Source organism: Trichomycterus rosablanca, chromosome 6 (assembly GCF_030014385.1).
Source record: "Trichomycterus rosablanca isolate fTriRos1 chromosome 6, fTriRos1.hap1, whole genome shotgun sequence".
In the NCBI taxonomy this organism is placed as follows: Eukaryota; Metazoa; Chordata; class Actinopteri; order Siluriformes; family Trichomycteridae; genus Trichomycterus; species Trichomycterus rosablanca.
The window spans coordinates 6323991-6468169 of record NC_085993.1 but is presented as its reverse complement, the minus strand read 5'-3'; the positions used below and the strand labels follow the sequence as shown (position 1 = coordinate 6468169).

General features: G+C 40.1%; 8 protein-coding genes and 1 long non-coding RNA gene across 12 annotated transcripts in view; 6 read left to right on the top strand and 3 right to left on the bottom strand.

Moving 5' to 3' along the window:
* LOC134316833 (uncharacterized) overlaps nucleotides 1-6756 on the bottom strand; it is a 6911-nt gene extending 155 nt beyond the window's left edge. Inside the window, exons 1-3 of the long non-coding RNA XR_010013128.1 lie at nucleotides 6699-6756; nucleotides 6348-6400; nucleotides 1-319 (exon numbers count right to left, since the gene is read on the bottom strand). The exon at nucleotides 1-319 is cut by the window's left edge and continues 155 nt beyond it. This is a non-coding gene — a long non-coding RNA (uncharacterized LOC134316833). The remainder of the gene's footprint in view (nucleotides 320-6347; nucleotides 6401-6698) is intronic.
* pkn2b (protein kinase N2b) overlaps nucleotides 1-47030 on the top strand; it is a 112514-nt gene extending 65484 nt beyond the window's left edge. For both annotated transcript variants that reach the window (XM_062997321.1, XM_062997322.1), the window contains exons 11-22: nucleotides 36386-36563; nucleotides 36931-37084; nucleotides 38079-38209; nucleotides 38356-38431; nucleotides 39667-39758; nucleotides 40682-40858; nucleotides 42157-42219; nucleotides 42309-42385; nucleotides 42481-42623; nucleotides 43680-43787; nucleotides 43875-43955; nucleotides 45361-47030. In XM_062997321.1, the coding sequence (XP_062853391.1) occupies nucleotides 36386-36563; nucleotides 36931-37084; nucleotides 38079-38209; nucleotides 38356-38431; nucleotides 39667-39758; nucleotides 40682-40858; nucleotides 42157-42219; nucleotides 42309-42385; nucleotides 42481-42623; nucleotides 43680-43787; nucleotides 43875-43955; nucleotides 45361-45564 (1484 nt within the window). In that variant the 3' untranslated portion in view covers nucleotides 45565-47030. The remainder of the gene's footprint in view (nucleotides 1-36385; nucleotides 36564-36930; nucleotides 37085-38078; nucleotides 38210-38355; nucleotides 38432-39666; nucleotides 39759-40681; nucleotides 40859-42156; nucleotides 42220-42308; nucleotides 42386-42480; nucleotides 42624-43679; nucleotides 43788-43874; nucleotides 43956-45360) is intronic.
* On the top strand, nucleotides 7190-24988 carry LOC134316831 (c-Myc-binding protein-like). Its single transcript, XM_062997323.1, has 5 exons — nucleotides 7190-7297; nucleotides 8050-8122; nucleotides 10732-10780; nucleotides 11875-12004; nucleotides 24768-24988. Exons 1-5 carry the CDS (start codon nucleotides 7220-7222, stop codon nucleotides 24810-24812), a joined length of 375 nt encoding a protein of 124 aa, XP_062853393.1. The 5' UTR covers nucleotides 7190-7219; the 3' UTR covers nucleotides 24813-24988.
* Nucleotides 26673-28048, bottom strand: LOC134316691 (gap junction alpha-9 protein-like). Its single transcript, XM_062997119.1, has 2 exons — nucleotides 27806-28048; nucleotides 26673-27728 (listed from the first exon to the last, which is right to left on the bottom strand). Exons 1-2 carry the CDS (start codon nucleotides 28046-28048, stop codon nucleotides 26673-26675), a joined length of 1299 nt encoding a protein of 432 aa, XP_062853189.1.
* Nucleotides 47031-51283: 4253 nt separating the features above from the next.
* On the bottom strand, nucleotides 51284-68641 carry LOC134316829 (kynurenine--oxoglutarate transaminase 3-like). The gene is made up of 15 exons (XM_062997320.1): nucleotides 68598-68641; nucleotides 66659-66799; nucleotides 64080-64168; nucleotides 63930-63994; nucleotides 63692-63836; nucleotides 60703-60852; nucleotides 60529-60615; nucleotides 60304-60429; nucleotides 57619-57739; nucleotides 57283-57359; nucleotides 55968-56061; nucleotides 54895-55077; nucleotides 54439-54512; nucleotides 54267-54353; nucleotides 51284-51429 (listed from the first exon to the last, which is right to left on the bottom strand). The coding sequence occupies exons 3-15, from the start codon at nucleotides 64164-64166 to the stop codon at nucleotides 51373-51375; spliced, it is 1353 nt and encodes a 450-aa protein (XP_062853390.1). The 5' UTR covers nucleotides 64167-64168; nucleotides 66659-66799; nucleotides 68598-68641; the 3' UTR covers nucleotides 51284-51372.
* Nucleotides 68642-72009: 3368 nt separating this feature from the next.
* LOC134316709 (volume-regulated anion channel subunit LRRC8A-like) lies at nucleotides 72010-76114 on the top strand. The gene is made up of 2 exons (XM_062997138.1): nucleotides 72010-74073; nucleotides 75487-76114. The coding sequence occupies exons 1-2, from the start codon at nucleotides 72010-72012 to the stop codon at nucleotides 75805-75807; spliced, it is 2385 nt and encodes a 794-aa protein (XP_062853208.1). The 3' UTR covers nucleotides 75808-76114.
* A 16079-nt stretch (nucleotides 76115-92193) lies between these two features.
* lrrc8c (leucine rich repeat containing 8 VRAC subunit C) lies at nucleotides 92194-101833 on the top strand. 2 transcript variants are annotated; one of them, XM_062996542.1, is made up of 3 exons: nucleotides 92194-92331; nucleotides 99416-99477; nucleotides 99517-101833. In XM_062996542.1, the coding sequence occupies exons 1-3, from the start codon at nucleotides 92194-92196 to the stop codon at nucleotides 101681-101683; spliced, it is 2367 nt and encodes a 788-aa protein (XP_062852612.1). In that variant the 3' UTR covers nucleotides 101684-101833. The 2 variants fall into 2 exon arrangements, with proteins under 2 accessions (XP_062852612.1, XP_062852611.1); XM_062996541.1 differs by having other exon boundaries at nucleotides 99416-101833.
* Nucleotides 92312-135408, top strand: lrrc8db (leucine rich repeat containing 8 VRAC subunit Db). 2 transcript variants are annotated; one of them, XM_062996540.1, is made up of 3 exons: nucleotides 92312-92331; nucleotides 110048-110143; nucleotides 132852-135408. In XM_062996540.1, exon 3 carries the CDS (start codon nucleotides 132854-132856, stop codon nucleotides 135359-135361), a length of 2508 nt encoding a protein of 835 aa, XP_062852610.1. In that variant the 5' UTR covers nucleotides 92312-92331; nucleotides 110048-110143; nucleotides 132852-132853; the 3' UTR covers nucleotides 135362-135408. The 2 variants fall into 2 exon arrangements, with proteins under 2 accessions (XP_062852610.1, XP_062852609.1); XM_062996539.1 differs by lacking the exons at nucleotides 92312-92331; nucleotides 110048-110143 and adding an exon at nucleotides 117479-117550.
* Nucleotides 135409-144020: 8612 nt separating this feature from the next.
* znf326 (zinc finger protein 326) overlaps nucleotides 144021-144179 on the top strand; it is an 8356-nt gene continuing 8197 nt past the window's right edge. The window contains exon 1 of the mRNA XM_062997137.1: nucleotides 144021-144088. Coding sequence (XP_062853207.1) covers nucleotides 144021-144088 — 68 coding nt within the window. The remainder of the gene's footprint in view (nucleotides 144089-144179) is intronic.

Sequence of the window (144179 nt, the reverse complement as noted above, 5' to 3'; positions counted from 1 at the left end):
TTGAGAGGAACCAGACTCAGCAGGGCCCATCCTTCTTGGGTGGTCTGGAGGATACTTTAAATAAATACACGATTTACACAAAGCATACAAACACAGAATTAAATGATCTAAAAGTTATAACTAGCAAAATAAAATAAATAAATAAATAATAATTATTATTATTCACTCCAGTCTGTAATAAAGTCTGTAGTGAGATCTTGACATTCTTGGTGCAAACACGGCAGGTTCCGTCACATCCGGCAGGAGCAGCGCTGTTGGCACGGCAGTCTCGACTTCATTCCTTAACCTCGGTGGGTAAACAGGTTTCCATAAGAAGGACCTCGGGGTAAAACAACAGAAACTGTAGTTAATAATGTACAATGCTAGTTGAGTAACAGTTTTACAGAGAGTTTTAGACTCCGGCAGCCCTAATTATTACAGCATAACTAAAAGGGAGAGCGAGCAGGTAACAAGGTCATGAAGGCTTTCACAGGACATCAGCGCCCACCTCCCCACCGTCATCAAACCTGAGTGATCGGACAGGAGAGGCAGAACGACAGCAACCCAACATCCCTGATCACCACAAGTTTCTATGACCAAGAACCCCCAAGCTCTGCGCCTTTGTCTATATTAATCAAAAGCCTGAGAAAATAAATATGTTTTAGTCTAGACCTAAACATTGAGACTGTGTCCGAATCCCGAACAGAGGCAGGAAGATTATTCCAAAGTTGTGGAGCTTTGTAAGAAAACGCTCTTCCACCAGCTGTGGTCTTTTTAATTTTAGGAACTATAAGTAACCCTGCATCTTGTGAACGAAGTGGACGCGCTGGGCTGTAGTGATTAATAAGTTCACTCAGATACTGTGGTACAGACCATGTAGCGCTTTATAGGTTAGTAAAAGTATTTTGTAATCAATGCAGAATTTAACTGGCAGCCAGTGTAGAGATGATAGAACAGGAGTGATATGATCAAATTTTTTAGTTCTAGTTAGCACTCGAGCTGCTGCATTTTGAACTAACTGGAGTTTGTTTAAGGATCTACCAGAGCATCCAGTTAGAAGAGCATTACAATAATCTAACCGAGAAGTTATAAACGCATGGATCAGTTTTTCGGCGTCATTAACAGATAGTATATTTCTTATTTTAGAAATGTTACGCAAATGATAGAAAGCAACTCTAGTAATATTATTAACGTGTGTATCAAAGGAAAGATCTGAATCTATTGTGACACCTAAGTTTTTTACATCTGGGCTGGGAGTAACAGAGAACGTGTTTAAGTTTAGCACCAGGTTAGACAACTTGTCTCTTGCAGCTTTAGAGCCAACAAGTAAAACCTCAGTTTTATCTGAATTAAGTTAAAAAAAATTACACGACATCCAGTTTTTTATATCGTTTACACAATCTTCTATCTTACTGATTGTGTCAGTATCATTTGGTTTGGCTGATATATACAGCTGTGTGTCATCTGCATAGCAGTGAAAGTTTATGCCATGTTTATGAATAATTTCACCTAGTGGAAGCATATAGAGTGTAAATAATAGCGGCCCCAGTACCGACCCCTGTGGAACACCACACTTTACTTTTGTAGTTTCCGAGCATTTATTATTTACATAAACAAATTGCGAGCGGTCAGTCAAATATGATTGAAACCAAGAGAGTGCGAGTCCTTTAACACCTACTGTATTTTCTAGCCTCTCCAGTAAAATGTTATGATCGACCGTATCAAACGCTGCACTAAGATCTAATAGAACAAGAAAAGAGACACATCCATTATCAGAAGACATTAACAACTCGTTAACTACTCTAATTAATGTGGTTTCGGTACTATGATTGGGTCTAAATCCTGATTGAAATTTTTCATGAATACAATTTTCATTCAAATAAGAACATAATTGTTTGGAAACGACTTTTTCTAATATCTTAGAGACAAAAGAAAGGTTTGAAATTGGCCTATAATTAGATAAAACATGTGGATCAAGATTAGGTTTTTTAATCAGGGGTTTAATAACGGCACTTTTAAACAATTTAGATACATATCCAAGGCTAAGGGATGCATTGATTAATGTAAGCAGGGGCTCTACAATAGCTGGGAGTAAATCTTTAAGTAAACGAGTTGGAACAGGATCGAGTATACACGATGATGACTTCGATGATTTAATCAACACAGTTAGTTCATTTTGGGAGATTGGATTAAAGGAATTTAGTTGGATTAACTCGTTACTATTATCACCACTGTTATCACCAATGCTGCTCGGAGTGAGTCCATACTTAACATTGGCAAGTGACACACTCTGACTCTGAAGTCGTATTTTTTCTATCTTGTCATTAAAGAATTGTAAAAACTGGCTGGTACAGTCAGGCGGTATATTAGATTCAGTTTCATTGACGTTTTTAGTTAATTTGGACACTGTCTCAAAAAGGAATCTAGGATTGTTTTTATTTTTCTCTATTAGGGATGAATAACATAAAGATTTAGCTTTTATAAGTGCATGTTTATACTCAGTTAGAGCATCTTTCCAAGCAACCTTATACACCTCCAGTGTAGTGTGACGCCACTTGCGTTCTAATTTCCGTGCTGCTTGTTTAAGTGCGCATGTGTGGTCATTGTACCAAGGAGCAAGTTTTTTCTCCCTAATCAGTTTAGTTTTGAGTGGGGCTACGTTATCTAAGGTTGCGCGCAGTACGGTCTCTAGGTGTTGAGTTGCCTGATCTAGTTCTTTAGGTTCCGATGCTGATATATTTGGTAATTCTGGTAGGCAGTTTATGAACGCTGCTGCAGTTGCAGATGTAATAGTGCGCTTACATTTTAAACGATGTGGTTGCTGTATATTATTGGACAGGGACACTTCATAAATTAGTAGGGAGTGATCAGAGATTAAGTCATTCTGTGGTACAATTTCCAGGTTGTCTATGTTTATACTTTTAATAGCCTTCTACAATGCTGGAGCTTCTTAAAACGGAAGATTTTCTTTTAAATAGAAGTGTTATTTACCTGCTATTAAATTGTTTTCCAACAAAATCCGCCCAATTTGGCGGATAATCGCCCAATCTGGCAACACTGGAATGCGCAGAGAAGCTGGCGCTTTTACTCGAAGCGCGCCACGAATACTACCCCTGGCAAAAATTATGTAATCACCACTCTTGGAAGATGTTCTTTCAATTGTTTAATTTTGTAGAAAAAAAATAAATCACAGACATGCCACAAAACTATCATTTCTCAAACTGTCAACCTTCTGGCATTAAGAAACAATAAAAAAAGAAACAAATATAATAGTTGTGGTCAGTCACAATTGCTTTTTTTTAGATCAAGTAGAGGAAGAAAATATGGAATCACTCAAATCTGAGGAAAAAATTATGGAATCACTCAAATCTGAGGAAAAAATTATGGAATCATTAGAAAACACTGCACCATTATTACTTTGTTGCACCACCTCTGGCTTTTATAATGGTTTAAACTCTCTGAGGCATGGAGTTAAGTAATGACAAACAGTATTCTTCATCAATCTGCCTTCAACTGTCTCTTGCTGTTGCCAGATCAGCTTTGCAGGTTGGAACCTTGTCATTGACCATTTTCTTCAATTTCCACCAGAGATTTTCAAATGGATTGAGATCCGGACTATTTGCAGGCCATGCCATTGACATTATATGTTTTCTTGAATGAAAGTTTTCACGTCCTTTGCCCTATGGCAAGATGCATTATCATCTTGAAAAATGAAGTCATCATCACCAAACATCCTTTCAACTGATGGAATAAGAAAAGCGTCCAAAATTTTAATGTGGACTTTGGCATTTATTGAAGACCATCTCCCCTGTGCCTTTACCCGACATGCAGGCCCATATCATCAACAACTGTGGAAATTAACATGTTTTCTTTAGGCAGTTATCTTCATAAATTTCATTGGACAGACACCAAACAAAAGTTCCAGCATCATCACCTTGCCCAATGCAGATTCACGATTCATCACTGAAGATCACTTTTATCCAGTCACCCACAGTCCACGATTGCTTTTCTTTAGCCTACTTTAACCTTGTTCTTTTCTTTTTAGGTGTTAATGGTGGCTTTTGTTTGGCTTTTCTGTATGTAAATCCCATTTCTTTTAGGTGATTTCTTACAGTTCAGTCACAGACATTGACTCCACTTTCCGGCCACTTGGTTCTCATTTGTTTTGTTGTGCATTTTCTGTTTTCAAGACATATTGCTTTAAGTTTTCTATCTTGATCCTTTGATGTCTTACTTGGTCTACCAGTATGCTTCCCTTTTACAACCTTCCCATTTTGTTTGTACTTGGTCCAGATTTTAAACACAGCTTACTGGGAACAACCAACATCTTTTGCGACATTCCACAATGATTTATCTTTTTGAAGGAGTTTTATAATCCTCTCATTTGTTTCAACTGACATATCTTGTGTTGGAACCATGATTCATGACAATCTGCTTTGTGCAACAGCTCTCCGAGGTGTAAGCACTCTTTTTAAACTGAAGAAAAATTAGCAAATCTTATCTGCTGCAGATGTTTTGTTTTTAAACTGCAAATTACAGAGTGATTCCATAATTTTTTCCTCAGATTTGAGTGATTCCATATTTTTTTCCTCTACTTGATCTAAAAAAAGCAATTGTGACTGACCACAACTATTATATTTGTTTCTTTTTTTGATTGTTTCTTAATGCCAGAAGGTTGACATTTTGAAAAATGATAGTTTTGTGGCATGTCTGTGATTTTATTTTTTTTCTACAAAATTAAACAATTGACAGAACATCTTCCAAGAGTGGTGATTCCATAATTTTTGCCAGGGGTTGTACTACTAAATAGTGCTACTGTACTTCTGTAATGGTGTTGGTGGTTGACGTTTATGTTGAGTGTATTACTGCACTGTTTTGGTGAAGAACTACTCATCTGAGGTGCGCTGCTCCTGCCTGCAGAAATGCTTCCGCAAAAACATTGCCGGCAAAGCGGTGGTGGGGGGGCCAGGGGGGTGGCCGAAGATTACTTTATGGTGGCCATGGCGACCACTGGCCACCCCCTGGCTCCGCCCATGCCAAGAAGAAAGCAAAAATATCTTTTCACTAAGGAAAATGACAAAAATAGTAACGCACGCCGCTCAGGTGGCGCAGCGGTAAAAAGAAACGCGCTGCAACCAGGGCTGGATTCTAAGAGCATGGTATCGAATCCAGCCTTGCTTTACCGGTTCGAAGCTGAGTGGCTATATGAGCAACGATTGGCCGGTTGCTCATGTGGGGGGTGGGACAAAGAACCGGATGCGGGTCTCTCTCTGTCAGGATGCGATTGCGTTCTCTGCCGGCCGATTGGAGGCGCTTACACAGAGATGGGAGAGGGTGCCCTTAGGGTGTGTCTCTCCGCATGCAACGCTAGATGGCGCCAAACTCGTCGATGTGTGGGTGGCAAAGATGCATCTGGCTGCTGCTCGTGTTTCGGAGGGGATACGGGTTAGCTTCGATCACCTCCGTCAGGGCAGGGTTTGGCATAGACAGAGAGGAAGCACGATTGGACTTGGATAAGTAACTTTAATCTGATTACTGGATTGGAAATAGTAACGCGTTAAATTACTCGTTACTGAAAAATGTGGTCAGATTAGTTACTAAGTAACGCGTTACTGACCATCAGTGGATGCAACTCAGTAAATGTCAGACAAACCCTACTAGAAGAGCTGAATGTTCTAACAAGGTTTCAGCAGATTTGTATCATTGGGCCATTGTTTACTTAAACTAGGGTAGGGAAATGTCTACTGTGGAAGATCTTCTGTAAGTCGTTCTGGATAAGAGCGTCTGCTAAATGGCAGATCTCAGTCAGATTTAATCTGACAAATGATTGTGTGTGTGTGTGTGTGTGTGTGTGTGTGTGTGCTTACCAAGTACTTTGCTTCACATCACCAGACAAGGCAGCTGTACCTCAGTGATTAGGGAATTGCACTAGGGGTCAGAAGGTTGCTGGTTCAAGTTGCCACTGTAGAGCCCCTAGCAAGGCCCCTTAGTCTTGTATTCAAGCTCAACTGTACATTGCTTCGGATACTAAATGCCATAAATATGATATAAATATAGAAGTGTGCCCTCAACCCTGTACACCACTATCAAGGATCAGTGATCTGTGAAGAACTTTGCCTAGTTTTCTTGCGAATGTTGCGTCTATTAAGCAACCTTGTAAGGAAAAAGATGCGATTGTATGATTTTATCAGAGTTTCCAAGTGTGGGGCAGCAGTTCAAATCTCTGGATCACCACTGCCCAAATCGAGTCATGGCAGTGCTACCAACCTGGCTGGGTGCTCAGCAGACATTTTTCTTCATCTCTGAGGGAATAAAGGCTGAATATGTTAGTTTTCTGATTATACAAATTACCAATGAGCTGAACTTACTGCATTTATAATGCTGAGGTGACTTGTTAAGAAGGTCTTAGTAAGATTTGAACCTAAAACAACAAATAAAAAACTACTTTAGTAGAAAATAAGTACAGTTTAAGCTTCTAGACAATAAGTAGATCCATTAAATACATCATACATTGTAAATGCATTCTGAACGGTTCATCTGTTGATCATTTTAAACAAAAATAACCTGTTTTGAGTAAAAATGTATAATAATTTCTAATTTTTAACAAATATAATCGGTTCTTTAGCACCAATATGTAATAATTCATCATTTCTGTTTAAAATTAATCAGTTGTTCTAAAGATATTAATAAATAATAACACGAACAACATTTTTCTTCACCTCAGTTTAACGGTCGTTTTCTGAGGTAAAATGAGTCCGTATCTCAAACCGCAAACTGCTGTACTACTTAGTGCGTTAGAATCAAACCTACAGCGCCCGTTGTGCCCTATATAGTGTGCACTATTTAGTAACGTAGGGTGTAATTTGAGACGCGCCCTTGAAGCGAGGGTTCACGCACCGCCTTCCCCGGTAGATGATACATCCGCCACAGGTCAATAAACTAGTCCGCAATGCTGCAGTCATTAATGAAATGTATCAGAGAAAATGTTTTACTTTTTTAAAATAAATATAAGAGTTTAAATCGAAGCGAACAATAATAATGTAAATATAAAGTCAATAATGTGACAAGGATGGATTCGACTCTTTGAGTCGACCGACTTTTTCGCCTTCTTGCACGCGGAATCGGAATCAGAATTTGAATCAGAAGAGGAATCGACTCCCTATACAATACCAGGGTTCGGACGCCTCGGTGGAGGCGTCACCATGGGTACCAGTGTTTCGTGTTTTGTGAGTCAGTGCGCATGCGTGAGTTTGGAGTTAGCCGAGAAGAGCTAATCGTAGCGATATTATTAGTTAGACGAGAAATGGCCCAATACAGAGTGAGTACCTATTACTATTATTATTATGTTATTAATATATTTCATTAATACGCTCGCGGTAGTATTAGGGTTAGGTTAAAAATGGTGTGGTTTTGTTTCGTTTAGTTCATTCATCAGCTGGAATTTGATTGGATCACAGTGTTCCGTACAGTCTAATCTTGCTATTATTATTATTATTATTGTTATTTACTTTTCTAATATGGCAGTAAAACTGCGTCCCGAAAAAAGATTGCAGTGTTATTACTTGTATTGAGTGTCATAAATAAATCGATATAAACACCGTGATAAAGTTCAGCCGTACGGAACGCTGTTAACGAACTGTGACGTCATAATTCTGGTTGAATCCAATGCAGCTGATGTAGTTTACTGCCAAAAGTATGTGAACCCCCCTCTTTTTTATAGTGGTTTTAAGGGTTTTTTAGCCACATTTCTTCAAATAACCGTGTGACAGCTTTCTATAAATGGCTGTGGGCTTTTTCTTAAAGCTTTTCATTCAGAAAGTTTACAACATGGGGCAAAATTTATAGTTTAATGTTTTATAAAACCCCTTAAAGTATCAGAAAAAACCAGCTAAAAGCCAGGGTGATATTTCACCATGCTCGAATGTGTTGGTTATGGTGGAGCTAGTAGTAACAGGACTAGTGGTGCAGTTTATATTCCACAGAATTCTGGGTTCTTCGGCGCGAACCGTGACGCTGCACTTTCATCTGGCACGCTACTATATGATTCTTTATCGTTTCCTTCCTTGGCAGGCGTCCGAGTCGAAGCGTGAGCAGTTCAGGAGATACTTGGAGAAAGCTGGAGTCCTGGACAGTCTCACTAATGGTGAATGCAGTGACGTTTCTTTCACAGACTGACCGATGATCCTTACTAGAGATGCACGAGTACCGATACCGCGCTCATGAACTCGTACTCGTACTCGCGAACGAGGCTCCGATACTGAACATCCGATACCGTGGGCCTAGTGCACGTCGCTACACGATCTTCGCCCTGATTCTCGCTCGGCGGCCGAACAGCCAATGAGAACGCAGGATACGGCGCGAGGGGAAACGCAGGAGAGGAGCGTAAACAGGCGGGACGGGGGGATGATACAGTTCATATCAGAATACATCAGCACACACACACACACACACGTTTTTATTTATTAACCTCCGACTCGCTACAGAACGATCCGGGCTGCTCGTGTTGCCAGATCCACTCAGATTCATTTATTTTTTCCTCCTCGATTCCATCACGTCAGCGCACGGACACTTCGATCGCTCGCTACTTGTTGACGTGTGTTTTTGTTTAAAAAAAAAACGGTATTCTAAATAGGTATCGGTATCGGCGAGTACAAAAATACACGTACCCGTACTCGGTTGGGTAAGAATGGTATCGATGCATCACTAGTCATTACACATGTACAAGTACGAGGCAACGAAATGCATTTTAGCATCTAACCAGAAGTGCAGGATGTACAGTATCCATGATATACATTATTTACAGCAGGGGTCACCAACACGGTGCCCACGGGCACCTGGTCGCCCGCACGTTCTAAATTAGCACCAGTGACTGTAGAGCTCCGTCTAAACATTAGATCTGTGTTGCTGCTCTTTTTGAATCCATAACACTTGCATTGATGTAGATTTAAAAAAGACAAAAGTGATTGGGAGGAATGTGGAGAGACACTTCAGTACGTGTCACTTAAACTTCCATGTACATCGTAGCTTTATAAAAAAAAAATCATATCTGATCATTTGTACAAACAAGGCGTCGAGTTCATGATTTGTTCTAAAATGTTGCAAAAAAAAAAGTGGTCAGAACAAACGGGACATGATTTTGAAGATGTGACTGTTAATGATTTCCTACAAAAATGGTACAGAAGTGTAAAAAAAAAAAAAAAAAAAACCGTCAGGAACAATATTTGCAAAAATCTCAGAGATGTGACTCTGACTTTCCAATATTGAAACATATTTACATTAATAGAGATAAATAATGTTACATGTTGAAATATATCTGTGTTTCCTACCAGGGTAAATCATTGTTAATCATTTTTCTGAGGAATCATTAACATGTGATCAGACCCCTCATATATATTTATAACAATAATAATAATATATATTAGGGATGCATCAATGCCATTTTTTCCCAACCGAGTACAAGTACGTGTATTTTTGTACTTGCCGATACCGATACCTGTTGGATCAGATATCTGACGTGCTAGAAAACTCGATCGGATGTTCAGTATCGGAGCCTCGTTTGCGAGTACGAGTACGAGTTAATGAGCGCGGTGTCGGGCCAATACCCGATACCAGTATCAGTACTCGTGCGTCTCTAGTAATAATAATATCATTGAAGGTGAATCGTGCAACCTTATGTTATTCAGGAAGTTCGTATCAAACAAGTAGCCCTTCGTATTATTCAGTACTAGGGACGTCCCGATCACGTTTTTTTGTTCCCGATCCCGATCCCGATCTTTAATTTTGATCCCGATCCGATACCGATACTCAAACCGATACTTGTGTTTTCTAGATATTGTCTAGATAAGAACTGGATAATACTGTTCACACAGTGCTCACTTCAACTACATTACAGTTATTCACATTAATCCAGTGTACATGTTTAACACCTGAATAGCTCTGCAGTGCTGAAGGGAAAACATCACCTGCATCCAACTATTGCTTAATGTTCTTTTACAAAATAAAAGTAAACAAACCTAGTGCAGCATTGTAGTAAAAATGAAGTGAGATCATTACAGTTTCACTTTGAACTTTATATTCAAAGAACATAATTCTGTTTAATGCAGTGATGCACTAAACATGAACATAAATCTCCACTCACAAGTGGTGTAGCAGCTTAACTGGAATATAAAAAACAAATAAGTTACTTAACAGCATCACAGTAAAACCTGAATACCAAAATAAAATGGAAAGTCACTCTTTTGTTATGAAGTTCTTAAAGTGCTTGTATTGTGACGATGGTTTGATGGACAGGTCTACGCAAAGTGAGTGTGTTTTGACCCTTTGGGGCTTCCATAGCGCATGCGATAGCGTGCTCGGCTCTGGCTGTCCGCTATTCAGTACAGTAACAGAAGAAGTTAATCAAGTGTTAAATGCTCCCGACGATTAGTGAATATATAGTGTATTTATTTCTTTATTAAGCGAGTGCATCACTACGACGCTGGGTTACATAACTAAGCCAATCAGAGAGCTCGATACTGAGATGTCGTTCAGTCTTGTAACACGTAAACTGGTAACAGCTTCTGTGCGATCGGATCGGGACGTCCCTATTCAGTACCCTTGAAGTAGCTCTCGGTCTTGAAAAGTTCAACAGCTCCTCCCTCCCACCTTCGTTTTGTTAGTGTTAAGGAGCAGGTTGATGTCCACGCACCATGTGGGCCAGGTGCAGCTGAACTGTACTCGATTTGATTGGTTAATTCTCCTCTCCGTTTACAGTGCTGGTGACCCTGTATGAGGAACCTGAGAAACCCAACAATGCTTTAGAGTATCCTTCATCTACATTATTCTTTATATAATATTGTTTCCTCCTAATCAGGCAGGTTGTTTCCAGTTTTAATTCCGACCCTATCTAATCAGTCACTGGCCACTTCTTTTTACCAGTAAACTGCGTTGCCCACCAGCCAGCAGAGGTCTCGTTAGTATCAGCACTGCTGAGATTTGAGCTCAACTACGAGATTATTATTATTATGAACCGGTGGCACACGAGAATGGGGGAGGACGCGGCAGGCATCCGCGATTGAGCCGTGGTCCACTAAGTGGAGGGGCACATGGCCTTATCCGTGCCTTATCCAGGGGAGGGGGGCGTGGCGGAAGCAGCGCTTGGTACACGCGACCGAGTGCTGTTCCACCAAGGGGAAGGAGGGCGCAAGTCGTGCTCAAGGGGGGCGCATGCCTAAAAAGGTTGAAAACCCCTGAGTTAGAATAAAGAAAACCTTTTTTTTTTTTTTTTTTTTTTATCCGTGGGTGGTGGAGCTGGTGCCAAAATCCGGACTGGTGTGGCACCTTCACCTTGCAGAATCACAGCTTCTTGACCAGAAAAAGTGGCCCCATAATCTTCCTGGTCTGGAACCAATGTACCTGTGATGCAAGCGGCCGATTGGCGCAATAGAGGGTCCTAGTGTCACCATAGTAATGTTGTTTACCCACCTTCCAAGTGATGGTGCATCCGCATATGTGGCACACGAGATGACTGTAGCATGGTCGTTGGAACCATGAGGTCTCTCAACACCAGGGGGGGTCGAATGTATACACACCGGGTTCTTAAGTGACCTGCATGGTACCTTCCAAACCAGAAATCGACTTGTTGAAAACTGAGCACCTATTAGCACCACTAAATAGCGTACAGATAAATTGTGTGGGTATACAACAAAGGGTCTCTTCATTCTAACGTTTGGGTATACATTTACTGACTGTAGCCTGCAGTCTGAGCGAGATGAGATGTGACCATCTGACCAACACTGAACCATGTCAAGTGCTCAGAAAGCTCCACCACCTGAAAGACATCTGATCAGTGGTTTATATTTATGAATGGAATGGGGTCACATTGAGGTTGTCGGATCTTAACCCAGGTGTTATCAGGTTTATAAAACAGCACCTGGAGATCGGGGACCCGGACTCCACCGACGTGGAGTCTCTGAGAGCGGAACTGTCCGAGCTGCAGCACAAATACGACCTGCTGCTGCTGGAGAACAAAGAACTCAAGAACCGGGTGAGATTCCACTTCTTAACCTTCTTCTTAACCTTCCCTAAACTGTTGCTGCTAAGTCAGAAGCATGTGATTCCCTTTATATGATTAATGTATTACACCTGTTAGTAATTGTTGTGGCTGAAACACATTAATTCAGTAATTAGAAGGGGCGTCCCAATACTTTTGTCCACATAGTATTCAGCCTTTGCTTTTTTATCGTGTTACTGAGCACAACAGCGTTAAAACAGACCGAATCTAATGCTGACCACTTTCTTTAGTCATAATAAAACCTCTGCGGCTGTGGCCATGACAAGCAGCTCTATAATGTAATGTAAAGTTATAGAGCTGTAATGGAGCTGCAATACTATGATGTAATAGAGATGGAAAGCAGCTCTATGTTGTAAAACAATACTGTAATAGAGCTGTAATGCTATGTTATACAGTTGGAAAGCAGCTCTGTGATGTAAGAGAGCTGTAATACTATAACGTAGTAGAGATGGGAAGCAGCTCTGTGATGTAATACAGTGATGTAACAGACCTGGGAAGCAGCTCTATGGTGTAATACAGTGATTTAATGGAGCTGTAATACTATGATGTTGTAGTGATGGGAAGCAGCTCTGTGATGTAATACAGTGATGTAACAGACCTGAGACGACAGCTCTATGGTGTAATACAGTGATTTAATGGAGCTGTAATACTATGATGTAACAGAGCTGGGACAGCAGCTCTATGATGTAATACAGTGATTTAATGGAGCTGTAATCTATGATGTAGTAGTGATGGGAAGCAGCTCTGTGATGTAATACAGTGATGTAACAGACCTGGGAAGCAGCTCTATGGTGTAATACAGTGATGTAGTAGAGCTGTAATAATATGATGTAGTAGAGATGGGAAGCAGCTCTATGGTGTAATACAGTGATGTAACAGACCTGGGACGACAGCTCTATGGTGTAATACAGTGATGTAGTAGAGCTGTAATAATATGATGTAGTAGAGATGGGAAGCAGCTCTGTGTTGTAATACAATACTGTAATAAAGCTGTAATACTATGATGTAACAGACCTGGGACGACAGCTCTATGGTGTAATATAGTGATGTAGTAGAGATGGGAAGCAGCTCTGTGTTGTAATACAATACTGTAATAGAGCTGTAATACTATGATGTAACAGACCTGGGACAACAGCTCTATGGTGTAATACAGTGATTTAATGGAGCTGTAATAATATGATGTAGTAGAGATGGGAAGCAGCTCTGTGTTGTAATACAATACTGTAATAGAGCTGTAATACTATGATGTAACAGACCTGGGACGACAGCTCTATGGTGTAATACAGTGATTTAATGGAGCTGTAATAATATGATGTAGTAGAGATGGGAAGCAGCTCTATGGTGTAATACAGTGATGTAACAGACCTGGGACGACAGCTCTATGGTGTAATATAGTGATGTAGTAGAGCTGTAATAATATGATGTAGTAGAGATGGGAAGCAGCTCTATGGTGTAATACAGTGATGTAACAGACCTGGGAAGCAGCTCTATGGTGTAATACAGTGATGTAGTAGAGCTGTAATAATATGATGTAGTAGAGATGGGAAGCAGCTCTATGGTGTAATACAGTGATGTAACAGACCTGAGACGACAGCTCTATGGTGTAATATAGTGATGTAGTAGAGCTGTGATAATATGATGTAGTAGAGATGGGAAGCAGCTCTATGGTGTAATACAGTGATGTAACAGACCTGAAACGACAGCTCTATGGTGTAATACAGTGATGTAGTAGAGCTGTAATAATATGATGTAGTAGAGATGGGAAGCAGCTCTATGGTGTAATACAGTGATGTAACAGACCTGAGACGACAGCTCTATGGTGTAATATAGTGATGTAGTAGAGCTGTAATAATATGATGTAGTAGAGATGGGAAGCAGCTCTGTGTTGTAATACAATACTGTAATAAAGCTGTAAAACTATGATGTAACAGACCTGGGACGACAGCTCTATGGTGTAATATAGTGATGTAGTAGAGATGGGAAGCAGCTCTGTGTTGTAATACAATACTGTAATAGAGCTGTAATACTATGATGTAACAGACCTGGGACGACAGCTCTATGGTGTAATACAGTGATTTAATGGAGCTGTAATAATATGATGTAGTAGAGATGGGAAGCAGCTCTGTGTTGTAATACAATACTGTAATAGAGCTGTAATACTATGATGTAACAGACCTGGGACGACAGCTCTATGGTGTAATACAGTGATTTAATGGAGCTGTAATAATATGATGTAGTAGAGATGGGACAACAGCTCTATGATGCAATACAGTGATGTAACAGACCTGGGATGACAGCTCTATGGTGTAATATAGTGATGTAGTAGAGCTGTAATAATATGATGTAGTAGAGATGGGAAGCAGCTCTATGGTGTAATACAGTGATGTAACAGACCTGGGACGACAGCTCTATGGTGTAATATAGTGATGTAGTAGAGCTGTGATAATATGATGTAGTAGAGATGGGAAGCAGCTCTATGGTGTAATACAGTGATGTAACAGACCTGGGACGACAGCTCTATGGTGTAATATAGTGATGTAGTAGAGCTGTAATAATATGATGTAGTAGAGATGGGAAGCAGCTCTATGGTGTAATACAGTGATGTAACAGACCTGGGACGACAGCTCTATGGTGTAATACAGTGATGTAGTAGAGCTGTAATAATATGATGTAACAGACCTGGGAAGCAGCTCTATGGTGTAATACAGTGATGTAGTAGAGCTGTAATAATATGATGTAGTAGAGATGGGAAGCAGCTCTATGGTGTAATACAGTGATGTAACAGACCTGGGACGACAGCTCTATGGTGTAATATAGTGATGTAGTAGAGCTGTGATAATATGATGTAGTAGAGATGGGAAGCAGCTCTGTGTTGTAATACAATACTGTAATAAAGCTGTAATACTATGATGTAACAGACCTGGGACGACAGCTCTATGGTGTAATACAGTGATGTAGTAGAGCTGTAATAATATGATGTAACAGACCTGGGAAGCAGCTCTATGGTGTAATACAGTGATGTAGTAGAGCTGTAATAATATGATGTAGTAGAGATGGGAAGCAGCTCTATGGTGTAATACAGGGATGTAACAGACCTGGGACGACAGCTCTATGGTGTAATATAGTGATGTAGTAGAGCTGTGATAATATGATGTAGTAGAGATGGGAAGCAGCTCTGTGTTGTAATACAATACTGTAATAAAGCTGTAATACTATGATGTAACAGACCTGGGACGACAGCTCTATGGTGTAATACAGTGATGTAACAGACCTGGGACGACAGCTCTATGGTGTAATACAGTGATGTAACAGACCTGGGACGACAGCTCTATGGTGTAATATAGTGATGTAGTAGAGATGGGAAGCAGCTCTGTGATGTAATACAATACTGTAATAGAGCTGTAATACTATGATGTAACAGACCTGGGACGACAGCTCTATGGTGTAATACAGTGATTTAATGGAGCTGTAATAATATGATGTAGTAGAGATGGGAAGCAGCTCTGTGTTGTAATACAGTACTGTAATAGAGCTGTAATACTATGATGTAACAGACCTGGGACGACAGCTCTATGGTGTAATACAGTGATTTAATGGAGCTGTAATAATATGATGTAGTAGAGATGGGAAGCAGCTCTATGGTGTAATACAGTGATGTAACAGACCTGAGACGACAGCTCTATGGTGTAATATAGTGATGTAGTAGAGCTGTGATAATATGATGTAGTAGAGATGGGAAGCAGCTCTATGGTGTAATACAGTGATGTAACAGACCTGAAACGACAGCTCTATGGTGTAATACAGTGATGTAGTAGAGCTGTAATAATATGATGTAGTAGAGATGGGAAGCAGCTCTATGGTGTAATACAGTGATGTAACAGACCTGAGACGACAGCTCTATGGTGTAATATAGTGATGTAGTAGAGCTGTAATAATATGATGTAGTAGAGATGGGAAGCAGCTCTGTGTTGTAATACAATACTGTAATAAAGCTGTAAAACTATGATGTAACAGACCTGGGACGACAGCTCTATGGTGTAATATAGTGATGTAGTAGAGATGGGAAGCAGCTCTGTGTTGTAATACAATACTGTAATAGAGCTGTAATACTATGATGTAACAGACCTGGGACGACAGCTCTATGGTGTAATACAGTGATTTAATGGAGCTGTAATAATATGATGTAGTAGAGATGGGAAGCAGCTCTGTGTTGTAATACAATACTGTAATAGAGCTGTAATACTATGATGTAACAGACCTGGGACGACAGCTCTATGGTGTAATACAGTGATTTAATGGAGCTGTAATAATATGATGTAGTAGAGATGGGACAACAGCTCTATGATGCAATACAGTGATGTAACAGACCTGGGATGACAGCTCTATGGTGTAATATAGTGATGTAGTAGAGCTGTAATAATATGATGTAGTAGAGATGGGAAGCAGCTCTATGGTGTAATACAGTGATGTAACAGACCTGGGACGACAGCTCTATGGTGTAATATAGTGATGTAGTAGAGCTGTGATAATATGATGTAGTAGAGATGGGAAGCAGCTCTATGGTGTAATACAGTGATGTAACAGACCTGGGACGACAGCTCTATGGTGTAATATAGTGATGTAGTAGAGCTGTAATAATATGATGTAGTAGAGATGGGAAGCAGCTCTATGGTGTAATACAGTGATGTAACAGACCTGGGACGACAGCTCTATGGTGTAATACAGTGATGTAGTAGAGCTGTAATAATATGATGTAACAGACCTGGGAAGCAGCTCTATGGTGTAATACAGTGATGTAGTAGAGCTGTAATAATATGATGTAGTAGAGATGGGAAGCAGCTCTATGGTGTAATACAGTGATGTAACAGACCTGGGACGACAGCTCTATGGTGTAATATAGTGATGTAGTAGAGCTGTGATAATATGATGTAGTAGAGATGGGAAGCAGCTCTGTGTTGTAATACAATACTGTAATAAAGCTGTAATACTATGATGTAACAGACCTGGGACGACAGCTCTATGGTGTAATACAGTGATGTAGTAGAGCTGTAATAATATGATGTAACAGACCTGGGAAGCAGCTCTATGGTGTAATACAGTGATGTAGTAGAGCTGTAATAATATGATGTAGTAGAGATGGGAAGCAGCTCTATGGTGTAATACAGGGATGTAACAGACCTGGGACGACAGCTCTATGGTGTAATATAGTGATGTAGTAGAGCTGTGATAATATGATGTAGTAGAGATGGGAAGCAGCTCTGTGTTGTAATACAATACTGTAATAAAGCTGTAATACTATGATGTAACAGACCTGGGACGACAGCTCTATGGTGTAATACAGTGATGTAACAGACCTGGGACGACAGCTCTATGGTGTAATACAGTGATGTAACAGACCTGGGACGACAGCTCTATGGTGTAATATAGTGATGTAGTAGAGATGGGAAGCAGCTCTGTGATGTAATACAATACTGTAATAGAGCTGTAATACTATGATGTAACAGACCTGGGACGACAGCTCTATGGTGTAATACAGTGATTTAATGGAGCTGTAATAATATGATGTAGTAGAGATGGGAAGCAGCTCTGTGTTGTAATACAGTACTGTAATAGAGCTGTAATACTATGATGTAACAGACCTGGGACGACAGCTCTATGGTGTAATACAGTGATTTAATGGAGCTGTAATAATATGATGTAGTAGAGATGGGAAGCAGCTCTATGGTGTAATACAGTGATGTAACAGACCTGGGACGACAGCTCTATGGTGTAATATAGTGATGTAGTAGAGCTGTAATAATATGATGTAGTAGAGATGGGAAGCAGCTCTATGGTGTAATACAGTGATGTAACAGACCTGGGACGACAGCTCTATGGTGTAATATAGTGATGTAGTAGAGCTGTAATAATATGATGTAGTAGAGATGGGAAGCAGCTCTATGGTGTAATACAGTGATGTAACAGACCTGGGACGACAGCTCTATGGTGTAATATAGTGATGTAGTAGAGCTGTAATAATATGATGTAGTAGAGATGGGAAGCAGCTCTATGGTGTAATACAGTGATGTAACAGACCTGGGACGACAGCTCTATGGTGTAATACAGTGATGTAGTAGAGCTGTAATAATATGATGTAGTAGAGATGGGAAGCAGCTCTGTGTTGTAATACAATACTGTAATAAAGCTGTAATACTATGATGTAACAGACCTGGGACGACAGCTCTATGGTGTAATATAGTGATGTAGTAGAGATGGGAAGCAGCTCTGTGTTGTAATACAATACTGTAATAGAGCTGTAATACTATGATGTAACAGACCTGGGACAACAGCTCTATGGTGTAATACAGTGATTTAATGGAGCTGTAATAATATGATGTAGTAGAGATGGGAAGCAGCTCTGTGTTGTAATACAATACTGTAATAGAGCTGTAATACTATGATGTAACAGACCTGGGACGACAGCTCTATGGTGTAATACAGTGATTTAATGGAGCTGTAATAATATGATGTAGTAGAGATGGGAAGCAGCTCTATGGTGTAATACAGTGATGTAACAGACCTGGGACGACAGCTCTATGGTGTAATATAGTGATGTAGTAGAGCTGTGATAATATGATGTAGTAGAGATGGGAAGCAGCTCTGTGTTGTAATACAATACTGTAATAAAGCTGTAATACTATGATGTAACAGACCTGGGACGACAGCTCTATGGTGTAATACAGTGATGTAGTAGAGCTGTAATAATATGATGTAACAGACCTGGGAAGCAGCTCTATGGTGTAATACAGTGATGTAGTAGAGCTGTAATAATATGATGTAGTAGAGATGGGAAGCAGCTCTATGGTGTAATACAGGGATGTAACAGACCTGGGACGACAGCTCTATGGTGTAATATAGTGATGTAGTAGAGCTGTGATAATATGATGTAGTAGAGATGGGAAGCAGCTCTGTGTTGTAATACAATACTGTAATAAAGCTGTAATACTATGATGTAACAGACCTGGGACGACAGCTCTATGGTGTAATACAGTGATGTAACAGACCTGGGACGACAGCTCTATGGTGTAATACAGTGATGTAACAGACCTGGGACGACAGCTCTATGGTGTAATATAGTGATGTAGTAGAGATGGGAAGCAGCTCTGTGATGTAATACAATACTGTAATAGAGCTGTAATACTATGATGTAACAGACCTGGGACGACAGCTCTATGGTGTAATACAGTGATTTAATGGAGCTGTAATAATATGATGTAGTAGAGATGGGAAGCAGCTCTGTGTTGTAATACAGTACTGTAATAGAGCTGTAATACTATGATGTAACAGACCTGGGACGACAGCTCTATGGTGTAATACAGTGATTTAATGGAGCTGTAATAATATGATGTAGTAGAGATGGGAAGCAGCTCTATGGTGTAATACAGTGATGTAACAGACCTGGGACGACAGCTCTATGGTGTAATATAGTGATGTAGTAGAGCTGTAATAATATGATGTAGTAGAGATGGGAAGCAGCTCTATGGTGTAATACAGTGATGTAACAGACCTGGGACGACAGCTCTATGGTGTAATATAGTGATGTAGTAGAGCTGTAATAATATGATGTAGTAGAGATGGGAAGCAGCTCTATGGTGTAATACAGTGATGTAACAGACCTGGGACGACAGCTCTATGGTGTAATATAGTGATGTAGTAGAGCTGTAATAATATGATGTAGTAGAGATGGGAAGCAGCTCTATGGTGTAATACAGTGATGTAACAGACCTGGGACGACAGCTCTATGGTGTAATACAGTGATGTAGTAGAGCTGTAATAATATGATGTAGTAGAGATGGGAAGCAGCTCTGTGTTGTAATACAATACTGTAATAAAGCTGTAATACTATGATGTAACAGACCTGGGACGACAGCTCTATGGTGTAATATAGTGATGTAGTAGAGATGGGAAGCAGCTCTGTGTTGTAATACAATACTGTAATAGAGCTGTAATACTATGATGTAACAGACCTGGGACAACAGCTCTATGGTGTAATACAGTGATTTAATGGAGCTGTAATAATATGATGTAGTAGAGATGGGAAGCAGCTCTGTGTTGTAATACAATACTGTAATAGAGCTGTAATACTATGATGTAACAGACCTGGGACGACAGCTCTATGGTGTAATACAGTGATTTAATGGAGCTGTAATAATATGATGTAGTAGAGATGGGAAGCAGCTCTATGGTGTAATACAGTGATGTAACAGACCTGGGACGACAGCTCTATGGTGTAATATAGTGATGTAGTAGAGCTGTAATAATATGATGTAGTAGAGATGGGAAGCAGCTCTATGGTGTAATACAGTGATGTAACAGACCTGGGAAGCAGCTCTATGGTGTAATACAGTGATGTAGTAGAGCTGTAATAATATGATGTAGTAGAGATGGGAAGCAGCTCTATGGTGTAATACAATACTGTAATAAAGCTGTAAAACTATGATGTAACAGACCTGGGACGACAGCTCTATGGTGTAATATAGTGATGTAGTAGAGATGGGAAGCAGCTCTGTGTTGTAATACAATACTGTAATAGAGCTGTAATACTATGATGTAACAGACCTGGGACGACAGCTCTATGGTGTAATACAGTGATTTAATGGAGCTGTAATAATATGATGTAGTAGAGATGGGAAGCAGCTCTGTGTTGTAATACAATACTGTAATAGAGCTGTAATACTATGATGTAACAGACCTGGGACGACAGCTCTATGGTGTAATACAGTGATTTAATGGAGCTGTAATAATATGATGTAGTAGAGATGGGACAACAGCTCTATGATGCAATACAGTGATGTAACAGACCTGGGATGACAGCTCTATGGTGTAATATAGTGATGTAGTAGAGCTGTAATAATATGATGTAGTAGAGATGGGAAGCAGCTCTATGGTGTAATACAGTGATGTAACAGACCTGGGACGACAGCTCTATGGTGTAATATAGTGATGTAGTAGAGCTGTGATAATATGATGTAGTAGAGATGGGAAGCAGCTCTATGGTGTAATACAGTGATGTAACAGACCTGGGACGACAGCTCTATGGTGTAATATAGTGATGTAGTAGAGCTGTAATAATATGATGTAGTAGAGATGGGAAGCAGCTCTATGGTGTAATACAGTGATGTAACAGACCTGGGACGACAGCTCTATGGTGTAATACAGTGATGTAGTAGAGCTGTAATAATATGATGTAACAGACCTGGGAAGCAGCTCTATGGTGTAATACAGTGATGTAGTAGAGCTGTAATAATATGATGTAGTAGAGATGGGAAGCAGCTCTATGGTGTAATACAGTGATGTAACAGACCTGGGACGACAGCTCTATGGTGTAATATAGTGATGTAGTAGAGCTGTGATAATATGATGTAGTAGAGATGGGAAGCAGCTCTGTGTTGTAATACAATACTGTAATAAAGCTGTAATACTATGATGTAACAGACCTGGGACGACAGCTCTATGGTGTAATACAGTGATGTAGTAGAGCTGTAATAATATGATGTAACAGACCTGGGAAGCAGCTCTATGGTGTAATACAGTGATGTAGTAGAGCTGTAATAATATGATGTAGTAGAGATGGGAAGCAGCTCTATGGTGTAATACAGGGATGTAACAGACCTGGGACGACAGCTCTATGGTGTAATATAGTGATGTAGTAGAGCTGTGATAATATGATGTAGTAGAGATGGGAAGCAGCTCTGTGTTGTAATACAATACTGTAATAAAGCTGTAATACTATGATGTAACAGACCTGGGACGACAGCTCTATGGTGTAATACAGTGATGTAACAGACCTGGGACGACAGCTCTATGGTGTAATACAGTGATGTAACAGACCTGGGACGACAGCTCTATGGTGTAATATAGTGATGTAGTAGAGATGGGAAGCAGCTCTGTGATGTAATACAATACTGTAATAGAGCTGTAATACTATGATGTAACAGACCTGGGACGACAGCTCTATGGTGTAATACAGTGATTTAATGGAGCTGTAATAATATGATGTAGTAGAGATGGGAAGCAGCTCTGTGTTGTAATACAGTACTGTAATAGAGCTGTAATACTATGATGTAACAGACCTGGGACGACAGCTCTATGGTGTAATACAGTGATTTAATGGAGCTGTAATAATATGATGTAGTAGAGATGGGAAGCAGCTCTATGGTGTAATACAGTGATGTAACAGACCTGGGACGACAGCTCTATGGTGTAATATAGTGATGTAGTAGAGCTGTAATAATATGATGTAGTAGAGATGGGAAGCAGCTCTATGGTGTAATACAGTGATGTAACAGACCTGGGACGACAGCTCTATGGTGTAATATAGTGATGTAGTAGAGCTGTAATAATATGATGTAGTAGAGATGGGAAGCAGCTCTATGGTGTAATACAGTGATGTAACAGACCTGGGACGACAGCTCTATGGTGTAATATAGTGATGTAGTAGAGCTGTAATAATATGATGTAGTAGAGATGGGAAGCAGCTCTATGGTGTAATACAGTGATGTAACAGACCTGGGACGACAGCTCTATGGTGTAATACAGTGATGTAGTAGAGCTGTAATAATATGATGTAGTAGAGATGGGAAGCAGCTCTATGGTGTAATACAGTGATGTAACAGACCTGAAACGACAGCTCTATGGTGTAATATAGTGATGTAGTAGAGCTGTAATAATATGATGTAGTAGAGATGGGAAGCAGCTCTATGGTGTAATACAGTGATGTAACAGACCTGAAACGACAGCTCTATGGTGTAATATAGTGATGTAGTAGAGCTGTAATAATATGATGTAGTAGAGATGGGAAGCAGCTCTGTGATGTAATACAATACTGTAATAGAGCTGTAATACTATGATGTAACAGACCTGGGACGACAGCTCTATGGTGTAATACAGTGATGTAGTAGAGCTGTAATACTATGATGTAACAGACCTGGGAAGCAGCTCTATGGTGTAATACAGTGATGTAGTAGAGCTGTAATACTATGATGTAACAGACCTGGGAAGCAGCTCTATGGTGTAATACAGTGATGTAGTAGAGCTGTAATACTATGATGTAGTAGAGATGGGAAGCAGCTCTGTGATGTAATACAGTGATGTAACAGACCTGGGAAGCAGCTCTATGGTGTAATACAGTGATGTAGTAGAGCTGTAATACTATGATGTAACAGAGCTGTAAATTCAGCTCTATGATGTGATACAATACTGTAATAGAGCTGTAATGCTATGCTGTAACAGAGCTGGGAGAACAGCTATGTGATGTAATACAGTGATGCAATACAGCTGTAATACTATGTTGTAATAACAGTGATGTAACAGAGCTTGGACAGCAGCTCTATGATGCAATACAGAGATGCAGTAGAGCTGTAATAATATGATGTAATACAGCGATGTAACAGCTGGGACAACAGCTCTATGATGCAATACAGTGATGTAACAGAGCTGGGACAACAGCTCTATGAAATAATACAGTGATGTAACAGAGCTGTAATACTATGATGTAACAGCTCTATGATGCAATGACAGTAATGTAATACAGCTGTAATATTACGATGTAATACTGCTGCAAAATCAGCTATGTAATGTAATACAGTGATGTAGTAGAGCTGTTATGTTATGATGTAATACAGTGATGTAGTAGAGCTGTTATATTATGATGTAATACAGTGATGTAGTAGAGCTGTTATATTATGATGTAATACAGTGATGTAGTAGAGCTGTTATATTATGATGTAATACAGTGATGCAGTAGAGCTGTTATATTATGATGTAATACAGTGATGTAGTAGAGCTGTTATATTATGATGTAATACAGTGATGTAGTAGAGCTGTTATATTATGATGTAATACAGTGATGTAGTAGAGCTGTTATATTATGATGTAATACAGTGATGTAGTAGAGCTGTTATATTATGATGTAATACAGTGATGTAGTAGAGCTGTTATATTATGATGTAATACAGTGATGTAGTAGAGCTGTTATATTATGTAATGTAATACAGTGATGTAGTAGAGCTGTTATATTATGATGTAATACAGTGATGTAGTAGAGCTGTTATATTATGTAATGTAATACAGTGATGTAGTAGAGCTGTTATATTATGATGTAATACAGTGATGTAGTAGAGCTGTTATATTATGATGTAATACAGTGATGTAGTAGAGCTGTTATATTATGATGTAATACAGTGATGTAGTAGAGCTGTTATATTATGATGTAATACAGTGATGCAGTAGAGCTGTTATATTATGATGTAATACAGTGATGTAGTAGAGCTGTTATATTATGATGTAATACAGTGATGTAGTAGAGCTGTTATATTATGATGTAATACAGTGATGTAGTAGAGCTGTTATATTATGTAATGTAATACAGTGATGTAGTAGAGCTGTTATATTATGATGTAATACAGTGATGTAGTAGAGCTGTTATATTATGATGTAATACAGTGATGTAGTAGAGCTGTTATATTATGATGTAATACAGAGATGCAGTAGAGCTGTAGTACTATGATTCAATGACAGTGATACAGCTGTAATACTATGATGTAACAGCTCTATGATGTAATGACAGTGATGTAATACAGCTAGCTGTAATACTAGTGGAGTCCACATTACAATACTATAACGTAGTAGAGATGGGAAGCAGCTCTATGATGTAATAGTGATGTAATAATAATGCTGTATTTCTATGTCTCTGTAGCTGCAGCAGTATGAAGCAGGAGCAGAAGATGGTGGAGCAGAATGATCTCTCTGTTTATTTGGTTTATTATATTTATTTTGTACACATGCACTGGTTTGGTTGATAGAATGATACTCTGTTGTGTCGATGAGAGATCGTTGTTTTGGTTGCGAGTGCTGAACAGAGTTTTGGTTTGAATGTTTTTTCTTTTTTGTGACATGAATAAACACAAATACACTCGATTCTGCAGCACCGACTGTGTGAGAGGACTTTTATTGAACCGTGCACCTAACGTCATATAAACCTTCCACACTTACTGTTCATCTATTATTGCTTTAAACGTACCTTATATTTATATCTATTTATTATTATACTTCTTTAATACATTGCTGCTGCGCTGTTGCTTATTCCAGTGCTCCCCAACCACTGGGCCGCAGACCGGTCCGTGGGTCATTTATTACCAGACCGCACAGAAAGAATAAATAATGTAGAGACACTACAAGAGCGGTTAAGTTTCCAACACACTTCAGGTGTTATTGCTTCTTATCACCACTAGGTGGGAGCAGCGTCTCGTTGCATTGTAAACGGCTCAGGTTTCGCACTGATTTCCCATTCAATTATTCTTCTATATTAAATCCTCCCGTCCCCGCCAGGCTGTGAAATTATATCTTATATGGAACCGGTCCGTGGTGCAAAAAACGTTGGGGACCGCTGCCTTATTCTAACAAAATACGTACATAGACCAGGGGGGCCTAAACATTTGCACAACTTTCAGAAACCAAACAAACAAATCTGTATAATCTGTATAAAAATACATGTCCAGCATATGTCCAAAAGTATCTGGACACCCAACCATAGGTGTTACTTTAAAGCCTATTTTTCTGAGAGTGTTTTCCACATGATTTTGGAGTGTGTTCATTGTAAAGGCCATTGTAAGGTCAGGGGTCGATGCTGGATCACGATCGATATTCCGATATTCCACCAAAGGTTTCCACAGACGTTGAGGTCAGGACTCTGTGCAGACCATCAGAGTTTATTCACACCAAGCTCTTCATACCATGTTCATGTTGAAACGAGGTACTATTACTACAAACACCTCCTTGTTTCTACACTCACTGTCCATGTTATCAGCTCCACTTACCATATAGAAGCACTTTGTAGTTCTACAATTACTGACTGTAGTCCATCTATTTCTCTACATGCTGTTCTTCAATGGTCAGGACCCCCACAGAGCAGGTATTATTTAGGTGGTGGATGATTCTCAGCACTGCAGTGACACTGACATGGTGGTGGTGTGTTAGTGTGTGTTGTGCTGGTATGAGTGGATCAGACACAGTAGTGCTGCTGGAGTTTTTAAATACCGTGTCCACTCACTGTCCACTCTATTAGACACGCCTACCTAGTCGGTCCGCCTTGTAGATGTAAAGTCAGAGACGATCGCTCATCTATTGCTGCTGTTTGAGTCGGTCATCTTCTGGACCTTCATCGGTGGTCACAGGACGCTGCCCACGGGGCGCTGTCGGCTGGATATTTTTGGTTGGTGGTCCAGCAGTGACAGTGTGATGTTTAAAAACTCCATCAACACCAGCACCATGTCAGTGTCACTGCAGTGCTGATTGATCCACCACCTGCTCTGTGGGGGTCCTCACCATTGAAGAACAGCATGAAAGGGGGTAACAAAGTATGTAGAGAATCAAATGGACTACAGTCAGTAATTGTAGAACTACAAAGTGCTTCTACTGTATATGGTAAGGGGAGCTGATAAAATGGACAGTGAGTGTAGAAACGAGGAGGTGGTTTTAATGTAGCTTGGCGGTTAAGGTAATGGACTAGTGACCAGAAGGCGACAAGGGAGAGGGGTAAAGCCCAGTTGGACACCAATAATAATAGTAATAATAATAATTTGCAGTTCTTGATTCCAACTCCTCAGATTTGAAGGTCTGTGTCCCTCCTGCTGCTAGCCATGGAGATCCGCCGCTTCGGGGAGGGGGCGGGGCTGTGGCGCGAGTCCGAGCTTCCGTTGCCGATGGAGTCTGATTTGGAGGTGGATTTGTTGCTTTTGGCTGTGAGGTCACACTGCTGCTGAGCTCCCAGGGAGCTGGTGCAGGTGTCGTTTTCAGCGTTACCTTCCATCACGGTGCTGCTGATGCGCTGCAACTTCCAGGACGCCGCGGGCGTGGGGTCCGGTTTAAGGATGTGAGGAGCACCGCTCAGGGGCTCAGCTGCGCTCGGTGCTGAGTCTTTGCCATCCTTTTGACCCTCCGAGGCCGATTTGGCGCCACTGTAGAGTAAGGTGGTGGAGGAGCTGATAAGAGGGGCGCAAGAAGGGCCGTTAGCTTGCTTCTTCTCCAGGAGAAGGGTGTATCCACCGACCGGAGCTGTGGGTATAGTGGCTTTCCGTCCTTGGGGGACACAAACCTGCTGGACCACCGAGTTCTTCTTGGATTTGCTTGCGCAGTAATCATCTAGATCGTCCTTGACGTGAGTGTAGTGCGCCAGGATTCCTCTCTTCAGCTTCTTGTACCCTAGATGTATGATCTCCATCAGGCTGAGGAGGAGCGAGACGGCCGCGATGACCTGCATGAACGCCATGAACATGCTCTTCTCTGTCGGACGGGACACGAAACAGTCCACGGAGTTGGGACACGGCTCACGTTCACATCTGTACAGCGGCTCCAGCCGGTTTCCGTACAGGACATGCTGGCCCACCATGAACCCCACCTCCAGGACAGACCTGGTCATGACGTGAGCGACGTAGGTGCGCAGCAGCGACCCCCTCAGCGGGGCTTTGTTTAGCTTCCCTTGCTCGAGTTGCCTAAGTTCCCTTTCCACTCGGCGCCGGGCCTCCGTCTGTTCCGGTTCCAGCACCTCCAGTTCGCGCCGCAGTGCCGCCCTCCTGCAGTGCCGCTGCTTCTCCAGGGCACGGAGGCGGTAGATCGCGTGGCCCATGTACGCCAGCGATGGCGACGACACAAAGATCACCTGAATAGGAACACACACCCGGGATTTAGACGTTTTAAACAGTTTGATATAATAACGATACGACGTGAAGCGCCAACCTGAAGAACCCAGTAGCGGATCAGGGAGACGGGGAAGGCGCGGTCGTAGCAGACGTTCCTGCAGCCCGGTTGCTGGGTGTTGCAGATGAAGTCGACCTGCTCGTCGTTCCACACGTCCTCGGCGGCCACGCCCAGCACCAGCATGCGAAAGATGAAGAGCACAGTCAGCCAGATCTTCCCCACCATGGTGGAGTGGATATGAACCTCCTCCAGGATCCCTCCCAGAAAATTCCAGTCCCCCATTCTCTCCTACAGAGACACGTAATGCAACCACGAATCAGAAAGGGTTGGGACAGTATGGAAAGTGCTTACATTGACTTTGACTTTTATTTGATGTCGGACAGGATGAACCTGAGATATTTCATCTTTTATCTGCTCACTGACCACAATATACGTTTCCACTGTGTGATGGTCCATCCTTGATGCCTCCAAGCCCGGAGAAGTCGATGCCGCTTCTGGACATAGTTAACATAAGGCTTCTTATTTGCACAGTAAAGTGTTAAGTATGATTAGTGCAGTAACTCTGTATTGTAGAGCTGATAAAGGTTTGATAAACTCATCCCTCACCCATGTGCTTATATCAGCTAGTGTTGAGTGGAGGTTCTTGATGCGTTCTTGGCCTTTATGCACTAAAATTCCTTGAATGGTTTAATGATATTCTGCACCGTAGAGGGAGAACATGCAAATCCCTTCCAATCTTTCTTTGAGGTTCATTGTTTTTAAACATTTCAATCATTTTCTCACACATTTGTGGACAAACTGGATCCTCTGATCATCTTTACTCATCAGAGACTCTCAGCCTTTCCTGGATGCTGCTTTTGTAGCAAACAATGATTTAGTTTCTTTACTTCATTGCTTGCCCTAAATTGCCCCCGTCCCAACCTTTTTTGGAATATGTTGCAGGTCTGAAATGCAGGAATGGATGTTTATTAATAAATGAAATGAAGTTGAGCAGATAAAAGATGGAATATCTCAGCTTCATCCTGTCTGACATCAAATAAAAGTCAATGTAATAAAATCTGTTTTATTTTATTTAGATTTTCCATACTGTCCCAACTTTTTCTGATCGGGGGTGTACATTATATGGACCACGAGTATGTGCATTTTTATTGAATCATTTCCTCTTTTCTTTGTAGCTTTAATATAATCCACTCTTCTACAAGACTTGAGTCTGTGGGAATTTGTACTAATTTCGTCAATATAGTCACCAAGGTCAGACACCCAAGGATTTGAAAAAAAAAGATGCCACCTGAACGTCACAGAACTGTACTGTACCGTACTGTACCTCCATCATCATGATATAAGAACACAGTAACTGAACATCACTCACCTGATTGGTTAAATCCACTCAATAATTAGATTCCTTCATCAGTCTGATTCTCCATCTGATCTTCATCTGATCACTGCTGCACAGAGACGGAGAGTGTAGAAGTGTAATTGTTCTAGCTATTACTGTCTCCTGTTCATCCATTTATTTCTCCTTTCCTCTCTTCAACTATGTTCATCCGTCCATCAATCCATCCATCCATCCATCTCTTCCTTTAACCAGTACACTATCAACTGTACATCTAACAATCCCTCCCTTCCTCTCTTCATCTATCCATCAATCTATCTCTGCCTTTAACCAACCAACCGTCAAGCATCCATCCATCCATCTCTTCCTTTAACCAGTACACTATCAACTGTACATCTAACAATCCCTCCCTTCCTCTCTTCATCTATCCATCAATCTGTCTCTGCCTTTAACCAACCAACCATCAAGCATCCATCCGTCCATCCTTCATTTAACCAACCAACAAACCAACCAATTATCCATTCCTTGCTTTTAACCAACCATCCATCCATACATCTATCTATTCATCCATCCCTTTCTTTAACCAATCACCTAACAAATTATCAATCTCTTCCTCCATTCACTCATCCATCCATCAATCTATCTCTACCTTTAACCAATCAACCATCCATCCATCCAACCATTAATACATCTATTCATCCAACCATCCAGCCATCCATCCATCCATCCATCCATTAATACCGTACATCTATCCATCCAACCATCCATCCATCCATCCATCCATCTATCCACCTATTCATTCATCCATCCATCCATCTATCCACCTATTCATCCATCCATCTATCCATCTATCCATCCATCCATCCATCCATCTATCCACCTATTCATTCATCCATCCATCCATCCATCTATCCACCTATTCATTTATCCATCCATCCATCTATCCACCTATTCATTTATCCATCCATCCATCCATCAATACCGTACATCTATCCATCCATCCATCCATCTATCCACCTATTCATCCATCCATCCATCTATCCACCTATTCATTCATCCATCCATCCATCCATCTATCCACCTATTCATTCATCCATCCATCCATCTATCCACCTATTCATTCATCCATCCATCCATCCATCTATCCACCTATTCATTCATCCATCCATCCATCTATCCACCTATTCATTCATCCATCCATCCATCTATCCACCTATTCATTCATCCATCCATCCATCTATCCACCTATTCATTTATCCATCCATCCATCTATCCGCCTATTCATTTATCCATCCATCCATCTATCCACCTATTCATTCATCCATCCATCCATCTATCCACCTATTCATTCATCCATCCATCCATCCATCTGTCCACCTATTCATTCATCCATCCATCTATCCACCTATTCATTCATCCATCCATCCATCTATCCACCTATTCATTCATCCATCCATCCATCTATCCACCTATTCATTCATCCATCCATCCATCTATCCACCTATTCATTCATCCATCCATCTATCCACCTATTCATTCATCCATCCATCCATCCATCTATCCACCTATTCATTCATCCATCCATCTATCCACCTATTCATTCATCCATCCATCCATCTATCCACCTATTCATTCATCCATCCATCCATCCTTCATCCATCCATTAAATTATAATTAATAAAGATCTAATATCTCACTGCACTGTTTATTAAACATCTTATCTTATTACAGAAGAGCTAGAACTAACAATAGAAGATATTTACAGATATTCAACATCACTCTGCAGAGCTGAAACGATTATAATGTAACGATAAGATCCGATCACTTACCTTCTCATAGTGAAGTGCATTAAGCAGTAAATAAAGTTCTGTAGAAATATAATAGAAATCTAACGTGCATTGTGGAATTATAATGTTAATTCATACATGAGCACAAGTTTCTACTGCTGTGGTGTTAATGTGAGAGTGAACACCAGACCTGATGAGCTTCACCTCCATCAGCCTGATCAATACACACACACACACACACACACTTTTCCAGATCCTGTAAATCTTCTGATAATATTATGCACTGTTGAGGGTAAATATCTTATAAAGGAGGATGAACTTCATGTAACTGCTCCTGGAGGAATGTTCTTAGTTCTTAATCTGTGGGATTATATCCTGATGGATCAGTAAAACTGATGGTGATCAGTGAACCTGCTGTGGACAGTCGAGTCACTTATCAATAATTCTGATCAATCGCTCCTGTCACATTTCACACATGACCTCACTTCCTCCAGATCTAATTAAAACTCTCGTCCCCACAGGGGGTGCAAAGCGCCATGTTTACATCCAATCAATCAATTCTCAACTCCATCGCGCCACTGTTTTAACAGAACACTATATAGACATCTGACCCTGAGCTTGATGGGCGTCTTCTTCCAAAACCATGGCCATTAATACTTATATATATACAGTGTATCACAAAAGTGAGTACACCCCTCACATTTCTGCAGATATTTAAGTATATCTTTTCATGGGACAACACTGACAAAATGACACTTTGACACAATGAAAAGTAGTCTGTGTGCAGCTTATATAACAGTGTAAATTTATTCTTCCCTCAAAATAACTCAATATACAGCCATTAATGTCTAAACCACCGGCAACAAAAGTGAGTACACCCCTTAGTGAAAGTTCCTGAAGTGTCAATATTTTGTGTGGCCACCATTATTTCCCAGAACTGCCTTAACTCTCCTGGGCATGGAGTTTACCAGAGCTTCACAGGTTGCCACTGGAATGCTTTTCCACTCCTCCATGACGACATCACGGAGCTGGCGGATATTCGAGACTTTGCGCTCCTCCACCTTCCGCTTGAGGATGCCCCAAAGATGTTCTATTGGGTTTAGGTCTGGAGACATGCTTGGCCAGTCCATCACCTTTACCCTCAGCCTCTTCAATAAAGCAGTGGTCGTCTTAGAGGTGTGTTTGGGGTCATTATCATGCTGGAACACTGCCCTGCGACCCAGTTTCCGGAGGGAGGGGATCATGCTCTGCTTCAGTATTTCACAGTACATATTGGAGTTCATGTGTCCCTCAATGAAATGTAACTCCCCAACACCTGCTGCACTCATGCAGCCCCAGACCATGGCATTCCCACCACCATGCTTGACTGTAGGCATGACACACTTATCTTTGTACTCCTCACCTGATTGCCGCCACACATGCTTGAGACCATCTGAACCAAACAAATTAATCTTGTTTTCATCAGACCATAGGACATGGTTCCAGTAATCCATGTCCTTTGTTGACATGTCTTCAGCAAACTGTTTGCGGGCTTTCTTGTGTAGAGACTTCAGAAGAGGCTTCCTTCTGGGGTGACAGCCATGCAGACCAATTTGATGTAGTGTGCGGCGTATGGTCTGAGCACTGACAGGCTGACCCCTTACCTTTTCAATCTCTGCAGCAATGCTGACAGCACTCCTGCGCCTATCTTTCAAAGACAGCAGTTGGATGTGACGCTGAGCACATGCACTCAGCTTCTTTGGACGACCAACGCGAGGTCTGTTCTGAGTGGACCCTGCTCTTTTAAAACGCTGGATGATCTTGGCCACTGTGCTGCAGCACAGTTTCAGGGTGTTGGCAATCTTCTTGTAGCCTTGGCCATCTTCATGTAGCGCAACAATTCGTCTTTTAAGATCCTCAGAGAGTTCTTTGCCATGTGGTGCCATGTTGGAACTTTCAGTGACCAGTATGAGAGAGTGTGAGAGCTGTACTACTAAATTGAACACACCTGCTCCCTATGCACACCTGAGACCTAGTAACACTAACAAATCACATGACATTTTAGAGGGAAAATGACAAGCAGTGCTCAATTTGGACATTTAGGGGTGTAGTCTCTTAGGGGTGTACTCACTTTTGTTGCCGGTGGTTTAGACATTAATGGCTGTATATTGAGTTATTTTGAGGGAAGAATAAATTTACACTGTTATATAAGCTGCACACAGACTACTTTTCATTGTGTCAAAGTGTCATTTTTTCAGTGTTGTCCCATGAAAAGATATACTTAAATATCTGCAGAAATGTGAGGGGTGTACTCACTTTTGTGATACACTGTATATATACAGTGTATCACAAAAGTGAGTACACCCCTCACATTTCTGCAAATATTTTATTATATCTTTTCATGGGACAACACTATAGACATGAAACTTGGATATAAGTTAGAGTAGTCAGTGTACAACTTGTATAGCAGTGTAGATTTACTGTCTTCTGAAAATAACTCAACACACAGCCATTAATGTCTAAATGGCTGGCAACATAAGTGAGTACACCCCACAGTGAACATGTCCAAATTGTGCCCAAAGTGTCAATATTTTGTGTGACCACCATTATTATCCAGCACTGCCTTAACCCTCCTGGGCATGGAATTCACCAGAGCTGCACAGGTTGCTACTGGAATCCTCTTCCACTCCTCCATGATGACATCACGGAGCTGGTGGATGTTAGACACCTTGAACTCCTCCACCTTCCACTTGAGGATGCGCCACAGGTGCTCAATTGGGTTTAGTCCATCACCTTTACCTTCAGCTTCCTCAGCAAGGCAGTTGTCATCTTGGAGGTTGTGTTTGGGGTCGTTATCCTGTTGGAAAACTGCCATGAGGCCCAGTTTTCGAAGGTAGGGGATCATGCTCTGTTTCAGAATGTCACAGTACATGTTGGAATTCATGTTTCCCTCAATGAACCGCAGCTCCCCAGTGCCAGCAACACTCATGCAGCCCAAGACCATGATGCTACCACCACCATGCTTGACTGTAGGCAAGATACAGTTGTCTTGGTACTTCTCACCAGGGCGCCGCCACACATGCTGGACACCATCTGAGCCAAACAAGTTTATCTTGGTCTCGTCAGACCACAGGGCATTCCAGTAATCCATGTTCTTGGACTGCTTGTCTTCAGCAAACTGTTTGCGGGCTTTCTTGTGCGTCAGCTTCCTTCTGGGATGACGACCATGCAGACCGAGTTGATGCAGTGTGCGGCGTATGGTCTGAGCACTGACAGGCTGACCTCCCATGTCTTCAACCTCTGCAGCAATGCTGGCAGCACTTATGTGTCTATTTTTTAAAGCCAACCTCTGGATATGACGCCGAACACGTGGACTCGACTTCTTTGGTCGACCCTGGCGAAGCCTGTTCCGAGTGGAACCTGTCCTGGAAAACCGCAGTGTGACCTTGGCCACCATGCTGTAGCTCAGTTTCAGGGTGTTAGCAATCTTCTTATAGCCCAGGCCATCTTTGTGGAGAGCAACAATTCTATTTCTCACATCCTCAGAGAGTTCTTTGCCATGAGGTGCCATGTTGAATATCCAGTGGCCAGTATGAGAGAATTGTACCCAAAACACCAAATTTAACAGCCCTGCTCCCCATTTACACCTGGGACCTTGACACACGACACCAGGGAGGGACAACGACACATTTGGGCACAATTTGGACATGTTCACTGTGGGGTGTACTCACTTATGTTGCCAGCCATTTAGACATTAATGGCTGTGTGTTGAGTTATTTTCAAAAGACAGTAAATCTACACTGCTATACAAGTTGTACACTGACTACTCTAAGTTATATCCAAGTTTCATGTCTATAGTGTTGTCCCATGAAAAGATATAATGAAATATTTGCAGAAATGTGAGGGGTGTACTCACTTTTGTGATACACTGTACATACACACACACATATATATATATATATATATATATATATATACTGTGCCATCAAAAAGTATTCACACACCCCTTCACTTTTTCCACATTTTGTTACGTTACAGACATATTTGAGTATAGTTTTCTTTTAAAAAATCTACATGAAATAGCCCATAATGACAAAGTGAAAACATGTTTTCAGATATTTTTGTAAATTTTTTACAAATGTAAACATTTAAACATAATAGGCACATAAGTATTCACACCCATGGCTTAATATTTTGCTGAAGCACCTTTGGCAGCAATCACAGCCTCAAGTCTTCTTGGGTATGTCTGTACAAGCTTGGCACACCTGTTTTTGGGCATTTTCTCCCATTCTTCTCTGCAGATCCTCTCAAGCTCAGTCAGGTTGGATGGGCAGCGTCTGTAGACAGCTATTTTAGGTCTTTCCAGATATGTTCAATTGGATTCAAGTCCGGGCTCTGGCTGGGCCACTCAAGGACATTCACAGACTGCCCCTGAAGCCACGCCTTTGTTATCTTGGCTGTGTGCTTTGGGTCATTGTCGTGTTGGAAGATGAATCGTCGCCCTAGTCTGAGTTCCAGAGCACTCTGGAGCAGGTTTTCTTGAAGAATCTCTCTATATTAGGCTGCTGTTATCTTACCCTCTATGCGGACTAGTTGCCCAGTTCCTGCCGCAGAAAAACATCCCCACAGCATGATGCTGCCACCACCATGCTTGACAGTAGGGATGGTATTAGCCAGGCGATGAACAGTGCCTGTTTTCTCCAGACATGACGCTTGTAGTTCAGGCCAAAAAGTTCTATTTTGGTTTCACCAGACCAGAGAATTTTGATTCCTCTGGTCTGAGAATCCTTAAGCGGGCTGCCATGTGCCTTTTAGTGAGGAGTGGCTTCCATCTGGCCACTCTACCATAAAGGCCTGATTGGTGGAGTGTGGTAGCAAAGGTTGACCTACTGGATCATGGTCGTATCTCCACAAGGGAACACTGGAGCTCTGCCTTAGTGTCCATTGGGTTCTTGGTCACCTCTCTGACCAAGGCCCTTTTTCCCCAATTACTCAGTTTGGTTGGGCGGCCAGATCTGGGGAAAAAGTGTGGAAAAAGTGAAGGGGTGTGAATACTTTCTGATGGCACTACATATAAATTTATATATATATATATATATATATATATATATATATATATATATATATATATATATATATATATATATATATATATATATATATATATATATATATATATATATATATATATATATATATATATATATATATATTAGCTGCATTTTCTGTAAGTAAATCAAAAACACACATGTTTTGACCCTGGTTGTGAAGGTAAATATACATTTACATCTTCGGCATTTAGCATTTATCCAAAGCGACTTACAATACAGGGACAGTATACAGTCCGAGCAATTGATGGTTAAGCGCCTTGCTCAAGGGCCCAACAGCAGCAGCAACCTGGTAGTGGGTGGGGCTTGAACCAGCGACCTTCTGATTACTAATCAAGTACCTTAACTGCTACAAGTGCCACTTCAAACGTGTTCAAAACGAAAGATTTTTGTTTGCGTGATCTGTCCACAGGGATGACGTTTTTGCGCGCCCCTCAGATGAACATCAACATTGCCACATGGGGACGTTTGATGAGAAGAGCCATCCCATCTGGCAACAACTCCTTTAGTCCCCAGGTTGCTGAGCTCGGACCAGCGCTGAGCCCTGAAACTGGTATCCTCGGCCATCCGGACTCGCCATCTATATCCAGGTACACACTGACAGTCATATCCCAGGTCTGAGGATTCAGGGGGATAATGGAGATCGGTGTGTGACTCTCTGTGCATGATACGGAACTCTATACCAAATCATGGACAAATCAAGTCATGGACTCAACATCATGTTGAGTATCAAGAGTGACTAGCCAGTCTGAGGGCTTGTAATTAGTCTGGGTGTAAATATAGAAACATTGTTTAGATGACGTGTGCTTTTATCAGTACATGAATGCTCTAGCTAGACGTCCTTCACTGAGGCGTCTGGTTTGGTGAGAATCACTCCAGGGCCCATATCTGGCCAGGGGCCAGGAAAAACAAAAATCAGTCCGTCACCAGCAGTGTTTATCTGACCTTTTCTTTCAGCGACCCGACCGTGAAAAAATTAGACTTTGACAAAGGAGCCATCCCTCCTACCAAACGCCGTCCTGTTTCTGTGGAGGTAGAGGAAGAGGAAGAGGAGGAAGACGAAGAAGGACCACCAGCGCAGGAGAAAGTCGCTGATGGAAGTGCAGTGCAGGTTAATGACATTACATTTATGCAATCTAGCACATGCTTTTATCCAAATCGATTTACAGTTGTGACTGAATACAGTGCAAGCAATTGAGGGTTGAGGGCCTTGATCAGGGGCCCAACAGTGGCAACCTTCTGATCACCAGTCCAAAACCAAAGCACTAAGCTCCCACTTGCCTGGTACTGAAATATAAAATTTAGCACCAAAGATTTTTTGGAATATTGTGGCACAGAACTTGATGTTGCAGAATATAGAAATACTAGGTACCAGATTCAAGCCTCTTGTAACTGTCTGTAAATGGTTTGGTATGTTCTCTTCATGTCAGGTTTCTATGGATACTCAGTCTCACCAAAACATGCAGACATTAAACCGACATTAAATTACCCTTAGTCATTCCGGTAGTAAGAGAGGAATGGGAGTGAGGATGTGTGTGAGGTCCTGCAGTTGGTTCACCAGTCCAGGGTGTATTTCTACCTTGTACATAGCGCTCGTGGGTCGCCTCACAGCAAGTAGGTCCTGGGTTTGATCCCCAGGTGGGGCGGTCCGGGACCTTTCTGTGTGGAGTTTGTATGTTCTCCCCGTGTCTGTGTAGGGTTTCCTCTAGTAGCTCTGGTTTCCTCCATCAGTCCAAAAACATGCACATGAGGTGAATTGGAGATACAAAATTGTCCATGACTGTATTTGACATTAAGACTTGTGAACTGATGACCCTTGTGTAAAGAGTAACTACAGTTTCTGTCATAAATGTAACCAAAAGTGTAAAACATGATGTTAAAATCCTAATAAACAAATAAATAAATAATGTACATAGCGCGCTGGGGTGGTGCAGGGCCCACCGCAAACCTGACCAGGATATACAGGTTTGTAACCCAAAGCATTAATGGCACAGTGACGTCTTTGTCAGTTCTCAGTTAACTGTTTCATCACTGATGTCGCTCGCTGGATTTGTCATGTTTTTGTTGATTAAGTGTTTACATCTGATTTACATTCTCACCCTTAGGATGCTTTAGCTACCTTTGACTTTTTAAATGACAGTCGGAACAGCACAGTGTCCAGGCCTGATTTTGACAGTCTGGTGGAGGACGAGCAGCCTGATCTGGAGCTCGCAGATCTACGCAAAGCTGAACCAGGGTACAGTCCACGTCAGCATTCATTCTGGTTATTTTTGAATTATTCCAGTAAATTGTTACATCCAGCCCCAATATGATAAGGAAAATATTAGAATATAAAGAAGGTTTGATCTGCTCAGAGTCTTATCACAACTATCCCATTTTCAGGCAGGAGCCGGACAACCAGTTCAGCCTCAAAGACTTTAACTGTGTGGCAGTACTGGGCCGTGGACACTTTGGAAAGGTAACATCTTATTCATGTTGCTTTACTGAACATATTATACACCTAATTTTACTCCCACTTTATTAGGAACACCCATATAGCTGATCTATCTGGTAATTATCCAGTCATCCAATAAGCAGAACAGTGCATAAAATCAAGCAGGCGCAAGTCCAGACCACACACAGTAGTCTACTCAAAATGGTGCAAAAAAAATATCCAGTAAGCGACAGTTCTGTGGGCAAAAAGGCATGCTTGAAATGAGAATAGCCAGACGAGGTCTATGGAAACTTAAAGAATGACCGTATACAACCGAGCTAATCAGAAAAGCATCTCAGAACACACAACACAGTAATCACTAAGGTGGCTTTCTAATGATGAGTGTTTCATCGCTTTGCTGGACGCATATTGCCGCTTGTCACTCAGTTTACTGACAGTTTACTTATTGACTGACATTATTGATGGTTTATTCGCATGCATTTTGGTATGAAATATATTGTAGTTTATACTGAAACGATGGGCAACATCATTTAGAGATGAAAAGATTAAAACCCAGTAAAAGAATAAAGTGGCTTTATGAAACTTTGTTACATTAATATAAGAGCTAAATAAATCATATTGAAGAGCCATGAAGCCATGACAAGCTTGTAAAAGCCGAGCGTGAAAGCACTAAATGTGTGTGGTGCACAATGCCCAAGCGGCATCTCCTAACTCCAGAGGAAACAACAGCACAGCCAGCACAATGCGGTTTTGCCCTGTGGTGTGTGAAAGCTGCCTAAGGTAGATGGGCTCCACCATTAGAAGACCATGTTGGGTTTCACTCCGGTCAGCCAAGCACAGGAATCTGAGACTACAGCAGAAACTAGACAAGTTATGTCATTTCAGATTGGTGCCATGAACATGGCAGTGAGTTAATTGTGTTACAGTAGTCTCCTTAGTCATCAGATCTGAATCTAGTAAAGCATCTTTGGTGGAATAAGAGATTCACAGTGTGAATGTGGAGCGAACAAGTCTGCAGCAGTTACATGACACAGTCATGGCGAGATGAGACCAAAATCTCAAGGAAATGTTTTGCCCAGTTTGTAAAATCCGTGTCTAAGCGTTGCATATACATTACATTTTACATTTTCGGCATGAGCAGACGCTTATATCCAAAGTGACTTATAGTATACATATAGGACTAATCATTCCAGCTTTGTTTGTGTTGGAGTTAATTAGTGTTTCATTGATTCATTTAAGTATTTTTAAACATTGAACAGGTCTTACTGACCGATTACAAGAGGACTGGAGAAATGTTTGCCATCAAAGCTCTGAAGAAAGGAGATATCGTCGCTCGGGATGAAGTTGACAGGTGAGCATCAGAAGATTATGGGCTGAGGTCAGGACTCTGGGGTTTCTTTAAACTGAGCTTTTCTTCATGTCTTTATAAAGCTTACTATGTGCACAGGGACACAGTCATGCTGGAACAGGAAGGGGCCTTCCCTAAACTGGTGCTGCAAAGTTGAAAGTGTAGAATTTCCTTTAAATAAATGATTTATTACACCTGTTAGCAATTGTTGTGGCTAAAACAATTTCCTATTTAATTTAATAATTAGAAGGGGCGGCACGGTGGCTCAGTTGGTAGCACTGTCACCTCACAGCAAGAAGGTCCTGGGTTCGATCCCCAGGTGGGGCGGTCCGGATCCTTTCTGTGTGGAGTTTGCATGTCCTCCCCATGTCTGCGTGGGTTTCCTCCGGGTGCTCCGGTTTCCTCCCACAGTCCAAAGACATGCAAGTGAGGTGAACTGGAGACACTAAATTATCCATGACTGTGTTCGATATAACCGTGTGAACTGATGAATCTTGTGTACGAATAACTACTGTTTGTAACCAAAGTGTAAAACATGACGTTAAAATCCTAATAAACAAACGAACAATAATTAGAAGTGTCCCAATACTTTTGTCGATTTAGTGTTTGTGTTCCTTGTGAGTGCATGTGAACTCCTGTTGTTGGCCTATAAACAATTGTTTATCAATCAGAATAATCATTCAAGTAATTATTAGTTAACAATTTAAATAATAATAATTTTTAAACAGTTGACTTTGTGTTTTGGGTATATAGAGTTTTTTTTAGAGGATTATTAGCTCAGCTACTAAGAAAAGTACCGCCTAGGGCACAAGTTCCAGCAGTCATGCTTCTCTGTAACTCAGTGTTGCTATGTAGATGGTTAATATGCTTGCGTGTGCCAGTTTTCCATGTTAACGAGACCCTGCGTTTGTTCCTCTCTAACTCAGCCTGATGTGTGAGAAGAGGATCTTTGAGACGGTGAACAGTGTTCGGCACCCGTTCCTGGTGAACCTGTTCGCCTGCTTCCAGACTAAGGAGCACGTGTGTTTTGTGATGGAGTACGCAGCCGGAGGAGACCTGATGATGCACATTCACGCAGATGTGTTTTCAGAACCACGTGCCGTGTGAGTGCCGATTATTTACTCACGCACCTCCGTCACTAGAAATCATCCACTGACCAATAACAATATGTTACTGGATGTTTATTTTTAACACAGTAGCTTATTTAGCAAACCAACAATATACTCTCGTCAGAACTTACAGTTGTAATTTGTAAGAGAAATAATAGCAACATTTTGGACTAGGTACCACCCATGATCAACCCAAAAATGTAATACATTTGTCATATATACATTTACACATGTACAGTTCAATGAAATGCTTTTTCCTGATATCAGCTTGTTTGGAAGCTGTGGTTAGAGCACAGGGCCGGTCATTGTACAGGGTAGCAGACAGCATTAGGGGCCTTGCTCAAGGGCCCAACAGTGGCTGCCTGGCAGAGATTCTAACCCTCAACCTTTCTCTTGATTGTCTGCAGCCCTAAACACTGGGCTACTTCAGCCAAAAGACACCTTACAGGACACACACACTCACACACACAGTCTACCCAGTATACACAACACGGTCAAAAGTATTTGGACACCTGACCATGAGTTTGTTGAACATCTTATTTTAAAACAAATGCTGTTAAAATAAAGTGATCTAGAACACTAGGCACTCTTCTGAGAAGGCTTCTTACTTTGAAGACTTTGAAGTATATCTGTGAGAATGTGTGCCCATTTAGTAAAAAGAGCATTTGTATGGCTGTGCACCCTGTTGGACAACATACCAGAGCTGTTTAGTGAGGCTGAGGTCAGGAGGTGCAGTAGACTAGAGACTTTTTGTTGGAGACACTGAAGACCCTGTGGGCACTGTCATGCTGGAACAGAGAAGGGACTTCCCTAAACTGTTGCTGCAAAGTTGCAAGCATAGCATTTTCTTCATATAATTGTTTATTACACCTGTTAGCAACTGTTGTGGGTGGAACACATGAATTCCAAAGTTAAAAGGGCTGTCCCAATACTTCTGTCTTTATAGTGTTCCTTAGGTCATAGTTTTACACACATTTGTAACAGTCACACACTGATGAGCCAAAACATTTGGACCACCTCTAAAATTGGACATTAAAGCAATGGAAGAAGGTCGACTGGTCCTGTTTTCTCCAAGTTCACATGGACGGCTGGTCACTTGTCCATTATTTACCTACAGAGGAGATGCATCAGGGTGCGCTGTAGGACGATCCATTTCACAACATACAGAATGAGTTACAGGACTCATTCAGACGTTTTGTCCATGTTTCAGGGGGTCAGAGCTGTTTTGGCAGCATATTAGCGAATGGTCCTAATGGTGTGGCTCCTTTTTAATTCTCATTTCTTCACTGCAGTTTCTATGCTGCCTGTGTGGTCCTGGGCCTGCAGTATCTGCACGATCATAAAATAGTTTACAGGTACGTACGGTACAGAAAACAGCATTTGGTTATTTCTCTGTTTGTGGGTGTCATGAATTTGTACGAGATTGTGACCTTGATACGTGCAGGGATTTGAAGCTGGATAATCTGTTGCTGGACACTGAAGGATATGTAAAGATTGCTGACTTTGGACTCTGTAAAGAAGGTACGTATGTTGCTTTGAGGACTTGGTATGTGGATCTGTATATTTGTATATATACTGTATATTTCCTCTCATACACATGAACTCTTGTTGTTTAGGAATGGGTTTTAGAGATCGCACCAGTACGTTCTGTGGAACTCCAGAGTTCTTGGCTCCTGAGGTTTTAACAGAGACGTCATACACACGAGCCGTGGACTGGTGGGGTCTGGGTGTGCTAATTTTTGAGATGCTGGTCGGAGAGGTAAGGTTTTTACTGGAGTTTTTTTTTACCATGACACCTTACTGAGCGTGTAAATTATAATAACACAGTTCTGTTTGTGTAGCATTTTTATTAACAGAGTAATAAAGAAGAAACGCTAAAGCTTCCAGTGTTAATTGCGGGGCAAGGTTGAGCTTGTGGGTTTTTTGTGTTCTGTTTTAGGTAGTGGTTACTTCTGAATGTTAATGTTGGGGTAGGGCTAGGGTCATTGGGATGGGCAAGGGTTATTAGATGTGTTAATAGCCATGGATTAGGAAAAGTTGTGCTCGGGTTAAGATTAGGTCTTGGGTTGGGATCAGCTCGGTCTTGTTTTGGCTATGTAAATGTAGTAGATACATTATTTGGCCAAAAGTATTTGGACACCTGACCATGAGCTTGTCAGACATCCCATTTAAAAACTTTGTATTGTATTAAAATAGAGTGACCTCAATGTGATCTTTGCAGCCAGAGCAACAGCCCCTCTTCTGAGAAGGCTTCTCACAAGACTTTAAAGTATGGCTGTGGGAATGTGCGCCCAATCAGTCAAAAGAGCATGTGTATGACTGGGCACTGGTGTTGGTCAAGAAAGCCTCAGTTGATCCAATATATTCCAAAGCTGTTCAGTGGTGCTTTGTGCACAGGGACACAATCATGCTGAAACAGGAAAGGGCCTTCCCTAAAATGTTCCCTAAAAGTTGATAGCATATTATTTTCTTTATAAAACTGATTTGTTACAGTTGTTACCAATTTTTGTGGCTGAAACATGAATTCTGTCATTAGAATTGGTGTCCCAGTACTTTGGGAGACCCCAAGTTTGGAGTATTGGGGTTGAGTTATGAATTTGGAGTTGAGGGTGGGACAGAATGATCTGTTAGAGTGTACCAGGTGTAGGCTTGATCTAGGGTTCAAATGTTCATTTGGTGTATTCACTCATGATACACCATTTTAAAGGATACCATTGAACAGAGGTACTCAGTGTAAGAGGCAGAGGTCCAGAACAAAGCATACAGCAGCCATACTAACCACTAAGCATCAGAAATGTCTCTTCTCTTCCTGCAGTCTCCGTTCCCGGGTGATGATGAAGAGGAGGTGTTTGACAGCATCGTCAATGATGAAGTTCGTTACCCACGATTCCTCTCAACAGAGGCCATTTCTATAATGCGACGGGTACGTTTCTGAGCCACAGCCCAAATACAGTTGAGATTTGTGCATTTCACTCACGGTTGCTGGATTTGAATTTGTTTACGTTTGCAGTTGTTGAGGAGGAATCCTGAGCGGCGGCTCGGTGCAGGAGAGCGAGACGCTGAAGAAGTGAAGAAGCAACCGTTTTTCAGAGTATGTACTTTCTATTTTCTTTCTCTTATTAAGTGCTGCCAAGGCGATTCTGACTCCTGGTGACCATGTGTTAGTGTTTCTCCAGAACATTCTGTTTTCTGTTTGGGTCTTCAAGCTTCTTAGTGGCTTGCCCATTCTTCCTTTATTTTCATACATCCATCTTTTCATTGGCTGCACTTTTCAATGTGTATGAAATAATTTGTGTATGAAATAATAGAGCATCAGTTTGGTCTTTGAACTTTCCTTGTAAGGGCCTTCAGGTCTTCCTGAGCCATAAAAACAAAATACTTAAATATAAAATCCATTACAATAAATCAAATACAAATATATTTTTTATTATTTAACATTCATCAGTGTGGTGACGGGACAACATTTTAAACATTGTGTGTAGCTTGCAATCACAAATTCCCAAAGGAACCAATCATTTGTTAGCATAGCTTTGGTGTAACCTACCTAAGTAAACATCAAATTATATTTTTCCATATTATTCTTTATTAATATTTGGTAAAAAAATTATAAAGGTTTATTCTGTTCTAAATTAGTTTTGTGATGGATGGATGGATGGATGGATGGATGGATAGATAGATACTTTATTAATCTCGAGGGAAATTAAGGATTAATAAATTAACATTGAAAGAATATGATTCATTAGGGGCAAGTATTCATCATTAATATCTTATTTCATGCTATTGACCTGCTCGGGCACCCAAACTGTGCCTGAGGGAGGGAGGCTGAACAAACTTATTTGTTGCTGTGCAGCCGCAACCTCTGCTGTCTGATCGAGGCGTCGATTCATAGCATCTCTCAATGTGTGGTACGGCTTTCGCCTGTTCAGCCGGTGTCTGTGTGCATGTTGAAAATGTGCGGCAAAAGAACTGAAACAAATAAATTATAAACAATTCGATTTTGAATACGATACATAAAACATTTATACTGTATTTTGAGCCAAAAAACAGTATACTACAATTAAAATATATTACAATAATTTTTTTTCATTATTTTATAAAGTGTGTAAATAAAGTAAATAGTGTATTAGTATTTTTTTTTGGTGAAAAAAACTCTGGTGAGCTAGCGTACTTTACCGCTGCGCCACCTGAGCGGCTATTAGTATATTATTATAATAATACATTAGTATTATATTAATATATAAATATAGTAAATAAAGTGTGTAAAAGAAAATAAATGCTTGTTTACCGCTGTAGGTTTTTAGGTAGCAGCATCAGCCGTGCAGCATTTTGGTTTTTCAGAGGAGTTTGTTAACCTGTTCATTCTCTTTCTGACATTCTGTTCATTCTTCTGTTCTTTCTTTGATATTTTCTCTCATCCGCTCATCTTCGCCTCTTCACTTCTGCGTCTGTTTATATCTTGTTCATCTCTCGTCCTGCTCTCTCCCTTTCTCTATCAGAGCATGGACTGGGTGGCTTTGCTGGCTAAGAAGATCAAGCCTCCGTTCATCCCCACTATTAAAGGACGCGAGGACGTCAGTAACTTCGATGACGAGTTCACTTCGGAGGCTCCTATTTTAACGCCGCCCCGCGAGCCCCGGATCCTGACCACAGCAGAGCAGGAGTTCTTTACAGAATTCGACTACATCGCTGACTGGTGTTAGCTCTCCCGTTCCTACACATGCTCAATACTGTGAACCAAAAACAACCAGGACCCTCTTCCACAGCCAGCACCCTCCCCCTGTAAGGATCAGACCTCTGTCCTTATCTGTGCCAGTCAAGCAACTGGTGTAGCTTTTTTTTTTCCTTTTCTGTTTTACAAAATGTTCATCCCAAGTCTGTAATTCAGTTAATCATGTCAACCCGAGGAGTGACTTTTGTCTGAGCACTGGGAATTTTTTATGACGCGTGTACAAGCTCTCCTGTGTAATGAAGTCTGCTTTACATTTTGCTGGCATTTCTGAGGAAAAAAAAACAATACACTACATATTTTTCAGGCTGACATGAAATCCAACCAAGTAAACACTACAAGACGTAAGTGCAGGATGTAAGTGAAACTCCTAGACAATCTCATGCTAAAACACTATCTTCTGATCTGCATATTTATTTTTTATTATTATTTTTTTTTTACCCCCCACTGTGCCTTAAACTCTGATCGAGAAAAGGGGCTTCCAAATATCATATCAGGTACTGAAAACCTGCCGTGCCGTCTCTTTAACCAGTCCGGACGCCTGGCCATGCCACACAGATGGACAAATGAACTTTTAGGAGGTTTTCAGCCTTTTATCCTTCATGTAAACATGTACTCATATGTACTCATAATTGCTTAAAGAAATGTAAGTTATAGTTTTATATTCTATTTTTAGGATATTAGCATCATGAATCTGCTGTATGGTTATGCATATGTGTGTCTCGTTTCATTTTTTTGAACCAATGAAATGTGTGGATATCAGTAAGGTAAAGGGCAGCTCACACTAGAGAGTGAGAAATTATTAACCTTACAAACTGAATGTAAAAAGTGTATATGCACCAGAAAATCAGTGTGTGTGTGTGTGTGTGGCAGACGGATACGCCAAAGCAGACTGTTTTTATTAGTCTTTTTTTAATGATGGTAGTGAGACTCTTCAACACCTTGTGAATACGGTCTTGATTTTGCAGTCTGACCGGGTGTATGGGATTCATCGAGGGTAAGTTTATATTCCAGTATGTTCAGCCAGGGCATTCAGGTGATGGAGCAGTGTAATTAATACACCTACTGCCAATACTCCATGAAGTGGCTGTTCCTGATTAAAGGAAGAATGCAACAGCAACTTCTACAGTCCAGACTGGATAGTGGAGCATGGTCATCTGTATGGGCTGAAACCTATCTGTACTGGGAGAAGTTGCTGGGTGTCGTACAGCAAATTGGGACAATAAAAAATGGGAATAAACAATTATTCAGCCAGTCACAAATGTCACCATGTGACATTACCACTATTCTTTTTTTTCTTTTTTTTTCTTTTTTTACTTTTTCCCTTTCTCCTGATTGGCTGCATCAATAAGTATATCATGTGATAGGGATGAAGACATATATACAAAATATTATCAAAAACACACCCATAAATGAAACGTCTGTATTAGAACTACCGAACACTCTGTGTCAAAAGTTATTTTTGCATACAATTAAAATCAGTTGTGTTATTAATACAGTCCAGTATAAATTGCAGCTGTCTTATTTAAGAATATACTATCCCTAATCTATCTACTTCCTCGGCTGCTCCCGTAAGGGGTCGCCAGCGGATCATGAGCCGCATTATTGATTTGGCACAGTTTTTACGCCGGATGCCCTTCCTGACACAACCCTCCCTATTTATCCGGGCTTGGGACCGACACTACAATGCACTGGTTTATGCATCTTCACGGCTAGGTACCTATAGGACAATTCAGTGTCTCCAATTAGCCTGACTGCATGTTTTTGGACTGGGAGAAAACTTATGCAGACACGGGGAGAACATGCAAACTCCACGGACCCAGGAGGATCAAACCCAGGACCTTCTTGCAGTGAGGCGACAGTGCTACCCACTTAGCCACCGTGCCGCCCTTACTATTCCTAATATTATCTTTAATAGACACAGACTAGTAGCACTCTGGGGGTAACTTTGTTGCCTCACAGCAAGAAGGTCCCGAGTTTGATTCCTAGGTGGAGCGGTCTGGGTCCTTTTTTTGTGGAGTTTGCATGTTCTCCACGTGTCTGTTTGGGTTTCCTCTGGGTGCTCAAGTTTTCTCCAACAGTCCAAAGACATGCAGTCAGGAGCTACTAAAATTGCTGTGATGGATTGGCCACCTGTCTGGGGGTGTTTTCTACCTTTCGCATGGTGACTTAAACCCACCGCAATCCTGGATAGGACCACCTGCAGATTACGCTAGCTTTTCTGTAGGTAAACGATGCACACGTCCCCAGCCATCCACATGGTCTTGAACAAAACAGGATTCATCAGACCTTTTCCATTTCCCCACCAGACACTTTGACTAACCTGTGTTTACACAGCTTTGTGTACCAAAAGGTTCGATGCCCTGATTCGTAATACGCTCGCTTCATCACCAGGATTCAAATGGTCTGTCATTCAAGCCACGGTAGCATTTATATCTGCACGCTTAGAGTGGGAACACAAAACATGTTCATTATGTGAACTTTGCTAGGAGGCTGTAGCATGGGGTGCTTGAATAAGATTATGTCTAACCCCTTAAAATCTGCACCTGATTGTGACACTGTCCATCAAAGACTTTGTCAACAAATCTTACTGCTTTTCACTCAGTATGGTCCTCACCATGTACCATTTTTGGCACTATTAATTGGGACGGAATAAAGTTCAACAATTAAGGGTTAGTGGCCTTGCAAATGAGCCCAACAGTGGCAACCTCGGTAGTGGTTGGTCTGGAACCAACAAACTTAAGATTTGAATAAATTAGCTTTACTGCTGAGCCGCCACTGCCCTGTATTAGTGGAAACGTTTTTGTTTATTAGGATTTTAATGTCATGTTTTACACTTTGGTTACATTCATGACAGGAACGGTAGTTACTCATTACACAAGATTCATCAGTTCACAAGGTTATATCAAACACAGTTATGGACAATTTAGTGTCTCCAATTCACCTCACTTGCATGTCTTTGGACTGTGGGAGGAAACCCATGTGGAGAACATGCAAAATTACCTAGTAAGGACCCAGACCGCTTCATCTAGGAATCAATCCTGGGACCTTTTTGCTGTGAGGTGACAGTGCTACCCACTTAGCCACCGTGCCACCCTAGTGAAAACTTAACCATTATAAGTGCTCAGGTGGTGAAAAATCAGTTGGTAAATTGTTCTAGCCCAGTGTTGCTGAGACCCAGAGTTTAAATCCCCAGCGGTGCAATTGGATGGTCAGGCATCTGCAAGACATGACTGGCTATGTCTGGTTATAAAGGGTGATTGATAGGTTGGTGTCCTGTCCTGAATGTGTTACTGCATTGTACCCAGTGATTCCAGACCCACCCTAAATATAAAATAAAATGTTACAATTGTTTTTGCTTAAAAACAAATGAAATAAAATAATGTGATTCTTTTTGACCACATATGGGCATCAATTATCAAAAGAGCTCATGCATCCTAAGATGTGCCAACAATCTTGTTTTAGAAGTGAGATGAAATGATTGGGACTTGTTCTTCACTCCTACCGTGTTAGTGAAGATGAACACACAAAGATGATAACGTCTTTTTATGGACTGATAGCACACAGCACTAATTCCTTCCATTAAAAAGCTCTTATGGACTCTTGTCAAGTATTACCAAACGTTTTAGACCCGCAGTGCTCTGGTTCCTGTTGTTTATCCTGCTGTCAAAGGCTTTAGAGGATGACATGCACCGCAAACACATGGAGACTGAATGCACTGAACTACACTGTATAGACAAAAGTGTTAGGACACCTCTGCTAATTATTGAATTCATGCGTTTTAGCAACAACAATTGTTAACTGGTGTAAGAAATCAATTATATAAAAAACAAAATAGCAACAACCGTTTAAGAAAGGAACTTTTTTGTTCCATCCAGCATGACTGCACAAAACATATTATAAAGACTTGCCTAAAAGCCTGGTTTAACAGCTCATGGTCAGGTGTCCAAACACTGACATGCCTTGTAGGCCAGTTACAAGAATAAGCAGGTGGCAAAGTGGGTAGCACTGGTTTCCTCCCACAGTCCAAAGACATGCAAGTGAGGTGAATTAGAGATACTAAATAGTCCATGACTGTGTTTGATATAACCTTGTGAACTGATGAATCTTGTGTAATGAGTAACTACCGTTCCTGTCATGAATGTAACCAAAGTGTAAAACATGACGTTAAAATCCTAATAAACAAATAAAGAATAAACATAATAAGAATAAGCCATGATCAAATTCTGTTGACTTGTGTTAGAAATAAAATACGTTTTTTAACCTGAAGGTGGCAGCAGACTTTATTACTGATTCAAAAAAGTTTCAATATGAGATAAAGAATCTTATTAAATAATTAAAATATTACGATGGCGTATTAGGGCCACTTTAAAGAAAATATTTTTTAAGCTTCAATTTTAAGAATAAAGTCGTATAAGTTTCGATTTTGGGAATAAAGTCGTAGAAGTTTCGATTTAGAGAATAAAGTCGTGTAAGTTTCGATTTCAGGAATAAAATTGAAATATTATGGCGTTATAACCTCCTTGTGTTAAATGAGGGATGTTCATGATTTGGTAAAGTTATACTTTCGTATCGGTTTCATAAATAAAGAAATCCCCAGTCTCCTGCACATCAGCACCAGTTTGTTATTAGTATAACGACGCTGAAACGGCTATGTAATAAACTGTTTTATTTAGGTGTGGCATCGGTGCGCTCGGCATCTGCGTTGTCGCCAATACTTCAAACGAGCCTTATGAACTCGTACGATAAACTAAAGCCGTATGGCATCGCTATAAACGGTTGCATTGACGAGTTTAGTTGTCATGTTATGTGGATGGAAGCGTACAACACAAACAACCACCCAAAAGTAATCGCGGGTTATTGGATAACCACAGTAACAGCTTGCGCAGCCGATCCAGGTACTGAGACCCGTGCTTCTCTGAACTGACAAGCCTACGAAGGCTGCACACTCTTTGGCCACAATATTTCCACTTTATTCTCTAAATCAAAACTTAAAAATATTTTTTACAGGGCCGGTCAGATGGCACAGCGGTAAAATACTCTAGCACACCTGAGCTGTGTTTTCGAATACATCGAATCTGGGCTGGGCGGCTGCATGAACAACGATTGGCTGTTGTTCACAGGGTCAAGGACAAGCTAGATCACGGGTCCTCATAACTGGTGCAAATACGACCCCTGCTGGCTAATTGATGGCGCTGAAAAATAATGCTGATCAGGGTGTGGCTCTCCGTGCACAGTGATGATCGGTATATATGAACTCGACTCGTGCAGGTGAAAAATGCAGTCTGTACTGAGCATGTGTCGGAAGGGAGTGTGTCAGTTGAGAAACGTCCTCAGTCAGCGGTGGAGGGTTAAATCAGTGGAGGATGCAATCAGGGTAACTGGACACTACTAGATTAGGGGAGAAAAATTGGGGGGAAATGGTTGGAAAAAATAGAAAATAATAAAATAAAAAATATTGTTTACAGTGGCCCTAATACGCCGTTGTAAAATATCACAACTAGTCAACACAGAGACAAAACTTAAACCTGAACTAGCATTTAATGTGGAACTGTTTATATCAGTTAGTAGTGGAAGGACCAAAAAGTAATGATAGAAAATAAAAGGGGGACAGTGTTTACTGTAAATAAGAATAGTAGAGGGGTGGAAGGAATATGTAAGTATTAACAAAACACATTTTAAAAAAACCCCAGTTATTTTTTTCATTTAATCAAAGTAATAATCAGTATGCAATCAGTAAAGTCGAGGCAGATGAAGTCCTTCAGTGACTGATTATCCAGCTTTAAGCTTTATTCCAGTTCTTCAGAATCTCCTCAGCAGCGTCCAGTGTGCTGTCTTGCTGCAATGACCGAAGAAAAAAAAATCACATCACATCAGCATTATTGATTATTTTCACACTTCCGATTCAGTTATTTGTGGCTTTATAAAATATCCAATGATTTAAAACTTGATGAGAATGTGAGCTCATGTGGTCTAGGGTGGTCAGGGGTATAAATCAAGAAACACTAGGCATGAGGCCACACTACCCTGGACCGGGTGCCAATTCTTTTCAGGGCTTTAGCCCCATCCCCACCTTCCTGTGTCAGACATAGCCAAGTCTGTATAGACATATGCAAGCTGTAGCCTAGGGGTACTGGACTAGTAACCAGAAGGTCACTGGTTCAAGCCCCACCACTGCCAGGTTGCTGCGGTTGGACCCTTGAGCAAGGCCCTTATCCCTCAAGTGCTCAGACTGTATACTGTACCTGTACTATAAGTCACTTTGGATAAAGGTGTCTGCTAAAATGCAGAAAATGTAAATGTATAGACGCCTATGGATTTCAGCTGTGGTGGGCTAGCATATTAGCTGAACTTTTGGGGATGGGGCTTTGACTGAATTTTGACCCAGAGTCCATTGACCTTTACTGACCACATTTTTGTGTCATAGTTGGAAGCTAAACACCAACATAAGGGAGAGAAACTGATTGTTACTGTTTTACAAACCTCTGAACTGTTGAATTTATAAGATTGTGAGACGAGTGAGATGTGACAGCACAGAGACGAGTGAGATGTGACAGCAATACCATGTTTACTGATCCTGGAATCTCTTGCAGTGGCTTCATAGTTTCATTAACCCACATCTCCAAATGACGATCTGCACAGCATTGTTCATGTACAAGGCTTAAAGCGCTCTGGGTAATGCCTAGTTCACACTACACGATTTTTGCCCTGATTTTCGCTCGCTGACTGGTCGGCACTAGATTTGCCAGCTAGGGAGCAACTCGGCGTTTGCTCCGCGATCGAAACTCGGCTCTCAGACGCTATGTGTGAACTTCTAAACAACTCGATCCGAGCGGTTCACCGAGCACTCGACCGAGAGATATCTAGCTTGTCAAATATCTGGATCTGAGTTGCCCGACTGGCAATGAGTGCTATGTTGAACAGCCAATGAGAACGCAAGATAAGGATGAGGAGTTGTAAAAAGGTGGGACAGGGGCATAATATAGTTTATATCAGAATACATCGGTACACACACAAGTTTTACAGTATTTCTCACCTGATCGTTCTCTACAAAACATTATACCAACGCTGCATTGCAAAAAAATATTTATTAACCTCCAACTCACTACAGAACAATCCCTGCTGTCCTTATTTTTTCTACTTGATTTTACGCTGCACATCAGCGCACAAACTTTGATCGCTCGCTACTTGTGGACGTGCATTTTTGGACGTGGTATCATTAAACCCCTCGTCACTTCTCACGTTTGTTTTCGTGACAAAATGTAGTTTGGGAGACCAGAGAAGCTCGTCTGCGATTCCAGCTCGTGATAGATGGTGTAGTGTGAAACCCCCTATCGCCGATCAGTCGTGTAGTGTGAAAGCCACACCGACTTGAAAGACTCCCGATTACAAGAGATCCGGTTGTGTCGTGTGAACTGTACAGCGACCTGACGACCTGGAAAGTCCTGTAGTGTGAACTTGGCATTAGCAGCAATATTTTAGTTGCTAGAAAAATGATGATGATAATAGCTGGGATTTATTGCCACGTCAGCACGATTACGGCTATATACGTGGCATGTCAAGTTTCTGTTTCATATAAAGTTGATAAAGTTTTTAGAGGGCGGGGTGTGGCTTGGTACTCCCATCATTTCTTCTATAACATAAGGTGTACTAGTTTGACGTGAGTTAAGTAATTATGTATTTTCCCTGGTGAGGTCTTTTCGAAGAGATCTTTGATGTTGTCTGCACAGAAGTGTTGCTGTCTTTGTCGCTGCAGGCTAGGGAATTCAATCAGTATATGTTTAATTGTCAGGGTCACGTTGCAGTTCTGGCAGGTAGGGGGTTCATCTCCTGTAAGTAGATGTTTGTGTGTCAATTGGGTGTGTGCTATGCACAACCTTGTGTGGATGACTTGGTGGTGTCGGTTCTCTATCTTGTAACCTATCGGTTTTATGTTAGGTTTGATTTCTTGGAGTTTGTTGTTGGTTTGGTTGTCCCATTTCTCTTGCCATTTTGTGTTTATGAAGGCTTTTATTATTGGGATGGTATCTGTGAGTGGGATGGGGAGAAAGGTTATGTCCTTACTTCTGTTATCCACTCTTTCGTTTCCCTGTATTCCCCAGTGTCCTCATATCCAACAGTATTTTATATTGTATTGTTTATCTTTCAGTTTCTTGTCTTTAATCAAAATTTTGGTTATTATTGAGTTGTTTGTGTCCATGGAGTCCAGTGCCTGTAGGCAAGACTTTGAGTCACTGCATATTAGAAAGTCTTTGCGTTTCTCTTTCTGAATGTATTCTAGGGCTATTAATATCGAGTAGGTTTCGGCTGTGAAAATGGAGCAGAATGTTGGGAGACGGATGCTGTGGTTGTGTGTTGCAGTAAAGAACGCTGCTGCGACGTGTGATTCTGTTTTGGATCCATCTGTATATATTGTTCTGTGGTTTGGATGCTTTTCTCTTAGTTCAAGGAATTTTCCCTGATATTCCATTGGTTCTGTTCCTTTTTTCCTGTTTTCTGCAAGTGACAGAATAACCTTTGGTTTTCGAGGGTTCCATGGGGGGAGCGGTTCTTGGGATTTTGCAAGTGTATACATGTTTATTTTTAGATCTTTCAAATCATCTTGTTGCTCCATAAATATAGCGTTGCTAGAAAGAAGAGATGTCAGGCAGCAGCTTTTTGGAAATTGCTACCTACCTTGATGAAGCACAGTCTGATGTATTTCTCAAACTGGGAGTTGGACTCGTCTCCGCAGAACGCTGTTACGGGAATAGCAGCCAGTTTCTAGAGGAACAGAGGAGTGGATAATACATCAGAGCTAAAATAAAATCATAGAGACTCAACAGAAATGAAAAATATTGTGTCATACCTTTTCCTTTATCATCCACTTGATAAACCTGTAATCGTACGGTTCCTCACTTTCAACATCTGAGAGATCCTGATCTACAAGAGTAGATAAAAAAACACCAGGTAGCAAGTTCACACTCATAATGATCATGACTAAAAAGACAAATAGAGGACTCCGACATTTACACTGATGAGCCATTAGGACATTTAAATATAACAACTAGTCAACATAAAGACAAAACTTTAACCTGAACTAGCATTCAATAGTAGAAGGACCAAAATTGTGAAGACAAAGAATAGTGGGACCAAGTGGTTACTGTAAGTAAGAAATAAAAAATTACTAAATAAATTGGAATGGGAAAAATGCATTAAAAAATAAACAAAGAAAAAGTTTGAGAAGAAATTTGCTGCAGAAGATTTAACAAGTGGACTTAGTTACAGTAAATAAAATAGCAGGTTGTTTGTTATATTTTCTTACTGAGAGTTGAAACATTAGCGATCATGAAGTAGCCTCCCTCTGGAACTACAGGACATATGCCAGCCTGCTTCAGTATATCAGCCATCCGATCTCTCTTTCCCTCCAACTCCTCCGCCAGTGAGGAGAAATAACAGTCCGGCTGTCCCATTCTCTCACAGTCAAGCAGGAGTCCACGACCGACTGCTTCCTACTGACCCACACACACGCTTAAATACAAACATGTCCACACGTACTAATAAACATTCTCATGTATACTAGCAAACACACATGCACAACCATTCTCACAAGCACACACATGTAAATACACACACAGACATGTCCACACATACTATTAAACGTACATTTTGTACAAACACAAGTGAATGTACACACACAGAGGTGGTCAATAAAACATACACACTTCAACAAAAGAAAAAAAACTTATACAAGTTAGTGGTTACACAACATTTATATAAGACATCAATGAATGAATATACGTCACCTTTAAACCTCAAATTACACATTGCTGCCATAATTAGAACTTCAAAAATGTCCATAGATAAAAAGTATATTAAAGTATGTATAAATTTTTGGCCCCTTCATTTTCTTAATTGTGTTTAACAGAAATTGGGGCTCGGGTGGTGCAGTGGTCTGGTAAGCTAGTCCACCACCGCTGAGATCCATGATCTAATCACAGAGCTGCTATCAGCCTGCTGAGCATCTACACAGACATGACTAGCTATGCTTTTCTTGGCCGAAGCCCTGCAATGGATTGGCGCCCTGTCCAGTTATTCCTTACGGCCAGTATTTCCCAAACCCATCATGACCCTGGCCAAGATAAAGCATTTGATGAAAATAAAACCAAATAAAAAAAAAAACAACAGTAGTTCTGACAAATGTTCCTCGTTTATAATGCTGGAGAAGAGACCCATTTTGATCATTTCAAAAACCTCACATCAAAGTCCACAGAGACCATTTTGGCACGGAGTAAAATTTCTACTGTTAGTGTATGAAAATACAGTTTGTGTTCAGCTTGACTGCTTTAGTGTTTGGAAAATATGTTACGTCTTTGGTTAAGAAAGACAATGAGTAACCTGCCTGTAGTGGTGTTGGGCAGGTATACAGTGTGTTCAGCATAACCGTCTGCAGATGTTTCATCAAGTGCTCAGGTCCTATCGACCAGCCCAGCTGCAAAACAGGAAACAGAACAAATAATCTCAAAAAATTAAAGAAAAAGAAAGAAAACAATCAAAGCTGGTAAATAAGCAAAGGCATCATATATAAAAGGAAGAAAAACTCAACCAATAGTTTTCGTTAAACAATATATGGCCAAAAGTATTGGACACCTAAACACGAGCTTGTTGGATGTCCCATATAAAAACAAATAGTATTAAAACAGAGTGACCTGTATGTGATATTTCAGCTTAAGAGGGCTTCTCACAAGACTTTGAAGTACGTCTGTGGAAATTTGTGCCCATTCAGTGCAAAAATAATTTGTATAGCTGGGCACTGATGTTGGTAAAGAAAGCCTAAGTGGATGTTCCAGTTCATTCCAAAGCTGATCAGTGGGGCTGATGACAGGGCTCTGTGCAGGACACTGGAGTTACTTTAAACCGAGCTTTTCTTTACAGCTTTATAGAGCTTTCTGCACAAGGGCACGGTTATGCTGGGACAGGAAAAGGCCCTCCCTAAACTGATGGTGTAAAGTTGGAAGCATATCATTTTCTTTATATAATTGATGAATTCAAAAGTACCAAACTGATGGACTTTGTGGGTATGCAGTGACTAACTGTAGCTCATTTGTATCTCTGTACACTTTGTCTCAGGACTCCCCATAGAAACCCCACTGACCAGGTGATGTTTGAGTGGTGGATTATTCTCAGCACTGCAATGACTCTAACATGGTGTTAACATGGTAGAATGTGTTGTTCTGGTATGGGTGTTTTAGGTGCAGAAGTTGTTGGGATTTTTAACCACTATTTAATCTTACTGGCCTCTTTATTAGGAAGACATACACTATTGGCACTGGTTGCAGAGGTGCAGTTTTTCCACACATAATAAGTGCTAATTCTGCTGCCAGCAATAATACAAAGGTGTTTAAAAATCCCAACAACATTGCTGCACCTGCTACACTTATACTAGTACAACTCGCAGTACTCAGTACTTCGTATCACAGTGCTGAGAATGGTCCACCACCCAAACAGGGTCAGTGGTAGCACAGTGGTTGAGATACTAGACTAGTGATCAGAAGGTTACTGGTTCAAGCCCTGCCTCTGAGCAAGGCCCTTCACTCCGATCGCTTCATTTTCCATATTTATAAGTACAAAGACATGATGTGTGAGAATCAAAGTATGTTGAACATTTGTACTGAATAGCAACACATATAAATGTATGATCAGGTGTAATTACCTTCCAGCCTGTAACACTGAACGTTTTCCCTGCACTGCCAATAGTGATGGTTCGGTCCCACATGCCGGGCAGAGTCGCTGTCCATACAGACAGGGCACAATTTAAACCAGTAACACCAGTACATTTATATTTATTTATTATCCAAATCAATAATGCAAGTATTTTACACAATTGAAACACACAGCAGTGTGTTCCTAATTATTGAGTTGGGTGTCTCAGCAGCACCCTTTAATTCCAGGTATATAACATGAACTAAAATGAATTTCATGTTTCCAACTTTGTGGTAACAGTATGGGGAAGACCACTGTGTCAGATGGAAATGGAAATTTATCATACCTATCTTGACGTGTTCGTGACCCTTGTATATAAGCCACTCGTAAACCTCGTCGCTGAAGCACAGCGTGTCGTGTTTGATGCAGAGATCTGCTATAAACTGTAGTTCTGTCCGGCTGAAGACCTGTTAAACACAAAATATCACATGAAATCATTAGCGTGTTTGAAAAGTGTCTCAGACTGATAACCCATTACCCCCAAGAACAGGTTTAAATCTCAGTGGTGGGCAATGCCCTGCGATAGATCGGCCCCCCTGTCCAAAGCGTTCCTGCCTTACGCCCATAATATTTTATAATATATGTTTATTATGTTGTTCGTTTAAGCTTTAGATCACTAAAATAGGTGTATGACACCACCACTACAATTACCTGCCATCCAGTAATTGCAGGGGGCCAAAGAGCTTGTAATGACATCATCCACAATTGTGGCTGTGTCCCGAACTACACACAACCTCACTTAGTATTGATTACTGAGTTCCTGTGCAGCACACAGAACATATACAGTGTATCACAAAAGTGAGTACACCCCTCACATTTCTGCAGATATTTAAGTATATCTTTTCATGGGACAACACTGACAAAATGACACTTTGACACAATGAAAAGTAGTCTGTGTGCAGCTTATATAACAGTGTAAATTTATTCTTCCCTCAAAATAACTCAATATACAGCCATTAATGTCTAAACCACCGGCAACAAAAGTGAGTACACCCCTAAGAGACTACACCCCTAAATGTCCAAATTGAGCACTGCTTGTCATTTTCCCTCCAAAATGTCATGTGATTTGTTAGTGTTACTAGGTCTCAGGTGTGCATAGGGAGCAGGTGTGTTCAATTTAGTAGTACAGCTCTCACACTCTCATACTGGTCACTGAAAGTTCCAACATGGCACCTCATGGCAAAGAACTCTCTGAGGATCTTAAAAGACGAAATGTTACGCTACATGAAGATGGCCAAGGCTACAAGAAGATTGCCAACACCCTGAAACTGAGCTGCAGCACAGTGGCCAAGATCATCCAGCGTTTTAAAAGAGCAGGGTCCACTCAGAACAGACCTCGCGTTGGTCGTCCAAAGATGCTGAGTGCACGTGCTCAGCGTCACATCCAACTGCTGTCTTTGAAAGATAGGCGCAGGAGTGCTGTCAGCATTGCTGCAGAGATTGAAAAGGTGGGGGGTCAGCCTGTCAGTGCTCAGACCATACGCCGCACACTACATCAAATTGGTCTGCATGGCTGTCACCCCAGAAGGAAGCCTCTTCTGAAGTCTCTACACAAGAAAGCCCGCAAACAGTTTGCTGAAGACATGTCAACAAAGGACATGGATTACTGGAACCATGTCCTATGGTCTGATGAGACCAAGATTAATTTGTTTGGTTCAGATGGTCTCAAGCATGTGTGGCGGCAATCAGGTGAGGAGTACAAAGATAAGTGTGTCATGCCTACAGTCAAGCATGGTGGTGGGAATGCCATGGTCTGGGGCTGCATGAGTGCAGCAGGTGTTGGGGAGTTACATTTCATTGAGGGACACATGAACTCCAATATGTACTGTGAAATACTGAAGCAGAGCATGATCCCCTCCCTCCGGAAACTGGGTCGCAGGGCAGTGTTCCAGCATGATAATGACCCCAAACACACCTCTAAGACGACCACTGCTTTATTGAAGAGGCTGAGGGTAAAGGTGATGGACTGGCCAAGCATGTCTCCAGACCTAAACCCAATAGAACATCTTTGGGGCATCCTCAAGCGGAAGGTGGAGGAGCGCAAAGTCTCGAATATCCGCCAGCTCCGTGATGTCGTCATGGAGGAGTGGAAAAGCATTCCAGTGGCAACCTGTGAAGCTCTGGTAAACTCCATGCCCAGGAGAGTTAAGGCAGTTCTGGGAAATAATGGTGGCCACACAAAATATTGACACTTCAGGAACTTTCACTAAGGGGTGTACTCACTTTTGTTGCCGGTGGTTTAGACATTAATGGCTGTATATTGAGTTATTTTGAGGGAAGAATAAATTTACACTGTTATATAAGCTGCACACAGACTACTTTTCATTGTGTCAAAGTGTCATTTTGTCAGTGTTGTCCCATGAAAAGATATACTTAAATATCTGCAGAAATGTGAGGGGTGTACTCACTTTTGTGATACACTGTATATGACAGATTTTAACCAGATAAAAATCTAATCAAATAAAGCAAATGAAGCTAATAATGTGGCAGCGAACATTCAGGGGTATAAAGAGGATATTAATCGTTACGTTTACCAAGCAGTCACTGTTAGGTCCTTAAGTGAGGCATTTAATGCTCTAGGCTATGTACAGAAGACATGTGAATAAAATTATATTTAAACTATACTAGAGTATATGATTATGAAGTGTTTTATTTCCTTTTCCTCGACTCAGGGATTTTTAAATGTCTGGGATTGTACATGTTATATTATTTAAATTAGCAAAATGTGACCTGTTTCTGCATTAAACAGTTACAGTATGTAATCATTCATTGTTTGTATAAATAAATGTAAATACAGTAATTTTACACTAAAGTCACACCACTCTCTCTTTATAATCTGCAACCTCTAATTAAATGCCTGCTATAAATGGCTAGAATATCATTTCTGCACTTTGATGGTTCACATGTCGCAAATCCAATCAAATCAGTCATCTGAGAGAGGAGTTTTAACAGGAGTTAACAGGAGCCTCACTTTGCCGAGTGGGTTATTAGGAGTGTTGATGATGATGGCCTTGGTTTTGGAATTGAATTTACTGGCAAGTTCTTCCTGATCCAGAAACCAGTCTGCACTGCTGACGTCCACCTTTTTATCTGACTTCTGCAGGACACAAATATACATATATGTTTAAAAAAATGTAGCTTTAAAACCTTTTCAACATACAACAAATCCCCAAAATTCCCCAAAGGAGACTCTCACCAGTCTCAGTGGGATTAAAACTGGCTTGGCCCCTGCCATCCTGACCATAGGAACATAGCAGTCAAAGAAAGGTTCGATTATTATAATCTGTATGTGAGAAAGAAAATAGCAGAGTTAGTCCACTAGACTGGAGTATTTTGTTGCTAAATTGTGAAAAGTAAGGAACTATTTTACCTCGTCTCCCTCCTCTACAAGGGCCTGCATGGTGCTGAATAATGAGCCATAGCCTCCAACGGTCACCAGGATCTCCTTAAAAGGGTCAATGGGGTGGCCGTATACTTTCCCGTACACCTGAGACAGAGCTTTTACCAGTGTAGGGTGACCCTGTGTGTGAAAAACACAGCAATCAGCTTTTTCTTTAAGATGTTATTGTCATTTATATACTGATAACTTTAGCTGTTGGAAAAACAACAAAAGTTTTAGTCAACTGACATTAAAGTACTCAAGCAGAAATGATATGGCAGCTCTTTTAGGGATTTCCCATCTCCATTAGGTTCAGAACACAGTAGTTCGTAATGTGCTGTTGTTTGATAATTTTTTTCACTATATCTGCATTACAACACTTGACACCTAGTTGCTAAATAACATTAACATTCCTCTTAACTTCATTAAACAGTATAATACTAAACAGCGGATGGATCAGACATTATAACTTGAATGGTATTCAGGGCATTCTTAATTTTCAGAATTTTGAATGACTTTAGCAGTTAAATTCCAGACATTTAGACGATCTGACACACAGCCAGTGAAGCCATTATGACCTGTTTGATATAGAAACTCATTGGGCAGAGCCTACAGCAATGCCTAATTTTACAAATACAGTGGACCCTTGAGTTACGAACGGTTTACCATACGAACATTTCCGGTTACGAACGATCTTTTTCAACTTAACGTGTGAACTAATTTCGGATTATGAACAGAAATTCGCAAAATACGTGACGTCACGAACAAGTTGACTCCAACTGTCTCTCTGTCTATACATATACAGTGAGCGAACATTCGCACAATGTCCTCAAATAAGGTGCAGAGGAAGCGCAGTGGTGAGAAAATGAAAAAAAAAATCACTATTTGTTGTTGTATAATTACTCCTGCCAGTAGCTGCCACTGTGTATCAGACAGAGGGGACAGTGAGTGAGAGAGAAGGAATTTGGCTCAGTAAACTATTCTTTCTTTCATGCAATTAGACCTACAAAATACAACACTTTTGAAATAAAGATGGAAATAATAAAGAAATATGAGAGTTATTGTTGTTTCTGGTAAACACGACCATTTAAGACATTAGAAAGGTTAGGTAAGGGGGGGGGTTTGGGAGGTCTGGCACAGATTAATTGTATTTGCATGATTTCTTATGGGAAAAATAGGTTTAACTAACAAACATTTTGACTTAAGAACAGCCCTTTGGAACCAATTAAATTTGTAAGTCAAGGGTCTACTGTACTTATTAAATACTTCTGTACTTTAAATCTGATTTTTGTATCACATGTACCTTGTTAATATAGATGGTCTTTTATTATCCAGGCTAAATATTACCAAGAAGTAAGAGGGCGAAGATCAAAACTACTGGAATGGGGGTGGGGATGGGGATGGGGTGTGCATTACACAAGCAAAGGCTATTTTTTTTTTTTAAATGATCTCTGAACCAATCAGAAAAATATGACGGCGTATTAGGGCCACTTTTAAGTTTTGATTTCGAGAATAAAGTCGTATAAGTTTTGATTCCGAGCCAAATGTCAAAATATTATGAGAATAAAGTCTAAATATTATTAGAAAGTCAAAATCTACTATGGCCAAAGAGTGTGCAGCCGTCGTAGGCTTGTCAGTTCAGAGAAGCACGGGTCTCAGTATCTAGATCGGCACAAGGGCAGACTCCAATGTTACTGTGGTTATCCAATAACCCATGATTATTTTTGGGTGGTTGTTTGTATTGTACGCTTCCATCCACATGACATGATGACTAAACACGTCAATGCAACCATTTATAGTGATGCCATACGGCTTTAGTTTATCGTTACTTTAAAGTGGCCCTAATACGCCGTTGTACAAAACGCTTTTGCTGTTCAGTGTGAAAGTATTTCTTTCCTTATTTCTGATTGGCTCTTTGAGTCATATAAAACAGGCAGACGGCTTCGAGCAACTCAGTAGAGCAGACCGGTTCTGTCAGTGTGAACAGGAGAGGCAATCACATATCAGGGCAATTTAAAACACTTCTTTGAGTTTAAACTCACTTACACATTCTAAAGTTTGCTTAACGAGGGGATTCGTTGCTTAATATTACTTACTTTTTATATTTTTTAAATATTTTATTAGCAGATAGCTGCTAGTTAGTATCAGCTAATCTGTCGGACTTAACTTTGTGTGAACTTTGCATTTAATAAACATACATTTTAGGAAAACCTATAATGCATCATTTTCTGATTAAAAAAAAAAATCAACCGAACTTGCCGGTGTCACATCTGAGGGCTCCTCCATGTCACAACATGCCCACCCAATATGTTTTACTGCCACCACCCCCAGCAAAGCAGTCCAAAACAGGGGCTGATAACAAACCACCGAATTATTTTACACAACCTTAAGAACTACACTAGTTTTTCAGCTGCTCCTGCCACAAAGTGCAATTTATCTCCATCTTGCCCTGTCCTGAACATCCTCCTCTGTCACATCAACCACTTGCATGTCCTCCCTCGCCACATCCATAAACCTCCTCTTAGGCCTTCATCTCCTCCTCCTGTCTGGTGGCTTCATCCTCAGCACCCTTCTCCCAACAGAACTCCCTGATGTTCTCCAAAACATCCTGCCTGTGCTGTCCCTCTAATAACCTCATCACTCCTGACGAGAATCACAGCATCTTCGTCACTGTCAGGTCCAGCTTTCTCTGTCTTTGTCAGTGCCACCGCCTCCACTGATTACATCTATTTACTTTATAGACCTCACATAGTCATGACCGAACAGGAAAAGGTTTCCACAGAAGAATAAGAATAAATAAACTGTATACACCTGTTAGCATTGAGAGTGGCTAAAACACCTGAACTCAGTCATTAGAAAGGGTGTACACAGATTGAATAGAGAAATAATAAGCACACTTTTTCAGTGACATTAAATTGTTTTCTGCAGGAATAACATGACACAGAACTCAACAAATGTTTAGTCATAACTCATCACTTACAAATCCACGTGTGTACTGGTTGAGTCGATCCACCATAGCAGCCTGGGCAAGACCTTCTTTCACATAAGATGGAGGAGGGATATCTGGGTAACCCTGACCCAGGTTAACGATGGAGGGATCCGCCGCAACTGATGTAAAAGCAACCCTGTAACAACGGACACAGACAAATAAATCATAAGTCAGCAAATATTATCCAGACAAATGTGCACATGTTTAAATCTACTGTGTTCATTCTTACCACACATTCTTGTCCAGACCTTCAATCCTCTTCGTGTTCTTGTGTTTAGCCGACGTCATACTGAACTGCAACAAAACATGGAATCATCCGAGTTGAGAATTTAAAGGAAATATGTAACATGCCGTGGTAATCAGAGCACGTCATGCTTACCTGTGTGGATGAGAACTTCCGTGTTGAATTGGTTTCTAATATGCGATAAAAAGATCTGCACCGGTGCAGTATTTGCCTGATGTTCATGTCTGCAAAACATAAAAAATTAAATAAAATACTCACAGGTCCTTCATTCCAGCAGCTATCAGGGCTTACAATGACATGTAATATATTACTCATATTTACATTTACATGTCCTATAAGTGCAATACAAATGTGCAATATGTAATATATCATTCATACTTTCATGTATATATTATATTCACAATAAAACATGTTTTTAAATGAAATCCTTTTAGTGTAAATCAGGGGTTTTCAACCTTTTTGGACATGCGCCCCCTTCCATGTGCCGACCTTGAACGTGGGAGGAAACCGGAGCACCTGGAGGAAACCCACACAGACACGTGGAGAACATGCAAACTCCACACAGAAAGGACCTGGACCGCCCCACCTGGTGATCGAACCCAGGACCTTCTTGCTATGAGGCAACAGTGCTACCCACTTAGCCACCGTCCCGTCCACCTTTCTTACATACTGCCGCAACAAGTTAGTTTCCTCAAGGGAATCAATAAAGATCTTATCTTATTTGATTTGGCACACCAGATACCCTTCCCGGACCAACCCGGGCTCAGGACTTGAGATCAGCAGGAAAGTTGGAAGCATTGAATTTCCCTTATATAACTGATTTATCGCACCTGAAACACATGAATTTAATAACTAGAAGGGTGTACCAATACTTTGGCAACAAAATATTATTAAAATCATTGATTGATTTATCCTCTCCTCACCAGTTATTATACTTTTATTTCTTTTATTTATTACTTACGGCTGTATAAATGGGTGTACATCGAACACTGAATACAGTGTGGGAGGCTTTGGATACTGTTTGTTTTGTTTGTTTATTAGGATTTTAACGTCATGTTTTACACTTTGGTTACATTCATGACAGGAACGGTAGTTACTCATTACACAGTCATGGACAATTTTGTATCTCCAATTCACCTCACTTGCATGTCTTTGGACTGTGGGAGGAAACCAGAGCACCTGGAGGAAACCCACACAGACACAGGAAGAACATGCAAACTCCACACAGAAAGAACCCGGACCGCCCCACCTGGGGATCGAACCCAAAACCTTCTTGCTGTGAGGTGACAGTGCTACCCACTCTTTGGATATTGTATATGTAAATAATGTGTAGTGGTCACTGTTTGTATGTAAGTTCAAGTTTAACAATGTAAAACATAATACAAATACTTATTAAAGAATCACTGATTGCAAAGCTGAAACTTTTATTAATATTTCTAACACTTAATATTCAATACACAGAAAATCGTCCAATTTACTGAAGGTAAAGATGATGAAATGAAGATGAAAATGTTACCATGCTGAAAACACAGTTTACTGAAAGGAAACATTAAAACACTGCAGAATAACAATGTTATTAGATCCAGAAAGTTTATTTCTATTCTCTAATCACAGTCAAACGTTAAAATGAAAGCTCATAACATAGTCACTATGTAGTTTTGTTTGCTTGGGACTTTTCTTGATACATAAATCCTCCAGCTGACAAATTTACCCAAATCTAATGATAATTCATTAAAATATAAGAGTCATTCTATAATTTGGGGTACATTCCATGTCCAATGATAATAATTATATTTATTCTAACTATTTTATTAAAAAATGTCATATTTTACCTATTAATGGAAAACATGTTGTAATATCACAAAAACATTATGTGCATCCTATGCTTCATTTAGCTTGAAATTTGTCATGATGTTCCTAAATGAACAGTTTTTGCTGTGTCTGTTTTTTAAGTTGAGGGTGCCTTGGTTTTAAAATAATGAATAAAATCATTAAGGGCAACAACATCTATTTTTTTATTTATTTTAAAAGTTTAAATACCTAAATAAAATTGAGTTTCTCTTTTAAATAATTTAAATATCTTTATTTATTAATGTCCGCAAAAGTTCTGTCAACTATGTTACTAACAGAACTCCACTCAGCAACTCAAACATGGTTTGTTCTAAAACTATGTGACCAGCATTACATGATATCATTTATCTCTGTGGAGGGTATATTGAACACACTGTGGTGAATGTCCTCTTATTTTTTTATATATTTTATCTATAATAGAACATTGTCAATGAGTATATTAATTGACCGTCAACTATGTTACATACATTGTTATGGTAAAAAATTTTTTAATAATTTTAATTCAAACGTATGTTCAAATTAGACATTATTCTGTTCAAGAAATGACATGTGGTCAGCCAGGCAAGGTCTACCACTGAAGTTATGGGTCAAAATAGGGAAATTGTCAACTATGTTACCTGTCAACTAAGTTACCTAGTAGTCTACATCTACTGTCCCTTTAAAAAAAAAAGCTTTGCAAATAGTGGATATGTTACACTAAAGAATATATTAACTTGAACCACTGATTATTTTATTGAGAGAGAACATTGTTTTTGTACTTTTTTGGTGATGTGAAATGTACCCCAAATTATAGAATGACCCATAACATTATTTATTATATAACTCTATATATATATATATATATATAGCTTCGATTCACTCACCCTAAAGTCACAACACTGTCCTGCTGCTTCTTCTTTCTCTTCTGAACTGTGGTGGTTTCTACTCCACTACATCATGGTGGTACCGCCTTCTGCTGGACTGGTGTTATACTGGCAGTGTAGCTACTGGAATAGCAGAGGTTTCTGTGAATGGGAGATTATTGATTGATTTATTTATTTGTTAGGGTTTTAACGTCATGTTTTACACACTTTGCTTACATTCATGACCGGACAGGTAGTTACTGGTTACACAAGGTTCATCAGTTCACAAGTTCAATATCAAACACAGTCATGGACAATTTTGTATCCTCAGTTCACCTCACTTGCACATCATTGGATTGTGGGAGGAAAACAGATCCCCTGAAGGAAACCCACACAGACACGGGGAGAACATGCAAACTCCACACAGAAAGGACCCGGACCGCCCCACCTTGGGATCAAATCCAGGACCTTAAATAAATGTTAAATAAATGTAATATAATCATCTATTTATTCCAGCTCAATAATCAGGCATGTCTTGGGGGTGGGGGGCGAGGACCCACGATGGATCTGCATTGCATCCAGTGATTCTTCAGTAAACGGACCCACCGCAACTCTGACCAGGATAAAGGGGTGGTAAAAACTGAAAATGAATGTATTAATAAATGTATTTATGACTGTTTATGTTCACAAACCAGGCTACAGGAAATTAAACACCACAACAACCACAGCAGGGCAAACCTAAAATTGTCCTGTTGTTGCTATTGCTATTGTTTACATTTATCTTGCCGTATTTGCTTTCCAGAGTCTGGTGGCGGATGCCTCACCTTGTACTTTTAGGACTGCCCTTGTGCAACTGAAAATTGGCATTACAATACGTTGACAATATATGGTACGGATAATTCAGGATTTTAAAACGTACTGTGTTGTATTGTAGGGTTCCATGCTGTTTAAAGTGTCTTCAGATGTGAAGCACTTGGATTTGATTTTTAACTCACTCTGCCACTCATGTTTAGCAGGTAGAAGTTTCCCCACAAGAGGAAGCTGTTGGCACAGTTTTCTAAAAAAACATATTTCTGGAAAAGTTGGGAACATTTGTAAAATGTAACTGATTGTATTTTGGAATATAAACTAATTTAGACTTTGTTTAATTAGGTATAAAAGAAGAATCCATCAAGGGCTCAGTCTTTGCGAGCTAAGATGGGTCGTGGATCACCACTTGTGGCAAACAAAAAGAACATTTCTTAATGCAAAATGTTCTTTGTACTTTGCATCACTTAATGGTGTATTTATTCATTCATAACTTCCATTAATTAGTGAATAAATTAAAATAAATAAATAAATGTGAATAAATTAACCCTAACCCTAACCCTAAATTAAAACTCCATTAAATCAGAATCAGAATGGATACACGCACGGAATTTGGTTCCGGCTGATGGTATCTCTCTAGTATAAATACAGTATACAAGCAATGTACAATTTGCAGACAATGCACAAGAACATTAAACATTAAACACAAAAATATACAAACTATAAGACTATACTGTATACAGGCAATATATAGAAAATGTATGGATGTGTAAAATCCATTACTGTTACACCCCTTAAATTAAAGTAGTGACCAGTGAAATATGAATATATTTGTTAATAAAGCCGAAAACCACCAAATAAATTGTCACAGTCACTACTTTGAACCACTGCACCATCACAGCATAGTGAATGTAAACCATTAAGTTCTGTAACACTTACGTACAATAAATGTCAGAGCACATGAATGCATCACGACTCTTAACGTTTGTGGTACTAAACTGTCTGTTGAAATAACAAGTAACTTTATTCTTTATCATTTTTAATATGCTGAAATAATTCCTACAATATATCAGCTGTTTGACACTAATAGTTTTATTTTTATTTTAGATATTAGTGACAATCTTACTTAAAACGTGCACCGTTTCTCTGTTACCTGTTCTGTCAGTTAAGCAGCAGTCCTGAGTTAGCAGTTAGCTTGATAATTAGTATTAGATAGATTATCCATATCAGGTAATAATTCTATTTTTACGTTATTATTTTTAATGAATGTAATAGAAGTAATGTGAAGACGCTTATCTAAATATAATATACTAATATTAAATAAACTTTTCAATATACTTATATATAACACTTAAATAGGAAAAGCTACAGAGCCATTGATGTAATAAACATCAAATTTAGTATAACTGGTTTAATAATCTGAAAGTAAAAAGTACATGAAAGTACAAATCATTCACAGATTTTACAATATGCTTTTAGACTAATGATAAAAAGGGCAACTCATTAGGTACACAGTGAACAAAAATCTAAACACATTATTTGAATAATCATTCAAATTAAACTGGTCATGTTTGGACAAAAAAGGTTAAAATGAGTGAATTAGGCCGCTCAGGTGGCGCAGCGGTAAGAACACACGCTGGAACCAGAGCTGGGATCTGGAATACATCGTATCGAATCTCAGCTCTGCCTGCCGGCTAGGCTGAGCGGCCACATGAACAACGATTGGCCTGTTGTTCAGATATGGGCGGGACTAAGCCGGATGGGGTCTCTCTGCAGGCTGATTAATGGCGCCTGCATACGGCATGCTGCCCACGTGTCGATGGGGGCGTGGGTTAGCTTTGCTCTCCTCAATCAGAGCAGGGATCGGCATTGGTGGAGAGGAAGCATGACGCAATCAGGCAACTGGACGCGCTAAAAGGGAGAAAAGGGGAAAAAATACATACATTATATACAGTATGTATATATATATATATATATATATATATATATATATATAAATTAATTAATTAATTAGAATTAGATTGAACATTGAGCACAATGGCAAGCAGTAAAAACCGAGCTTGGTGGTTAAGGAAGTGAACTGTTGTTTGGAAGGTCAATGTTTCAAGGCCCTAAACCCTCAGCTGCTTGAATTGTATCCTGTTTCATTGTAAGTCACTTTGGAATAAAGTCACATTAACAAATGTTAATGTGATCTGTGTGCTCAGGGTAGCACAGCAGCAAGATAAACAGTACCAGTACCAACTCCATAGGAAACACAGTCAGTGGAAAGTGATTTTGCTGCTTTTCATGTGAACGCACACTTAGTATTCCTGTCTGTTTTTTTATTTTAAAGCTTTTCACTTGCAGTGCTGGAATTCAGTAATTCCACTCTCACCAAATTCTTTAACTGTCTCTTGAGTAAAATTTTCTACTTTTAATTCATGAATGATGTCATTATGCCGCTGATTTATTTATAGCCTTAAATATACATCCTGAAAGATGAAATCTCACAGAATATCTCAGCTGTGCTGGCCTTTTGGGTCTATTTATCAAAATTAAAAGGAATTCTTGATGCCTCTGATTTTCATTTTCTCTGTGGTGCTAAATTTTTAATTGGCTTTCAGTTAGCACTGAACTGTGAAAATTGCTGTCTGTTGAGAAGAGACCACACAGCACACATTAAGCAGCCCATTAAAAAGGACCATTTTTTCTATTATGCTAATTACTATGGTTTTAACAAGTTTAAATGGATTCACATTCCACTGATTCAATACAAGTTGAATGTTGCTGTATAGTGTGCCTAGATTTGGATAGTATTTCTTGTTAGGTGTCCTGTATCCTGGTCAGGGTTGCGGCAGGTGCACTTTCATTGGGATACACCAGACAGGTCACCAAAGCATCACAGGGCTTTGGCCATCAGACATAGCTTACTTTTACATTTACATTTGCAGCATTTAGCAGACGCTTTTATCCAAAGCGACTCACAAATTTTGACTGAATACAGTTGGAGCAACTGAGGGTTAAGGTTCTTGCTCATGGGCCCAACAGTGGCAACCTGGCGCCTGTGATTACTAGTGCAATACCTTAACCACTGAGCTACCACTCCACAGACATAGCTAATCATGTCTGTGCAGATGCTCAGCTAGCCTATTGTATCATTGATATCTGAACCCAGATCACATCATTGGTTGGTCAGTGTAATAAAATGTTGTGCCACCTGAGGGCCCTCACGCAGTATATAAAACATTGATTATACACCGATCAGCCATAACAGCCAAAACCACCTCTGGTTTCTCCACACACTGTCTATTTTATCAGCTCCACTTACCATATATGAGCACTTTGTAGTTCTACAATTACTGACTGTAGTCCATCTGTTTCTCTACATACTTTTTTTTAGCCTGCTTTCACCCTGTTCTTCAATGGTCAGGACTGCCACAGGACCACCACAGAGCAGGTATTATTTAGGTGGTGGATCATTCTCAGCACTGCAGTGACACTGACATGGTGGTGGTGTGTTAGTGTGTATTGTGCTGGTATGAGTGGATCAGACACAGCAGCACTGCTGGAGTTTTTAAATACCATGTCCACTCACTGTCCTACCTAGTTGGTCCACCTTGTAGATGTACAGTCAGAGACAATCACTCATCTATTGCTGCTGTTTGAGTCGGTCATCTTCTAGACCTTCATCAGTGGTCACAGGACGCTGCCCACGGGGCGCTTTTGGCTGTATATTTTTGGTTGGTGGACTATTCTCAGTCCAGCAGGGACAGTGAGGTGTTTAAAAACTCCAGCAGCGCTGCTGTGTCTGATCTACTCATACTAACACAACACACACTAACACACCACCACCATGTCAGGGTCACTGCAGTGCTGAGAATGATCCAGCACCTAAATAATACCTGCTCTGTAGTGGTCTTGTGGGGGTCCTGACCATTGAAGAACAGCATGAAAGGGGGCTAACAAAGCATGCAGAGAAACATATGGACTACAGTCAGTAATTGTAGAACTACAAAGTGTTTCTATATGGTAAGTGGAGCTGATAAAATGGACAGTGAGTGTAGAAACAAGGAGGTGGTTTTAATGTTATGGCTGATCATTGTATTTGCACTTTTTACTACAGCGTTTATTTTTAGGCATCACAATAATTGTATTCAATCATCTAGCAGGACCATTACCCAGAACACATCTATATTAATTAATCCCAAAGGTTTTGGATTGGGATGCTGAAACAGCTGCCATGAAGTTTAATGCATATAATATATTTTTGAAATTGATATTATACACTTATAGCGTTGGATGTGGTTGAAACACCTGAACACATCAATTAGGAGAACCAAATAATGTACAAATGGCCGTATAATGTACAAACATGCTGGTTATATGACTCATGTTGTCTCTTGGTTATTCAGTTAAAGTGCATGTAAACCATATTAAATTATTGCCAAATGAGATTTTATTAGATTCTAAACATGGAAAAACCCTTTCTGTCAAAAAACTCCCACTAAACAAATTTTCAGTACTGTGCCATTGCTAACTAAACATTAACACACTGATTTTTTTTTTGTGTGTAGGCTGCTACAATGCTTAGTGAAGAGAATGCAAAACATTTTGTTCGTGGGTCTTCATTGTACCGCATTCTTCAGCCCTGGTGGGATGTCGTCTGTCATTATCTCTGCATTATAATGCTCATGATTGCCATGTTTGGAGGGACTCTACAGTTTTTATTGCACAGGATCATATGTGTCCCATGTCAAACGACTTCAGACAGGCTATGTGAGGGCAGATTTGTAAATCAAAGCATGTCGGAATCACAATTCAGCTACCTACACCTTCCTAGAACCCACAAGCTTGACGTGCAACAGTATAACTATGTTGATTCCATATGCTATGAACACTACGTGAGCTGGTTTGTTAAGTTCTTTCCATATTTAGTCATGGTGCAGACACTGGCTTTGGTTGTAGTGAGCAACTTCTGGCTAAAATACCCAAGCACATGTTCTAGGCTTCAGCATTTTGTTGCAATCCTACAGAAGTGTTGTGACTCGCCTTGGACTACCAGAGCCCTATCGGAATGCGCTGCAAAGCAAGGAGGCAACCAGACAACCCCCAAACTATGTGACTCTAATGGAGAGACAGCTACTGACAGGGAGAAGAAACCTATAGCAGTGAATCTTCTCAGCTCCCTTAACAAGAAGGAGGCAGAGCAAGCAAAAGCTTTATTTGAAAAGGTCAAGAAGCTTAAGGTGCACGTGGAGGGGAAAGACATGGTTTATTACATTTACATGAAGCAGATCATTGCTAAAATGATTCTTTCGACTCTCACACTGATTTATGTTCTTTACGCGTCTACATGGATGTTGCATGATGTTGCCTGCAAGGTGAATTTGTATACATTCATTCCAGTACAAGTGTTTCACTGCATCTTCCCTTTAGCCTCCATTTTTTGGTTTCTTTCCCTCTTTTACACGTTGCTCTTGGTGGTGTATTTTCTGGCTTGCTTTTATGGCTTTTTGTGGATGATAAGGAATTCACTTAAACAGTATTCCTTTGATGTTACGCTTGAAGAAAGCAAATACAATGACATTCCTGATGTCAAAAATGACTTTGCTTTCATATTTCACCTGCTGGATAAGTACAATCCATTGCTGTCCAAGCAATTTGCAGTGTTTCTCTCCGAGGTCAGCGAAAGAAAATTGCGTCAACTGGACCTAAATAACATTTGGCCCCTGGACAAATTAGTCCCCAAAGTGGTGAAAACTCCTAATGAGCAGGTGGAGCTTCACCTCATGCTACTTAGTGGCATTCCTGATGCTGTTTTTGAGATAAAAGAACTGGAAGTTCTAAAACTACAATCAATTTTAGATCCGAGACTTCCACCGAAAATTACTCAGCTTGGTAAACTCAAGGAGCTTTGGCTTGATAACTCTCCTGCATCAGTAGACCACAATGCCCTGGACTTTCTCACCAAGAACCTAAGAATCTTGAGACTAAAATTCACAGACGCAGAAAAAGCCCCACGGTGGATCTTCAGCTTGAGAAACTTAAATGAGTTGTATTTGTATGGAGGCCTTTTGTCAGACGACAAGCAGGCATTCATCAGTGGCATCCGCAGCCTCAAGGAACTGAAGATTCTGTTTATCAAGTGCAGCATAAGTTACCTACCCAGGGTGATCACACATGCAGTGCCCTCCATTCAGAAGCTTTTAGTGGACAATGAAGGAACCCCATTCAGATCAGCCCAAAGTCTAAGAGCTATGTCACACCTGACCTGCTTGGAGCTTTTGAACTGTGACCTGCAACGAATCCCGAGTTCAGTCTTCTACCTCAGAAACCTACAGGAAATCGACCTCAAAGGGAACAATCTCAAAACTATTGAAGAAATTGTCAGCTTTCAGCATTTCCCAAGGCTTTTTCTGCTAAAGCTAGAATGCAACAGCATCACACACATTCCTGTTCACATTGGGTGTTTGAAAACCCTGGGACAGCTTCACCTGAGTCGTAACTTCATCAGCAGCTTGCCAGGACAACTCTTCCAGTGCAGTAGACTGTATCATCTGGATCTGAGTCATAACAAGCTGTCTGCTATCCCTGATGAAATACAGGACATGGAGAGGCTACAGACTTTAAATCTTTCCAACAACAATGTGAGTAAAACTATGTAAAATATTTAAGGGGGAATGTCAGTCCAAGAAAAGCAAAACTGTCCTTGTAAATTAAAGTTATTTTTGCCTAAAAGTGCTCTACAGTTATTTTGGCTCAAACCTGCATCTTGTGCTTATCCAAATTAGTTAATTCTCCTAAAACTGTCATAAAACTTTCTTTCTGATGTGTCCAAATCTATTATCTACTATGAATCTTAATTTGGGGCAAAAAAATTAATGAATGGGCCGCTCAGATGGCACAGCAGTAAAATATGCTAGCACACCAGAGCTGGGATTTTGAATACATCAGGAATCTCAGCTCTGCTATTCGACTGGGCTGGGCGGCTACATGAACAACGATTGGCTGTTGTTCATACAGGGTGGGAAGCCATAGAGGGACCTCATAACTGAGGAAATTATGACCTCTGCTGGCTGATTGATGCCGCCTGCACAGAGTCGGTGGAAAAATGCGTTAATCAGGGTGTGGCTCTCAGTACACAAAGCTGATCCGCATATGAACTCGCCTCGTGCAGGTGAAAAGATGCAGTCGGCAGCTGCACAGGTGTCGGAGGGGGCGTATGACAGTCTTGCTTACCTCAATCAGGAGTGGGGATCAGCATCGGTAGAGAGGAAGCGTAATGCAATCGAGTAATTGGATACGACTAGATTGGGAGGAAAATTGGGAAAAATGCAAAAAATAAACCCAATACTGTAGTCTTGGCGCATTGATGCCATGCCTCCTTTTGCCATATTTATTCATGTATGCATGGGTAAAGCTTAATTTCTGTTACCTTCCACATGTGTGTGCTCTGTTTGTCTGTCCTTGTAACTGTAGGGTTTGGGTTTGTCACCCAAATTAATGTTGAAACCAGAATTAATGATCAAATTTAGTGTTACTGATAGCAAAAATGTGCCATCATGGCTAACGTGTTTATTCTTTAGGCAGCTAAAGGTATATAATATTCAGAAGCCTGGGAGAAGTCAAACAACCAATATTTTGTGCAGTAGTCTAATAGTAATAATAAATAATTTTTCATTCATTAATGCATTTTACTGGGCACTAAGTAGGAATGCATCCTGATAAGAGCAGTAATCTCCTTACTGACTCACCGCCTTACATGATCGGGTTATTATGAGCAGCCAGTACATTTTCTGTGTATTTTAGTCTGAAACTTACAAAGACACAAGACAAAAACATGCTACATGTAAAGCTACTCACAGAAATTGACCAGAGGCGAGGATTAAACCTAGGTTTCTAGGATCCATGCTGCTCTGGCATTTTAAGCTCTTTTTCTTCTATAAAAGCCATTATAGCTTTAGGCCTCCTAAACCCCCACTGCTCTGTCCACTTAATAGAAGTGTTGCACAGTGCATTTTGTGAAAAATATACAATTTTTTGTCTTTTGCGTCTCACAGATTGCTGCTCTCCCAGAAGGGCTTTTCAAATGCACGACACTTCAGCTTCTTATTCTGGATCATAACAACCTGAAAACGGTATCAGCGCAGGTTGGTAAGTTGACAAACCTGACTTTGTTGGACCTGAGGAAGAACCAGCTGGAGTGTTTAGCTCCTGAACTAGAGGAATGTCTGAAACTCAGACCAAATGGACTTTTAGTAGAGATGGGGCTTTTAAACACTCTGCCTCCCGACGTCAAAGAGTGCTTTCAAAGAACTGAGAAAGAAAATCTGAGCCAACATGAGACTGATGCAGCCAGTTCAGCCAATACAGCTGGTTGAAACATGATGATCTGTGACTCAGGTCATAGAGACAACAAGCTGACCTGCACTGTCTGAATGAACTCTAAACATGACACTCCTTATTCCTAGCTTTGATGTATTATTTCACTTTTGTTTGCTCTTTTTGCTGTTCTGGTTTCAACTAAATAATTGTTGTTGGTGTTCTTGATTTTCTTTTTATTTGCAGTAAATTCTGTTCTGGATCCTGTCTGGCCATTCACCACTTGATCTAGCAATTCTGTATTTCATGTTGCATGAAAATTCAATTAAACACGTAATAACACTTAATTAAACACTATAAAAATTACTTTTCTCTGGATTTTTCCAATGTATCCACCAATCTAGTCAAATCCAATTCTCGAAATTGAAAGTATTGTCTCACTTTCAATTCTGTTTGAGCAGTCGCCAGTCTTTTTAACCTCCCCCTTTTTAGTCTGGTCTTTTCTTATCTCTTGATGGATGCTCGTATTCCAGGTACACAAATCCACAAAGTTGTTGTAGAGATACGTTTCGTCACTCATCCAAGAGACTTTTCTTATTCAGCAGACTTTAGTAACCAATTTTGTCTAATGCAGGCACTGCCAATTGTGCCCGCTAGGGGGCGCCCAGCCGACTGGTAGCAAAGCTGATAATCAAACTTGCTGGTGTGCTTGCAGAATATCCTGCTGCGCCACCTGGGCACCAACATATTCATGTAGTAACCCAGAGTGGGGAGTAGAATTGTGGTTGGCCACAAAATGGAATTTTATTTTGATTTTATTCAACCGTTTTTCTTTTGTCATGGTCATGGCAGATCCGGCTTGAGGGGAAAATACTGGGAGCAAGGCATCAATACCCTGGACAGGGTGTCAATCTGTCACAGGACTTCAGCCATCTCACCTTCTATTTCCACCAAACAATCATGTATGTGTAGGTACCACCTGAGATACATAAACATCTGTAAACATCTGGTTATTATTCGTCCTTTCATTTTGCATGCATGCAAATAATCTGATCATTACTGTATGTCACCTGGTTTTATTTCTGAATAAACAAGATACTGTGATATACTATATGGCCAAAGGTACAGTATGTGGACATGCCATTCCACTACCTAGCACATGCTTATGAAGTCCCCCCACCCTCTCCCCTGGGCAGTGGTGGGTTTGTTTAATAGCTTGCTGCACCACATAGGCACCATTGTGAAAAATCTGAGCCTTAAAAATGGGGTCACTGGCCAAAAAAGGTTTAGAATCCTTGCGTTATAGTTTTATAGGCAAACTGTGCCCTGTGAGGAATTTCCAGAAGAGCTGAGAAACACACTTAGGTGCCAGCTTGTAAATTGAGTGGGGTATGTATAGTACTTAGAGGCCATTTAGATCAGCCAGTTCAACTTACATTTACATTTTCAGCATTTAGCAGACAGTTTGTTTTTTTTGTACCCCTTTTTCTCCCCTTTTTAGCGCATCCAATTGTTCAATTAGCATCGTGCTTCCTCTCTGTCTATGCCGAACCCTGCCCTGACGGAGGTGATTGAAGCTAACCCGTATCCCCTCCGAAACACGAGCAGCAGCCAGATGGATCTTTGCCACCCACACATCGACGAGTTTGGCACCACCTAGCATTGCATGCGGAGAGACACACCCTAAGGGCACCCCCTCCCATCTCTGTGTAAGCGCCTCCAATATGGAGCTCAAACGCTGCCATAAGTATTTGAATCTGAATTTTATACATTTGAAATATTTCAATCTGAATTTTATACATTTGAAATATTTCAATCTGAATTTTATACATTTAAAATATTTAATGGCGTAATTTATAAATTTGAATTTTAACAATGCTTTTTTTGTGATTTGAACTTGTGAGGTGGTGAAATTTGCTGTTGAAAAAATTTCATTTCAAAATTACAACTTGCAATTTTCAGATTTTAAAAATTCAGATAAAAAAAATTCAGATCTCTCAGATTCAAATCTCAGAAATACGAATTCAAGCTTGAAGTGAAACATCCGGGTATCCCAGGAAAAGTAAACTTTCCAGAGCGATCGAACGCAGCATTTAACCAATCACAGCGCTGCCTCACCTGCGTTCATGTCTGTGGAGGAGAAATGAATCCCAATGAGGTAAGTGCATCCAAAGTGTCAACCTCAACTGACCAGATGAGTCGAACCAGGTGTGTTAGGTAAATGAGGTAAAGACTGAACTCTGAAGTGCTATACGGCACACCAGGAAAGAAGTTTCACAACATTTCTGAACTCCCCATTTTAATATGTGCAAGCAACGGAATATCCATGCCTTCCTAAACTCAGACCAGCTCATGCCAAGCAAAACTCTTAGCTAACCACTACCAACAAGCTAGCTAACGCTAACTAACCTTACCCCGCGCGTTATCACGCCACCAGCGTTACATAATGCAAAATATAAAACTTGCCGTAAAGCACGTTGAGTATTTACCAGAACTATAAATAATTAGCTGACTGTGGATCTGAAGAACTTTGGATGCACTTTCCTCATTGGGATTCATTTCTCCTCCACAGACATGAACGCAGGTGAGGCAGCGCTGTGATTGGTTAAATGCTGCGTTCGATCGCTCTGGAAAGTTTACTTTTCCTGGGAAACCCGGATGTTTCACTTCAAGCTTGAATTCGTATTTCTGAGATTTGAATCTGAGAGATCTGAATTCTTTTTATCTGAATTTTTAAAATCTGAAAATTGCAAGTTGTAATTTTGAAATGAAAATTTTTCAACAGCAAATTTCACCACCTCACAAGTTCAAATCACAAAAAAAGCATTGTTAAAATTCAAATTTATAAATTACGCCATTAAATATTTCAAATTTATAAAATTCAGATTGAAATATTTCAAATTTATAAATTACGCCATTAAATATTTCAAATTTATAAAATTCAGATTCAGATACTTATGGCAGCGTTTGAGCTCCATACTCCAATCAGCCGGCAGAGAACGCAATCGCATTCTGACATCCGGTTCTTTGTCCCACCCCCCACATGAGCAACCGGCCAATCGTTGCTCATATAGCCACTCAGCTTCGAACCGGTAAAGCAAGGCTGGATTCGATACGACGCTTCTCAGAATCCAGCCCTGGTTGCAGCGCGTTTCTTTTTACCGCTGCGCCACCTGAGCGGCATAGCAGACAGTTTTTTAAAATCCAAAGTGACTTACAATTGTGACAGCATACAATCTAAGCAATTGAGGGTTAAGGGCTTTGCTCTAGGGCCCGACAGTGGTGGGTCTTGAAGCAGCAACCTTCTGATAACTAGTTCAGTCCCCTGCCCCACTAATTGGGTCCCTAAAACCGATGTTGGTCTGCAGCATCCAGTCTACCTGCCACACCACAGTGGTGCCCAATTACAAAAGATGAAAGAATGGGCGCATGATTGACTGCTCAAATACACCTGGTCGGCCAAGTCCTGGCACAGCTATCACAGCTGTGACTGTTCTGGACAGTCTGTCTTGCCTCTGAATATCGTAGTCCAATCAGCGTCGAGTTGTGTTCCGTACAGTACCGCCCTTTTGGGGCGACTTCAGGCTGACTGAAAATCGCCCCGGATTGCTCTCATAGACTCTCATGTTAAGGCTCTTTTTTTCAAACTGCAGGCGCTGCAATACAATCTGAATGGGTTCCGGGAGGGCTCGCACTTACACGCTTGCGTCACACGTAACCTGGTGTCACGATCTCGTCACCATGACTACCATTACCTCAGTTCGGAGCAATTCCATCGTGTCATTAAGGGAAATGCCATTCAGTCGTCGTAGTAATCAGGATAAATGAGCAACTTAAGAATTAGGGCCACCCAGACCAAATTTAAACATCAAGTATCTACAAAGGGGGGAAAATCATATAAGTTACAAGTAAATTACAAGTAAGTAATATAATTTTTAAATTGTGAATTGTGATTGCACTTATTGTATCTCCCCAAATGTTTCATTGTACTTCTTTATTCATTGCACATCAGCCCCGATGCCCCAATCTTTATTCTGGATCTGCTGCACCTAAAATAAAATGCTATCTGATGAAGTCTGAATTAAATTGTTAGTGTGAAGGCTTTACTTCATTTTATGATTAATGGTTAAGCTGGATCTCTCTCTCGCCATGTTCAAAGTTATTTGTGAGGGCAAACTGACAGATTACTTATTATGTTAATTATTTAAGCTTTAATTTATATTAATGGGTCACCTTGGCCATCATCGCAACAATTGCCCCCCCCCCCCCCCCCCCCAGCATCCAGTCTACCTGCCACACCACAGTGGTACCCATTCACCAAAGATGAAATCATGGGCGCATGAATGACTGCTCAAATACACCTGGTCGGAGAAGCCCTGCCCCACTTCGTACCCCCAATGACGTCATTGGGAACTAACCTGAATGTACAGCAGCTTTGTGGAACAGTTCAGGTCAGAATTTTGATTCAGCATGTAAGCAAACATACTTTTTAAATAAGTGCATTATTTCTTTCAGGCCTTTATTGTGTGTGTGTGTGTGTGTGTGTGTGGGGTGTGTGTGTGTGTGTGTGTGTGTGTGTGTGTGTGTGTGTGTGTGTGTGTGAGAGAGAGAGAGAGAGAGAGAGTGAGCGATGTTGGCAGGAAGGAGCTTTTACACCGCAGTCCCAAGGACATGCTGCCTCTCTCATTGATTTATCCCCCGAATTCCCGCTCCTGCTCTTCCATTCTCTAGGTAAGTCCTCTCATCTTCCTTATTTGCTCTCTGGCCTCTTGTTTGAACCTGTATTTACTCTATAGAACCAGTTTAATATCAGGACAGTTTGTAAAAATACGCGTTTTGGCGCTAATACGATCTGATTCATTGTTTCCAACTTTTGCGCGTTCTGCTTTCTCGTTTCCATTCATGGAAACAACGTGGTCCTGCTGGAACGCTTCATCTTCAGTTCAGTTCTGTCCTGGCACATTTAGTCACTGTATCATCATGTTAGATGATGTGAAAATAGAACAATAATAACACACACCCTGGTAACATTGTAGAAACGCATTTAAAGGAAAATGCGCATTAATTTCTGGTGTAGCTGCTGGTAAAGTGGATCTTTCCTAATAAAAGTTTGCACAGGAAAACATTGTGGTTTTAAAAGCCTGAGTCTTGTGCGTAAACTTCTATAAATATATTTGAATATTTGTTTTTTTTTTTCCATCGAGGTCTGCTGTGGATCTTTTTGATTAGGAGTTTGAGCACTACTGTCCTTATTAGTGCATTGTTTGTACTTGAGATGGTCGATGTAATCATGTTGTTCCACACCATTATACCAGTATATATCACAGTATTGTACCTTAAACATAATTGCAGAAAAATGTGCTTTTTATTCTGCTTAGTGTTGAATTAAAAAAAAAACCTGTTACCATATAATATATAGCCTTCGATTCATTGGTGCGTTGTTGTTTGAACTATAGTTAAATACATTTCTTTATGTTTGATTGAGAGAATTAGGAAAAAATTACATACTTTAGGCAATACAGTAGTTTCTGGTTTAGTTGCTGGAAAAGTGACGCTCCAACTACAATATATGATCAAAAGTATTTGGACACATGACTATGAGCTTGTCCCATTTAAAAACAAATGCTTTTAAAACAGTGATCTATGTGTGATATGTGTGATCCTTAGCTATAACAACAGCCACTCTTCTGAGAAGGATTCTCCTTTAAGACTTTAAAGTGTGTCTGTGGGAATTTGTTCCCATTTAGTCAAAAGAGCATTTGTATAGCTGGGCACTGATGTTGGTCAGGAAAGCCTTAATTGTGGTTTCTTTAAACCAAGCTTTATGTCTTTGTAGAGCTTACTCTGTGCATGGGACATAGTAATGCTAGAACTGGAGGGCCTTTCCTAAACTGTTTTTGCAAAGTTGGAAGCATTTCATTTCCTTGATCATTGATATTATTGATTCATTATACCTGTTAGGAATTAACACTGGAATATAGGGATTCAAAAATTGGAAGGATTGTCCCAAGACTTTTGTCCATATAGTGTAACAAGCTATACCCTGAATAAATAGTATAGCAAATTATTTCTTGCTAAAGTATTTTCTGTCATTAGTGTTATGTATTAATATATTAATCAATAAACTTTTATAATAAAAGCATTTGATTTATATGCAGTGAATCCTAGTAACAAAAACTGCTTGTGTTTACAGGTCCGAGCTTTGAGCTTAAACCCAGCAGATGCTTTCAATTTGTATTTTCTTGTTTGGCAAGCATGTTAAAAATAAAGTAAAATATTTTTGATTAAGGTTTTTTTTTATTTAACCTTTCCTGCTTAAACGTGCGAAAGGGGTGAATGCAGTTATTGTTACAGTTGCTTTTGATATACTTTTTTTCTGCTCAGTGTTCTACTCCTGAACCCAAACTAAGCTTTCTAAAAACAAACTCTAATGATAAGTACTGCTTTTTGACTTTTTACAGTATAGACACTATTATCTAGATATATCCAGATTGTAAGTGATAAGGGAATTTTTTTTGTTTGACAGTATACTACCTATATCGTACTACCTATGTGTCAAAATCATGAAAGATTAAGCAATGGGCATAACTGACTGTGAGAAAAAAGAATTATATGCATGTTTTCTCTTATTTTAACATGTTTTAATAAAATTAAAAAATATTACAAGCAGCAATAGCATGCAGTAAATCCAGAAAACATTCTGACATTTAATATTTATTCAATACAGCTGCAAATGTAGGTATTGGTCAGGTGAGAAACAGTGCTGGCTTGTCAAGCAGAATGGGCACAGGAATGAGATTATGCAAGCACCACATTACAAACCAACTGCAGTAGATTTTATTAAAGCGATGTCATGAAAAACATACAAAATGTAAACAGAAAATTCAACACCACAACAACCACAGTGGGACGAACAAAAAGTGTCCTGTTTAAAATGAGTACATTTTGTTAAGAGTTTGTAATTGCCTCTGTTATAGTCTGTTATAGCCTCACTTTCAGTGAATTCCTCCTGCTGCCACGAATACTCGTGGGCAACTGTAAACAGACACCAAACATTTGGTATGTTACAAACGGTTCTGAAATTGAATGTGTACCATATTGTACTGTAGGGTATCGTGCAATGGAAAAGAGGCTTTAGTGGCCTTTAACTCAAGTGCTTTGCATCTTGCCACTGCACTGTAAAAGCGTGATTTTATGGAGTGCTGCAGAGATGGCGTCTGCCTATCTATCTATCTATCCATTTATTCATCCACACACATACTATATGGACCAGTATTGGGACACATGCACATTACATTTACAGGAGCTTTTATGATTAAACCCATTCTAAATCCATATATATTTTAATATGGAGTTGATCCCCTTTGCAGCTGTAACAGCTTCTACTCTTCTGAAAGGCTTTCTACAATATTTTGGACTGTATCTGTGGGATTTTTTTGCATTTGTGAGGTCAGACACCGATATTAGGACAAACCCAAATATGTCTTAATGGACCTTGCTTTGTGCACAGGGGTACAGTCATGCTGGAATAGTGAAGCCTCCCTCAAAGCTGTTCACACAGATTTGGAAGCATACAATTGTCCAAAATCTTTTGATATGCTGAAGCATTAAGATTTCCTTTCACTGGAACAAATGGGCCTAGGCCACCCCCTGACAAACAACCCCATAGCATTATACCTCCTAAACCAAACTTTACAGTTGGCACAATGCAGTCAGGAAGGTAATGTTCACCATCAGACAGCCAGATAGAGAAACATGATTTGTCACTCCGCAGAACACATTTCCACTGCTCCAAAAGTCCATTGCATGCTTTACACCACTCCATCTGACACCTGCCATTGTGCTGGTGATGCTTCTAACTGACAGTTTTTGTGCTGATGTTAATGCCAGAGGAGGTTTGAAACTCCACAGTTTTTAAATCAGCGGAGTGTTGTCGACTTTTATGCAACTTTAAGTGCTCTGACACTTTGTGGCCGAGTTGCTGTGGTTCCCAAATGCTTCCACTCTTCAATAATACCACTTGATGAAATTTAATAAACTGACTTGTTGCATTGATGGCTTTCTATTACAGTATCACTCTTCAATTCAGTGAGTGCTGTAGGACACTTTCACAAATGTTTGTAAAGGCAGACTGCATGCAATTTTATACACCAATTGACTAAATGCAACACTAAAATGTAGTAATTAAGAAGTGTGTCCCAATACTTTTGTCCATATAGTGTGTATGTATGTATATTTATCATGTTGGCAATTGTTGCTGAAAAATCAGATCCTCTGTAATCTGAAACCTTTGAATTTGGCAAAGAAACATGAATAGCTTGTACCTTAAGCCAGTGTATTGTGTTTTAACACAATAGATACATAAAAATGATTCCTTTTATCCAAGGACAAGTTAAGTCCTTGGTTTTGTTTGAAATATCCCATCTTTAACAAAGCTCTGCTTCCTGAAGACTACAGGCCATTCAGACCCACATTGTCTTCTTTCTTTCTTTTTTTCACAACTGTGTGAGAACAGTCCCATTTCCTGGCAGGAAAAGGGCCGATAGGAGAATAAAGACGTGCAAAGCTTTCCAGGTCCCAGATGCTCAAGCCTGGTCAAATCTCTCAGGACGGCAAGCGAGAAAGCAAGCAAGTCTACCCACGAAGATTTGCAAAAATCCCAATTCTAAGGCAGTCAAAATAAAATGTAAGTCACTTTGAAAACTGTTCAAAGTTTTGAGATTTTATTTTGGTAAAGTGAAGGCATCTGTTAATGTTTCTCATGCCACTCTTAATTGTGCAGTTTCCGGAGTATCAGTGCCACTTTTTTTCCATGAAGCCGTCTTCGTCTCTCTCACACACAGGAACTGCGTTACAGCCACTATCCTTTCCCGTAATTGTAGCCTGTAAAGATTTTAAATCCCATCTGTGAATCACTGTTATTAACATTGTTGACCACGCCAACACCCTCCACTGCCCACATAGTTGAGTGCATGAGTCTTTTTAATTAGCGGCTCATTTTTTCAAGGCTAGAGTAAATGTATTTGGTGCCCTGTTACTATTGTTAATTCACATATACTTATATTTTACAAGTGAAATGGTATTTATTTTAGTTTGGAAAATACTTTGAATGAGGAACATTACGTTTCTTGGCCAGGTTGGCCTTTTTATAGGCATTCAAGTAACGTCAAATTTATTTCCCTAGTGCTTTATACAATGGACATTGTGTCAAAGCAATTTTACTGAATCCAGGACCCAAAACCCCTGATGTGCAACTCAAGGACAAAAGTGGCACAGAAAAACTCTATTAATATTACAAAGATGAAACCTTGAGAGGACCCAGACTCAGCAGTACCCATCCTCCTTGGGTGGCCTAGAGGATAATTTGGGTTAATTAGAATTTAATTAAATAGATTAGATACAGAATGCAAGCTTAAGCCTACAGCTTAAGAATGAACAGCAGTATAAATAAATAGCATTTGTGCGTTTTACTATTCATAGTTTCTGAGTTAGCATAGTTTGTCAGAGATTAACCTTGGACTTGTTGACTAGTGTCATGGATTGTGCACATATAAAATTTGATTTTGTTACCCAGCTTATTTATTTATTTATTTATTTTTTACAGAAAGCATATTAAGTCCACCTATCTGGGTGTGTGTATATGTTCATCTGTATGTGCTTTTTTTATTTCTTTATTTTTTTATTATTTTAATCTTACCCTTTTCCTACTAGTCTGATAATCTCCAATCCCCTGTGCAATTATTAAATTATTATGTTTCCTTTATTTAAACAAAAATGTGAATTTCACAGCGATGTCCTTATTTGTTAACTGTTAAGAGCAGTTGTAGCCTAGTGGTTAAGGTACTGGACTAGTAATCAGATGGATTGCAACTGTTGGGCCCTTGAGCAATGCCCTTAACCCTCAATTGCTTAGATTGTATACTGTCACAGTACTGTAAGTCGCTTTGGATAAAGGCGTCTGCTAAATACCGATATATTTAAACTATCAGTAAATAATGCTCCCTTACAAATTAAAGTTAATTACATACCCAGCTTCTCAGAGAATGACCAGTGTTTATACAGGACATTATAATACAGTTTGGTGGTACTTGGCTTGACCTAACACAGCTGGTGTGCGAAAACATCCAGGCACGTCCAGGCAATATCTCAACCACTTGTGTGCCGTGTTTATTAGAAGAATACACAGTGTCCACATCTCTAACTGTTTTTACACAGATCTGCAGACTGTGTCCATGTATATCACACTATTTCTTTTTCTAATCTAGTGTTTTACCATACTATATATGTACATTTTGCAGGTCAGCGTGTGTGTATCATTGTTTAAAGTTTTTTTGTGTTGATTTTTGGGCTGTAAGGGAAGTGCTTTTGCAGCCAGCTGGATTTTAATCGGTTAATTGTGCCTCTGTGTGTTTATCACCTCAGTACCAGTAAACAGAAAGGCTTTTACAGAGGAACGCCTACATTAGGAAGGTTAAAGTGAACATAGCTCTGCCATATCACATTCAAAGGGGTTGAATGTTTGTTTGTCCGGATTAAATATACAATAAAAACTAAACTAAATTTCTAAAACTTTGTATAGTTAGTAATGTATAGTACAATGGCACAAATTTTGTGTAAATAAAATATATACTGTTAATTACTGTTAATTAATAATTGCCTGGATGTAGTATCATTCCAAATTGAATTGAAAGTTGTGAAACAGTTTGAACAGAACCGTGTTTACCACTGTGCTGCACCAACTTTCAGCAACATGTAATAGTTGTTTGGGTACTAATAACAGTAACTGATCCAGTTTTAAAGGGTTTTTTTGCCAGGCTTTTATGTGTATATATTTTGTGCTTTATAATGCGTTTTAAAGGCGATAGATCGAGACTGTAGGCAGGCCATTTACATTTATGTGTTTACTGTTAAATATAATTGTGACTGAATACAATTTAAGCAAGTATAGTGTTATAAGGGCCTTTGCATAAGGGCCCAACTTTGGCAACCTGGAAGTGGTGGTGCTTGAACCAGCAATCCTTTTCAAACACTAGTTAAGTACCTTAACCAAGTCTAAACCTCTGAGCTTCCACTGGTCCATCTGATAATTCCTCTATTCCTCTTGTGCCAATTCACAGTGTGCCCCACCGCAGCCTTGACCAGTTGATAAAACAGTTGATAAAAATGAAAGGAAAATTTAAGTCATTTAATCGACATGTCATTGAGGAAATATGCATCGTTGGCTAAAAACCTGCTTTCACCCTGTTCTTCAATGGTCAGTACCACCACAGAGCAGGTATTATTTAGGTGGTGGATGATTCTCAGCACTGCAGTGACACTGACATGGAGGTGGTGTGTTAGTGTGTGTTGTGCTGGTATGAGTGGATCAGACACAGCAGTGCTGCTGGAGTTTTTAAATACCGTGTCCACTCACTGTCCACTCTATTAGACACTCCTACCTAGTTGGTCCACCTTGTAGATGTGGACTGCATCTGTTGCTGCTGTTTGAGTTGGTCATCTTCTAGACCTTCATCAGTGGTCACAGGATGCTGCCCACGGGGCGCTGTTGGCTGGATATTTTTGTGTAGAAACAAGGAGGTGGTCATAATTGCCTGATCTGTGTACATAATTGTATATTGTACAAAGTCATCAGTGTAAAATTAATTAAAAAGGAAAATCTTTAAAAATTATGTACTTTTTTATTCTTAGTAGAATTCTTAGTATATTTTGCTACTGAAAAGCAGCTGAGCACATCTGTGAAAGTGGCCACGTCAGTTCTTTGGTACGAAAGCTCAGATTTCCTCGAGTCTGAACCTTTTCAATAAAGCTCATGAACAGATGACTTGGAGCAGGTGGAGCTGATCTTCTCGTTAGATGATTATTTAACTTCATGTATTAGCAGGTGCTTGTTATAGATGCTGATTATATGATTGGTAATAAATCATAATAGTAAAATTGAGGGAAAAATAAGCAAATAGAAGCTTTTTCACTAGTGATCCAAGACTTTTGGTCCCACTTTATATATGTGGCATTTTTATACAATATTGTAGCTGTAAAAAGGTTAATTGTAATATTTATGATGTCTGGATGTATTGTATGTAAAATAAACTGTAACCTCAATTTCTGCTTTTAACTTTATCTGTTTTTATCAACTCGAGAGAATCTGTTTAAGAACCAGGTTCATATCTTAACAAGTGCTATTGGCTATGTCTGTGGTGCAATGAATTGGTGCCTTGTCTGCCTGGAGAAACAGACTCCCTTTAAACTTTTAAACCTGACCAGGATAAAGCGATGGTGGTGGTAATAAAAATTAAACATAAAAGTTTTACCTAATTTTAACAGAATTCAGTAATCGTAAATTGGCACCCTGTTGTAAACAGTTAGCTATTTATAGAATGGGAATTTACTTAGAAATGCAAATTGTACAACGTTGTGTGTGTCCTGGTCCTGTCTGTGATTGGTTCCTTTATTGAATGGGTCCATCCAGTTAAATTACCATTTAAAAGCTGGAGGTGTGAATGACAAAGCTGAGACGTTACATGTAGTCTGGAGTGTGAAATGCACTACGTAGGTTTGCAGGAACACTGAATTATGTGCATGACAATGCACTCGATCATGGCTGGACCTCTGCAGTTATCTGATTTTTTAAGAGGTGGTTTAAATTACTTGCATACTGATATCTGAAGTTAGAGAGCGGTCATTACTGGATCTCTTTATTCTGAGCGTATGTACTTGCATTGGATTTGTATTCGCTTTCTACAACACTTCTACAACAGCTTTCTGCACTCATGCATGAACTTTTGTTTATGCCCCTTTCCCTCTAAATATTATGCAGGGCACTAAACAGTGTGTAATCCTAAATACTACATTAGCATAGTAGTTGTTTAGTGAGAGCGATAGATTGCTTTTTAAGTGACATCCTAGCAGATTAAGAAATTTAAGTTAAACATCTCAAAGCTTGGCTGCACTGTTCACTGTTTCCCACCACAGTTGGAGAAATAAATGGAAATATGGTGTACAACCAGCACAACTTCAAATAGTTTAACCAATTTCTTGGATTGCAATAAAATCTTCCCTAAGTATAAAGATGCCTGAATGAAATCTGTATTCCGGTGGTTTCCACATGTTTTAGATAAAATTATCAGCATTATTATTTTTTTTTTCCGACCGCTTTCTCCTGGTCAGTCACACAGATCCTATTTCATTGGGAAAGACTGCAAGCAAGGCAGAAAAAACCTGGACAGGGTGCCAGTCCATCTAGGGTCTTCAGACATTGCTAATCATCTGTCTGTGTAGACGCCCGGCCAACTGACAGCACTGCTGATATTCAAACTAAAAAACTATGGCACAAATAAATAATGATTTTGAAAAGACAGTATATACTGATTTATATTTTTTTAATATAGTAAACATTTATTTTTACATTTATATATATATATATATTTTTTATTAATAATGTTTCTATTCACACAATTATTGCAATTGTATGATCAACAATTATTAAATAGGTTGGGACAGGACCGTGTTTATCCAGTGGTTTTAAAATGTATTAGATAAAATTCTCAACATTATTTATTTTCATTTTTTATGTACTACTTTTTCCTGGTCAGGGTTGCACAGGTCCGATTCCATCAGGAAAGACTGAAAGCAACGCAGGAATAACCTGGACAGGGCGCCAGTCCATCTAAGGGCTTCAGACATGGCTAAACATCTGTCTGTGTAGATTTAAATCCCAAGGGAAGGAGGGATGGCCTAGCCATTGGGAGGTGCTCTTTTAGTGCCGGTCCTGAGCCCGGATCAAATAAGGAGGATTGCTTAGAGAGAAACTTTTTATGGTACCATAATGATCAGACGCTATTTATTGTGGTAGTCTGTGGTTTAAAATGAGTCACTGTCTATTACTGGTTGATCTCTACATTTTTTTCTTAACTAAATGGCTGTTGGTTGGTTGTTGCATAATGCTGTTTGTCTGGTGAATGTCATGAATCACAATCCTTATGTTGATGCTCTTTTCGAGTCTTTGTGTACAGTTAGCTCTAAACACAAGCCATCAGTGTTTTTCCCCCCACACATAGTTTTCAAGACTTTGCAGGCGTTCTGAATTATTCATCAGTAAAGAAACGACTCATCTCTGATTTACAGATGTTATAGCACTGTAAAAGAAGCACCAGCGCACTCATGAGTCATTATGTTCTCCAGCATATACTTCCACTTAGATCTGTGTAACGGTGCTCTACAGTTTTTTAATTTGCGTTTGCCATCGCCCGTGCAGTCTGCTGTACACTTCATCCACAAATGGATTTGAAAAAACTACCAGAAGCTAAGAGCAGGATACTGCCTGCTTCAATAATTCATCAAATCAAAAAGGATTTGTATTGTTAGTTTGTGAACTCGAACTGAAGAGCACTTGCAGAAGATTTGGTTCACTTGACCTGAGCAGCTTGTGACCAAATGTCTAACAGCACCGGTTTGTCATGCTTATGTCTGCTACTTATGGTTTTCATGTCCATTCTTAACTGAGTAATTAAACGTTTACTAGCCTGGATAGTAAAGTTCGGCAGACAGTACAGTAAATTATGCTAGCCCACTACTGGTGGGATCCAGTGTTCAAATATCTATTGGTAATATGGGCCGGACTGGCGTCTACACACAGACATTATTGGCTATGTCTGGGGGTTAGTCCATGTGGTGGATTGGAATCCTGTCTCAGTCGAGTCAAATTTATTTGTAGGACAGAACATTGTCTCAAAGCAGCTTTACAGAATCCAAAACCGACAGACCAAAACCCTTTTTGAGCAAGCCAAGGCAAGGAAAAACTCCCTTAAAATTACAGGAAGAAACCTTGAGAGGAATCAGACTCGGCAGGAACCCCCATCCTCCTCACACTTCTGGTGTGTGTTACTGCATTGTGCCCAGTGATTCCAAGGACAGGACCCACTGCAGCCCTGACCAGTATTAAGTGCTGGTAAAACATGAAAATAAAAGAGGAAGAGAGTGTTTGTCATTTATACATCTACACAGGTCTGCAGCACAATAATATGCTGTGTTTTGCATATGCCAGCTTGTAAAAAAACGTGGTCAGATTAAGTCAGATCACAGGGTCATTTATGATGGAACCCTTGCACCAGAGATGGTTATAAGTACCATGGTCACTAATCACCCAGCAGTCAGTGAGCTTAGATGCCCGGAATGATCTAATATTTCGAGAAATTAGATGTTGACAATATACAAAAAAAAACCTGAGTTTACATGAATCACAGTAATCAGATGTCAGTGGTAGCTCAGTGGTTGAGATACTGGAGTAGTAATCAGAATGTTTCTGGTTCAAGTCCCACCACTGCCATGTTCTGCTTATGCCATATGAATCACAGTACTCATATGTGTGTTGTAACTCATTGGTTAGGATACTGGACTAGTAATCAGAAGGTTTCTGGTTTAGATCCCACCACCAAGTTGTGTGTTGGTATCTAAACAAGACCCTGAACCTCATTTATTGTAAGATGAATAAGTAGATATGAACTGGTTATATACTGCATATGTGGAGTGTTTTTTTTGTATTGCTCAGGGGTCCAAGAGGTGTGCAGGGTCTGTGTCTTTTTTACGTATTAGCCCTTGATGCAAACGTACAAAAGTTTGCTGAGCTCTAATATACATTTTACAAATATCATAATGTACAAAACCTGTGCTAATCTAAAGCTTTGGTTACATTTGGCAGTGGTATCTTAATGGTTACGGTATGATACTAGTAATAGGAAGGTTGCTGGTTCTAGCCCCAACAGTGCCAGGTTACCAATGTTTGTCCCTTAAGCAAGGTTCTTAACCCTCAGTTTCTTGGATTATATGAGTTCACTTTGGATACATTTGGGATGTTTAGGAACTCTTCTGTACCCTTGACTCACAACCACTGTTCCTCTGTGCTGATGATGTTTGTCTGTTGTTTAACATTTGCTGCCATGACTAAGACTGTTCTTGTGTTATCATGATTTGTTTCCCATGTCTGTGTTTAATGTGACCCCCCCCCCACACACACAGTTTATTTACTCTATTTTGTAACTATGAGCATGCCGAGGCAACTAACAAAGTGCTAATTGTCAGAGATCTTTTAAAGCTGATGCATGCTGTTTGTAATGGTTTAATAATAAGTGCAGTGATGTTCCAGATATTTGTTGTACCATCACATAATGTTTTTAGAAAATCCTGTTAAACACAACATGAGGAAAGTGTCAGTGAAATGGATTTAGCAGTGACATGAGGGCACTTCAAGGGCGTTTGTTCTTGATGGGGGTTGGCTTCCTTCCTGTTGTATTTATCTTGAAATATGATGCGCTTTAGAAACGATCCGGCGATTCTGAAGAATCATTAGCTCTGGTGGAACAAAAGCGCCCTGCAGAACTGGTGTAGAGTCCTGATGTAGTTCATGTTCACTCATTAAAGCTCACGTTTCCTCTCTCTGTGTCTGCAGGAAAATGATTCCGGTTACAGAATTCCGTCAGTTCACTGAACAGCAGCCGGCGTTCCGGGTGCTGAAGCCTTGGTGGGACGTCTTCACTGAGTATCTCTCCATGGTTATGCTCATGATTGGTGTGTTTGGCTGCACACTGCAGGTTAGCACCACACCCGTTTTCTTGCTCGACTTTTCTTCACATTTGAATGTTATTTAAATGTGGCTCAGGCTTCTCACCTCACCTTGCCTTGCCTTGCCGTGTCCTGTATGGTGTTTATGTTCAGGTGTTATGGATATATGATGGCAAAAACACAATATCATACACAATACACATTCTTGTTGGCACCCGGGTGGCTTTGCGATAAAGTATGCCAGCCCACTACAGCTGAGATCTGGGGATTCAGGATTCAAGATTCTCAGCGGTGCTATCGGTCTGTCAGGATACTGCATGGACATGATTGGCTAATGTCTAAGGGGGTGGATGGCCTAAACCGCCTAGACACTGGAAGGTGCACTTGTCAGTACGCTCTCAGTGCCGGATCCAAGCCCATATAAAAATAAGAGGGTTGTTTCAGGAAGGGCATCTGGCATAAAAACTGTGCGCAGTTACTGTAACTGCCGATAGTCAAAAATATGGAATACACAATATTCTTAGTGCATCACGGTATATTTGTGTAGCATTTCATTATTTCTCACAGTGACAGACGTAGTTGGTAAAATATTAGAAGTAGTTTAGTTTGCAGCTGCATTTGCATCTGTACATTATAGATGAACAGGTTTTATAGAGCTGCAACAACTCTGCTTGAATCCCCAGTGGTGTTATCGGCCAGTCAGGCGTCTACATACATTCTCATCCAACATCAGTGTTGGATCCTACAAATGAGCTTTTAACTTCCTGGGCACAAATCCCCCCAGACATGCTCCATCATCTTATGTAAAGGCTTCTCAGAGAAGTGCAGGCTATTATGCTGCAAAAAAAAGTAACTCCATAATCATAACTCCATAAGTAAACTCCAGAATCATGTCAATATTTTTGGAATCGGATGTCTAACAAGCTCACTGTTAGTTGTCCATGTAGTTTTGGCCCAAATTTGTACATTTCATTTTAGTTAGAGCTTTGTATGTATGTTATGTATGGTGAAAATCCCAGATCTCCCACTTTTAGTTGTTGTTGTTGCATGTCAGAAATACATTTAGAGCAATCAGGACATTCTTGGCTGATTGAGAATAAACAGACATCATCAGGCTAGACAGAGACATACAGACGTCCTCTTGTAAAGGCAGTGGAAAATAAACGCCTCCGCAGTGCGGTCTAATCACTACAGCTTCACCCGTGCACAGATGGACCACTGTTGTCCGGCGTGCGCTATTAGAACAGTGTTGGTTTGCTGACAGGAAAGCTGCCCTGCCCTGCTCTGCTCTAGCAGTAAAACTCTGGACACCCAATAAACTTCCAGTTTGTGACACTCAGAAATAGACACTACTGGAAGTTTTTAGCCAGAAATGCTGTGCTATTCTGGTTCAGTTAGCACGTTAGCCTAGCCTTAGCATTTTAGCTCTGCCTAACTGATTTGGAAATTAGTTCGGCTGTTGCAGGCTTTGTCATAAATGCAATTTAATATTCTGAAATTGGGTCCTACCTTTATAAAAAGAAAAACATATTGCATTTATATTTTATTTTAAAATTTAATAGTTTGTCGACCGCTCAGGTGGCGCATCGTTAAAAACACATGCTAGAACCAGAGCTGGATCTCGAATACATCGTATCGAATCTCAGCTCTGCCTGCCGGCTATGGCTAAGCGGCCACATGAACAACGATTGGCCTGTTGTTCAGATAAGTGGGACTTAGCCGGATAGGGTCTCTCTCTCATGACTGGTGCAATTACGACCTATGCTGGCTGATTGATGGTGCTTGTACAGAGATGAGAAAAGAGTGCTCTCAGGGTGTGTCTCTCCATACACGACACTGAGCTGCACTGCACTCGTCAAAGTGCATGTGATAAGATGCATACGGCATGCTGCCCATGTGTCGAAGGGGGCGTGGGTTAGCTTCCTTCTCCTCAATCAGAGCAGGGGTCGGCATTGGTGGAGAGGAAGCATGACGCAATCGGGCAATTGAACGCGCTAAAAGGGAGAAAAAGGGGAGAAAATGCATAAAGAATATATATATATATATAAAATGTAATAGTTTGGTTTGACTAATTGGGTTGTAGTTAATATTAGCTGATTAGCTGCAGTGCCATCATAAAGCAGTTCATTTTCAGAACACATTAGATCAGTTGTATTATTAATCAGCAGTGTGAATTAGCAGGTTAAAGAGTCATAACAAGTTTTTGAATTTGATCAGACCACACTGAAGTGAAAATAGCTTTGAATGCAAAATTGACCATACAAAAACACTGCTCCTACCCGTGGATGACTGTGACTAAAACACGTCCTCTCCAACACGTGTGCAGTTGCCAAGTGCTTCTTTTCACCTGCGTAAGGCGTGTTCATATGGAGAACCGTATCATGCATGGAGAGTCACAGACTTATCTCCATTATTCCTGGTCTCTGTGCAAGCACCATTGATCAGCCAACAGAGGTCGTAATTGCAGTAGTTATAAGAAACCTTGTCTGGCTTTCCAACCTCCGAACAAGCCAATCACTGTCAATGTCTGTGTAGGCGCCCGGCCTTTTTTCACCCTTGTGAAAAAGTTATTGGCGCTTAATTGGTTGTGCAACAACTAAATCCTTTGGCAGGAACAACTAAAATTAAAAGTTTCTGATAACAGGAGATCCTTCTTTTACATCTCTGTGATAGAATCTTTAACTCATCCATGTTGGTGAACATGACATGCCAGTTTAAGGTCCTGTCACATCATCTCGATGGGGTTTCATGGGGTTCCAGTTAAATTGTGAACTTACGCTTGTGCTTTCTGATCGCTCTCTTGTTGCATTACTTAATTTGTGCCTGAGCTTTAGATCACAGCCTCTTTCCTCTTTACCAGATATTCTTCTTTTGAATTTCTGAATTAGATGACTAGTCTTGGTTCATACCCTAGGGAATTTTCACACCATTACACTACTGCCACCATGTTAAACTGTTGGTGTGACATTGTGGAGTGGTTGAAAATGGAACAGTAACAATGTTAGGAGTTGGGGCTTAGGGTGGGTTTTTGGCAGATATAAGACAAACCTGATGTTCTGTCTGGTTGGCAGCACATTTTGCTGTCGACTTTTCTGTGTATGCCATTTTGCCCATTCTCTTATCAGTGGCATCTTGAAAGCTGGCCATATCTCAGGCCTGCAGTTCCTTATATGTTTGTCTTTTTCTTTTGTGACATCTAGCTGTTAGTGCACTCTTGGTGCACTCTTGGAGATTTGTGGTAGCCCAGCCAGTTCTAGGAAGATTCCTCTGTTCCATTTAAAAATTAAGGCTCTCAGTGGGGTTTACTGGAATTGCAGAGCCTTGTAATGGCTTTGTAACTCGATCCAGATTAAAATATTTTAATAACCTTCTCTTTTGTGACTTTGCTGCTTGTTGGTTCTTTTCACTTGCCAGTGGTGGATTGTCACAGAAAGCTGTACTGTTTACGGAGAGTCACGCTATGCTCTGTGGGAATCATCCACCACGCTTAGTGGTGCATCTAGACTTATCAAGACTGCAGAAGTTGCATTTTAGCAGCAGCAATGAGGAGAAACACCACTGTCCCTTTCACTCTCGGACATAGCCAATTATGTCTGTTAGTCACCAGACTGGTAGCACAACTAGGTTCTGACTTCAATTATGTGTTAAAATTGATAATTTGTTTACTCATGGATGTCTCTAGTTTTGTTTTTGCCGATTTGTCACAATTCATTAATCACTGCACTGGACATGTATTGCCTGTTCGGCTTTAAAGTTTAGGTTTTGAGCTTTCTAAAGAACTGGGATCATACAAACAAACCAAACAGATCAGCTCCTCCTTCCTTTGCTCCTTCCTGAGCCCTGCCCACTTGTAAAAACCTAGCAGGCCCTGCTGACTTCCACATTATTCACTGCTACCAGTCACTCCACCCCATGTGCTTTTCATCTTCATTTCTGTAACTGATCCTATTTATTTTCTAGATTGAACCAATCTCAGTGAGGAGAGGTGGTGGATCTGGTGGAAATCTCCACCCTGTGCTCCATAACAGAACAGAGCAGATCAGTCCTGCAGGCCTCATGCATTCCATCCTGTAAACAGTGGATTCCAGCTTGTAAACAGTGGCTGCTGATTTGCATGTGTTTGCGTCATCAGGCTCAGAGAGCAGTGACCTAATTATTTTTCTGCCATAATGTCACGCTCTGCCTGATCTGAATAACTGACAAAAATGGCTGGAGGGGGGAAACGAGCGACTCTGGGGGGCATAATGAACATTTTATGTTCTTTTACGACAGACCCTGTAATGCATGTGGAACAGAAGCGAGGCGTGTATACACTGCAGCTAATCGTTTCCCCCGGGGTTTACTGAACAGCCTGGCTGTTCTGGGTGGCTTTCGCTATGTTCTCCATCTGATGGAGCCCTTTATTTTGGATTAATATTTTGCTCTTGCACAAACCAGATGGCAATTAAAGTGCCAGACATGAGGCTTTTTAAAGGGAGGAAAATAGACCTTTTAGTATTTATGGCATGAGGTATGCAAAGCAATGCCTTATTATCAGAATTCCTCAGGCGGTTTGGATTCATTATAAAGCCAGTCGTACTTAAGCTGCACAATAAATTATAGTTTGATCTTGATCATATTTTGACTTTCTGAAGTAATTCTATATTTAACTGTTATATTAAGAAGTTTAGCTAATCATTTAGTGTATACTATACACCGATCAGCCATAACATTAAAACCACTTCCTTGTTTCTACATACATTGTCCAGTTTATCAGCTTCACTTACCATATAGAAGCACTTTGGAGTTCTACAATTACTGACTGTAGTCTATCTGTTTCTCTGCATGCTTTGTTATCCCCTTTCATGCTGTTCTTCAATGGTCGGGACCACCACAGAGCAGGTATTATTTGGGTGGTGGATCATTCTCAGCACTGCAGTGACACTGACATGGTGGTGGTGTGTTAGTGTGTGTTGTGCTGGCATGGGTGGATCGTCTCTGACTTTACATCTACAAGGTAGACCAGCTAGGTAGGAGTGTCTAATAGAGTGGACAGTGAGTGGACACGGTATTTAAAAACTCCAGCAGCACTGCTGTGTCTGATCCACTCATACCAGCACAACACACACTAACACACCACCACCATGTCAGTGTCGCTGCAGTGCTGAGAATCATCCACCACCTAAATAATACCTGCTCTGTGGTGGTCCTGTAAAAAAAACACCCGATAGTATTATCCCTCCTCCACTAAACTGTACAGTTGGCACAATTCAGTCAGACCGGTAACGATCTCCTGGCATTTACCATCCCAGTCTTGTTCATTAGACTGCCAGATAGAGAAGCATGATTCGTCATTCCACAGAACATGTTTCCACTGCTCCAGAGTCCTGTGATGGCATACTTTACACCACTCCATCTGACATTTGACTTTGGTGAAGTAAGACTTGCATGCAGCTGCTCAGCAATGGAAACCAATGTCATGAAGCTCCTGATGCACAGTTTTGTTTAGTTACTTATGGACAATTTTTTTCTCAGGGTGTAATCCACTTCTTATGCCTAGTGTTTTTGAGTTGTAGTATTAGTGCTGGGCATTTTTTCCCAGTAACAAAGAATGAATCAAATGTTCTACATGCAGTCATTTAAATGTAAAGGACATTAGGCAAACCAGTAGAATCGTATTTTTTTGCTTTCTTGTGATAAAAAGTGATGCATTTATCACTTGATGCAAAGCATTTGGATATGGATTTGACTTCTAACACACTTCTGACTTCCTCTACTAGAGGGAGATGTTAGCACAGTTAAATGTAAAATTCAGTAAGCATTAATGTGACATTTTTAATTTGTGTGACTAATCAATAAGAAAAATTGTTGTAGTAACCCGTTTCAGTGACAAGCATCAATGGTGCTGTTTGAAACTATTTTTGCATGTCACTTTTTCTTCAATGTTTCTTCAACCATTTTTTTCATTGCGTGTAAGAACTATAAAAATTAAAATAATTGACAGTCATTTAGTAACTGAGATTTTAAGTTTACCGATCACCCAGCCTTTTGTCAGACTCTGACCCAGGTGCTCCTATGTCCACTATTAAACCCTTGCAACTCATTCAAAATGCAGCTGCCCGTCTGGTTTTTAACCAACCTAATCACGGCCACATCACCCCACTGCTGCCACATCACCCCACTGCTGCCACATCACCCCACTGCTGCGTTCTCTTCACTGGCTTCATGTAGCTTCACGCATCCAGTTTAAAACACTGATGCTCGCCTACAAAGCCAAAAATGGACCAGCCCCAAGCTACCTTCAAGGTCTAATCAAACCCCGCTCTGTACCACGCAACCTCCAAGCCACTAGTCTCGCTTGACTTCATCCTCCACCCATGACTCGAAGAAGACAAGCATCAAGGCTTTTCTTTGTACTTGCACCCAAGTGGTGGAACGAACTCCCTCTGTCTGTCCGAACATCTGAGTCTCTTGCTGTCTTTAAAAGACGATTCAGGGTTTCAGCAGATTTGTGTTCTTGAACTGTTGTCTACTTAAACTAGAGTAAGGTAATGTTTACTATGGAAGCACTTCTGTAAGTCGCTCTGGATAAGAGCATCTGCTAAATGCCGAAAATGTAAATGACTAGTATGCAGTGGTTAGTAATAGTGAGAAAAAATTGATACAATAATACTGCATTGTTCCTTAATAGCTGTAATTCTAAATTTAGTCGTCATTGTAGTAATGAAATCTTAGTGAAAGATTCTTGGATCTTGATTGTGCCCACGCGTTTATATGCGCACATCCCATCTCCTTTAGTGATGAGCAATAATCACTAATTTCCTGTCTGACATGCAGTGATGTCAGTGCGCTGAAATAGAAACCTACCACCCCATCCTGTTTACCTAGACTTCATTGCCTGATGCTGAAGAATTTCTTTAGTCTAATAACGTGATCTTATTTTTCTGCTCTGCGATTTTAATTTTAGATACGAAATGAGTCATTTTCCTGGTTTTCCTTTCCTTACCAGAAGGAATGGCAGGGAAGGGCTTAAGTGCTTAAATCACATTAGAAAATCCATACCTCAGACTGAAACTCAATAAGGCTGGCTTCTAATGTTGTAATATTGACACAGCTTCTCCATTATCCTTTCAGGTAATGCAGGACAAAATCATATGTCTCCCTCAAAGACCTGCTTCCCCAAACCAAACGGTGCTGTTACTGAACCAGACGGAGCTGGCGAGAGACCCAGCTAGTTCCCCTGTTCCACAAGTACCTGTGCCTCATGAGATTAAGGGACTGAAAACCAACCTGGACCTGCAACAGTACAGCTTTGTAAACCAGTTATGCTATGAAAGAGCTTTGCACTGGTATGCCAAGTACTTCCCTTACCTGGTGCTCATACACACGCTTGTTTTCATGGTGTGCAGCAATTTCTGGTTCAAGTTCCCTGGCTCTAGCTCCAAAATCGAGCACTTCATCTCTATATTGGGAAAATGTTTTGACTCCCCCTGGACTACAAGGGCTCTCTCTGAGGTATCAGGAGAAAGTCCAGAGGAAAAAGAACACAAAAAGAACAGCGCTAGTAGATCGAACCTTGATACGCCCATGGTGGAGGGCAAGCTGGAGAAGACGCCGTCGCTGAGATCCATTCCTGAGAAGATCGTGGTGGACAAACCAGCAGCAAGTGTGCTCGACAAGAAGGAAGGCGAGCAAGCCAAAGCTCTGTTCGAGAAGGTTAAAAAGTTCCGACTTCATGTAGAGGAAGGGGATTTGTTGTACCTCATGTATGTTCGGCAGACCGTCATCAAAGTTTTCAAGTTTATTCTTATCGTCGTGTACAGCAGCATCCTGGTTTCGAGGGTTAAAGTAAGCGTGGAGTGTAAAGTGGAGAGCAGAGTTGAGAATATGATTGGCTACGGTCAATTCCGTTGCAATCACACCATGGCTCATCTTTTCTCCAAACTCTGCTACTGTTACCTGGGCTTTGTGAGCATCTATGGATTAACGTGCCTCTATACATCCTACTGGCTGTTTTACCGCTCCCTGAAAGAATACTCCTTCGAATATGTGCGTCAGGAGACCGGGATCGATGATATTCCTGACGTGAAAAACGACTTTGCCTTCATGTTGCACATGATCGATCAGTATGATCCGCTGTATTCCAAAAGGTTTGCTGTGTTTCTATCCGAGGTGAGCGAAAACAGGCTGAAGCAGCTCAATCTGAACCACGAATGGACTGTAGACAAACTTCGCCAGAGGTTACAGAGCAATGCCAGCAACCGACTAGAGCTTCAGCTGTTCATGCTCTCAGGACTTCCAGATACTGTATTCGAAGTGACCGAACTGGAATCCTTAAAACTGGAGATCATCAATAACGTCACCATCCCTGCAGCAATCTCCCAGCTTGAGGACCTTCAGGAGCTTTCTTTGTGCCAGTGCACCGTTAAGATCCACCCAGGAGCCCTGGCTTTTCTGAAAGAGACCCTTAAGGTTCTGCGAGTCAAGTTTGACGACAGCCGAGAGCTTCCCTTGTGGCTCTATAACCTTCGAAACCTGGAGGAACTCCACCTGATTGGATCACTTAGTCCTGATGCATCCAAAAACATCACCCTGGATTCATTAAGAGACCTCAAATCACTTAAGACATTGACTCTCAAGAGCAACTTCACCAAGATTCCACAGTCAGTCGTGGACGTGTCCAGTCATTTGCAGCACCTCTACGTGCACAATGATGGCACCAAGCTGGTCATGTTGAACAACCTGAAGAAAATGGTGCATCTCATCGAGCTCGAGCTGGTCCACTGTGATCTGGAGCGTATCCCGCATGCCATCTTCAGCCTGACACACTTGCAGGAGCTGGACCTTAAAGAAAACAACCTGCGTTCCATCGAGGAGATCATCAGCTTTCAGCACCTCCGGAAACTCACCTGTCTCAAGCTGTGGCACAACGCGATCACCCACATCCCCGAGCATATCAAGAAGCTGGGCAGTCTGGAGCGTCTATATTTCAGCCACAACAAGATTGAAATTTTGCCTTCGCACCTGTTCCTCTGCAACAAGCTGCGGCATCTCGACCTCTCTAACAACGACATCAGCTTCATTCCTCCGGAAGTGGGCGTCCTCCAGAGCCTGCAGTACTTCTCAGTGTCGTCCAACAAAATCGAGAACCTCCCAGATGAACTGTTCTTCTGCAAAAAGCTGAAGACCCTTAAGCTTGGGAGGAATAAGCTTTCTGTGCTCTCACCAAAGATTTCCTACCTGGCTTCTCTTACATTTTTGGAGTTAAAGGGCAATCATTTTGAGGCTTTACCTGCTGAGCTGGGTTATTGTCAAGCCTTGAAGCGCAATAACCTTGTGGTGGAAGACCCCCTGTTTGACACTTTGCCTTCAGACGTCAGGGATCAGATGAAAGCCGAGTGATGTCTCAGCTTTGGTAAAGTCAACTGTTTAAATGAGCATCGTTAATGCCTTTAACAGAACTTGTGTTCCACCCTACACTTTGTTTTCATATTTACGGGTGAGTTCATGCTTTTAGATGTGTAGATATTTGACTAAAGGGAAGTATCTTATGATGTAAAAGGAATGAAAAGGATAAAGTCTTGTAGTTGTTTTAAGGATTTAACAATGTTTCAGTAAACACATTATTTATATAAGCACCTTACTTTGTAGCATTCTCTAATGTAACAGAAATGGAGATTAGCACCAGTGTTATTGTGTATTCACACTCTGTCATTTCATTTCACTGCATGTATTACTTTACTGATTATGGTGAAGATTTATTCCACACTACATGAAGGTTTTACACCACAAGTACTGTATTACACTAGCCGGCCAAACTCTAGTATTTGCCTTTGTAAGAAGACCATGCCCACAATCTCAGCAGCCTTGTTAATGGAATACATCGGCAGCTTTCAGTCCTGTCCTGTAAGCTTGACTCTCTTGTATGTGCACTATAGATCCTATAGATTACCAGAGATCATTAACACATTTCCCAACATTGTAAAATAGAGAACCAATTAATGGTCATCAGGGGTCACCTAACTTAAATCTATGGGCAAATTAGGGAGGGATGACTGGACTATGTGGGTGGGGTCTTCAAACGCTGTGTAAGGACCCTGATTAGCAGATAGAGAGGCATCTGTGCAGAGTGCATAGGTGAAAAAGGGTTCCGCTAAGGGCTGTGCGCGGGTCAGAGGAGCCGTGAGCAGCTATATACCCACCTCGACTGCAATCAGGGATCCCCCAGCAGCGGAAGAAAATGGGGAAAAATGCATAAACAAAATAGAGTCCACTTACTGGTATGTATTTGGGAAGGAGGCAGGCTGAGTACACATCTCACAACACTGACTAATGGTGAGGAACAGATCCAGGTCCTCAGGATCCATGTTGCTGTGTGGCACACACTCTTTTAGCTGTGCCATAGTGCCACCCTGAACTAAGTTAAGCTGGTATTTTGTACTTTTACAGCCTACAGTAAAAGTAGTTTTGGTGCTTTAGTTATTTTCTTGGCTATTAGTCTTACCTGGGATGCAAAGTTTGCTGTATTGTTTTAACCTGTAACTGACCATGACAATTTGGTGATTAAACATAAAAGGTGATAAGGGCAGTGATAGCTCAGTGGTTAAGGTACTGGACTAGTAAACAGAAAGTTGCCACTGTTGGGTCCCTGAGCAAGGCCCTTAACCCTCAATTGCTCATTGTGTAAGTCGCTTTGGATAAAAGCGTCTGCTAAATGCTGAAAATGTAAATGTAAACATTAACTGACATGCCGATAGGGATTAAAAAATATAAAGTTTACACGATTTCTTGTCAGAAAGAATGCAGACAAAGGTGCTAAACTACTGAACAGAATAATCTTCATTTAGTAAAGAAAACAGCTAAAGGTGACGTGAAGCAGCAGCATAAACACCATGAGCAGAGCAAGTAGAGCCGAGAGTAGGAAATACAAATAAAAAAAACAAAGGGAAGTCAGTACTGAGATGTCCATTTTAATTAAGAGTGCTAATCAAATCTAGAGCTGCAGCCTTTATATCGAGGAGGAACGTTATGAATATATCAATTTGTACCAAGGTTGGTATGGTTACGACATGCAGTCTGTTCATCAGTGGTTCTGTACTGATGCTTGATTGTTTCTGTGTTTAATTGCAGTTCTGGCAAAACACAGAGGTGCAGAGTTTAAAATAACACTGCTGTTATGGGTAACACAGCACAACATGTACGCTAAGAGAGTTTAGGATGGCGCAGATTTCTTTATGGCACATGTGTGAAATCTGTGGCTTAACTCTCAATTCATGTTTGCCTACTGAGAGTTCAACAATAGACTTGATAATTAAAAGTAATGCTTTTAGAAAAGAATAAGGTGGTTTTAAGTGTTTTTTATGACTGACACACTAGGTTTTCATTTTAAAATGTCTCATCCAAAACTGCATTTATTTTAATTGGATTTACATCAGTAAGTGTCTCCACAATGACATTAGGTATAAAAAAAGTTCCAAGGGAAAGGACGCTCAGGTGGCGCAACAGTAAAACACGCTAGCCCACGAGCTTGCAAGTTTGTCTAGGCACCTACACAAACATACAATTGACTGAGTCTGTACGCCATGTGCTAATTGGTTGAGGCACATAAACAGGGGGCGGCAGATCATGGGTGGCAGTGTGTGAGACCCCGCCCCTGGCAGGTGAAAAGCAATCAGTCCCATGCATGTCGGAGGGGGCACGTGATGCCTCAGCTCTCCTCGATCGAGGGTGGAAGTGGTGGCAGGATTGGATGCAAAGAGAGAAAAAAATTGCTATAGAAACAGTTTGCTAAATGTTAAAATTTTAAACTGACCTGCTGTGTTGATCCCTAAGAGTTCTGTGCTTGTTGATTCAGAATTGTGGAAGAGCTTTCTATAGCGTCATACTGTCTGAAATATAATGCTATATAACCGTCTGACTACAAATGATCTAATAGAGAAGGCACAGCTAAATTCACCAGACTGTGTAAATGCATTTTATATTGTAAACAGGTTGTTATTTTAGCTTGCTAACTGTGACTTGGGCAGACGTCCAGTGTAATTCACTAAGTGCACACACAGTTCCTGATTTCATCCCCCAAATTAATTTGTAAGACCAAAGTAGTCCATTTCCAAATAAAATCTCCAGTTTTTTGTCTGACTGGCCACTTTGCAAAGTGACAGGTTTTTCTTTGACCCTGTTTTTGGTTTTTCAAGTGTTTGTTGGTCTCAGTGCTGCTCTTAGCCAACAATTACTTTATTGTGTGATAATTGTCTGTACATTACAGATGCAGTAAATAAAATTTCGGCTGCCAAATTACTATTTACTAATTAATATTTCTTTAATTCTGCTGTCATGAAACCGACAAGGACCTGATTTAAATCAGCCCTGTTATGACTCTCTTGTAGCCACACATTTGCACTGCACACTTTCACATTCCATCATGTTGTACACCCTAAACTAGCATGCTTGACTTTACCCAGCATCATGTGTAACATGTCTCTCTTAGACGTGAATGCAACTCGTATATTGTAGTGATTTTACACACTTGGGAATTCACACATGCAGGAAGCAGTTTAGAATTTACATTTTAATTTACTGAGTTGATTACTAGCAGGATGCCTGGAGGATTGGCCCCATTACAAACCTGGAGAAATATTGTCCAAAATCTCTTTAATGTCAGAATTTGCAGACGTTGTGCCTGTTAGGAAAATACTGACCACCTGCGGACATGATTATGTAGTGTTATTTGAAGCCAAAGACAGCGGGATGCACACCAACCTAGCCCCCAACACACACACACACACACACAGTTCTGAGAATCTGCTATGCTCACACAACTGACCAGCTGATGTCAGCAATGATGTAAAACTGTATTTATGCGTGTGGTTGTTTATTCAAACAGTACCGAGTTACTATTAAAAAATCATAACTAATTAATGTGCAAAAATCACATTAATATGCACACATTTTTACAACACTCTTGTAAGACAGTGAGGGTAATGATAACTCGGTCATATCCACAGGCTGAAAGCTGTGCTGTGTCCTCAGCTACATACTACACTACTAAAGATACTGACATCAGTCAGTATCGAGATGTAGACTCTAAGTCAGACATGTTCTTCTGATAGTTGCTTGCAAAAACATTTCTACCAGAGCAGTTCCATTTCATAGTTAAAAGTATGTGGACTCTTCCTCTCAAACGATTGAATTTAGTTTATTAGTTGTAAGCAGATGTAAATAAAAGTAAACACATGGACCTTTGGGTTGGATAAGATGTCAATGGCAAGCTCTGTGCACTGATGCAGAACTGTTTAACTCAAGGATCAGGACGCATCCAAGAATCTTTCTTTCTTCTTCCATCAACCCTGGCTGATACTTGGGATTTGTACAAGAGAAATACCATGAGACGTGTGTGGGTTATCAAACTAATTTCTGGAAATACTCTGGTTTATTCGGATCACCAAGGCAGTTTAGTTCAGTCATTATGGAAAGTAACTAAACAGCTAATTTGATCTGGGCTGGGATGGGTTGTACATTAGTTAAAGGGAATAAGAAAAATCAGGTCTTTACCCATTTAAAAATAAACAAAAAATGTCAAGTGACTAATGAACTTAAATGACACTGGTCAAAAGCATGTTGATGGTTCAGGTTTTTGAGCCACACCTATTGCTACCAATAGGTACAGTTAGTTTAAAGTCACTCAGTGACATGACATAAATAATATGCCTCTAACTTCAAACTGCTTCAGTGGCAACAGACTGATGAAGGCTCTGTACATAGTGCAAAATCCATAAAGACATATTTTTATTATAATATATGGTAGAGGATCTCTGAGGACTTCATCATAGGGCTTGTTAAAGTCACAGTTCAGAGGGGTGGTTGGGGGGGGGTTGTGACTCAATATTAGTGGCTATGGTATTAAAACAGGATGCTTAACAAGCTCATGGTTGGGTATCCACATACTTTTTGCCATATTGAATATCTTAAGGAAATCTATGTATGCTGAGTTAGGTGTGTATTATATTTTATAGGTCTTGGTCCAGGTTAGGTTGTAGGTTTCTGGTTAATGGTGCATGTGTGAAATGGGAACAAGTTGTTCTTGAAGGTTCATGCATGTAGATGTTGAACAGAGAAGGAAATGGTGGAACCGTGATAAGTGTTCTCAGGTAATAGGTCTTTTTTTTTTCTTTTTTTTACTGTTTAGAATTATACAGAAGTTTTTAAGGAAGTATGCTGAAATATACCTCTTATAAATATGCTACACTAATTTGTAATGTTGTGATAAGCTAATTCTTTATCAAGAAGCCAGTTAGCTAAAAGCTTTCATTACTGGCTTACCTGTTCTGTCTTAATCTTTGCTATGCAGAATCATCACTACTCACTTTACCTGGTTAATAGTAATTTTATTATTAATTTAATATGTTTAGGTCGTGCATCTCTATGCAGGCCACACAGGGCTATTCTTTCATTTTTGTACAGACTTGTTTTGTAGTGCCTTTTGTTTTAAGCTAAATCTTTGTTGATTTGTTTCATTTTAGATGACGTATGTACATTACATTTGTTTATTCTGTTTTTTTATCTAAAAGTGTGCCTATGGAATATAAAGCATTAAACCTGGACTCTTAATTGCCCTAAAATGCCTTTGCACCGGTAAACTGTACATTTTATATCCAAGTGTTTGTTGTGGATTTAAATGATCTGGTCAATGCAAAGAATAAATACAATATACCAAATAATGTCTCTTTTAGTTTGGTTTTGATTTGTCTTCTAGCTGATTTAACAAATGGGGTGTAAACATTTCGTGATTCAAATCAGTACACTTGTTTAATATTTACAACCCCAAATCAGAAAAATATAAGACGGTATAAAAAATGAGAAACGTAGTGTTTTTTACTTTGACTTTAATTTCATTGCAGATAGTATAAACCCAATATACACTGATCAGCCATAACATTAAAACCACCTCCTTGTTTTTACACTCACTGTCCATTTTATCAGCTCCACTTACCATATAGAAGCACTTTGTAGTTCTACAATTACTGACTGTAGTTCATCTGTTTCTCTGCATGCTTTGTTAGCCTCCTTTCATGCTGTTCTTCAATGGTCAGGACCACTACAGAGCAGTGGATCATTCTCAGCACTGCAGTGACACTGACACGGTGGTGGTGTGTTAGTGTGTGTTGTGCTGGTATGAGTGGATAAGACACAGCAGCGCTGCTGGAGTTTTTAAACACCTCACTGTCACTGCTGGACTGAGAAAAGTCCAGCCAACAGCGCCCCGTGGGCAGCGTTTTGTGACAACTGATGAAGGTCTAGAAGATGATCAACTCAAACAGCAGCGATAGATGAGCGATCGTCTCTGACTTTACATCTACAAGGTGGACCAACTAGGTAGGAGTGTCTAGATATAGAGTGGACAGTGAGTGGACACTATTTAAAAACTCCAGCAGTGCTGCTGTGTCTGATTCACTCATACCAGCACAACACACACTAACACACCACCACCATGTCAGTGTCACTGCAGGGCTGAGAATGATCCAACACCCAGATAATACCTGCTCTGTGGTGGTCCTGTGGGGGTCCTGACCATTGAAGAACAGGGTGAAAGCAGGTTAAAAAGGTATGTAGAGAAACTGATGGACTACAGGTGTATATGAAGTTAATACATGTACATAAAGTAAATTAAATAACTAGAATAATAAAAGTTAAATGCTTAATTACTTACATGTATGTAAACATTTGACCTCAAATGTTCATTTTATGGTGTCAGGAAGAGAAAAACTCAAGTAATCCTGCTGCTATAAATCACTCGCCAGAGACCATAAGACTGGGAATCGTCACATCAGCTCATGTCATTTCATGACTAACAGGTGTTTTGTGACCTCAGTCATATTAGAAACACCCTGAACTGAGTGTGTCAGTCTCAAGACTACACAGAGAAGAAATCATTAACTGTTACAGTACATCCCACTATTTAATACAGACACCAACTCTGTACTAAATACCTACATTACAAACAAATAGCAAAGACAATAAAACCAACAACAACTACAAGCTCCAAAAATCATCCCAATCATTGGAATAAGACGAGATAAAAAAATTAACACCAGATGCCTTATAGCACATACCGACCTCAAACAAAAACACCTTCACACCTAAAAGAGGAAGCAGCACCCACCTGCCAACCATGTAAATCACCACTGACACCACCTTATTTGACTGCCCATACCTCAGCACCACCAATAAAAACATTACTCAGAAGGAAACCTTAAAATGCTTTTAAGAAAATACCACCAAAGAAAAAACTAGACTTTCTACTGCACATAAACATAAAGCAGCTTATATAAACATGGACTTAAATACCAAAACACAGTTATTTCAGAAGATAATAAAGTATGATCATAAATGTCACCAAGTATATTCCATGAATCCAGCCACAGATGCTTACAAGGCGATAAAACCAAACACTGCTGCTCATGGGACTGGAGTCATCACGCTATTCAAACACTTAGAAAGACTGACGGTAGCAGCTGCTGAAGCTGCTCTGGTAAACACAGTCCCTTTAAAGTGATCATCCTCCAGCTCATTTTACATACATGAGAAAATTTCACAACCTGGGATTTGTGTTAATTTTCCTGGGATTATTTTTTCCAATACTTTTTCCATTAACCGCTTGGTCATGGTCATGAAGGGTCTGGTTCCACCAGGAAACACTGGGTGCAAGGCAGGGATATCCAAGCCAATTGTGTTTTCAGTGAAGTCTTTTTAAAAAAAGAATTAAAGAAACAGATAACAGACAATTTTCTTGATTTTTTTTTTCATTTTAATTCACTTATGTTGCTTTGGAGCAGTGTGTTGGAGCAGTGTGTTGGAGCAGTGTGCTGGAGCAGTGTGTGAACTTCCTTTGCAATTTAAGCTTTTTGGCAGAGAAGAGTACGTTTGTAAGATGTTTCTTTAACAAGCAACACTCACCACTTGTCGCGCTTTAAATGTAGTTTGGAAACTCTAGGGGATTGCACAGAAACCTGACCTCACAAATGCTCTAATCACTAAATGAGCTCAAATTTATTTAGACACACTTCACAATTTTATAAAAAGCCTTTCCTAAAGAGTGGAGGCTATAAACAGGCGGTCTGCCATTTATTAATTGTTTCGGAATGGAATGTTCAACTAACTTGTGGCCAGATGTCCACATACGCTATATGGACAAAAGTGCTAGGTCACCCTTCTAATTTTTGAATTTATGTGTAATAAATCAATATATTAAGGATATAAAGTAAATGACATGCTTCTAACATGCAGCAACAGTTTGAGGAGGGCCCTTTCCTGTTTCAACATTACCCCTGTGCACAAAGACATAAAGAAAAGCTCAGTTTAAAGAAACTCCAGAGTCCTGCATAGAGCCCTGATCTCAGCCCCATTGAACAGCTTTGGAATGAACTGGAGCATCATTTAAGGCTTTCTTGACCAATATTAGTGCCCAGCCATACAAATGCTTTTTGATGGAATGGTCCCAAATTCCCACAGACATACGTACTTTAAAGTTTTGTGAGAAGCCTTCTCAGTTGGCTGTTGTTATAGATGAAAAAAATGGTCACTACTTTAATAGCACTTGTTTTTGAAATAGGGTGTCCAACAAGCTCATGGGCAGATGTCCAAATACTTTTGGCCATAGTGTAATTCTGACCAATTGATGTTTAATAACTATAGTAGGGGTTCACTCGGTGGTGTGGGCTGCTGGATTGTTGCTGGTGTGATTGGCAGAGATGATTTTCTTTCCTACAGGAGTGGATGCCACGAGTTCTGATGGAGGCCAAGAATGCTTACTGAACACAGTCTGATGGAGATGGACAGCAGTGCTGTGGTCAGTTTCTCACTGGTGTAAGTGGTTTTTAAGATGTACACGTCCATTTTTTCTTGCTGCAGATGAATCACATACTTGAGTAAATTAATTTGCTGGTTTTTTATCTGTATGTTTTAACTAAGAACCAAGTGTCACTGTACTGAGTGAACTGAATGATATTAGGTGCACAGATATATTAGGTTAGAGTTACTGTAGAGTTACTGGAGTTACTTTCAGGGTTTGGCTTCAAGGTGGCAGCATAAGATAAAGAAGATAACCCTGTATCAGTGAGAGCACGATCCAGGCACTCGTTTCCTGTTGTGTTTCCTGTATTTTATTGCCCCTCCTCAGCGCTGAGGTTCTAATTCATTTTTCCTTGCGGCCGAGTTCTCAGGCTTTGATCTTGATGTTTTCCATTATTTAACTGGATTTTCAAGATGCACTAAAGGGTTTTGTTTAAACCTCAGGATCCTCAACCTTTTTTGGCAGTTGAGAACATTTTTGCAACCCCACCACAACCCTAAGCCCTGCCTCATTAGCTTTTTATTACAGTCAGATTGATGCCATTATTAAAGGGAAGGAAAATAATACACAGGCCCCTTTTTTCCCCATGCTTCTTTCCATTTTAGTAATTTACAATTCCTTTGCGTCATGCACCATCCCATAATAAGAGCCGTAGCAATAATAATAGCACCCACCCTTTCCAACTGGTGTGGAAATTCACTGACCTCTTCTTTACTCCAGTTAGTGGTAAACTCTAATGCTACACCCTATTTGTTACTCCACTACTTGTGCTGGCACAGTGACCAGACAGTAGGCCTGGAACACACCTCCCTCCCTCAGACACTGCCAATTATGTCTGCAGCACAACTGAGAGTTGAACTCAGAGGCTTGAATTGTGTCGGGCTAGAGTACTACACTGTTGCATCAACTGAGTGCCCAACTGACTGCTCCACTATCTTCACTGGCATCCAATTTAAAAAAAGTCAAAAAATGTAAATGCCATTAAGTTCAGATGTTGCATTGCATTAATGCAACCAGATGCGGGTTCACAAAAGCAGGGACCTGTGATCCATCACAACCCTGTAGGTGACCACATACCATTAGTCTGGGTACATTTCATGTAGCTGAAATTGTCATAAGCATGTCAGGAGGCAGGAGCTCTAAATTAAATACATAGCCTAATATAATTACATTATGAAACTTTATGAAAAATGAAATTGAGTTATATTAATCTAAGAACCCCATCTGCAATACTGGCGACCACAAATGCTGAAGCCACTAACTTAACAGTTGATTTTACTAAAATATTGCTAATATAATCAATTACATATGGAAATATATGCTGGGAGTCCCACAGGCCCACTCAAAATTAGTAATGGAATTAACTCCAGGAATGGTAATTGATCTATTAAAATTGATTTTAGTAAATCTGCTCCAGTATTTACCGGAGATGTTTGAGTAAGCTCTAATCAATAGATGGGATCTGTATCATATTCTGCCTATTTAAATTTGACTAGAATTAGATGTCAATGAATTTCCCAGTATTCGTCAATAACTGGTAACTCAAAGCAAATACAAAGCACCCGCGACTTGCACCAGGGTTCAATTCAATAGGAACCAGTGGAAACTAAACTGAGCCAAATACACTATATGGAAGAATTACTGAATTAAGTACTGAATTTATTACCTATTTTAACATGATTGTATCCCTGTGCACAAAGCTATATTCCTAAAAGAACAGATTGACAAATTTGGTTTGTCAGAACCTGCCCTGACCTCAACCCTGTTTACCTTCTCATTCAACAGTTTAAGTCCCAGTGCAGGTAAATGGCTCCCTCTGCTGATTCTTGCTTACTTTCAAGAGTTACAGCTCTCTCTTTTTTCTTTATCTTTTTAAAAAGTAGCAGAAAAATCATTCTGTTTTGGCAGAATTAAATAACATATTGTGTTTATTTTGTATTAAATTGACATTTATTAATCCTATTTGATTTAGGTATTTATACTGATCAAAACATACATATCCATACTGATTATTTGTACTATGTGCATTTCATTATATATTAAAACTAAATTTTTGAATTTTAAATCAAATAACATTAACATTAATAAAACTACATATTGTAAACCTAAAACTGTACTTCAATTTTCTGCAATTTGCCTTCTTCAGGTATTAATCCAAATATTAATAAAAAATTTAAAGATTAAAACCCTGACATGGCCAAGCTGCCACTGTTGGTCCCTTGAGCCAAGACCTCAGGTCCTCATAAGACCTCATAAATCCTCAGGTGTGAGGATTGTTTTCGGTAACTCCTCTGTCTTCACTCGAAAGACTTTACACAAGATGACTCGCGTAGGCAAGCTGTAGCCTAGTGGTTAAGATACTGGACTAGTAATCAGAAGGTCACTAGTTCAAGCTCCACCACTGCCAGGTTGCTGCTGTTGGGCCCTTGAGCAAGGCCTTTATCTCAGACTGTATACTGTAGCTGTAGTGTAACTCGCTTTGGATAAAGGCATTTGCTAAATGCCAAAAATGTAAATGTAAATTATTGGGTCTCTCTGTGAGAATTCGAGCCCATTTGCTAAAAAAACACACCTGTGAGGTCAGGCATTAGTGATGGGCATAAAAGCCCTGTAAAATAATTAATGTGGGCTCTGTGCGGGCCACTGAGGTTCCTCCACCAAACTCTTCAGACCATGTCTCACCAAACCATGGGTACAATGATGTATAAAAGGTCTTACCCAAAATGTTTCCACAAAGTTAGAAGCATTTAATTGAATAATTTAAATCTTACACATCTGTTACCATAAACCTTATAATAAAACTTGAATTTGGGACCCTTGTTTTTGGATAAAAGTGGTACATGTTTCTGTAACGAATCATTCCACAACACCATCTACTACCAGTAAAGGGGTGCTCAAGATAACTTGCAGTAGTAGTAGTAGTAGTAGTTCTATTAGAACTACAAAACCCAGAAGCCATAGCGCTCATTAGCACTAATCATCAACAACTCACTCCAGCGTTGTTAGTAAAACCAAGAGACACAGCTGGTAAAGAAGCAGACTGGTGTTGTGCACTGCCATGATTAGAGAGCTCTCTTCAATAAAACTTTAACAGATAATCGGATCTGTGAGCCACATGCTGATTCGCACACTCGTCATTTTCTAAGCGACTCTTTGTCACTTTGGTCAACCGACTCTCTAATGAACTCCGTTTTTACGTTTTATAGTTTGGGCTGAGGGAGAAGCATTGGGGCTGTGGTCGTGGTCTAGGTGTTGGTGGACCGAGTAGATAACGTACCGATCCTGGTTGCTGTTCCACCCAGAGGTTTTGCCTCATAGTTTCTCGTAAGTTTAGCCTTTTGTTTCATTTGACTCGCGAACCGAATCGGCTCACCCACACGTTGGTGTTCAGGCTTTTTGATTCATCTGTTCTTTTAGTTTGTTGGTTTGCTCTGTTGAGCCTCAATTCGAATCCCACCCTGTTGAATCTCTGCTTTTAGTACACACAGTCAGTGTATTGATTTATTTCTCTATTAAAGGTTTTTGTGTGTATGACTCCGCTTTTGTTTTGATTCTGTCCAGTCATTGCTCTTGGGTCCTTCTTTCAGCCTGGTGGTTAATTTTTACTGTTGACCTTAACCTTTCCAGGTGTTTGCAAACTTCTGATGTCAGCAGTGAGTTGGTCAGATGTGGGAGAGTTGACCTTCAGCTTAACCTTGAGACAGTCGATCCCTCAGGTTTGGGATCACGTGTTTGTCTATAAAACATGCCGTTGAACTTTAGTCATGCTGCTTTATAAAAGCGGGACGAGCAATACAACAATAACATGCATGCAGTGCTAAACAGAAGGTTTGAGTCAATGGTTGCCTTTGTTTACTATGATTTATATAGGAGTTCATATTTGAGTTTTAAGTTTATTGTTCACGAAAGTGGAACGCCAAAAACACTATGAGCACCTATAAACAAACCATTTTACGACTTTTTATTGCTGTTACATTTATTAATTTTAGGGACTTAAAATCAATGTTAATTTTTAATTTTAGTATTATTCTGTTAATTTAAAAGTTTCCGTACATTCAAAAGACATGTTATGACAGTCATTGAATTTCAATAATAATAATACGTTTTATTTATGTAGCACCTTTGACAATTGCAAGGTCACTTTACAAAAAATCCTATATAACAGAAGAAAAACAGTAATACTGATTGAAAGGAAATGTCTTCAAGATGATAACTCCGCAACTCATGGATTTAATACAGATACTACTGTTAAAAACAATTTGAGTTTTTACCTGACAGGTTATCTATATATCCTGGGTGAAAATATCCAAAATGCAATTTACATTATTCATTTGGTAGTGTAGAAAGTTTCAGAATATAATTGAACTTTGTGGCATGGCCCTTAAATTACTTGTTACTGACTATAGGTAGTGGCTCACGTAAATAGGGCTACTTTGATTTTAGTCATAAAAAAACAGGAACAATGGCTTCTTTCCAAGGTCAGGAAAAATCTCTGAGGTGCTAGCCCATCAATGCTATGACTTGAACTCGAGCCCCGAGGGTCTTGACTGTGATAGGCTAGCATATTAGACCTGAGTGCCACATAAAGCCCAAAGGCCTTGCTGTGCACCCCAACAGCACAAGTGAGGAAAGGAACCACAAAAAGGGACTCCTTCTGTCTGGTCAACAGCAGTATTTTTCAGCAGCAAGGTACTGAACTATTAATCGGAAGGTTGCTGGTACAAGCCCCAATAAATTTATAAAATAACATATATTTTTTTAAATGTATACATTTTTTGGTCAAAGCAGTATATGTTTCAATCACCCAATCACAAAACAAGAAGACAGTTGCAGAAGTAACAGGAATTTAAAGTCAGTACTTCATTAATTCACTTTACCTCCTTACAAGTGTGTGCAAACCTTTAAATGTAAACAAATAATTCACGTTTTTCAGCTTAACTGTGGTGAAATAATAACCTGAAATGATTCGGTAAAGTCAGTGAAGTGTTAATGAGCGAGAGCTTAAAGTTAAACATTCACAGCACAGTGTGTACCAGATACACCTCAGTGGTCAAACCCAAGATCCTCATTGTTGTCTTTAAAAACACACACTCAGATTTCCTTTCCCCGGTGGCCTCAAAACCACAGCTAGATCATCTGAGTTTCGAGTTTGAACTGGCTTAAACCTGCCCTTTGTTACTGAGTAAGCCAAGAATCTCATGCCCACAGTGTGCCAGCACGGCAGATCCAGAGCTGGAATGTGAGATTCACCTTGTCAGTCCATTTTCTGCTCAAAGCCGTTTACAATGAGCTTGAGCACATTTTATTCAATGTCCTTTTATGTCTCTGAGTTACCAGTACACCCATAAAACCATCTACTAAACAATTCTTGCTACAACACACTTTGTAGACTCATTGTTTCTATACTGTTTAACACACTAAATGAGTGAAAGTATGTGGACACCTGAGAATGTGCATCCCATTTCAAATCCATGGACACTTTGAGCTCAATGAAACTCAATAAGAATAAATATTATATGTGCAAAAGTTATTACACATTTAATATCTAATGCCCCCACCAATATGTGTAATCTGTGCCCCCAAATGTCTACTGAAAAATGAATTTCACAAGAGTAGTCCAAACTTTTGCATAAAACTGTATATCAACAATACATGTAAACAATATTGTCATGTCATGTCACGTCAGAATGCTGTCATTGCTTTTCAATGCTAGGCTGCACAGATGGGTCAGCTTACTCCAACGTCCTCAACTCTGTTTTGCTTGTAGCAGACAATCCCTTGATAATACAATTCATGTTGTGATGTTAATCCAGCTTATTCTTGGTCTTCCTCGTCTTCTAAGTCTTTCCACAAGTCTTGTCATAGCACTGCTTTCAATGTAGTCATGTGGGTGCCTCATCACATGCCCAAAATAACGTAACTTACTGGCCTTAATGTGGTTCAGTAGCTCCATTTCTGTTTGGCTATTTTGTAAACTTGCTCAGTGATTATCATCGTCCCTGTAAGATCTGTAAGTGAGCTTACTGATACACAGTATGTTCATGTGTTCGGATAGCTCAGGTAACAACCTATTGTTTGTGCATTTGTATTTGTTTGCATGTGGAAATTAACCTGCTAAACAAAATCAGACCATGTAAATTATATCTTGTAAATAAACTGGTTGGAAATGATTTCACTATGGTTCATGTTAAAAGGACACCTAGACATCAAAATACATTCAATCCTATAGACATTAATAGAGATTTAAATCCCCTTTGCTTCTATAACAGCCTTAACTCTTCCGGCCAAGGCTTTCCTTTTGCGACATGACTTTCTTTTAACCAAATGAGCACCGGTGAGCTCGGACACTGATGTTGGGTGGCAGGGTTTGATTTGCTCTGCTGTCTGTACTCAGTTCATCACAAAGGAATCGGAAGGGGTTAAGGGCCAAGTTATTTCACACCAAATTCACAAACAATTTCTTTATGAACTTTACTTTACATACAGGAACATTGCCATGCTGAAACAAGAAAGGGATTTCCACCATCACTGGTCCACACAGGCTGTCACATCTGGGGCTTGTGCGTTTGTAAAGGATAGGACAAACTTAATACCCAAGCTGACCCTTATTGCTGGCAGTTGGGGGCTCAACCCTCACCTTGGGCTCATTACTATACATACATATACAAACTTGTTTAAAAAAGGAACTAAAGAAAACACTAACAAAATCAGAAATACATGATCGTGTCTGGTCTTGTTTTAATGAGCTGTTTTCCATACCGGTGTGATATTGACTTGCACCGAGGCTGTGTCCTTAATATCTTCTACAACCCCTACATATGTGCACTATCAAGGCTATAAAATAAAGCCCTTTTATAGCCTGTCTAGTGCACTATGTGTGCAATTAAGATTCAGCCTGGATTTTGTAAACTTAAGCGCCGCCCCATGGTGGACTTCCTGATTCAGAGAATAAAATATTTATAAGACATAGCGAGATTTTTGGAGATAAGCTGGTGTTAGTAAAACTCTGGAATAATTTTGAGTCTTTTTCCTGAGTCGGGTGTTATTAAAGCTGTCACCAGTTCATAAATCAGGGTTAATGGAATAAGGAGGAGCGCACTGAGAGGCGGCCGCGAACTGGCGCAGACTGGTTATTACTGACTGCATGCAGGAAAGGAGACAGAGCATCGGGGACAGGACACTGGGTACCTGGTTATAAGACGCTGGAAATCTTCTCACTACTGCGAACCAGACTTCTGTACCAGGAGAGAACCAGTGTTCAGTTTCTTCCCATGCTTGTTAATAAAGAGGATCTGCGCAGACAGTGTGCGGTGCGTTTGCATTGCGCAGTAACGTTAGTGCGCCAGGATGGAGAAACAGATAGTGAGAGATGAATGAGTGAGTGTTTGGTGGATTAAAAGCGGACGACGCTTTAGGATGCAGTAAGTGTGTTGTTTCTATTAGACCCACTATAAAACCAGATGTACTGTCATGTGTGCGGTGTAATGACCGCTTATGTGTGTGTGTGTGTGGGTCCGAAAACTCTGGTATGCAGGTATGATGAGTTATGAACACCTGCATGCTCCAGCATGGCTCACACTCACTGATCCAAAGAACTGACTTTGTAATTTATAACCTGCTGCAACCTGGACTTAGCAAGTCCTGACACTTTTAATGTCAGGAGGAATACTGCAACGCATAATTTGCCTTCTACAAGGAGGCAAACGAAAATGCATATTAATAATCATAATAAAAATATAGTTATTTTTCATAAAACATGGCAAATGTGTTCAAAAGAAGATCTGTCTTCATTAGTTTTTCTTTATTTGTCCCTTTTTTACTCTGGACTAAACTAAACACACTTAAAGAAAAGTTTTAGATCAGTATAGAAAAGTTTATAGTTAGAGTTAGTTCATAATTATATTAAAATAATTTAATAAATTTAATAAATAGATATAATTTTAATATTCTTTTAAACCTCAGTCAAATTACAATTTCTTTAATGGATTTTTGCAAAATGTCAGGTAGTTGAACCAAGGCCTTAGCCATGAATTGACCTTAATTTTTGTTTTTGTTTTGGGGGGTCCTTGGGGTATGTGTATTTTAAAACATTCCTGCAGTATCAACAACTGATGGATTCTAACATTATGCAAAGCTACTGAGCTGAAAATGTTTATTTGCATATCTGAATATTGGACGTGGGCGGCACGGTGGCTCGGTGGGTAGCACTGTCGCCTCACAGCAAGGTCCTGGGTTCAATCCCCCGGGTGGGGCGGTCTGGGTCCTTTCTGTGCGGAGTTTGCATATTCTCCCAGTGGCTGCGTGGGTTTCCTCTGGGAGCTCCGGTTTCCTCCCACAGTCCAAAAACATGTAGTCAGGTTAATTGGAGACACTGAATTGCCCTATAGATGTATGGGTGTATGGGTGTATGTGTGTGTGTCTGCCCTGCGATGGACTGGTGCCCCGTCCAGGGTGTTACTGTGTGCCTTGCACCCATTGAAAAGCTGGGATAGGCTCCACCCCCCCCACCCCCCCACCCCCCGCCCCGCAACCCTGATTGGATAAGCGGTTAAGAAAGTGAGATTAAGAACATATTGGACATCCCCCCCATGTATATTGTGATTACGATCATGGGTTAAACATACTACCATGTAGAGTGGATTTAGTAAATACTTACACCTCTTGACTTTTTACATTTACACATGCTGCATTTAGGAGGTTCTTTTATTTGAAGCAACTTAGTTATGCAAGAATACATTTTGAGGAGTTACAACTGAGGGGGTTAGGGCCTTGCTTAGGGGCCCAACAGTGTCAGCTTGGCTGCTGCAAGGTTTGAACCAATAACCTCGTGATTACTAATCCAGTACCTTCACTTCTGGGCTTCAACAAATGGATATAATTGCCATTTTTACCCATCAATCTATACCCTAATCCTAAAAAAACATTTTCAAAAATGAACAAAAAAATTAAAACCTGAAATCTCATTTATAAAAGTGTTCAGACCCTTCATACAGTCATTTGTACAAACCCCTTTGGTAGCAATTACAGCTGCACGTCTTATATATTATACTTCTCTACAAGCTTTGCACTCCTGGATTTTGGCAGTTTATCTCACTCTTCATAGAATCTTCATCTGTGAACTGCTGCAGATGTTTGATTGGATTTAAATCTGGGCTTCAATCGGTCCACTCAAGGACATTCAGAGACTTGCCTGAAGACACTTAGGCACAGTGCATGCTGTTCCGCCCAGAGAGTTACAGTTTTTCTTTTTCTCATGTTGTCAAAGTGCTTGATGGAGTGCAGTTTAGTAAACCCCAAGAGGGCTGCTTTTTATATGCTTTTTACTCAGCAGTATTTTCGGTCTTCGGTCAGTCTGCAATAAAGGCCTGGTTTATGATGTGCTGTAGAGATGGCTGTCTGTCCAACAGGTTCTTACGTCTCTGCACAGGACTTAAGGGCGTTCAAGGTCGTGCCAAGCTTTTTCTTTTTCAAAATAATTGAGGCCAGTGTGGTCTTGGGAACACTTGTTTTATGTCCTTGTCCTGATTTTTGTCTCAGCACAATTTGATTGTGGAGATCCACTGACAGATCCTTGGTTTGTAATGCGGTTTAAACTTAGGGCCCTTATAGAGCCGAGTGTGTTCCCTTCCAAAGTTTGTCCAATCATGACCTATTGCAACTCCAGTTGAGGTCTCGACACATCTTAAGGATAAACAAAGTGAAAAGGATCAACCTGACCACAGACAATGAATAAATGAACTGGTGCAGAAAGTAGATTAAATAATAAGGAAGGAAGATTGGTTGGACATTGACCTATAACACACGGCACAACCGCTTGTGCACTACACTATTTTGAGACCTCTACTAAAAAGTCAGAAAACCTACTGATTAAATTCTAGCAATTTAAATTCTAGCAATTCTGCCAAGTAGAGTATTTGGACAGAGATGTGTTTCCACCATTAAAAAAAACAGCTTGCTGAAATACATGCCCACAACGAGTGTAAACTTTGGACTTTAATCATTTACACACCACAATTGCTTAGCTTGTATTTTTTTTTACGTTGGCTGGTTTGGGGTTATGTGGAGTAGTCAATGAAACCTTGCTCTTATAAAATCCATAGTTAAGTGGTTTTGGATTAAATAAAACCTTTCATTAGTATTTACATGCTGTTAGATGTTTAAAGTATGAACTCTGTTAATGCACATTTTGAAGCATATTTGTGATTTCACTGTGTTTGTAATCATGCCAGACAGAAGGTGTAGCTGTGCATATGCTAACAGATTCTCCATGTTTATCCACGTGTTCACATTGGCAATTTATCCTCATGACTCAAGCTAACGAATCATCTTCCTCTTTTGAGTATCTGAGTTCCTTATTGGTTCATGTCAGCGCTTTCTATCACTGAAGAAATCAGCTTTGTGTGAACATGAGTAGCTGTAATCGGCTAACGTAGGTTTTAGACTCCGCACGTGAGAAACGCGGTTCAGCCTGGGTGACCTAGATAAGACGAAGAGGAAATAAAGTGAGGTTAAGCTCAGCTTGGCTTGGCTCACCATGCTGGTGAATACGTTTGCACATAACAGCGTAGTTATGTCATCACAATACCCAGCTATGAAGCGGTTTAACTAATTACACAACTGAAACATGTTGTGATTTTGTGTTGAGATTCATTTCCATTCAGTTGATGCTACACACATGAACTTTGGATTAATACCACTTTTTGTATTACTGAAAATAGTGTTTTTAATCAAATATTTATTTAGTTTTTTGACTGACGTTACACAAAAAACATAAAAATGTATTTAAAAATGAATAGAAAACACATTTAGACAGATCGAGTAGCATCAGTTATTTTGCAATACTGTTGCAAAGCCATTGTTAACAATTACAAGTAAGAGGTAAGTAGTTTTTAGCTTTTTGCAGCATTGGGGTTAAATCTGACTCATATAATCACATGCGCTTTGGAGGATTTCAGAAAATTGTTATCCGTTAGCACAGTCCACTGCTGCATCAGCAAACTCAACTGAAACTCTATTACGCAAGGAGAAAGCCATACATCAATTCTATGCAGAAACACCTCAGTATGGATGTGCTACAACTTTCTAGACACAGAGTGCATGTGCTTGACTGCCCTGCCTGCAGTCCAGACAGCAAACACAGACTGTTGAGCAGCTCATATCAAGCAAGAGTGGAGAAAAATTCTGCTTGTAAAACAGTTCCCAAATGTATTATGTAAAACTCGCTTGACTTTGTGTTTTAGGTGTTTTTGGTTACATTAGATCAATTATGCTGGTAGCAAAATATTACTACTGTCTGTGTTTATGTAAGATCTGTACAGAGATTCATTATTTTGTTTGCTTTTATTGTAATGTCTGTCAATATGTCTAATGGGTTGATCTAATGGGTGAACTGGGTCTTTTTGTTGGGCACAGAGAAGTCACCAGCTTAAAATAATAAAAATCACTAACAAGAAATTAGGAGGCCATGCAAGTAAAATTAATTCAATTAAAATCTAATTACTTTTAACACCACCAGTTGCTGATTTTGACTTAACAAGATTTTAGAAAACTCACAGTAAACTTTTAAAATAAAAAATTTAGGTCCAAAACAGTTTAGTGTACAGAACTACACTCAAGCATGCAGGGGCATAACTACGGGATATATATATATATATATGACATTTGTTGAGGGGGCCCAATTTTTTTTTGCACTGGGGTCCATGAGCTCCTAGTTACGGCACTGCATCCATGAGCTTATCCACCCTCTAACTTATCCTGGCTGGACTGAATTGTAAATGCACTAAACTGCACAATTTAAATCACTGTTGTAACAGCCATGTAGGGAATTAATTCATGCCCATTTCCACACCACAACAAGCATGTCTGTTATTATTGCTCAGCCTGGTTAAAAACGCATCATCATATCTGCACTAATAGCAACATGATAGCACTTAATCCAACCACATAATAGCTCTGTTGTGTATTGAACAAATTTCTGCCTGTAATGAGATCCTTACATTATGAGCATCCCTGTTATGTAATATGAGCTTTAATGGGGCTCGTGTTTGGACATTAAGTTGCAACTTGGACGTCAAGTTACTTACTTCCAATATTTAAATCCTATTTAATGTTTTGTTGATTATAACTTTGTTATGTAATGACTTCTGTTGACTTTTTGCTCAGTTAATGAGCTTTAAACGAGCCAGACATTAGTAGATGATACTGATAATGGAGCAGCAGTGCTGGGTAAACAGTGTGGAAATGAAATCAGCAGAACAAACAGAAATGATCTCAGTGAATTTGTCATGTACAGTGTGTCTGGTTGCTCACTTTATTTCTCTCAGGAGTCTCAATGGAATAGTTGTATTTTTTTATTGAACTTCAGAGTTCTTTCTTTTTTAACAGTGCTCTGCTAGCAGAGACGACAGGTTCTGCAGAAGTTTACAGACATAAACATTGAGTCATTTGTAGATTGAGTCTTTTTTCCCTTGTTCAGAGTTTCTTAAGGACAAATGCATTTTAAGACATGATACACAGCTGAAAGGGTTTTCATCATGGCTCTTATTTTGATTCATGCCTGTTGATTAGTGATGTTTCTACCAGTATTTTTGTAGTTTGTATATTAATGAAGTAAATGCAATGCAAATGAAGATTCATGTAATTAAGTGTGCATTTATTTGCATGTTAGAAATGTAGCTCTTGAATACTGTTAAAAACTACTCATGACTGGGATCAGTTTAGAATTTCCGTGACTCTTAAATTTTGTCCAGATAAATTTCCCCTAAGCAAATGGTTACAGTTTGGGTTTTTGACCCCAACTTTGGTGAGAGACATGTATTCCATGTACAGTCTAGGGCTGTAACGATACACTCTACACACGATACTGCGATTCACGATACTGGCTTCACGATACGATTTTTTCCAGATTTTTTAAACACAACTAAATTAAAGACCAATTATGACAAAGTTTCCTTTTATTAGTTCTCTTTATTAAATAAAATAAAATACTGTATTTGCGCTTATCTTTTATTCATCTAAATAAATATTTCCCTTTTTGTGTAAAAAAAACTGAAATGAAATAAATCCCACATTAAATAAATAAATGAATAATACAAAAAAAGAAAGTATCTTCACATAAATAAATGTGGCTGGAAAATTCTGAACCTGGCAACCCTGTGGTGACGTCAACCAGGCGAGGTGAATAGCGCCAGTGCCCTCTGCTGTTTAAAGTGAATATCGATTCATCATACATGTAAACCGATTTGAATCGTTACACATTTTTACATCAATTTTTAACTGTCCTGTGGTGCATCGTTACATTCCTAGTGCAGTCATACCAGCCCTGTTTATATGGCCACAGAGAAGTCACCACATGTTAAATGCAGATATGATATGATAAATAATTATGATATGATAAAATTGTAATGGCCAGTCGACTAGGATCTAGGTATCTCCAAAACAGCAAGGGGTGCTCAAAGGCAGCTGGGATGAATACCTACTGGTAACAGTAACAGTAGTTGGGCGGCCAAGACTCAAAGGCTGCTTCAAGACACAAAGGCTATTGTGTCTGGTATGTAGCAACAGACGATCTACTGTGATCTACTCTGAAATTGCAGATCATTTTAATCCTGGTGACCCAGTTATTTTATGTATGGAGCTGTGTAGTCGCCGGCCAGACAAAGTGTCCATGCTAACATTTTCTGCATTTCTGCTAACACCTTTCCACTGTTGAAAGCACCTAAAATAGAAGGTCGACTGGTCTGACCAATTCTGTTAATATATTGGCTCAACCGTGTACATGTTTCCTACAAGTGTTTTTAATTTTGACTTGGCTTTACCCTGTCCTAGACATGTCCTGTTCATTTAATGATTTATTTATAATAATTAACCAAATGTAAGCAAATTATATAAACGAATAGCTTCTTTAATTATATGTACACTGTGTTTGTGGGTCTACTGGTTTAAGCATGCTGTAATCACTATAATTGTCCTAAATTGCTCCGTAGCTGATGATCAACTGGACGACAACTGCGAATTACTGCTCTGCCATGATGTCTATTAGGGTCCATGTTGTATGCCCATCTTGTTACTTTATTTATTCCACCCCCCACCACCCCACAAGGCAAACGAAGCATATTTGAGAAAAAGATCCAGTTGCATACAGGTCTAATTCACATCAGTGTCTGTCCTCAGCTGCCTCAACATTAAATCAACCCTAAAACACCCCACAATTAGGGGATAAGATCTGCAGCACAGAGTAAATCCAGAGAACAAAGTAATGTCTGGAGTATTTAGTGCACTGAAGTAGAAGAATGTGGCTGCTGGCGGTAAAACAGGTATGAACGTGCAGCTCGGTTAATGTGAGTGGAAATATGCAGGATGTCAGTGTTCAGTGGGTTACACACAGTTCCTTTACCAGCTCTACGCTGACTGAGGGTCACAAGTTTTGGAAGAGAATTTAAGGCTGTGGGGGCAGAGTCCAGGAAACTATTGTGTAGTAATAGTCTCGTTCCCACTGCGGGGTCGAGCAGTTACCATGGCCATGTCGTGCCTTTCCACATGAATGGTTATGGTCTCTTCCCATCTGTGTTGCTGCTAAAAAAGCGAATAGGCAGCAAAAAACTACAGTGACCAGGGTCTACTGAAGTGGCCAGTACTAGTCCTGTTTCTGTGTTTGACTTCCTTCAAAAGGGAAAAGTTTGAACTCAGAATTTTTAGGCTAACAACCTCACACTAAAAAAACAACAACATAGATGCCTCAGTGCCTCGTTCTTCTCTGTCTGGGCAGTGACACCCTTTGAAGAAATGCTGTTAAAGTAAAAAGGTTTACATACATTTGTGGTTATAATAATATATGCATCCTAAACTCTTTAGGGTCTTTATGGTTTGTTGTGGGATTTTGATTAGATTTGTGCCATGGCCTCATTCATTGTTATTATTACAAATGTCACAGCTGGTGACTTCTCTGTGCCCACATATATGGGGCTGGGCTAGTTTGACTGTTCCCTTTACTAAGAACGTGAAACAGTCGTCTTTAGCCATTTTCAGGAATCACTTTTGTGCTGCAGTGAGATGCTGCTTAACTTGCCGCTGCATTTCTGTGAGCGTAATCCATGGTGCAGCTTTGCCGCTCAGTTTTTAGTGCTTGCAGCTGTGCTAGCGGTGCTAGTTTGCGCCTACCTATTGAAAGCACCACCACCCAGACATTGTTTATAAAAGGAGAGAAACTGACTCACTGTTTTACAAGATCCCAAGATCCTGAACTGTGTAAAATCAGAATCAGAATCAGGTGTTATTTTTTAAGTATGCTCACATATACAAGGAATTTGACTTTGGTTACATGGATGCTTGCAATGCATGAAAAATACAATAAAGACAATCTTATCACACACAACTCTCTCTCTCTCTCTCTCTAAAACACACATTCACATATTCATACCTGAATGTGCAATTCACATGGGTTAAAAGGTGCAGTGTTTTTGTGCAATATAGAATATATAGGAATATAGAAAAATATATAAATAGGAAATATGGCTGAAACGATTCCTCGAGAAACTCGAGTAATTCGATTACTAAAAATCATCATTTAATCCATACAACTATATACAGCTCACGGTGTTTCAAACGGACGACTTTTACTTTTGCACGTGTTCACGCTGTGGTTAGGTTAATATTAGGGCTGTCGAAGTTAACGCGATAATAACGCATTAACGCAATCTCAATTTAACGCGATTAAAAAAAATAATGCCGTTAACGCAAATTCTAGTTCATGTTGAGACTTGACTGGTACTACAAACGTTTTAATGTCGGACTTGCCACCGTTTTTCATTTGCGGTTTGTTAACATAATGTAACCGAGCGTCGTAGTGATGTACTTGCTTAATAAATAAATAAATACACGCTATATTCACAAGTTGTCGGGAGCAGAACACTTTTATTAACTCCTTCTGTTACGGTAAAGAATACCGGACAGCTCAGTCAAGCACGTTTTCCATGAACTATGGAAGCCCCAAAGGGTCAAAACACACTCACTTCGTGTAGAAATGTCCATCAAACCATTTGGATAGTATTACTGCCTAGTATGTGAGTGAATAAAACTCCCTTACAGTTTTCTCTTGTCCCAGCAGTTTTTAACATCAGTACATTTAGCATAAAATGTGTTCACCATTTTAATTGTAACATTTCACTTAAAAATCCTTGTTTTCTATAACATTTACACAGATTTTTTTAAATGCGATTAATCGCGACTAACTATATGAAATTCTGAGATTAATTGCGATTAAAATTTTTAATCGTTTGACAGCCCTAGTTAATATGCTTACTTTTTTTCTACTTTTCTGCAACCACCACAGGCTTTTTTGTAGGCCTAGACAAACACAAGCGTACACGCACACAAACGCCAAATCTACCTCATCTAGGAGATACAATCCTGACAGAACTTTTTTGCCACAAAGCCTAGAAATGCCACAAAGCCTCCCAATAAAACATTAAAGGTTGCGCAGCTGTTCACCAGAGCTGAGATCTCGAATACATCATATCAAATCTCGGCTCTGCCTGCCGGCTGAGGATGAGTGGCCACATGAACAACGATTGGCCTGTTGTTCTGTTGAACAACGATTGACTCTCTCTCAGACTAGTGCGATTACGACCTCTGCTGGCTGGTTGGTGGTCCTGCACGGAGATGGGGAAGGAGTGCGGTAGAGGGTGTGGCTCTCCATACACAGTGCTGTACTGCACTGCACTCGTGAAGTGTAGGTGACAGGATGTTCGATTGCTGTGCATGTGTCGGAGGGGGTGTGGAGCAGCCTCGTCCTCCCCAATCAGGAGCAGGGACCAGCATTAGTGAGAGGATGATTGATGGGCAGAAACTGGATGCGCTAAAGTGGGAGAAAAAGGGGGGGGGGAGAGAGTTCATGTTATGCGTGAGCTGTAGCTGAAACCTTTAGTTCTAAAAGTTGCACAAATTAGAGGCAATGTTTATGTATTATTGTTTATTATTATTTATGCCTTAGTTTCAGGTTGCCAGTATACATTTTAAGTAATTTGAATTTGATTTCATTTTGATTTATTTGTTTTTGCATTTCAAAAATGTATAACTCTAAACTGTACAAGGAATAAAAATGTGCAGTTCGTTTTAAGAGACATGCCTTATTTTATCTTATGTATTTTTGCTCTTTATTGAAGCAAAAGTATTTCTTATTCGATTACTCGATTAATCATTGGAATAATCGGACGAACAGCCTTAATAGGAAATGAGTGAATATGAAAGACCAATGTTTTCAGTGTTGTAGGTCATTATATAAATTAAATGGGTAATTTGTAATTTAATTCCACCTTTAATTTGAATTATGGCATTGTGGGGAAATACAACATGGTGGCTAGTGAACTGTGAAACGTTGAGACTGGATCTGAACTGTACATAGCATTCCTTATCCTGGAATCACTTGTTGTGGCTTTGTAGCTCTTTAATAAGATTTGATGTGCCCTTTGACTGAAGCGATAGAGTTTCATGAACCCTCGTCCTCTTCATGAACCCCCGTCCTCCTTTTCTCATTTCTCATTTTCTCACGGCTCCAAGCGACGACACTGCAGATCGTTCTTTTACACTAAAATGCATTTTATTCAAAACTGCATTGTGTATTCTTTTGAAGCTTGCCACTTAGTGACACAAGGCTTCACACAAGACTTAAAAGAATGTCTGTGGGAATTTGTGCCTATTTATTCAAAAGAGCATTTGTATGGCTGGGCACTGATGTTGAACAAAAAAGGCTTAATGTTCCAGTTCATTCCAAAGCTGTCCAGTGGGGCTGAGGTCAGGATTCTTTTCTTTATTTAATTAATTGATTACACCTGTTAGCAAATGTAAATTAAAATAATAAAAGGGTGTCCCAATACTACACCAAGAAAATCCCCCGCTCTCTGCACCTCAATGCTTACCTGAAGTTTTTAGCTGATCACATGGACAAACAGCCACAAACCCATTATGATTTTGAGCTTACTCGATTGTGAACAATGTGACCTGTTTTCCAGCAGCATTTTTATGGTAGACCCTTTGTTTTGTGGTTTATGGATTCGATCTGACCATCTGAACAAATTGAACCTCAGCTTAAGGTGACAGTTGGGTTTATTTTCCAAAATGGCAATATAAGACCAATGTTTCATATAATTTTTGAATGCATGTTACAGATATGGATTTGACTATTGTGTTGTACTGGTCATGACATATTTCTGTCTCTCGGCTTAGATGACACCATGTATTAAAAGAGGAAATGGGCACTTGGTGATAAATGCTGTGCACCCAAATGGTTATGTCCTACTAAGCATGATTAGCTAACCATATTACGGAAATGTGAAGGCTGTGCTTCATTAGAACCGAGTCTGGGCATTGCCCAAAAGTGATCATTCTTCATAAGAACAGTAAGACAGTCACGATATATGAAACAAGAGAGCGGAAAGTAAACATGTAGTAGCAGCTGGTGAGGGCACAAGTTTCGTGACACATTCAAAATGTTTCATTTTGTGCCGCTCAGGTGGCGCAGCGGTAAAATACGCTAGCACACCAGAGCTGGGATTTCGAATACATCGTATCGAATCTCAGCTCTGCCATCTGGCTGGGCTGGGCGGCTATATGAACAACGTTTGGCTGTTGTTCATACAGGGTTAGGGAGCCAGATAGGGACCTCATAACAGTTACGACCTCTGCCGGCCGGTTAATGGCATCTGCACAAAGTAGAGGAATAATGCTGAGCAGGGTGTGGCTCTCCGTGCACAGGGCTGATTCGCATATGAACTCGGCTGGTGCAGGTGAAAAAAATGCAGTCGGCTACTGCTCACGTGTCGGAGGGAGCATGTGTCAGTTCGCTCTCCTCAAGTCGGCACCGGGGGTCAGCACCAGTAGAGAGGAAGCATAACGCAACTGGATAAAAATTGGACACGCTAAAAAATCGGGAGAAAATGCATAAAAAATGTTTCATTCTTAATTAAGTAAGCTTAGGCTTATTTTATGGTAGTTTGTTTCTTTTTCTTGCAGCTTACTGGGGTAGGAAAATGTGTCTCTGATGGACATGATGGACTAATAAAAATACAATTTAAAATAAATGAAAATAATAATAAAATGAAAAACAAAGCTTCACGGCTGCCTTAAAGGTGATTCATTTAGTTAAATAAGTTAATAGCTTGTAGGGGAACAATTAGCAAACAAACCCAAGACAAAGAAATGAAGCAAAGCTTGTCTACTGTTTAATGTATCTTACACAGCCTTTTCTCAAACCAGTGGCTCTGACCCAAATCACACATTACTGTACTAAGTATTATGGCTGTACAGTCACACTGCTGAGTACTAATTTGTCAGAACATTCAGTACAGTGTGATCTGCCCTGGAATGCTGCATTTGCTTCAGATGTGCTGAATGTCTTAGCCTGAAGAATTCACCCACACTCATTCATACATTTCTGTAAAACAGTCACGGCATAGGTGGGTGGAGTTCTCACGTGCTCTTAGTTCAGAGAATTTTTCTACAAAGTGCCTTTCTTGCCGTACAGAAGCATCAGAAGCCTGTTGCATGGAAGCATAAAGCAGCCCTAAGTGTTTCAACAAAAAAAATGCATTTGAAATGCTTACTGACTGTACTCTGAACATTTGGCTGCTTGAATAGAATATTAAATAAGTTCCTAACAACATTAGTATTAGCATAGCATTATCAGAAGATAAGCAGAGTTCAACATTTATAGTAAGACATAATGCAAAATATGCAATATTATTCGAATAATTAAAAAAAAAGCACAGATCCACATGTGTAGAGATGCATTTAAGATTTTTATATTTAGAGTAAGCATTAGAGCTGACATTTCGAACTCGTCTGTTCAAAACTCAGCTCTGCCATTCTGCTGGGCAGGGTGCCTACACAAACAGCGATTGGCTATTGTTCATACAGGGTGGGAAAGTGGATAGGGACCTCATAACTGATGCAATTACGACCTCTGCTGGATAACTGATGGCACCTGCACTGAGTCGAGGGATGTGTGATTAGGGTGTGGCTCCCTGTGCAAAAAGCTGATCCGCATATGAACTCGCCTCATGCAGGTGAAAAGATGCAGTCGGTTACTGCACACGTGTCGGAGGGGGCGTGTGTCAGTCTCGCTCTCCTCAGTCAGAAGTGGAGATCAGCATGAGTAGAGAGGATGCATAAAGAATTGGTACAGACATAACAGAACTGGCGCATGGGCACTAAGACTGGGTGAGGATGACTCAAAAGCCTGCAGAAATGTTGGGCATTTGACTAATAAGGCATTCTTAAGAATTGAAAAATCTAAGTTGAACTTATCGTCTAGTTCTTACAGTCTAGTAATTTGATATGCCATAAAAAAAAAAAAAAACATTATTTTTGGACACTCCACCGGTGAGCGAACACAAGTGTTTTTCTCTAATATCATATGGATGAAATCAATAAGTGTTATGTAGCTATCAGGTTTTTGTAAACTGAAGAACTTTTCCATGTAAAAAAATGATACTGGACAGAGACCTGCTGCATGCTGCATAAATATTCATCAATATTAGATTGAATAAGCAGTGAATAGACAATGTTATGTATAAATGTTTTAAAGTTTTAATTATTGTGCAAAACACATTTTGACTTCTCTGTTCAATAAAAGCATGGGAATAACATAACAACATCTGCTGGGCACCTTAGATCATTCATTTGGTGGCCCAAAATTTCCATAACATCATTACATTGTGACATCGCCTCCAAATTCTTTACTAGATATTCTACCGCTGATGATTTTTTTCCTGAGAAACTCATTTTGTAGCATCATCTCTACTAATAATTGTTGGTACAGCCCTATGGTACAAAGTACATGGAACAGTGGACTCCTTTACAAGAAATAATATTTCAAACGGTCCCCTCATGTTAAGCAAAAGTTTGTCTGGATGGAAAGATTTAACCAAGGAGCCATCAAAACCAGGAACACAAATAATTAGAAGCTGCTGGAAGTGTCACTCTCCACAGGAAATCGAGTTATATACTGATATGGGGTTAGATGCTGCTGTCCAAGACAGAAGTGCCTGCTGATAACATGGACAAGAGGAGGAGAATTATATTGTTTGATTGGCCTTTAGATATATTAAGAATATGTGGATTCTTCTTAAAAACGTCTCTGCCAGCAACACATACAGTGTATCACAAAAGTGAGTACACCCCTCACATTTCTGCAAATATTTCATTATATCTTTTCATGGGACAACACTATAGACATGAAACTTGGATATAACTTAGAGTAGTCAGTGTACAGCTTGTATAGCAGTGTAGATTTACTGTCTTCTGAAAATAACTCAACACACAGCCATTAATGTCTAAATAGCTGGCAACATAAGTGAGTACACCCCACAGTGAACATGTCCAAACTGTACAAGTGACACTGTTCTTGTAGGTTGCAATCAGCAGTTTAACAGATAAGATTTGGTTTAAAAGGATTATTCACCAAAGTTTTAGTCTTCGTAAGCAAGGATGGGTCATGGTTTACCAGTTTTTGCCAAACTTTGTGAGAGAAATGTCCGTCAGTACAAAGTGCAAAGAATTTAGGTCTTTCACTATCTACAGTTCATAATATATTGAAATGATTTAGAGAGTCAGAGGAAATCTCTGTGCATAAAAGCCAAGGGCAGAAACCACTGCTGAATGTGCTAGATCATCAAGCCCTCAGGTGATAGATATATTGTTTGAGAAACTGTCATGCTACCAAGATGGACATTGCCACATGGGCACTGGAGTACTTTTGTTGTCATCCAAGAATAAGCTTAGGTAGACTCACACAGCTAATCAGCTAATGTTGACTACAATAAACTTTAGTTGACAAATAGTGTTCCTGTTCAGACTTGTATTGTGAAAATCTTGTGGATGTACACATAACCTTTGTGTAATGCTGAGGAGATAATGATATCCACAGACTCAAAGCTGGGTCATAAATTACATCCTACACTGTTGAGGAGTAGGCTTATTTAGTCCTTACTAGGGATGTAACGATACACTGTACTCACAATGCGATGAGATTCACGATACTGATTCAACAAAATGAAATTGAAGACAAATTATGGCAAAGTTTCCTTTTATTATTTCTCTTTAAAAGAATTCAATAAAATAAAATACTGTATTTGTGCTTATCTTGTATTTATCTAAATAATAAATGTCCTTTTATTTCTGAGGTAGGTACAAGCTATGCAAAACAATGCTGCTGTGTAAAAAAACTGAAATGAACTTTTTAAAACAAATCCCACATTAAATAAATAAATGAATAACACAAATAAAGAAAGTATCCTTACATAAATAAATTTGGCTGGTAAATTCCGAACCTGGCAACCCTGTAGTGACGTCAACCAGGCGAGGTGAATAGCGCCAGTGCCCTCTGCTGTTTAAAGTGTATATCGATTCATTATACATGTAAACCAATTTGAATCATTACACATGTGAATCGATTTTTAACTGTCTTGTGGTGCATTGTTACATCCCTAGTCCTTACTATTTTGATGACTATTTTATAAGTGACTTGGAGGTTGGTATGCTGCCCTCAGAAAAAACTTCAACAGAAGGGACGTTAACCTTCAGAAAAGTTTTTCCATCAGTTGCTTGTGATAGATTTTTTGAATATTTAAGTATGGGGATTTATGCATCAATGCTATATTATACGGTATAGGTGTTCAAAGTCCACCCAAAATTTAACTAAAAATTGTTTTATGTTCTTTCTTACAGGAATGTTTACCCTCACGGAAGTTGCCTCTTTGAACGACATCCAGCCAACCTATCGAATCCTAAAACCATGGTGGGACGTGTTTATGGATTACCTGGGCATTGTGATGCTCATGGTAGCGATATTTGCTGGGACAATGCAGTTAACCAAAGACCAAGTTGTTTGCTTGCCTGTTTTGGATTCCTGGAAAGAGACTGCAACCACACAGAGGCCAGACACAGCTTCTGGCCTCAGGACAGAAGGAAACCGGGTGACATTAGCAGCTGCTCATTTGGCAAGCAAAGACCAGCCTGACACGGTGGTGCAACAACTGCAGTTCTCTCATCCAGCTGAGCCAACCGGGGTGAAAACCAACATGGACTTTCAGCAGTATGTCTTTGTCAACCAAATGTGCTACCATATTGCCCTTCCATGGTATTCTAAGTACTTTCCCTATCTTGCTCTTATTCACACCATCATCCTGATGGTCAGCAGCAACTTTTGGTTCAAGTATCCAAAGACAAGCTCAAAAATTGAGCACTTTGTGTCCATTTTGGGGAAGTGCTTTGAGTCCCCTTGGACCACTAAGGCGTTGTCTGAGACTGCATGCGAAGACTCAGAAGAGAATAAACAAAGAATGACGGGTGCCCCTTCGTTACCAAAGCACATATCCACCAGCAGTGAGGAAGGAAGTCCAAACCAGTCCACACCAATGATTGCGAAAACCAGTATTAAATTTTCTACAGAAAAGCCTGTAATTGAAGTTCCAAGCATGACCATTCTGGATAAGAAGGATGGTGAACAAGCCAAGGCGCTTTTCGAGAAAGTTCGGAAGTTTCGCATACATGTCGAGGACAGTGACTTGATCTATAAACTCTATGTTGCTCAAACCATAATAAAGACAGTTAAATTTATTTTGATCTTATGTTACACAACAACGTTTGTTGCCTCCATTGATTTCGAACATGATTGTTATCCACCTGTTAAGCATTTAACAGGCTATACCAAATTCCAGTGCACACATAATATGGCATTCATGTTAAAGAAGCTGCTCATAAGCTACATCGCTCTCATTTGCGTTTATGGCCTGGTATGTATTCACACACTGTTCTGGCTATTCCGGCGCTCTCTGAAAGAGTACTCGTTCGAGAAAGTGCGAGAAGAGAGCAGCTTTAGCGACATACCAGATGTAAAGAATGACTTTGCATTCCTCTTGCACATGGTCGATCAGTACGACCAGCTGTACTCCAAGCGCTTTGGCGTCTTTCTTTCTGAGGTCAGCGAGAACAAACTGCGAGAAATTAGCTTAAATCATGAATGGACGTTTGAGAAACTGCGCCAGCATGTCAGTAGGAATCCACAGGATAAGCAGGAGCTTCATTTGTTCATGCTGTCTGGTGTTCCCGATGCAGTCTTTGACCTCACTGATTTGGAGATACTAAAGCTCGAATTAATCCCGGAAGCCAGAATAACGGCAAAGATCTCACAGATGATCAACCTTCAGGAGCTGCATTTGTATCACTGCCCTGCTAAAGTTGTGCAGACGGGGTTCAGTTTTCTTCGAGACCACCTACGGTGCCTTCATGTCAAGTTTACTGATGTCGCAGAGATACCCCCTTGGGTTTACCTGTTGAAGAATTTAAGGGAACTCTACTTGGTTGGGAACCTAAACTCTGAAAACAATAAAATGATTGGTTTGGAATCCTTGAGGGACTTGAGGCATCTGAAAGTCCTACATTTAAAGAGCAACCTCACCAAGATCCCGACAAACATAACAGACCTTGCCCCCCATTTGGCTAAACTTGTGGTTCATAATGATGGTACTAAACTTTTGGTACTGAATAGTCTGAAAAAGATGGTTAACCTTGCAGATCTTGAGTTGATTAACTGTGAACTGGAAAGAATTCCACACGCCATCTTCAGCTTGACCAATCTACAGGAACTGGACCTGAAATCCAATAACATTCGCACCATTGAGGAGGTCATTAGCTTTCAGCACCTAAAACGGCTTACCTGCCTCAAACTCTGGCACAACAAGATCATTACCATTCCACAATCCATAAGCCAAGTAAAGAACCTTGAGTCCCTTTACCTTTCACACAACAAGCTTGAGACTTTGCCCGTCCCCTTGTTCGGTTTGCTCAAACTTAGATATTTGGACGTTAGTCACAACTCTGTTGTGACAATTCCTCTGGAAATAGGATTCCTGCAGAACCTCCAGCACTTTGCAATCACAGGAAACAAAGTGGAGATGGTGCCCAAGCAACTTTTTAAATGCACAAAGCTGCGTACACTGTGTTTGGGCCATAATTGTGTCTCTTCTCTGCCAGAGAAAATTGGCCAGCTGGTCCAGCTGACACATCTGGAGTTGAAGGGAAACTGTCTGGACCGGCTCCCGACCCAACTCGGTCAGTGCCGACTTCTGCGTCGAAGTGGACTTGTGGTGGAGGACCATCTCTTTGACGCCTTGCCGATTGAAGTTAAAGAGAGTATTAATCAGGAAAGCAATGTTACTTATGCTAATGGAATGTAAGAGTAAAGTATGGGTCTTACGTGTCCCTTTAATTAACATTCTCCCCAAGATCTTAGCTACTTCTCTAATGGTGTACTCTCAATGTTGTTGTTGCCAGTTCCCACTTACTAGCTTCATCTCCCAGACACTGCCCCAGATGGGTAAAGACTAGCTCTGCTTTCTTCGAGATGTATTAGCCAGTTATATTTCCAAAATGTAGTACAAATATTATTAGACAGATCAAGTCATTGTGGGACGGCTTTACTGCTACCTTTTTCCATACATTGTTTTGATCAACAGAGGAGGCAGGAATGCAGTCAGTTATGCTCTCTTGGACTGCTCACTTACACTAATAGGTTGTCAGTTTACTCATAGCTGTACCCACCAACTACATTTACATTATGGCATTTAGCAGACGCTTGTAACCAAAGTGACTTCCAAGTAAGACTTGCTTCCACTACAGTGCAAGTGAGTAAGGATAAGTGGCCTTGCTTAGGGGACCGAATGTGGCAACTTGGCTGTGGTTGGGCTTGAAACAGCCAAAGTATAGATCTGACATGGTAGAGTTAGTTTGACCTTTTTGATAACCTGTCAAGCCAGCAAGCCAGTTTCATATTTTTGCGCTAGAGTTTATACAGCATTATTGGGCAGATTAACATGCTTGAAGAAAGGCACTAAATGCCCCTCTGTATACATTGCTTTGAATAGTAGAGGAAGCACAAATGCTATCCTGCTTAACCAGAGTCTGATTTCTTCCACTCCTGGACAAGAATTGTTTAGGGATTGTCTGGTTTAGGTTTTTGGGAGTCAAATGTACTGTTAAGACACGTTTATAAACTACCAATAGATAAAGTATGAATGAATTGATTTTCTACTTAGTGGCTCAAGGCTGCTGTACCTACAAGAAGGGTGGGTACTGTCAGAGGCTGCTGTGATTTAAAATGGACTGAATGCCGAATGCACCAATAATGGACGGCGCAACACCTGTGGTTCATCATTTATTTATTTTGATTGTAACTTTAAAGTTTCATACTGATCAGTCACAGTGGGCCTGGCACAATTTGAAAACTCTTGACCAGGGCATGAATACAACTCGGACAGGGTGGTTGTCTACCAAGACACACTTACATGTTCACTCACCAATTTAACACAGCTGAGCCACTGTGCTGTACAATGGGTGCAGATTTGAGCAATAAGTTCAGACTGGCTGGCACAGTGGTACAACAGTTAGGGTTGGTGCAGCAAAGCTTTAGGGATTTAATCCTCATGTGTTTTGCACTGGTTAGTCTGGTCTTTGCACGTCCTGAAAACATGGTTTGTAGGTGGACAGGCTCTTCTAATTTACGCCTAGGTGTATGTAAGTGAATGTGTTATGGACTGGCACCCTTTCCATAGTGTTTTCCTTACTTCTGCCCAGTGTTTCTTGAGATAGATTTCAAGGCAAGGATAATCATGATAAATCGGTCACTAAAGATAAATGGAGGGATCTTCAAAAAGCTTCTGCACAGGGTGGAAGGAGTAGTAGTTGGTTGTGTCTGAGAGGCACACAAAAGAGAGAGCTTAAAGTCCGCCAGCACCATCTGATCACCCTTTTTGGACCACTCAAAGAAGCTTTACACTGAAAGAAGATGCTGGGGAAAAATGCATCAGAAGGTGATTATGTAGAACAGTGATGTAATTTGTTTTTAAATTCTTAATAGAGTTTTTTTAAATGGCGGAAACTTTTTGAAGAACCCTCGTAAAAAAATAATGGAAAATGGACTCAAATTACCGGATGTTCCTGTGAAGTTAGGCGCAGGTCAGTGACATTAGATATTAGGTTCTGTTTTAGATTTTAGATTCTGTTTATTAAAAAACACAGTGTTTGATTTGTGACATTGATGTCCTTGAACAATCCAAGTACATCATACGTGTAAGACTGTAGTACACCATTTGATTTGTTTGTACCAAGAGGACATATTTTTCGTACTACTGCTATGGATTTTTAACTAGTGTGAGATGAGGCTAAACTTTGTTGTTTTGAATGAATATACACTATATTGCCAAAAGTATTCACTCATCTGCCTTCACACGCATATGAACTTGAGTGACTCCCATTCTTAATCCATAGGGTTTAATATGATGACGGCCCACCCTTTGCAGCTGTAACAGCTTCAACTCTTTTGGGAAGGCTTTGTTTAGGTGTGTTTATGGGTATTATTGACCATTTGTGAGATCAGGGCGAGAAGGCCTGGCTCGCAGTCTCTTCTCTAATTCATCCCAAAGGTGTTCTGTTGGGTTGAGGTCAGGACTCTGTGCAGGCCAGTCAAGTTCTTCCACACCGAACTCGCTCATCCACGTCTTTATGAACCTTGCTTTGTGCTTTGGTGCGCAGTCATGTTGGAACAGAAAGGGGCCATCCCCAAACTGTTCCCCACAAAGTTTGGGAGCATGAAATTGTCCAAAATCTGTTGGTATGCTGAAGCATTAGGAGTTCCTTTCACTGGAACTAAGGGGCCGAGCCTAACTCCTGAAAAGCAACCCCACACCATAATCCCCAATAACGCCAGACGGAGAAGAGTGATTCGTCACTACAGAGAACACGTCTCCACTGCTCTAGAGTCCAGTAGTGGCGTGCTTTACACCACTGCATCCGGCGCTTTGCATTGCGCTCGGTGATGTAAGGCTTGGATGCAGCTGCTCGACCACGGAAACCCATTCCATGAAGCTCGCTACACACTGTTCTTGAGCTAATCTGAAGGCCACATGAAGTTTGGAGGTCTGTAGCGATCGACTCTGCAGAAAGTTGGCGACCTCTGCGCACCATGCGCCTCAGCATCCGCTCAGCATTTTACGCATTTTACGTGGCCTAACACTTCATGGCTGAGTTGCTGTCATTCCCAATCAACTTTGTTATAATACCGCTGACAGTTGACTGTGGAATATTTAGCGAGAAAATTTCATGACTGGACTTGTTGCACAGGTGGCATCCTATCACGATACCACGCTGGAATTCACTGAGCTCCTGAGAGCGACTTATTCTTTCACTAATGTTTGTAGAAGCAGTCTGCATGCCTAGGTGCTTGGTTTTATACACCTGTAGGCATGGAAGTGATTGGAACACCTGAATTCACTGATTTGGATGGGTGAGTGAATACTTTTGGCAATATAGTGTATGTTTTTAACCATAGGAAATTAACAAATCCTATTCACTTCACGTCTGTTTTAGAGACAAACCAAAAGGCCAGTATGGAAGATCTGATTATAGACTGAAAAAATCATTATTTAATCTTTATTTAATAACAGAAGACACCAGGGGATTTCTTTTCGAAAACTGAACAAAAAATTATTAAGATTTTTTTAAGATTGTCTTTTTATTCATTTGTTTTCATCAAACTTTCTTTTTTATTCTGATACAAATCTAACATGTTTATGTTTTGTGTGCTAATCACACCTTCTGCAGTCTTTCTTACTTTTGTATTCATGTTTTGTTGTATTTGAACAAACCGCTGTTTGCACTGTACGACCCACAGTACTGTGCAGCCACTGATTGTATTTATTCACAGAAACCAAGAAACATGCTTATATGTTCTGATATTTGTGTACGACAGCATTTTATAAGTAAGCATTTCATTTTTATCGTGCACACGGTGCATTGGTTTTTGCTGCTCACGAACATCCAGCATAAAATGTATTGCTCTGATATTTATTTTTACTGTCTTGATACGTATGCTAGCCAGTAGTCACGTGTAAACTCAGAAAATCTGCTACAATTATTTTGCAAAAATGTGCTGTTCCTAAACACTGTACTTGTTCCCTCAATTGGGAATGCAAACGCTTGAGCTTTATAAACATTTTGCTTGATAAACTGCTTGTGTTGTTTTATTTAAAATTTTAATCAGTGGAAATGCTAAATGTAGGATCATGGATACAGCCTGGAATTGGAAAAGATGTGTTTTAAGCTATACTGTACTTTATATGTGCTTAAGTAATCTAATAGTGGGAAAACTCTACATGAGTCGGTCACTGGATTTACTCCAGTACCCACCACATTAAATTAGAAAGATATTAAACTTTATAAAACTTTTATTAGAATTAGTAAAGCACTAAAATTACAGGATGCTGGTAAAGTTTCCTTTTATAAACACACTTACACTGATCAGCCATAACATAAAACCACCTCCTTGTTTCTACACTCACTGTCCATTTTATCAGCTCCACTTACCATATAGGAGCACTTTGTAGTTCTACAATTACTGACTGTAGTCCATCTGTATCTCTACATACGTTTTAGCCTGCTTTTACCCTGTTCTTCAATAGTCGGGACCACCACAGGACCACCACAGAGTAGGTATTATTTAGATGGTGGATCATTCTCAGCACTGCAGTGACACTGACATGGTGGTGGTGTGTTAGTGTGTGTTGTGCTGGTATGAGTGGATCAGACACAGCAGCACTGCTGGAGTTTTTAAATACCGTGTCCACTCACTGTCCAAATAATACCTACTCTGTAGTGGTCCTGTGGGGGTCCTGACCATTGAAGAACAGCATGAAAGGAGGCTAACAAAGCATGCAAAGAAACAGATGGACTACAGTCAGTAATTGTAGAACTACAAAGTGCTTCTATATAATAAGTGGAGCTGATAAAATGGACAGTGAGTGTAGAAACAAGGAGGTGGTTTTAATGTTAAGGTTGATCAGTGTATAAGTCCTTAAGTAACATGATAACAGTAACCAGGCATGTTTATAACTTCAAAACATATTTCTGTTCATTAGTGCTTGACATTTTGTAAAATGCAATAAAAATTCGAATTATTAGAAAATAAGGATTATTCTTATTTAACTGATAAGGTTCTTATTACAGTTCTTTTTTGTAAATAGAAACACTTTAATTTGATACCTGCTATGCACTCAGAAAAAGTTAGGACAGGGCAAAATAAAAATGAAAAGAAAATAAATAATTTTAAAACATTCCACAATAAGCAGGTGAACTGGTAACAGGTGAGGGAATCATGACTGGGTATAAACTAAGGATCCATCAAATGCTCAATCAGTCTTTGAAAGCAAAGCTGAGTTGTGCCTCACCACTTTGTGCTCCATAAGAGAACTGTTACTGCGCTCAAAAACAATTCTTTATGCAAAACTGCAGATAATTTAAGCGCCTATTACCTTGTCAAACCAGCCACTTGTTACCAACAGCTTTGCTACAGGCAAATTCATAAAAATTACCTTCTTATCCCAGTCTATTTGATCTGAACATAAACTGAAGTTCTCGACTCATGTCTGGATGACTTCACACGATGCTGCTGCAATATGACTGATTGGATAATAACATGAATAAGCAGGTGTACAGGTATTCTTAATTAAATGGCCAGTGAGTGTTTTTATTATATACACCGATCAGCCATAACATTAAAACCACCTCCTTGTTTCTACACTCACTGTCCATTTTATCAGCTTCACTTACCATATAGAAGCACTTCATAGCTCTACAATTACTGACTGTAGTCCATCTGTTTCTATACATACCTTTTTAGCCTGCTTTCATGCTGTTCTTCAAAAGTCAGGACCCCCACAGGACCACCACAGAGCAGGTATTATTTAGGTGGTGGATCATTCTCAGCACTGCAGTGACACTGACATGGTGGTGGTGTGTTAGTGTGTGTTGTGCTGGTATGAGTGGATCAGACACAGAAGTGCTGCTGGAGTTTTTAAACACCGTGTTCACTCACTGTCCACTCTATTAGACACTCCTACCTAGTTGGTCCACCTTGTAGATGTAAAGTCAGAGACGATCGCTCATCTATTGCTGCTGTTTGAGTTGGTCATCTTCTACACCTTCATCAGTGGTCACAGGATGCTGCCCATGGGGCGCTGTTGGCTGGATGTTTTTGGTTGGTTGACTATTCTTAGTCCAGCAGTGACAGTGAGGTGTTTAAAAACTCCATCAGCGCTGCTGTGTCTAATCCACTCATACCAGCACAACACACACTAACACACCACCACCATGTCAGTGTCACTGCTGAGAATCATCCACCACGCAAATAATACCTGCTGTGTAGTGGACCTGTGGGGGTCCTGACCATTACAGAACAGCATGAAAGGGGGCTAACAAAGCATATAGAGAAACAGATGGACTACAGTCAGTAATTGTAGAACTACAAAGTGCTTCTATATGGTAAGTGGAGCTGATAATATGGACAGTGAGTGTAGAAACAAGGAGGTGGTTTTAATGTTATGGCTGATCAGTGTATGCAATAACGTCTGTATTTTAAATTAAGTGCAATATTATAGAATTAACACCTCTAACCTCTACCTTTCTTGCTTAATAATTATTTTGTATTTCACTGGCAACTTTGCAGTAAATATAATCACATAATTTTACTAAAAACTTCAATAAACTGTCAAAATGAAGCATGTCTGTGAGGAACCTTACTAATTTACTTCAGCTAGTTAGCTATTGCTAATGTTACCTCAGATATGATAGCTCACCTTGCTAAATAGTTCCTGAAGAGGACGCCAATCCTCCCCTCTTGTGTGTATTTGGACACTTAACTGGTCAATAGCACCGCTGGGGATTCGAACCCGGCATCCCAGCATTAGTTGGCTAGTATAATTTGAATAAAAATTAAATGAAAAAGTAAATAAATAAAATGCATACAATGAAATTACGTTTGTGTAGTTTTGGCTCCCTCTAGTGTTGAAATCATATCGCTACAAATAAATATCATTATACCGTAATGTAAAGCTCCAACGTACAAAATGCACTTTCATGCTAGATGTAGCTGATCAATTTAGCTGATAGATTCTATCACCTATCTTCAGGGAACCTCTAAAGGTTCTGAAATAAATCTAATCTACTCAATCTACACAAACTCAAATGTTTGGGTCTGAAATTGTCGTTTAAAGGTCGTCATGTAGCCCTGATGGCACTGCATTCTGTCACTGCAATTGCTCAGCAAGCACTACAAGACAAACCTTACTGTGTTTTTAATGATGGGATCAAGTAAATTAATACAATTATGATGATACGATTGTGCAATATATGAAAGAAAAAATAATTAAGGGATTATCATTTATGGGTGACAACTTTTTAATTTGTTGTTATTATTGTTTGGGGCTAAACATTGAATGAAAAAGAATACAGTGGACCCTTGACTTTAATTGGTTCCAAAGGGCTGTTCTTAAGTCAAAATGTTAATTAAACCTATTTTTCCCATAAGAAATAATGTAAACAGAATTCATCCGTGCCAGACCTCCCAAACCTCCCCCTAACCCTAATCATTCTAATGTCTTAAATGGTCTTTTTTGTTATAAATACAAGTATATTTTCCCTTAAATCTTAAATTATAGAATAGATATTCCTGTAATAAACAATAATAAACAACAATACACAGTAGTACTGTACATAAAACACACATCACATTTCAGTACAGTATGTGTGCTTTACTATACACCATAATACATCTACCAGAAACAACTATAACTCTCTATTATCTTTATTTCAATAGTGTTGTATTTTGTAGGTGTAATTGCACGAAAGAAAGAATACTTTACTCAGCGATTTCTTTTTTTTCTCTCACTCACTGTCCCCTCTGTCTGATACACAGTGACAACTACTGGCAGGAGTAATTATACAACACAACAAATGTAATAGATTTGTTCATTTTCTCAGCACTACGCTTCCTCTGCACATTCTTTGGGGACATTTTAATATTGAATTTTACAAAATATAAAGAAAACACCAGAAAAACACCATACGCTGTCCGAATGTTCTCTCACTGTATGTATGTATATATATATATATATAGAGAGAGAGAGAGAGAGAGAGAGAGAGAGAGAGACGGTTGGAGTGAACTTGTTTGTGACGTCACGTTTCGCAAATTTCTGTTCGTAATCCGAAATTTGTTTGTACGTTAAGTTGAAAAAGGTCGTTCGTAACCAGAAATGTTCGTATGGTAAACCGTTCGTAACTCAAGGGTCGACTGTACTATTATCTGGCCATAAAGGCATTTGTTAGTAGTCTTCTTAAATAGTAGTTGTTAAAGTATTAAAGTTTAATAACATAGTTGCATGATTATTATTATATGTCAAATATTTAAACTTCTACTCCATACACATTGCCATGGTGCCACCAATTACATGAAATGACCCCCCCCCCCCCCCCCCCCTCCCCCCCCTCCCCCCTCCCCCTCCCATCCCAGGCCCAAGTGTCCTCTTTTTTGAGAACCAAAATATGGTCACTAAATCAATACAACATGCACATTTCACATTTCTGCTCATATTAATACATCGGTTTATCAATCGTGATGCATTCAGCAGAACAGACTCAGGTTGCCATGTCTGTACACACAGCTGATTAAGGTCGTCAGCTAATCAGACTGTCAGAGATTCAAATCAGGTGTGCAGCATTGGGGAGGAGCCAGCAGTGCATTGTGGGGTTGCAGAACTTCCGAGAAGGAAAATCTGCTCTATTTTTCAAACTTATGAAGTTATTTCTGATTGCTTTGGTGGATCAACTGTCTCTGGGTTTCTTGTTTTCATAGTTTGGCTTGTAAAGCTGCACATTTGTCACTGATTCCTAAACCAAAAACTACAGTGAATAAATCACTTGGTAAGAACTTGGCCTACTTGTTTGTTAAAGCTGTTAGCTTGCCAAATCATTTCCATTTCTAAATCCTGGCTGAAAGCTTTTAGGAAAATGACTTCTGGAGATTCAAGAGGAAAGATCTCTGAAACTGCTCCGAGACCATTCGAAGGGTCCTATGGGTAAGTGCTTTGTGTTTGCAAATCCAGTTTGGCCTTTGAGAAATACAATGTGATGTACAGTTGTTGTACAGTACAGGTAATATTTACATGT

Coding starts and splice junctions, on each gene's coding strand:
- LOC134316831 (XM_062997323.1), top strand. CDS start 7,220: ATGCGTGAGTTTGGAGTTAGCCGAGAAGAGCTAATCGTAGCGATATTA. Junction 7,298..8,049: donor GAGAAATGGCCCAATACAGA/GTGAGTACCTAT, acceptor CTTCCTTGGCAG/GCGTCCGAGTCGAAGCGTGA. Junction 12,005..24,767: donor ACAAAGAACTCAAGAACCGG/GTGAGATTCCAC, acceptor ATGTCTCTGTAG/CTGCAGCAGTATGAAGCAGG.
- LOC134316691 (XM_062997119.1), bottom strand. CDS start 28,048: ATGGGGGACTGGAATTTTCTGGGAGGGATCCTGGAGGAGGTTCATATC. Junction 27,729..27,805: donor TCCGCTACTGGGTTCTTCAG/GTTGGCGCTTCA, acceptor GTTCCTATTCAG/GTGATCTTTGTGTCGTCGCC.
- LOC134316829 (XM_062997320.1), bottom strand. CDS start 64,166: ATGAACATCAGGCAAATACTGCACCGGTGCAGATCTTTTTATCGCATA. Junction 55,078..55,967: donor CCCAACACCACTACAGGCAG/GTTACTCATTGT, acceptor GTCAGTAGGAAG/CAGTCGGTCGTGGACTCCTG. Junction 54,513..54,894: donor CGCTAATGTTTCAACTCTCA/GTAAGAAAATAT, acceptor CTACTCTTGTAG/ATCAGGATCTCTCAGATGTT.
- LOC134316709 (XM_062997138.1), top strand. CDS start 72,010: ATGCTTAGTGAAGAGAATGCAAAACATTTTGTTCGTGGGTCTTCATTG. Junction 74,074..75,486: donor TAAATCTTTCCAACAACAAT/GTGAGTAAAACT, acceptor TGCGTCTCACAG/ATTGCTGCTCTCCCAGAAGG.
- lrrc8c (XM_062996541.1), top strand. CDS start 92,194: ATGATTCCGGTTACAGAATTCCGTCAGTTCACTGAACAGCAGCCGGCG. Junction 92,332..99,415: donor TGTTTGGCTGCACACTGCAG/GTTAGCACCACA, acceptor TTATCCTTTCAG/GTAATGCAGGACAAAATCAT.
- lrrc8db (XM_062996540.1), top strand. CDS start 132,854: ATGTTTACCCTCACGGAAGTTGCCTCTTTGAACGACATCCAGCCAACC.